Source organism: Anas platyrhynchos, chromosome 1 (genome assembly GCF_047663525.1).
Source record: "Anas platyrhynchos isolate ZD024472 breed Pekin duck chromosome 1, IASCAAS_PekinDuck_T2T, whole genome shotgun sequence".
NCBI lineage: Eukaryota > Metazoa > Chordata > Aves > Anseriformes > Anatidae > Anas > Anas platyrhynchos.
Window position 1 is genome coordinate 190,230,435 of NC_092587.1, and position 143,775 is coordinate 190,374,209.

General features: G+C 42.8%; 4 protein-coding genes and 1 long non-coding RNA gene across 9 annotated transcripts; 3 read left to right on the forward strand and 2 right to left on the reverse strand.

The window, feature by feature from the left end:
- Positions 1-758: 758 nt before the first annotated feature.
- CUL5 (cullin 5) lies at positions 759-33,648 on the reverse strand. The gene is made up of 19 exons (XM_027468475.3): positions 33,352-33,648; positions 26,778-26,887; positions 24,343-24,442; positions 22,850-23,026; positions 21,182-21,323; positions 19,904-20,049; positions 19,747-19,827; positions 18,466-18,559; positions 15,607-15,737; positions 14,759-14,866; positions 14,106-14,170; positions 10,976-11,108; positions 10,309-10,440; positions 9,554-9,677; positions 8,615-8,790; positions 8,336-8,497; positions 7,518-7,636; positions 6,086-6,209; positions 759-4,432 (listed from the first exon to the last, which is right to left on the reverse strand). The coding sequence occupies exons 1-19, from the start codon at positions 33,373-33,375 to the stop codon at positions 4,238-4,240; spliced, it is 2,343 nt and encodes a 780-aa protein (XP_027324276.1). The 5' UTR covers positions 33,376-33,648; the 3' UTR covers positions 759-4,237.
- An 8,211-nt stretch (positions 33,649-41,859) lies between these two features.
- On the reverse strand, positions 41,860-54,635 carry RAB39A (RAB39A, member RAS oncogene family). Its single transcript, XM_027468463.3, has 2 exons — positions 53,980-54,635; positions 41,860-45,093 (listed from the first exon to the last, which is right to left on the reverse strand). The coding sequence occupies exons 1-2, from the start codon at positions 54,330-54,332 to the stop codon at positions 44,667-44,669; spliced, it is 780 nt and encodes a 259-aa protein (XP_027324264.2). The 5' UTR covers positions 54,333-54,635; the 3' UTR covers positions 41,860-44,666.
- Positions 54,636-76,703: 22,068 nt separating this feature from the next.
- SLC35F2 (solute carrier family 35 member F2) lies at positions 76,704-96,409 on the forward strand. Of its 5 annotated transcripts, XM_038175743.2 has the most exons (10): positions 76,833-76,970; positions 77,956-78,018; positions 78,611-78,796; positions 82,053-82,228; positions 82,775-82,902; positions 87,886-88,045; positions 89,513-89,669; positions 90,477-90,529; positions 91,193-91,347; positions 95,082-96,409. In XM_038175743.2, the coding sequence occupies exons 3-10, from the start codon at positions 78,762-78,764 to the stop codon at positions 95,298-95,300; spliced, it is 1,083 nt and encodes a 360-aa protein (XP_038031671.2). In that variant the 5' UTR covers positions 76,833-76,970; positions 77,956-78,018; positions 78,611-78,761; the 3' UTR covers positions 95,301-96,409. The 5 variants fall into 5 exon arrangements, with proteins under 5 accessions (XP_038031662.2, XP_038031671.2, XP_038031672.2 ...); XM_038175744.2 differs by lacking the exon at positions 78,611-78,796; XM_038175734.2 differs by lacking the exons at positions 77,956-78,018; positions 78,611-78,796 and having other exon boundaries at positions 76,704-76,970.
- Positions 96,410-101,773: 5,364 nt separating this feature from the next.
- LOC106019078 (uncharacterized) lies at positions 101,774-106,466 on the forward strand. Its single transcript, XR_001193637.5, has 4 exons — positions 101,774-103,987; positions 104,070-104,209; positions 104,564-104,642; positions 106,163-106,466. It is a non-coding gene; the product is annotated as an uncharacterized lncRNA (long non-coding RNA).
- Positions 106,467-139,716: 33,250 nt separating this feature from the next.
- Positions 139,717-141,761, forward strand: SLN (sarcolipin). The gene is made up of 2 exons (XM_005025925.5): positions 139,717-139,856; positions 141,116-141,761. The coding sequence occupies exon 2, from the start codon at positions 141,222-141,224 to the stop codon at positions 141,315-141,317; it is 96 nt and encodes a 31-aa protein (XP_005025982.1). The 5' UTR covers positions 139,717-139,856; positions 141,116-141,221; the 3' UTR covers positions 141,318-141,761.
- The last annotated feature ends 2,014 nt before the right edge of the window (positions 141,762-143,775 follow it).

Here is a 143,775-nt window from a genome sequence, read left to right on the forward strand (position 1 = left end):
ACACAAACTGCCAGCTGGAAAATTACCCTGTGCACTCAGTCACTCAGAACTACTACTTACTCCACACATATAATTCTGGTATTTGCATACACTAGAAAGCACAAAACATTATGTTTAACTGGTGCACTTAAGGAAAAAAGGAGTTGAAATGTAAGACAAAGTATTCCCATTAGAAGACAAGGACAATTGGAGAAGAAAAGCCATTGCAGTAAAAGCACTCCCGTGGGCAATCAGCGGTTCCCCCACCTCTGTTTGCTTCAGGCAAAAACAGGCACCTGCCGGCCCCACCAATCTGGCAACGACAGCAGTAACTTTCCGAAATGCTCATTTTAAGTAACTGCAGAGACCCAAGAACCAAAATATTCGGCAATCCAATTACATCCCTACTTACATGGAGACATAACCAGTTTTAAAAATGCCTAAAGTCAGGCACCCCAAGCCCCTTTTGGCAGGGCAGGTGTTGATAAATGTAAATTGCAAGACTTACAGCTCACCTCGAAATAGAATTTGGAAAACTGAAATAACTATGTATATCCTCAAGTACTTGAAAATCACAACAAGAAAGGAACTAAGTCTTTAGCTTCCCCCTCCCCCCACTTTTTTTTTTTTTTGTTTTAAATTTTAAATTTACTCCGATCAAGACTTTGGGACTTGCAATCTGATACATTTCATACAACGTTATTTTTCAGGAGCAGTACCCGAACTAGACTTAAAAAATTTTGCAGGGGAAAGAGACCAAAATATCTTGCTAAAAGGAGTAGTCTTTTATATTACATTTTTTATTTTGCAAGAAAATAAATTATACAACTTAAAAAATAAAATTCAAAAATTAAGCAGTACATCAAAATAGTTCAGCTGGACTGCCATACAGAAACTACCACCATTCAAAATTGTACAGCATTATTATCTTGGTAGTGGCACACATTCAAAATTGTAAATACCATACGTAGATAGATATTACAACTCAGGAACTCAAGTTTGCTCAACACTCCAGACTACATATAGTGTATATGACAGGAAAGCTTTCATGTATTGTTTATTTCACAAATATGACCTCAAAGAATTACAAAGATAGCATCCCAGTCATTTAGATGAAAATAGAAAACAGTTTGAGTTTAAGATAGCAAATCTTTCTGTAAAACTATCAAATCTTTTTGCCAATTGTATTTTTAAAATTTGCACTTTACAGGACAATGGCATCCCAATGCAAATCAATGCAACATGTGAACATTCAGAACACTTATATCAAGTTTAAAAAGGTGAAAACAAGAAAGTCACATTTTCTCTTGGAAATGTAATTGCATTACAGTCAGAACAAATGAAAGATGAACAAAAATAGGAGCTAGGGACACCAACTGTGGAAAGAGGAAAATGGAAGACTTCAGAATTGAAACTGAGATACTCATCACGTTGTTGGGACAGAGAAAGTGTTAACAGTATTTTTTAATTAAACCCATTAAGAGTGATTTTTCCCCCCCTCTCCTACAACAGATTTTTTTTCCCGTAGCTATTCACCGTGGCAGTGTGTGTGGCAACATGTTTTTCAGATGCAGCACCTCTTTAAGCAAGGTCTTTGGACATGTATATTCATAGCTAAAAACTGCAGCCTTAAAAGTGCGTTGTTGCCATATTGCAAGTGAAGAATAGTTCATTTTCATTGAGATCTGAACTCTGCCCTCCCCAAAGAACAGTTTACCCCAGGTATCTCCCTGTGCCCCAGGTGATCCTAGTTTTAAGTGCATATTGGTGAACGTGACCTGATGAAGGATGCTAAATGAGATTCTGCATCTTTAACAAATTTGCTGGTGTGATTCTCAGATTTAATAAAAAAAACCCGACATCCATCTTCGGTATTTATTTGAAGAAAAATGACCATGTCATAGGCACATTACCAATTGTATTTCCACATTCCAGGAGTTGAGAAGTATATAGATAGCATTTAGGTTATACTATTCCATATTTATTAGTTGAGGGAAGCTCATTAGCTTTCAGCAACCTGTTGCTTTCTGCATACTCTCTGCCTTCCTGAACAGTTGTATCTGAGATGGAGCCTACCAAATCTTAATCAATGGCTTCTGATTTAGCATTATCCCCTTTGCAGCTCCTTCTGTGTGACAATTTCATACCTGTTCTTCAACGGTTAAGGGCTGGAGTTCCTTATGTTGAAAAGAACGTGCTCAGACTGTCATGCTTTAGGGCTCTGGGTTGCCAGTTTCCCTCCAACAATCCCAAGCGAGCGTTTATTACTTGTAATTTAAGTTACAAATACTGAAAGTCTTGCAGCACAAGGTTTTTATTAGAATTTCATTTTCTAATATTCCAAGAGTTTAAGTGGTTAACTACACAGAGCACCACTTGCTTCTGATTCTCAATAGCAACACCACAGGGGAACATAAGAGATGCAGTATTTTTAAACAGCATCTACTTGTGACTATCAGTAAAAACATGTAACATAAGCGGTGGCATTTCAATCAATTGTAATTTACCAGGTCTTGATTTCTCCCCATCTCTTCTTGTTCATGAAACCCTCACTACTGCAAACTTCTTAGGCAAACAGATGTCCAAGTACACACTGTTCTCAGGCAGTCCCATTAGCATTTCCACTACTAACAGCACGCAGCCTCTTTAAGGGGGCAAACAGCCATTCTTGTAGTGAGTTCACTTTCAAACCACTCTTATTTTATCCTTTACTGCAACCATGTTAAATAAATCTCTTCCTCTATCTTATTAGAAGGCTTTCCTTTTTGACTAAATTATATCCTCTACCCCCTTTCAACCATCAGAGAAGACAAGACCTTTAGATGTTGTACTTGAACTGGTAAAAAAAAAAATAAATTGCACACTTGCAATTTGTATAAGAATATTCATACATAACTGAGTAAAGCTCAACTTACCTTTTGTCCCAAGACAGGCACTCTGCTCCAGTGATTCTTATAAATTACAAGTCCAGTACATGCTGGGACATTTCAGAGTAGCAGAGAGGCAGGCATTGCCAAACAACTACTTAAGATGATTGAAAATAGAAGAGGTAACATTACAAAGTTGAAGATCCTGATGTGTATTTGGCACTCTCTCTGCATACACCAAACAAGGTATTTTTCCTTATTTTTTTTTGCCATTTTCACTAGAATTGTATTTCCCATCCTGCCAATTTCAAAATAAAAAGCAGAGGGTTTGTTTTTTATATAAAGGCCTTGACTTTCAAGGAACAAAACCAGTCAAATTCGATTACATATGTATGTAAGGTTAGAGTTACCAATGAGGAATTAATACAGGGATCTTTAAGTGTTATCCTTTTCTGGGGGATTTGTGCATCAATTACTATTTAATGCATTCAGATATATGTAGTCATACTTAAACATTTGGAATACAAATATTAAATGTACAAGGAAATACACTTAATATTTCTGTTCACTATAACAGAACCACCTGTGAAAACTGTTTGTAGAGTGAAGTATCATTCAAAAACGCTTTGCCTTCTCAAAAAGGATTGTACCAAATCACCTGTCCAAATAATGTAAAGTAACAAATAATGTGTATCCACTTCTTTACAGCAATTTAAAAACAATGATCTCTTGCTTAAGGAAAAATATCACCCATGAGTTGGAATTAGTTTTGTGTCACTAATGTGTCAAATATTAAAATCCAGTTACTAGATTGAAGCACTGCTCTAGCCAACAGATTTTAACTGTAACAAATACATATCAGTTTGTGAGGCATGTGTGTCTCTCAAATGTTATTACATAAAAAGGATCAAAGGTGGACAGTACATTACTCTGTTGATCCAAAACACAAAAGTGAAAGTGCTACTTCTAGTCCTAATCGCATTTAAAAAAAAAAAAAAAAACACAACAAAAACCAAAACAAAACTAATAGCAGTTCCTCAGTGCATGAATATTTGAATATTTTTTCCTTGTGCAAGTACTGGTCATCTAAAAACCCAAACCTGTATTCTTCCCAGTGGGTGTAAATCAAATCTACTTTTAAAAGTTCACAATGGGCTCTTCATGAATGCAAGTTTCCCACAAAACAGCATGCTGTTAAAAGTGTGCAACATGAAGGGAATGCCATCATGCTAGCTGAATGAGATTGGCAAAATATAGTCCTCTTTAAGGTAAGGCAGGGATTTTAATATGTAATGAAAGTCAAAACAAGTCCTTCTGCAGCACAAACTGTTGCAGCTGTCTGTCCAAGCACCCTTCCGTTTATGTTTTCAGCATCTCACAGAGTCCTTAAATTATGCCATATATATGAAGGTGTTGATATCCGACTCGTCTCTTCTGATATATTTGTGCTCTATAAGCCATTCAATTTGCTCTTTTATCATTTTCTTTTGTGGCAAGAACATGTTTTTCAATATTTCTACCAGTTCAGTCTGAAGCTGGGCATTAGTAATTTTCTTCCGCATTTTCATTATTTGGATGATAGCCTCCTGGTGGGGAACAAGAGGAAAAAAATTGAAATATCTGGTGGAAGTGACAAAGTGACCACAGTATTAATAATTGGCTCCTGGTTAAGGCAAGGCAGCAAAGAAATCTATATTCTTCCTAACAAATCAAATATAAAAGTTACTTTGCCATCATAAATACTGCACTTAAGACATGCCTCAGTTAAAACAAGACAGTGCCAACATCTGTTCTGGCTTATATATTTATTAAGTGAGGGCCAAATCTTAACATACTTGAAAAGAGAGACTCCAAACACAGTGTTTCACCTTAGTGAATTATAACCAGTTGTCCAAGTGGGCCATCATAGACTTTAAACACTAGAATAAAACAGTAGAAAGATCTCCTGGAAGTTTCTATTCCCCTAGTCTTATAAGAGAGAACAAAGTAAAATAAATCCAAGAATGTTTAGAAAAGAATGTAAGAACACTCTTTACTCGCAAGGTCAAACAACAGAGTTTATTACCTTCTAAGTTGTGGCCAAGAACTTGACAAAACTCAAACCAAAGAAGTACACAAAAGGCTCATTTAGGATATATTAAAAACATGTTTAAAGTTACAAATCCCTGAGGCATACAGCTTTGAATTTGCCAGTAATCAAGCACTAAGTGTAAGTCACATTACTTGTCACCTACTGCTGTATTCCTTAGCCTAAGTAGATCCCAAGCTGTCTTTACAAAGCAGTTGATAGTGTAACAGAATGTAGCACTCGAGATGCATGAGAAGTATGACAACTCCAATCAAAGGTGAATCTACTGTTACTTTTTATATCTAGAGTGTTAGTCACTAAAACCTAATGTTCATTCACCTGTCCTTCCTTCTCTGAGCAGAAGTCACATTTCCAGGGTGAATACCTTGTGAATACTTTGTGAAATGCACGTTTTGTGTCAAAGTGACATTCACAAGGAGTTCTTATTTGATAAGCACCACTAGGCATTAATCCTCTGGCTGAAAGAACATCCAGGATGTTAGGTCAGGTGACACAGTTTACAACTTGACTGGCTTGGAGTCTAATCTGCCTGATCAGGAGAAACCTGCAGTTTGGCGGTAAAAGGGGATTTTGAGACTCCATCACAAGTAACAATGGGATGCTCCCCCAAATGAATTGTTGAGAATTGTCAGCTAAAATGGTTTGACATGATACCTGACTGAGAAAGGACAATCCACCACAAAGCAGGCTGTACAGCCAAGATGCAATTACAAACTTTCCCTCTAGGTCTCTCAGAAACCTATACCACTGTCACGGGAGAGTGATCCCCATCTCTGAGATTTTTCTCTCTCTTCACACAGAGTAGCCAAAAAGATCTCAATATCGTCTTCATGTTGCTGGCTCAGTAAGTCAACTTTACCCACCACTACACAGTTACGCCTTTACTGCTTGCTTAATAGCTGCTCTGTCCCGATTAATATCATAATCTGTTACGTTAGAACAGGAGGCCAATAACTACAAGTACACAGGCACACACACACAAACAAAATCTGTTATTCACAAAGTAATAAAACCATACAGCAGAAGTAAGAGCTCGTAGGATCCAGAAGCATTCCTTTCATACATCAAAATTCAAATGTGGACAACATGCAGTAGCAGTAATACAACAAATGAAAGAAGATAATTTTATATTCCTCTGACATTTACTAACCTGGGTTCTTAATATTCTTAGCTGGACTATTCCTTCATTTTCCTCTTCTCGCATTCTCTCTGTAGTAAGTTGCAATCGACCGATCAAATTTATCTTGCCCCTTTTCTGAACTTTAGCGTTTTTTCTGAAAAAGTTGTATCGTATAAAAAATAAGGCAAAAATACATTTTCAGTTAAGGAATTCCTATTAAACTTATATTACAGCAGCAAGGAGTACCATCATATATCAGATATTTATAGGCTATTAGCATTGCAGGAGTGAGATAGCCAGCTGCCATATCAGAATTCAATGCCAACTCCATGAAAAAAAAGGAAAAAACTAACATGAAAATACTATCATTACCAAAAAAAAAATCAGCAGCTGAAACTGACAGAGTCCAAAATTGAAAAGTTACCAGCACTATTTTAAAGAATATATTTCCAGAGAAATATATTTCATTTTAATTATATAAAACTAGGGTTCTTCAAAGGAGATTTTACAACAGAGTTCAGAAAACGGGACCAGCTCATTTATATCACAAGAACCGTCTGTATGGCATTTAAAAAAAGAGAAAAACCAGACCATAACAAACATACGAAAAAAACTCCTGATATTCTTCAGCAGTCACCCCCAAAATTTCTGTGCAGCCTGACTCTTCTGTCATGTGCTTGCATCATTTCCCAAAGCTTGTGATCCTGGCGACATGAACAAACCATCGTGGCCCTGGGCAAAATGGCAAGAAACTAAGCCCCAAGAGCAGCAGATTTGTCACCTCTCTCTCTTTGCACAGATCCAGATGTCCAACTGCTACTGAGTACGAGGACCAGAATCTCAAGTTTCTAGCAAGGAGCTGGTTCTAATTGTAGTTATTGACAATAAAGAGAAGTAAAAATCAATATATAAGAGGCTGTATATATTCTCTCTATGCTACTGTGTGCTTTGAAGCATTTCAAAGCACCAGTAGAAGAGCACTGCAGTTCTCACTGAAATGAAGACGCTCCTCTCTGATGGAAGTCACACCAAAAAGCCCAGCTTTGGACAGCATAGCAGAATATTATGCAGCCCCCTTTCCTTTAAATTAAAATTCTGCTTTTGGAACTGCGTGTGTTTGGGGGTGTTCTGCTTACATGGTGTTCTTTCCATATGAAATCTCGTGGGTTCATTAGTAACAGAAAGGTAGAGCCTCACATTTTGCATCTCTTCCCTAGGTGTTTAAGAAGTTTAACTTCACAGAAATCAGAACCGTGCAACCGCTTGTCTGGAGTAGCTGCTGGAAGTCATCTGGTCCAACCACCTATTTTGAAGCACGACTACCACTAAAACTGAAGTGAGGACAGGATAGCAAAGCCTGTGCCTAGCTGAATCTTGAAAACTTCCAAGGATGAAGGTTAAGGCGAATTCCCTTAATCATAACATAGCACATTGTTATTTTCATTTTCAAACATCATCTTACATTAAACTGAACTCCTGGTTCACCGAGAAGAGGGTTCCTTCTGTAAAGTCTTTGGGTGAATTGACTTGAGGTTCATACAATAAAACCTGACGTTTCAGCTTTGGAAATGCTACAAGAGACTACAGAGAAAAAGGGGGGAAAAAAAGAATGAAAATAAAACACCAGACTTTCTAAATGGAAACAGTTACTATTTAAGAACATTGTTCACCACTGTGCAGACTGTAATGGAGGAACCACGTAGCCTTGTTTGGAGCCGCTAGGGGGGCAACAGGGAGATACCAGTTAAACCAGAAAGGGGCCATACTTCAGAAAGAGATTTGGTAAACTGAGTTAGCATAAGTAAAATAACACCAAGTAAAATGCACGAACTCATGGCTACAGAGTACCTTGTGGTATTAAGTCTCATTTACATGATTTCTCATTTTATTTGTGATCTAAATTGTTAAAAGTCTGATAAAGCAAACACTGAAGTTATTTTTAAGTAACATACAGTTATTGAGTGATAGTGAGTTCCTAGAATTAAACCAGTCCTGCTCCATAAACCACAATCGTAACTGTGTGCTTTACGCAGGATACGGTCAGAAAGGTTTTGCTGTTTCCAAAAGCTTAGATTATGTAACTCTGAGAATAGAGAACATGTTAATATAAAGGCTGTGTGTGCTCAACAGTAGTGCAAAGAGCCAGCATTACAACAGATTAATTAGCAAGGAAGGCGTCCACATTTCAAAGTGTTATCTGATAGCGCTTTAAAAATACTTATCCAGTACTCCAGAGTACAAAGATCAGGAAGAAATCTGTTTCAAGAGAAAGGGAAATACCCATAAAGTCCTCCTAAGTTCTGCATCAGGGAGTTCAGTTGCCAGTTTAAGATTTTCAAAGCTGATCTTCTCTCTGGGTCTTTGGTTCCATGCAAACAGCACAGCTAGCTGAAATGTTGTTACCTCCAAGTCATACTGGCCAACCTCATTCTTAAAAGTTATCTGTGAAGAGAATGGCAATTGTGTTTTAATCCTTTCTGAATAACAAGCTTTCCTGCTCTTATAAACACACAGAACATGCAGTCGTTGAGACTGAAGCAACAAAAACTGGACACTTACAATTCCATTGGACATGAGGTGGTGCCAGTGCAGTTTTCTACCACTGTGATTCTTTTTATAAAACTCTTCAACTTCTGGGATGAGATCTTCTAATTCCGTGGGCAGCGAGACAAATACTTTTTCAGAACTACGGGACCAGGCACCAGCATTTAAAATTTTAATATTCACAGAGTCAGCTGTAAGACAATACTGGGTTAGATGAATCTGCAGGTGTAACAGACGAACAGAATGCATTTTTGTCTACTCTTAATACAATTATGAAGGAGTAAATTTTCAGAAACTAGCAGGGTCCCTAACTATTTAAACATTAACGTTCTCTATTTATGGACCACTGGCTTTCTGCCAGCAACACTGACTGAAACCTCTGCTTTTCTGGCTTGCCTCTGCAAAGCTCCTTATGCACCGATACAGCTTTAAAGCTGATGTTTGTAAGCACTACTTAAGGCTTTTCAGCAGTGACAGGTCCAAACCTGGATGTTCCCCAGCCTCTTTCTCATCAGTGAAATTTAATCTCAGAAACATCATCTGAACTCTTCGCAGCGTGCATCCAGCTCTCCTGCCAGCAGGTAAAGGAAGAGCACAGCATGAAGCACTCATGAAGAATGATGAGGACACGAAAGAAGGAGGTAGTTAAGGCATTCAGCTGGTTGAAACTGATTCAAATTTTGCTTGGAATTCAGCTACGATTAGCTAGGGAGTCTGTATCTGCAAAACTGCTAATAGTGAGAAAACACAGAAACTACCAGAATAATATAGCTCAAGTGTCAACTGTAAGAGAAAGCAGAGCCTACACAGGGTACAGACATTCCAGTCTAGGGGGTAGCAGTGCCCCAAAGACTATGTTCAACCTGCAGTTGATGTAATTTTTAACTCAAAATTCAACAGAATTATTTTTCCACAGGAGAAATTAAAAACAGCAAATCATTTGAAAAACAATACCTGGTAAAGCAAGTTTATTATTTTTGTGCATTTCTTTGAAGGCCTGGTTCAAGTCTTCAGATACTTTGATATCTTGAAACATTCTAGCCAACTTGTTTACATAGTCTGCTGGCATACCTACTTCCTGTACAAACAAACAGAACACTAAACTATGACATAGACAGCTAAGAACAAAAAGCTTCACTTTAAAAATAACAAACTAAAAGAAATGAAAAGCAGTAAAGTACACTGATAGCATCACCTTATTACAACAAGCAGTGATGTAGTATAAAGGTCTTTTTTTTGTATGGACTGCAAGCAGTTACCCCTTACAGGCATATGATGAGTCTTTTAAAGAAATCCAGGTGCTTAAGAACATATGCATGCATCGAGGAATCAGTCAATTAAAGCATGCAAATAATATTCAAGTGTACATAAAGTTTCACAATTAGGCCACCAGTCTCAAATAATTTCCATACCTAAACAACAAGTACACTGCATTTTGCTCATTTGCATATGGAAATTATGAAGATAATCATATGCAAAATATTTTAAAATCTGTCGTTGTCACTATTAGGATCAACATTTCTCTTAGGAAAAAAACTTAAACTGCTTTAATCCCACAAAGTATCAAAATAAAATTCATGCATAAGACCAAAGCGGCCTGTGATTTAAAATACAACTCACCTAAGCAAGAAGGGTATCTCAGTTTAAGAGTGGGAATTAATACAAGCAACAGGAACAACCAAATAAAAGAAAGACATCAGGCTACTTACTCGGAGCCACTCCACCATATTCTCCTCAATTTCACTGTCAGCTGATATATCTAATATCAGGCGGCGTGTTAAGTGAGCTTTGTGATATCGCATGAAAACATCTTTATTCTGTACATATTTAAGTACCAAAAGCTGCCAAGAAAGATTGTAATACACTTATTTGTACTGTCAATTTGAAGACTTTAAAGGCCCACCTAATGCCTTTGTGGACTAAGAAGTAGAAAAAGGCTACCTGAGATTGCCTCGATAGGACCTATACTATACTGTATCATATCATAGCCATTGTCTACGAATCTTTTATAACATCACACATCTGATTTCTTCAGTTGTCTGCTATCAAAGAACTTCTCTTAAATCAGAGAAGACATTAACAACTGGCATGAAAACCTATCCTGTATTATTTTCTATATTAACATTCGTTACCATAACACTAGTTTGATATAGGCAATAATTTAGCGTATTCAATTTTGTGACCTGACAACACAGAGACACGAAACACTGCATGGTTAACAAGTTATAAACACACACACTTCATGATACAAGAACCTACTTTCCCAACTGTTACACTTCACATAGCTTTTTGAAGATCAAGACCTCCACCCACATAAGGAAATAAAACAACTAAATACATTCAAGACTAATCAAGCAGAAGAAAGCAAGAACGTACCACTTCTTTAAGCTTTGCTTCAATTTCTTCAGAGGTTAGTTTTTTGCTTAGTGGTGTTTTTCTTAGCAACATGTCACAGTAATTAGCAAGAAGCTCGGGGCATTTGGATTCCGGCTGTGTTTTCAATCCAACACTAAATAAAAGAACAACATGTCTTCAGACTGAAGAGAATCCTGCTATTCTGGAGTAGTTGCACTGTTAACAAGACAGACCACTCTTTCCTGATCCCCTTGGCAGGGGACTTGGTGGAGAATTCATACCCTTGTTATGCTAATGAAAAATTCAGGCCAACTCCCTTTTCTTCTTGGAAGAATAAATATTGTTTAACATTTTCAGACAGCTTCTACAGCTTGATCACACCAACTGCTTTTAATTTTAGAACTCTGTCTATGACTACATTCAAACTGTAGTTTTAAGCAACTAAGTATTGCACAGCAGTGAGTATTCCAGTAAAGAATCAACAAACGCCACAGTGAAATGTCTCACTCATCTTGCCCATGTGGTGTGATCTCTTGACAAGTCTCAAGAACAACCTCCTGCACTGCATTTCTCAGGAGGCAAAGCCTGACACGTCTAGCACCTAGTAACCTGGTCAAACTATGCCAGGAAGAAACAACAGGCTGATGACTGGGAGATTAAAAAAGCTGAAGAAGCAGATGCTACAGTAGCAGACTCTCTAGTAGTAGTAGATAGTAGTAGTAGACAGTTCTTCAAAAGGCCTGCAAGCACAAGGCTGTGCTCTGAACTCGCATCTAGGCTGTTGACTAAAATAGTGCCAGTGACCAATCCTACTCCCGAAGCCAGGTGGCACCATCTGGTTGCCAGTCTCAAACTGTTAGGGCCAGCACTCTGTACAAGGTTCTCTAGGAGAAACAATGGCAGTGAGCAAGATTACAGGTAAGATGCTGTGGGGATGCTCATGAATCCAGTGCTCTTCCTCATTCTCTCACCCTTGCTTATCACCTAGCGTAGATGGCTGTAAAAACTCTTCAGAGAACTCATCCTTTCCAGTTCATGCAGCAGCTTGCAGGCTGATGTCTGCTGCTTAAGACCACCTGCAGTAAAAGCAGATCTCTAATCTTTGTTTATTACAAGGCAGAGCCTTACTTAAACAATGGGTTCTGACATTTTTCTGAATCTTCAAGATTCTGACAACACAAAAAAGCCAACAACTAAATTCTTAAACTGAATTTAATGGCACAAATTAAGCAGAATGGAATTTAATTTAATTAAAACACACTGTGTATGTGGACTACTTGAAGGAGCTTGCAAAGAAGAATACTGGACAGAAGACCATTGCCATCATGGTGGTCTTTAAGAGATCGCTAGGCAGGTTTATTTTTAGCAGTGAAAAGCAGTTTTAATGTGGTATTGATTTGCATATTCCCATGGGAAATTTAAACATTAGCAGAGCCATAAGCTCCTTTGTCTTGCCTACATCTGTGCGAAGTATGCAAAGCAGGAATTCAGTCCTTTGTAAAGGTGTTCCTCCAGTAACAAAAACAGCAAGGCTAGTCCCTGTCCAGGCATACCATCAGTCCAAAAGCAAACAGTGTAAGAACCAGGTCACCTAGGCTTGGTCCTGGGCAAGATACTGCTCTGAGTGTCCCTGCTTGAGCAGGGGTTGGACCAACCGACCTGCAGAGGGCCTTTCTGACCTCAGCCATTCTGTGCTGCTGTGAACACAAACACTGAACAGGTATCTAGCACCTGTGAGCTGGGGGAGGGTGGCTGTTAAATAATTAATTCTCACAGATATAATTTAATTATGCCTTTTCCCCAGGAAAAACAAACTAGGAACTTGTAGGTAAGTTGAATTGATAGCAACTTATCCTGGGAAGAGTAATGCGATCAACTGGAATTAAGAAAAATACAGGCTTTACCCATAACTGTAAAGATGTAGAGAATCATTTCAACTGGTATAACTGTCTTGTGATAAAGCAGACTTACTTTATCTATGGCTCTTAGAGAACTTAGCTCAGCTTGCCATTGAACACATCACTTTGTGCACCACGTTAATATTTCATAAATAGAGAATGCACCCAGTTTCTAACAGAATCCTAGCAAAAAAAATACTTAAAAGCACCTCTGAATTTCAAACTGATGTTTCTATTTATTTATTTTCCATTAAGTGCTCTCTAAACTAGAAACTATAAGAAATTATGTCCTAACTAACATCAGAACAATCTGGATCCATGTCTCCTGTTGTCTGGCTTTTCCCAAGTTAAGCACTTCCTCTTTCAGTCTTCTGCTTTCTTTCACCTGCTGTGCTCCTACTTGTATGCAATGTACAGAAACTGGAAATATGCACCCTTCATTCACCTTTCAATGCACCCTAATTTCAACACGACTGGACAAATTAGTTTAGAAGTTAACAGAAAGGGAAGCTGGCAGCCCAGCTACATAAGCTTTGTTTCTGCAGTAAATCAGACTACAAAGTATACATACGGAAGCCCAAACACAATGTATAGATTCCTACACAGGTGGCACACCATGTGTTAAGTGTTAACATCAACTGACTGACTTCTGCCTCCTCTGGGCTGGGTTTGCAGAGTAGCTGTTGTAAGCATGCTTTTTCCTCTCAAGTGAGGGGTCACATAGGTCAGCTTAATCTTCTACTGGAAGTTGTTTCAACTAACGTGGTTAACCCTGCGCTCAAACCAAAAAGGAGCAGCCGTACAGGTCCTAGTCCCAGCTGGCACCAGAGAAGGCCAAATAGCTGGCTGCTGGATGGTCACATCTTAACCAGCCACAGTTCTCAAAGATTACAGCCTCAGTTTTCCCCAGGACTTTTACTGAAATTTGGGCAGTTATGTAGCTCAGTTTTTTGGAAGAAATAATCCATGAAAGCGTCATTAAATTCAACCACTGAAACAACTCATTATTCTGCTACAAAACAACAGATCCATAATTACAAGAAATAAGGCTCAGTTTAAATCAACTGCTATTCACTGATCTGCCTCCACGTGAGGAGCATCTTAACAGTTTGATAATCAATCTGAAATTCTGTAACACAAAGAATACAAAGCACTTTTAAATGCAGCCCTACTTCCTAAGGACATTTAAAAAGAGAAGCCCAGTCTTTAACAACTTAAAAACCTTGACTCACATTAAAATTTATATAACTTACCCCTTTTGCTTCAATGGCAATTCAAGTTTAAATATTGTAGCATCATTCACAACTGCTTTGTATGCCTAAGATAAATAATTAAGAGATGATTAGTGTGTTACTCAGTTTCTCTCTTTAGTGTATGAATCATAAAGATTTTATCTCCCTTTTTAAATTACTGCAAAAAACAAATTCATCTAATTCTTTTATTAGCTCAAAGTTTACAGATTCGATTTTCAATATGAGTTCAAATCCCATGACTCAGTTTTCCATTAATTGATGTTTTACGTTTTCCTCTTTTCTGTTAACGCACTACCTTAAGCAGCAGCTTAGGAAGGGATTGCATGGAATGGGTTGCATATCTTAAGTCATGGGACTACACCCAGATACAAATTTTAGGTAATTCCTAAACATATCGCTGAGTCAGACATTAACATTTAATTTGCTCAACACAAAGATCATCTTCTGATCTACAACATTACAAAGCTACACACAAATGCATTATTACGCTACAAATTAAAAACTACTCAATTGTCATGTTTCAGTGTTTTAGTGCACATACTTAGCAGAATAAGCAAGGAATTTACCAGAATAAGCAAGGGATTTGAGAGACATAATATGATTTTCAACAATTCTTAAAAAACTGAAAACAAGTGGTTAGTAGAAACACATACCTTATCTCTTGCAGTAAGAAATCTTGGATCATCTTGAAAAGCTTCTTTAACCAACTTACTAAATCGATTAAATAGTGTAAGCAATTGCTCTACGTACTTCTCAGAATCCTAAAGTTAAAGAGGCAAAAATCAAACAAAAAAAAAAAAAACAGGCTCCAGAGAAGTTAGTGTGAGCTTATATATAACATTCTGATCTGCAATAACACAGTATCTTCAAGCCTGAGTGATTATGACTGAACATCTTATTTTTATTCCTTGTACTGAAAGGAGTTTTAAAACATGTAAGCCTCACAGATTTTCAGAACAGAGAGACCTATATACGAAAAAAATATAGAGAGAATGCATAAAATTTGTAAATATTGTGTAACAACTTGCCAATGAAAACAGGTTTGTTGCTGCAAATTGCTAATTGCTGCAAATACTCAGGCCTCCTAGACCCAGAAAAATAAAAAAATAAAATGCTCAGAAAGAATGGTGAAAATGGAAGCTTTTTAAGCTTCCACACTGAACAACCACTCTTAGATCAGTGGTTGAAAGTAAAATCCAAATTTTATCAGAGAGTTAGGACTTAGAGAAAAGTGATTAGGCCTTTTTAATCCTAACATGTAATTATTCTCTGCAATTAACTTATAACATTTTCTTTACTACAAATTGGATTCATGTTTTAAAGCAACAACTGAAAACATAAGCAATACAGACATTATTCTAAGGGCATCGCAAATTTTCATAGAGTGAAAGATTTATGATTAAACAAAAAATCTTAAACAATTATTTCAGTTCACATTTGTGTATCTTAAAATTAGGGCATTTAACTTTTTTTTTCATTCATTTTAAAACAACACACTTACAGTAGTAATAGTTTCAGCAGCTGCTACCATATCTGCAAGTCCAGCACTAACAATATGTTCTTCCAAGTCTTTCAACATGGGCTCTATCCCATTTGGAACTTTATCCATCAGTGAAAACATTAAATGCAACTCTGAAAGATACAAATACTGATAAAGCCACCAGTCAAAGACCTGTTAAAAAAAAAATAAACAGACAACAAAACCAAAACACAAGTGTGCTGCTTGGGATTATCTCAAGTGAGACACTGAATACGTAAGGAACAGATAATCCAATTCATCCCTTAGAAGGAAAAATGCTTTGAAGACTGTATTAGTTCTGAACCCACAAGGATATTCTTCTGAAGGCAAAAAAGAAATATCTATTGTCACGTAATAACTTGCTTACACGTGTAAGATCACAAACATGAATAAAACCCCCTGACCTCAATGGCGATTTAGATCAAATCCAGGCTCTCAGTGTAACTTGCCTTAAAATCCCTGGCAAAAATGGATCTCTTTCAGTCAGTAGCCTACAAGAGTCTGCGTAAGAAATCATATGGTCTCAGCATTTCTCTTTCAAAATTAAAGCCAAACAAAGCTCTCTCTATGCGTCTTCCAATATCATTTTCAATGTTTTAAATACAAGCATGCCAAATTCTAAAATAACTGGAACTGATCAAGGCAAGTAGCACTTTTTCCTTTATTTTTCCCCAAAGAACGTAGTTCTTACAGTTACCATTTCAAGAAGTTAAAAAAAAAAACAAACACAGTGTATTTGTCTACTTCTTGTGAAGTTGTTTTTTAAAATTACTAGAAAAGAGGACTGAACTATCAATAATCCCTTCACAAAGCTGGCCACAAAGAATCAGTTGGGCTAAGACCAGCAGATCAATTTAGAGAGACCAAAGAGGTTTTGTGAAAAAAAAAAAAAAGTGGGTGGGATATTAAAGGGTATGATGCCTGTTCATGCAAGATAGTGATGGCATGAATAATCCCCCAAAAAATAAAAAATAAAATTCAGTGGTCTCTCCTAATAAGCAGTGGCAGAAGAATATTTCAGTCTTCGAAGACTGATTTCCAAGTTAAAAAAAAAGAAAAAGAAATGAACATTTCAATGAAATGTCTATCAGAATGCAACTGAAAGGTAAAGAAATCCATATCGTAGTTGTTGGGGACATTTAAACAAGCTCTATTTTCATTTTTCATTCACAGAAGACAAGTTTGCTTTTCATTTGTTATGAAGTATTTCAAGAATAAAATGTAGGCCTCCCTCCCCAGTACTGTAAGTAAACAAGAATTCATGAAGCTGATTCTGAAGAGCGTTTGCAAGTCATGGGATCTTTGGTAGTTTTTATGTGGAGAACATTATGCCTTCCTTCCTTTGCAGGGCACGTAAATATTAAATACTTAATGTAACTGGGTATTTTACAGCAGTGCACAGCTCATAGCATTAAAAATAACAGCCCTTTTATGTCAGATACTGTTCAATAAAAAAAAAAAATGAAGAAGCTGTTGGGGGCAATTAATGTCAGAGAGAGTCATGAGTAAGTGTAGTACAGCAGAGGATACTGTCAGATGTATATATTTCTACGTATAGCTCTGGTCTTTAAATCTTTAATCATCTGCACCTGCATCCTTCACTAAAGCTTTTTTAACAGTGTAACATAGGCCCAGGAAAGAAAAGATTTGAAAGAGATGCTTGAGTTCTTGTACACCAAATAAAAACAGAAGTATTTTGCAACCCAGCAATATCAAGAGGCAGAGGCAGACACAAAGAATCAGAGTACAGTATTAATACTTCACCAAATTTCTAAAGGAAAGATGCTCTGGGTGCTACAGACAAGGTCTTCTGCAGCTCTTCATTTAAATAAGCCTCCTGTATTCTCCCAGAGGCTGTAACCTATACTCGTATAAGTTTGGCGGCTTTCTAGATTTAGCTTTGGACTACTGCCAGAAATCATGCTGCTACACAAACAGATCACTATAACATACTTTTGAGGGCAAATATTTCTAGCTTTAGAAGTATTTCCTACACTATTTTAAGTTATAAAATCCAGTTTTCACATTTGCATAGAAGCAAAAACTGCATATAGATATTAATTAATAATCACTGTCTGCAGGATACTGAGCCTTCAAAAAAAGTAATCACCCTCTGATTTCAACTTGATTTATGACATTTTAGTTATTTATCTAGTTTGGTGTATCATATAGGACCACCACACAACTTTTAAACACTAACTTCTCGATTTCTGGCAGCAGAAGAGCCTTTTGGAAACTTTAGCAAGGCATACAGACCTAACTTTCAGAATTCACAGTCACATACTGGTTATCAAACCAAATGAACAATTTGTAGAGATTTGGTTCATGAACCTATTGGTCCTGCACCAGATGATGAGCAATAAACTGAAACATCTCTTAAAATATCTCTTATCTTTTTTGGGGGAGGGTGGCGGGGGCAGGAGCAGCCAGAGAGGGAACAACATGACAGTATGAACTACTCAAAAAATGGCACACATGCAAAATTTATCACAGTAAAATCAACATGAGGAAAATAAGCTGTCAGAAAAATAAGGAAAATAATAAGAAATGCTAAATAAATAAAAAGAATAATATAATATTACTTTCATTCAAATAATAAGAGAGCTATTCAGTCATTCAAGTCAGGGTACTGTACATACAGATGTCAGAAATGATGTTAAAAAAACACTAACCAATCACGATAATTTTGTGGGATAAAAGTTACATACATGAAGTAACATTTTACCTACAAAACACTGCCGCTATCTATTAAAAGCAGTGATTTGATAAATCTGCCAACAAATCTATTTTTATACAGTCGACGGTGAGTTCATCCTGCACTGTTCTTGAAGCTTCACTTACTTTCTGTTTCATTTCGTTTGATCATGCCTTGGCATTCAGCTAAAATAGTCTCTTTAAAAGATGTCACCAGGGCATTGACGCAGCACTCCATTAGCTGAAACGTATTAAACACAGAATTAGCTCATTTAGCCATCTGAACTCCAAAGTCTGAGCTTTCTCAAGTTTGTTGTGACACAAAATCTGTTCTCAACATGTATATTGTATAAAATAATTAATAAAAATAAGAATTGATTCACAGAAATAAGTGTAGTTTGAAGAAAAATTCATACATTAAACCGTATCTCCTTAAAACATGTAGGTTAGTAAACGTGGTAAACCCTCTTCCAAACCAGGAGCCAGCTCAACATTTCTATCACCTTTTTCCTCTCAAGGGAGCCATCACTTCTGGAACACCAACTACCCTACTTAGTTTCCAAGTATACATCCAAGAGCTAAGAATAGTTCTCATTCCAGCATACCATATTCGGGCCAGCTTGGTTGGCTTAAACGAGACACTACAGCCAGATCTAGCACAGAAACTGTTTGTACATGTCCAGACCATTTCTCTTTTGTCAGCCTCTTCATACAGGTTACAATTTACAGCTATGCAAATTGAGTGATTTACAACTTAACACAAGACATAAAATAAATTTTGATCAACTGCAGTAAGTTCAGATTTAAAGGGTACTTATTTAAAATAACCTATTTCCTGAACTGATTCCAACATAGACAATTATGAGCTATTCACTGCAGTTAAATCTTTCTCCTGAGTCTGAACTGTGTAAAATATTGCTCAGCTGGGGGGAAAGAGAGCAGGACAGGAACATACTAAATGGCTGTATTTCAGCCTAAGAGGAAATCTAGAACAGATTTAATGAAACTTTCATTTTTCTTTCTGATTGCAATGAACAGTAACACTTTCAGGTGCTCTAAATGAGCATGGAGAAACTGTTCACCTACTACATTGGTGCACTTATTTTCAACCTCATCCACTGTTAAGCATAGGGGGAAAAAAACTGACTCAAAATGAAAGAGTAAAAATCAACTTAAATGAAAATCTGCCCTTCCATCTGAACTTTAATCTAGGTTTACTACTAAGATACCTGTAGAAATTGTAAATTGCCAGATTAGAAAGCAACATAGGTTTTTGCAAGGAAAAAATATAACAGATGATTAAAAAAAGATCAACAGTTTCTTAATTTATTGCTACCAAGTACACTAACATACACACAAAAAAATCAACTCACATATAATAACTATATATAAATATAAAATACAGCAATTTTTCTATGCTATACTTACTGCTTCCACAGAGTTACATTCACGCCTTGTTTCTAAATATCGTAGTGCTCTTTTCTCTTCTTCCTTGAGTTTAGCATCTGCCTGTGCAAAAGTAGAACAGCAATCATTTTAAGCACTAACATTTCCAGAACAAATTTACAACAGAATTTTTACTTACATATTTCATATAATTCTGTACACCGTTTTGTTGTAAATAAGAAGGAGCCTGTGTTCTATAAAATCTCTCTGTTGAATCCAAATATGCCTTTTCAAAGTTATCCCGATAAATCTGAAGTTTATCTTCAGGATTAGAACAAAGGTTAACTGCAAAGAGAAAGTCCAAACTTAATTCTTGGAAATCTATGTGGCCGATAATAAGCAAATCTCTCTCATTAAAATAAGTTTTGTATTTCAAGATGCCACTGAACAATTTGAAATATCCTACAAATGCACATTGAATCTAAGGTAATCAGCTGCTCAATCTTTGTTGCAATTAGATTTAGATTACCTGTAGAGAACTAGAAAACAGTGTATACTTATCTCCATTTTTTCAGACATTCTAAGATTGTAACCAGAAAAATACACATACAGCTGCAAAGTTGAAAAGTTAAAAAAAATAAATAAAACAACAAAGCTCAACATAATGCCTAATGAAGCAAAAACTTCTCTACCACATTGAACAAACAGCTTTTATTAGACAATGTTCTTAAGAGTCTCCATGTCTTCGTTTTAGACATTTTTTTCTGTATTAGGATTTTTTCCTATTTTAAAAAAATTAGGAGTGGAGACAGCAGGGTTACTCCTAACCAGCACCTTGAGCAAAAAAAGTTTCCACCTTCCTCTCAACTGTTATGGAAATAAATAAATCAATAAAATAAAACAAGCCCTTAAATGGAATAAGCTTTAAAACATTTAGAATTTAGAATACCTATACATTTAGAATTCTAAATATTTAGAATATCTATAAAGTCATCTGAGAAAGTATTAGTCACATGTTTACTTCAACAGGCTGCAGTGAAAAATGCTTTGAAAAAAAAAAAATGCAGACAATGGTGAAATGTCATAGAAGTTTCTGATATACCAACCTACATTTTACAAACAAGACAAAAACTGGGAGTCTTAGATGCAGCCTGCAGATGCAGTATTTCTTTTTCAAACTGTCAGAAAAATCTCAAATGGTATGGAAAATAGCACAGACTTGAGGTTATTGCTGCAAACTTAAAAGATCAAAACGTTTGCTCCTTGAAAATACCAATTTTGCAGAAACCAATTCATAGCAAAATCACTTAGAAGTTATAGATACTTGGAACAGAATTTAGTTGGTACCACATAACAACATCTTCAGTACAAAATGAGATAATCATTCCAAAATTACCAACAGATCTGTCAACTTCTATGATGAAAATTCATTTCCTTGGGTAAGGAGGCAAGAGAGATCAGCTTGTGCGAGACATACCATATGATTCTCGAACTCCAATTACAAGTTGAGAGTCAAAAGCTTCTCCTAGTCTTTCAGCATGAACTAGCTTCATTGCACTGTCCTGAAGTCTATTTTTTATATTTGAAAATATGGATTCATTCCACGTATCTAGCATGAGCTGCATATCAGGAAGGAAAAAAAAATTCCATCAGAAAGGTATACACAGACCTAAGTTTATACAAAAAAAAAAATAATACAAGAGAGCAGAAACAGAAATCAAAAAGGTTATAATGTAGCTTGCAGGTTATATACCTATTTTAGAACTTGCTCTTGGGTTGTTATAGAAGTAATATGCTATTTATATGTTAAGCTTACTTTATGAAATGGGGCAAGTGGAGAAGCAAAGATCATTTGATTCAGATATTAACTTCTAGCATTCTGTATTGCTTCTGTATTCCTTCTACAGCTCTCATTAATTAGCCAAGTACCACTTCCAGCAATAGAATGCGTCAGGAGTTGTAGTACCAGGGGGTACTTCTGAGACAAACAGTTCGTCATTTGGCAGGCTCAGTCTTAAGCCAAAACTCAAATAACACAACAGTTACATAAAGAAAAATCAGTTTTTGGATTTCGTTTCCCTAACACAGAAGTTCAATACGCAGAGCAAAGCATATTCATCAGGTATCACCATGTACCTTCAAACATGGCAGTAACTACCATGCATGCACCCTAAGCACACCACTTATCAGTCTATGCTGGCAGTGGAAAGCAGCTGGAATTGTAAAATTTACCAGTTCAAATTCTGACTCATGATTGTGAACAAACTTACAAAAAACAAGTTTCAGAAAAGATGACACAGCAACACAGCAAAGTTAATGGTAAGACTGCATAGCCTTTCACTATTGCTTTGTACTTCAGATTTTAACACAAAAAGCATCTGATAAAAGCCAGACATCCTTCTGAGAGTTCATTTTACCTTTCTTTATTCTAAGTTTCTCCACAACTGTATGGCAATTTCAGCTGAATTTCCATTTCTAATGTTAAAGTCATGTGTAGTGGAAGGAAATTGTTCAAAACATTCCTATGTTCCCTAAAGCAAACCTTTATTTGCACATTTAATGTGCATATTTAATATGCACATTATGTTTGCACTGTACAATTACAGAATGGGTTTATGAGAGCTGCAATGTGTAACAAATGGAGAAGAAAACAGAGGGAACGTTAACCAACCTCAGATACACATCACAGATTTCTCATGGTCAAGCGGCTTTTAGATATTATAGACAGGGAATTATTTAATGCAGATATCTGATGAAAATAAACAGATCATTTTGGGTGATTATATGGAGAACTTCCCAAGCATAGGAAAAGTTTTCACAGTAGCTGAGTTTGTAATTGCCCCTCCACTAGGACTGAAGTTATAATTTTAAGTAAATAAAAAACAACAACCACTCAACAACAACAAAAAAAGAACTGCTTTAATCATCTGAACAGAACTGTTTATAGCCAAAGCAAAACTAGAAAGTGAAATTGCCATGGAGAGAAAAAAAAAAGGTGCAATTTGTTCTGACCCTCACGCTGAAGCAAAATGATACATCATATTATATGGTTAGTGCAATTTCATCTTTAGACACACAGTATCTTCTGTACTATTACCATAGGCAGAACAGTGCACAACAGAACTCCTTAATACCTCTCACTTACCTTTCGAACAATACTGTCTTCTACATTTGACTTCTTGTTGCTGCCCTGCTTGCCCATTAAAGTAATCTCTAATTGACAAAATGGCTTGGGCAAAATATCACACTGGGTGAAGAACTTGCGCCACTCCACTATATATGCTTTTAGTAAAGCTGTATCATCTTGATGGCTCAGCACTCTCTGGAGGAGGGGGAAGAAGAGGAGGTATTTTATAAACAAATTTCTGCATGAAAAACAGATTAACTTTATACTGGAAATATTTTCCCATATAAAATACAAATATATGGATATATCAGAATAAGAATGTCTATGTATTTAAGTGCCATTTACATTAGAGCAGTGGTCATCAACCTGTGGCATGTGGACCTTTCCTAAATGGAAAAGAAAGGTACCAGCAAAGAAGTTGTTAACATGTTTCCAACTGAATAATTTTTTTAAGCCATCTGCAAGTCAAGAAGCTTAAAATCTTTGGTCTTAGAGGCTTGCACTGGTACAACTATACCTACAAAAAGTACACGCCTGTAAGGATTGTTACATTATATATAGTGGGAAAGTTTAATTTAATGCATCTACTTACCTTTGATTAGGCCCAGGTAGGTAGTTAACATGTATATTTTAGCAATGCTTGGGAACTACAACCACTATCGTAATGCCTAAAAAGATGCCCCTAAACCAGCAGCCAACACAGACCACATTGAAGGCCCCAGTTCAGCACAGCATTTATGCATGTATGCACGATAGAACTTAAAAGTAAATAAAAATCAACATATATATGCCTGCTTATATACAGGCCTGAGATACAAGAACTGTATCTTCCTTTGAAGAAAGCCGTAGCATTGTAAATTTCTTCACTAGAGAAAGATTGTAATGGTTCATTTTCTCCTTTGCAAATCTTTGTCATGGAATTTTACTCATTTATTTTTTTGAATCTCACAAGAGATTACTTCCAAATCCCTTATTACATGGAACATCTATTACTATACATTTTTAAAAACAAAAGTTGCCTTTTGAATCTATTGATGACTATTTGCAGAGAGTCCATAAAACTGGACAGCGAATCTTGCTGAGCCAACAGAACAGATGTTTCTAATATGCCATACATATGACATTTAAAAACCATTAATGAATGTCAGCAAAGCACTGAAGTTAGACAAAAAGTACTTCCCAGACAGTAATTTCTTATAGAAAACTTTGCCTCAAGTAATTTTCAAGAGGAAGAATACCACATAAGTATCGTTGGGTTAACAAAAATAATGCTTAAAAGAAGAAAGTCATTGCTTGCCCCAGTTTCAAGAACTGTGAGAAAACAATGAGACAAAGCAAATGCTCAAGGCTAAGTCTTCTGTTTGTCAATAGAAGTTTACAGGGTAATTACAATCTCTAGAATATCAACATTTCAAACAAAAAGCAATGCATTTCAATCCAAAGAAAGTCAGAACCATTTGGTTACTTTTTCTAATAATACGAATACAAATTATGAAACGTTAACAACTTACTGCTTGTGCTTGTTTAATAAAATCAAGGATGTCTTCCTTCAGAGCCTGATGGATTTTTGCTGGACCTTTGTCATCCCACAAGCAAACGGCATGTACATCTCTAGAAAACAATTTATTCATCTTTTAGTAGCAACTACTCAAAGTTTAATATATGAGGCTGAAACAGCCATAATTTAAGTACTTGTAAGAAAACAATACATACTTTATTTATCATTGTCCAACAATATGTGAGTAGATCACAGTGACACATGCAAGAAAACATGTTTGGAGAAGAGACTGAAACTTTAAGGAAGTATGGGAAAGCAGTAACAGCAACCTGGCTAGGAAAATACTATGGTCAAGAAGGAGATTTAAAGAATATGCAGAAGCCAAATTTGTCTTCACCACCTTTTCCGTAATCCTTGCTGCATTACGGACAGTTATTTAAAGCTTCTGTTTAACAATGATGGAAATCACTTGCCAACAGAAGTACTGCAACTCAGCCTGTGTTACTCTAAAATACCCTAAGACACAGCCTTCACTCAAACTTTCACAATCCAAGCATCACAAAATCCTTCTGCAAAGGAAACCAGCCTTCCAGGTGAGAAACCTAAGGTCCAGGCATCAGTGAACTTAAAAAGTTTTAAATAGTTTAATAAGATCACTTAAACATTTCACAATCGTGGGAACATTTTGAAGTGCAGCTCTACTGCAGAAAAGCTACCAAAGAGCAACACAACGCTAAATTATATTAATGAGTTTTAATCAATATTCAAATAAATTCCTGAGTTTCTCAGGTGACAGGCCAGCAAGTGTAACTTAATTCCTATTTCCTTTCCACGTTAAAGGCTAAACAAAGCAAGTTACACTCTACCTATAACATCATATTTAGTGTAGACTATCAAGTTTTTTTTTTTGTTTTTGTTTGTTTTTTTGTTTTGTTTTTTTTTTTGGCTCATTACGTTCCCCTGTTTTTTCTTCCTCCTTTCAATAATAAGGCCAAGTCTTTGCAGGAAAGCAACTACAGAATCTACAGGTATGGCTTTGTTCCTTCTAATTCAGTTATTTCAATACAAAAGCAACTTTTTTAGTTTAACTGAAAAGACAAAACCTGCAAGATAGAAAGTTCCTTTTACACAGAACAAAGGTGCTGGCCAAGGATTTACAGAGGTCTAGCTAACTTAAGAGGCTTATGTAAGTTTCATGGGCAGAAAAAATGTTACTGTATTCAGAATGCCACCATTTTCCGGCAGAAGTTAAAAAGCACTGCTGGAAGATAATACACAAAGAGCAGGTAGAAGACACCTACAGCTTTCAAATTGTTATTACAAAGTTTAACAAAAAGCACTGTCCAAAAACAGAAACTTGGGAGAGTGGGATACTTTCCCTTGATATACTTAAATTAAAGGTAATTAAGTTCAGTTCAACAATTCAGCTACGAGCAAAATAATATTTAGAAAATTTCAACACCAATGCAGAATTATCGAACTAGTTATTAAAAAAAATGAAGGCAATGACTCAGGACTGAATTCGTAACTTAACTACACCACATTTCTGGCAACTACTGCAGCAGTGATATCATAAGATATTAAAATTCATTACATGATAAACTACCTTTCTGTTTGGTTGGCAGAAAAGTGTGACAGGTGCAATCAGATGGCTCTAAAGGGAATTACTGCACTGTGATTCAAAAAGAGCAACAAGACTGCATTTCAAACTAAACTTTTGTGAATGATTTTAACAATCAGAGAAAGAAACTGCAGATTTAAGCTGCAACTGTATTTAAGAGAAAATAACTCCATGTTGAGACAAAGATGATTTTAGGTAAACTTTTGATAAGTATGTTGTAACTCACTTCCATATTATGTTGACAAAGGTGACATAATGTATTTTAAGGAAAAAAAAAGCAGCACCTAACAGGAAGTAACTTCAGGCTTTTTGGAAGGAGGAAAACAGCAGTGTTTTTATCCTGAGAGAGGGATCTCTACCTCTTAGGTTTTTAGAAAGTACAATAATGCAAACAATGTCTGAAAAATGTTCTATGTATTACTCTTAAGGTAAGCAATTATTCAGCTTAAACCAGTTAATCTGCATTACCCTTTTACTTCAGTAGCATTCTTCAGTTACTTGAGAAGAAAACCATTTAAATCAGAACAATTTAACATTCAAACTGCCTTTAAATGAAATTACAGCCGAAGTAGTAATCAACATTGTGTCTCTAACAAAAGCTTTGTGGGCAGGTAGAAAACTCGTTTACTATGATCAGATGAAGTCAAAGCTCTGCTGTTCTTTCTCCACTTTATTTGCAAAGATCTCAGTCCCAGTAAAACACTACTTCTGTGCATTTACTGTGAAGTAGGCAGACTTGGTGAAACCCAACAAACTAGTAGGATAAGTAGTACCATAACAGTATTTCTATTGCACAGGAAAACACAAGATGCCAAAAAATTACTTACGAAAACAGATCAAACCATTGCTGCTTTGTGACAGACTCCTGACGAAGAAGTTTCAGAACGATAGGGCGCATGAAATCCCATTTGTCTTCAAATTGAAGCGAACCTTTATTCTAAAAGGAACAAAAAAAAATGTGTTGTAAGTAAAATAGCTTATTATTTAGAGTGATCTTTAAGGATTGCAGTTTCTGTGGATAACATAAAAACACCTTCTCAGAGGTGTCTCATATTACCCGGCATTTCAGCAACAGCACCATAGCCGAATCAAGTTTTAACAGAAAGTATTATTCTAAAGAGTGACAAAGCTATTACTTGTTTCTTAGAGAATCTGGTAGCCAACTTCTTCCTTCACTCACTGCATTAGTACAGTGCAACAGGTTCCAGCAAATGTTCTCCACCTGTTAATGGAGCTATACACGGACAACACGAATGATACTCCATCAGCTGAACTGCTCCAGCCAAGACACACACGGCAACAGACAGGAGGCAGGGCTGCAAACCTCTTCTGAATGAGTTACCACGACCAAGATGGCAGCTAGGAGCCAGGTGTAACCCCTGTGGATGCTGCCATGTACCTTTAGCTCCACGTGTGCTTGACATGAGCAGCGAGGAGAGGAAGGACGCAGAGTAACACAGGAGCAGTTGTATCACAGACTGCCTTCCTGCGGGCTAACTGGCCATCAGCAACTCCACAGCCAAGGTTACAGTTGGTGCAGTTAAGAAGGATTCACACTGTTCCCAAAAATCTAATCCAAGGAGATTTTTTTCAAGCTCGCTGTACAAATGAAGAGGAAAGTTAAAGAAACCAAGTGCTCCCATATTTTTCTGATTAGGCTGACTTCCATTATTAAACAAAACCAAACCAAACCACTTTAAGAGAGAAACAACTTTTACTCTTGTAATCCTATTTGCTTGCAGTTCCACATTTTAAAAAGAAAAATCTGCAATTAAAGAAACAGTTGAATGGAAGTTGTGGCGGAACGACTATTGGTTATCTCCAGCATTATGTTCCAATACACCGTTTACTTCTGAACAGCTCATTGTCGTGGCTAGTAATGCAAATTTGACACAATTCACTTCAACTACAGCAAATAACACAGTCTAACTACTTGAAATTCTGACAAGTGCACTGTTCTGCCACCAGCATCTCTTCAGATAAATAAGCAGAGCAGCATGCCATGTTCTCTAAAACACCTTCTTCTGATTAGTTTGTACATGGAAACTTACAAACACATTTGTTATTTAATATTCAGAATAAGCACAGTTTGGAACCTGTATCCCCTGCTGCTCTTACGTCTCAGCTTTAAGTTATAAAGATGCAACAGGCATCGCAGGGACAATTTTTATAGCAACAGCACCGGGAGACCTCACAGCATTATCAAATCGTTGTGGTAGGCACTGAGTATGGGCCTCATGGAAGCAGCCCCTGTCCAAGGAAGTTCAGAATGTTTTCATCATGTAAGAAAATATTTTGAATTGCTTGTCAAATTCAGAGAAAGGGACTTTTGCTTGTTATCTTCCCCTGTAAAATAATAATAATAATTTGAATGCCGCATCTTTGAAAATCCTCAAATACATTCTTCCCCCAAACAGGCCTGGCTTTACAATTACTTCCCAAACTTTGATGACTTTCTCACATCTCTTCTGTTCCTGTGAAAATGATTAGCCTCTACTTGCAGACGTTTCTGTTCCCAGTCCCTCTTTGCAGGATAATGAACTTGAAAGACTAGCTGCTGAGTTAGAAGTTCCAGCAAAAGCATTACAAGGTAAGTAAAACCAATGTCTTTAAAAGTTTTCCTTTGGAGTGAAACTTCAGAGTAGATCTCCTAAGTTTTCTGGTAAAGGCGAGATGCCTGTTCTGCAATTCAGCCCTTTGCTGAACACAGATGAAGATAAAAATAAATAAAAATGAATGCTCCATCTTTGTGAGTAAGCCTTGTTTCACTGTAAAACACAGAGGAAGTAAAATAGTATTTGCAAGTAGTAGTGTTTATGCAATTGACATCGTGATTTCCCGGTACATGCTAAGAAGCACACAAACTCCACTTCAGTTGTAAAAACCACACGCCCAGTTGCAACAAACATGCACCTAATTAAAAAGAATTTCCTAAATAAAGCTTGGCAGAAAACACAACAAAGGAAGTTTAGAACTTTGTTTCCTATACCTAAGACTTTTTTTTACACTTCCTCCTCTATTCCTAAATTAAGCAGATGAGGGAACGTGATTATTGGGATTAAAAATCCCACTCAGCTAAACTACTCTTTAATCTCAATTAACAATTCAGCATTTTGCAGATGGAGTCACACTTTTGTGACCGCTCATCTCATGCTCTTGTACTGAAGCTACAACAAGAAAGGGTGCACAACACAGCGTGCTGTGCATCGGTCACATTCAATAACCCTGCCCCTCTTAGCACATTAGAATAATTCAAAAACAGTTTTACAGTAGAAGATGTCAAACAGTGGTAATTCTTCGTTGTTACCGAAGTCACATAACCACCAGTGACCCAGACAAAACGAAGGACCTGTTCCCACTTCCTTGAGCACCTGTGCACCCCGCTGACTTCTGACTGGTATTTCCTGGAGATTTTTCTTTCTCAGCTCATTTCCTCAAAACGCAGCTATAAGGGAAGGTAAGCAGGAAGGTAAGTCACACCTCCGACTAGAGTTACTGCGCTTACCACGTCTCCTCTGACAACACGGATTAGGCTTGATGGCCATACCCCGGCTAAGTAACCACCCTAGGAGTTTAAAATTTAACACTTTGGAAAATAACTGCACTTATGAAATACTCTGTTTCAAAAGTCACTTTACTAGATGTGCTCAGAGATTTAAAGTTCCATTTTAACACTAAACTTCATTTGAAATGCGTACTGCTTGGCTATTATATTGAAATATATGCTAGAGCTTTCCTTTCTTCTACAAACAAACTATTATAAACTAAACACACTATTTTACGCTATCACACAGAAAACCTCCCAGCCTATGTTGGTGGATATTATGTAGAATTAGTACAAGAACGCAATCTGAATTGTTGCACTAACAGTTTTACTGATTTGGGTACTACCACATAACATGAAATTCTTCTCCATCGCTACAAGCAAGTTTCAGAGAAGCACAGCAGAAGCAGGCACATAATACGGTACAAAAGCCTCAGTAAATGTGGAATTCAACGGGAACTAGACTAGAAATCAGAGGAGCAAGGCTCTGCTCCCAGACCTCCCTGCTGTTGCCCCTCTGTACTTTGAAGTGTCCGCTCGGCCATTCAGCAGCACTCTTTACCGTGTATTCTCAACATTTTAGGTGCACAGAACTGCAGTCCTGATCTGTCAGATGCTTGGAACAACACTGAAAAAGCAACACCCTCTATTATAAAGCACATTTCAATAACATCTTTGCTTTTACTACCGAACTGTTTTCAGACAATGAAAGGCTAGTTCACAGACGTATGAAGTGGGAAATACGAGCTCCTAGACTGCAGTAAGCATGAAGATTCACAATCTGATTGATCTCTCCCCCCAGCAGCTCTAAGAATCAGTATAATGATAGTAGCGAAGTTGCTACACAAAGCAGAAAAGTAGCCACATGGAATGTTCTGCTGTGTAACTAACCAACGTGCAACATTCATGAGCTTCTTAAAGCTACTCTAATTAGAAATAAGCAGGAAGAAACTGATGAACCTAAAATACGAATCTGGATATATTTCCTTTAAGCTGAAGAATTAAAACAAATTCAGATGTTGCCAGCTGTAAGTGACAGAGGCATAAGATCCAAAAATACAGCAAATGGAAGGGTAAATCGTGGTTCTTGTTTCACTTAAATCCACAGAGCATCTGCTACTTCCCTTGCTGCTTCCTCCTAATACCAGGCTCAAACCGCAATTCATCCTGCATGCATGGAGTCTTGCACTTGCTGCCACCTCCAACAGCTCCAGTAAGCTCTACAAGAGTGTCAAGACCTGCTAGCATGGATACAGCTTCAGGTTTTCTTTGTGCTGCGATAAACTGTGCTGCTTTCTATTCCAGGAGCTGCAGAAAATCTCGTTTACCTTCATGTCTGGAGAGAACTGGCTTACAAGATCTTGCCACCAACAAAGTGAACAGGTTACAAATCCAACACATTCCCTGAAACAAAGTACCCCATGCTGAAAGTACCAGCCTCACACCCAGTTTAAGAGAAACGACTTCTATGGTACTCATGAGCCACCTGCAAAAAAAAAACAAACAAAAAAAACAAACCTCAACAGTGCTACAGGTTGGTACAAACTAGCTTACCAGGCAATGCCCAGCTCTTCCTGAGTGCTTTACTAGTCTGGTCACATTAGAATTCCCTGCGTGGCATCAGTTCGCATTGGTCACTCTTAATTCTGCATTTGAAGAAGGCTCTTTCAGAACATGCTTCTCACCAAAAAACTGTTTACATTGCACAGTTATGACAACTGGATTAGTTAAGTTTCAGTGATGCTCTTTAAAGTGATGAGCAGCAGTCCCATTTTGATTCTGCTAGTATCCATTAGTAGAGTAAGAAACGAGCATTTCACTTCATTTTCTCAGCTGTGGAGAAGGTCAAGAGACGATGGGGGAAAACCAAAGAAAATTCTTTGTTCCTGTTTATCCTAGCAAAAACAAGACCCACTTAAACCTGACTTGGATTTGATTGCATGGGCTTTTTGGGAAAAAAATACAGAAAAAAAAAATACTGATTTTAACACCTTTCCTTTCTTACTCAAGGATTTTTCCTGTACAGGGGACATTGCTTTTTTTGCCCTGAACATGAAAGCAGAAGTACATCTCCAAACCTCCATCAGTACAAGGCACTGCCAATCGACAGCGACCTGGGACTGACAGCTTGCTTCTCTGAGAGCACTCCGAGAATCAGAAGTGGGGAACAGAAGACCTTCTCTAGCTCCAATTTTCCTACTGGTTTAGTATGTCATTATAAACAAAGTCAAATCACTGAACAAAATTCCCTTTTGTAACACAGGACTCATAGATTATTGTCTTTAGGAAACTAAGATATATTGCTTAAAAAAACCCACAGTGTCAAAAAGGCCTGCTCTAAGTACATATATAGCATTTTTTCCTGAAACTCACTGTGCATACATACAACTTGTTGTCAATTTAAAATGCTCACGGTTTAAAAGCCAATTGCAAAGACATCACTAAGCCAACAACGAGGCTTCAGACCAGAAAGAGCCATCTCACAAAATCAACACCTTTGACTATTTTCACTTACTGTACACCTATTTTTCTTTCAAAACAGCTGAAGTGGAATGCTGACAAATCTCACAGGCCTGTTTCTTCTGTCTGCTATGGGCTACACAACCAGGTCTCCTCAAAGCACACAGCAGCCTTTCCAGAGATCCTTAGATGCACTGCAAAGTGAAGGACTGAAACAATAACTAGTAGACAAACCGAGTTTGTTCACTCTAAAATCATCCTCTTCCACAAAAAACAAAATCACATTATGCCTCAAGAGTTCTGGGTGAAACTTGAAGTTTTTCCTCCAGCAGTCTTGAATTTTTTAATTTCATGTTTTTATTTGAGCCTTATTTCCTTTAAAATCTAGCTACCCACTTAGGCAAAAAGAAAGGAATTAATGATAATTCATTTTAGGTGCACTTAAATTTCAATAAAATTATTATTTTATAGGTATTTTCAGGCAGTTAAACCTTTCTGTTTCGGACACCAAGCAGAAAGAAGGCTATCCATTATTTCTCATTTTCTCACTGAGCATCTCCGAGCAGTACAACCAGCACTCTGAGGGCAAACCTATACATCCAAAATAGGTCAGGTTGCTCAAACGCGGGCAGCACTTCTTCAGAATAGTATTTAAGTATCGCACAGAGTGCTGGACACATGAACTTCACATTTATGTGTATTTTACACTGCTAACTGATGGAAGGAGCCTCTTTGGGGCCTTCCACCCAAAGCAGCCTGGCATTCCTGAAGCGTATGCTGGCGGCTCCGGGAGCAGTTGTCCGAGGTAGGCCTGCTGCGTGCTGCCATGGCCTCTGGGGCCACACGCGTGCCACAAGGCTCAGGACGGGCAGTCCCGGGCTCCGACACCGGCCTGCGACGGCGAAAACTTGCGTTAAAACTTGGGGCAGCTCGGGGGGGCTGACGCCTGTCACCCAGCGCCAACGCCTGCCTCCAGGAGCCAAGCTGCTGAACGTAACCGGGAGGCCTCGCGGAGTTTTCCTTTGCGGAAAAAAACACGGTTAGGAAATAATACTAATAATAATAAATACAAAAAAAAGGAGAACGCGGTGGCAACCCAGCACCTGCTCCCCACGGAAGGCCTTTTCCCAACTCTTTTGTTCAGCTCGCCCTCCGCACGCCCGGGCTCCCCCAAACGAACAAAGGGGCCGACCCCAAGCCCCCGCCGCTGCCAGGAGCCCCCCAGCGGGGAAGGGCGAGCGGCGGCCACCGCCAGGAGCCCCCCGGCCCCGCGCCCTCCGCCCCAAGCCGCCCCGCGGAGCTCCGAGCCCGGGGCCTGCCCCGGCCCCCGGCTCCCCGCCCGCAGGCCCGGCCGCCGGGGCCGCCTCCCGCAGGGCCGTGCGGGGCCCCGCGCTCACCTTCAGGAGATTGGACGTCGCCATGATCCCTGCCCGCCCGGCGGCGGCCGCTGCTCCTCTCCCCGGGCTCCGCTCGGCTCCCCCCCTCCCCGGCCGCTGCCGCTTTACATGGCCGCGGGCCGCCCGCCCGCCCGCCCGGCCCCGCGGCGGCGGCGGCGGCGGCAGCAGCAGGAGGAGCAGGAGGAGGAGCGGCGGCTGCAGCTCCGGGCTGCCCTTGGCGGGGGAGCTGCCGGCAGCGCGCTGCGGGCGCTCGGCGGGGCTGGCGGCTGGCTGCTGGGCACGCAGCCGCCCCTCAGAGCCTCATGGCGGCGGCCGCCCAGGAGGCGCTCGGCAGCAGCCCCGGCTCCATGGAAGGGGCCGGCCCACATGATGCGGCGCCGCCGAGCCGGCCCCGCCGACAAGCGCGGACGCCCGGGCGGCCAGCGCCGCCTGCAGCGCCCCCTGCCGGCCCCCCGCCTCCCCACAGCGCCTCGGCGGCCACCGGAGGGCCTGGGTGCCGGGCAGGGTGGGGGCTGCTCCCCCAAAGGGGATCCGGGCCATGGGGGCGAGCCCCGGGTCCCCGTGAGGGGATGGGGAAGGCGGGCGGCATGGCGGCCCCGCGGCCGGGGGCTCCCCGCGGGTACAGGCACGGCCCCCGGTGTCGCTTCCCGACGTCCCGATCCCCCCCTAACTGGCCGCTTTGCTTCATAAACACTTTAGGCTCCACGGGTTTTCTGTTTAGTAAGAAGTGTGTGGGGTTTAGGCACCCTTAGGGTGGGATTTTTCAGTGTATAGCTATAGAAAACACAGTTTTACTTTCCTATTAAAACACATAGCCTTCACCTAAAACGTGTCTTGAAGAAAACATTTCGACTTTCAGCTTTTTATTTTACCTCAGAATTCCTGTCACCCATGCCCCTGTCACCTGTGCACTGTGTGCTGTCCCCCCAGGTGATTTTTCCATGGCTCCCAGGCAGGGAACCTGAGCACTGGAAACCCCACCATGGAAGAGCACGGCTTGTCTCGGTCATCTCCGCCTGGTTTGCTAAGGAAGGTGGAAAGAAGTGAGGGAGTGAGAGAGGGAACCATGGAAAGAGACAGACATGCCCTGAAATTGTCAGCTGAAAACTGCTCCTGAGAAATGGACAGAAGAGCATAGCACAGCACAGCATAGCATAGCATAGAATAAATAGTTGACTACGAAGGGCCCATCAGAGATCATCGAGTCCAGCTGCCTGACCTCTTCATCAGGGCTAGCTGAAAGTTAAAGCAGATCACTGAGGGCATTGTCCAAACGCTTCTTGAACACTGACAGACACGAGGCATCAACCACCTCACAAGGAAGTCTGTTCCAGTGTTTGACCACCTTCATAGTAAATAAATTTTTCTTTATGTCCAGTCTGAACCTCCACTGGCTTATTCCTTCATGTCCTGTCATCTGCTAGCAGAGACCAGCTGCATCTTCCCCCTCAGGAAGCTGCAGAGAGAATTGTGGTCGCCTCTCAGCCTCCTTTCCTGCAAACCAAACAAACCCAAGTGTCCTCAGCCTCTCCTCACAGGACATGCCTTCCAGCCCTTTTACCAACTTTGTTGCCTCCTTTGGACACTTTCAAGGACCTCGACATCCTTTTTGTATAGTGGGGCCCAGAGCTACATGCAGTGTTCAATGTGAGGCCATACCAACACTAAATATAGCATAGGATCACCTCTTTTGGCCTGCATTTAATGCACCCCAAAATGCAGTTTGCCCTCTTGGCTGCCAGGGTACACTGCTGGCTCATGTTGAACTTCATGCTGTTGAGGATTGCCCAATGCTCCAACATATGTAGATCCCTCTACAAGGCCTCTCATCCCTCCAGGGAGTAAACAGCACCTCCCAGTCTAGTATCTTTAGACTTGCTGAGGATGCATTCCACTCCTGCATCCAGATCACTGATAAAAGTGCTGAACAGGACTGGCCTTAGAACTGAGCTATGGGGAACACTGCTAGTGACACCAGCCAGGTGTAGCCCCATTCACTGCAAGCTGAGTGGTGCAGCTGGTACAAGAGAAGGAAGGGATGACATCTAAAGGGCCCAGTAAAAGCTTGAGAAGTGGGCCCATGTGAACCTCATGAGGTTCAACAAAGCTGAGTGCAAGGTGCTGCATCTGGGTTGGGGCAATCCCAGGCAGTACAGATGGGGTGGAGAACCTATTGAGAGCAGCCCTGCAGAGAAGGACTTGGGGGTTCTGGTGGATGAAAAGCTTGACAGGAATGAGCCAGCAGTGTGTGCCTGCAGCCCAGAAGGCCAACTGCATCCTGGACTGCATCAACAGAGGGGTGGGCAGCAGGTGGAGGGAGGGGATTGTGCCCCTCTGCTCTGCCCTGGTGATGCCCCACCTGGAGTGTCGCGTCCAGGTTTGGGGCCCTCAGCACAAGAAGGATGTGGGGCTGTTAGAGCAGGTCCAGAGGAGAACAGCCTTTCAGTACTTAAAGGGTGCTTGTAAAAAGATGGAGACCAAACTTTTACTCGGGCATACAATATTAGGTCAAGGGCAAATGGTTTTAAACTAAAAGATGGGAGATTTAGATTAGATGTTAGGAAGAAATTCTTCATTCAGGAGGTGGTGAGGCACTGGACCAGGTTGTCTAGAGAGGTTGTGAATGGAGGTGTTCAAGACCAGGCTGGATGAGGACCTGAGCAACCTGGTCTAGTAGGAGGTGTCCCTGCCCATGGCAGGGGGGTTGGAACTGGTTGGGCTTTAAGGTGCCTTCCAACCCAAGCCATTCTGTGATTCTATGATTCTATAATTCTATGATTCTACATGAACCCTTTGAGGTCTGGAGTCATGAAAGGCTCACCTGACATAAGTCATTGCCATCACATTTTTTCCCAGCTGCCAGGAAAACCACAAGTGACTTTCTGGTTGCCCATCTGGCAGGGCAGTGGCATTACTGACAAAAGTGTCAAGTACTCACAGTTGCCACTCAGGTCAATGGGAGCTGTATGCAAAGCAAAAAGGTGCCTCAGGTACCACCTGAGACATCAAGCCTGGAGAAAGAGGAGGGGAGAGGAGGGGAAGAGGTTGTTTCTCTAAGGAGATTTAGACTCAGCCTTAGGTGGGTGTCTAGATGAAAAATTGCAGTGGAGTGTGAGAGCTCAGGAACATGGCTTGGGCTTGGGTTTGGGCACCAACAGAGGCATGGAAACCTATTCTTACAGAAAAATGTAAGAATACATGTGATGCAACAGCATTTGAGTACCTTCCATGGTCTTATCTATTCTCAGTAACCTTAGAAATTTAGTACCCATTACTGTGACATTCATACAGCTGGCCTGGAAGGAGCAGTGATATGCTCCTGCCCTGGCATGCTCCCGTGCTGTACTTGTGAACAGTCCAGTCAAGGAATAAAGAAAATGAATAACTGAGAAGCCTCTGAGACAAGGAGTGAATAGTACTTTTACTGATATTAAAAATAAAGTTCATTTCATTTTGCATGGCTTACATAATGACTGTGATTTTGTAATTATTATTATTTTTACTTTTTTCTAAATATCTGTGCATTATTTTTCTGGGAAGTAAAGACATCTCTGAGCCTCAAGGCTTTGTGGTATTTTAGTACCACTTCAGGGCACTTCGAAAGTACAAAGAGTTTCATAATCTTGTTTTATTTGCTGTATTTCTATTGCAAATGGACTATTACTAAATTCTGATGGTAATGAAGATATTAATTATTGATTAGTATTTGGTGCTACATTGCTCTACAGTTTTATATCCTTTGCATGGACTGTAAAAGACAGAGTGAATGACACTTAATCCCAGAGCTGTCCGAAGTGATTTGCAAGTAGCAGCTCATGAAGATTTGGATGATCAGTGAAATGAATACCCTGCGTAATATCCTAGATGGCTGGAGTGAATTGAGTCCAGGGGCAAATCTGTTGGCTTTGAGTCGCATCAGAGCGAGAGGTATGCACTTCTATGCACCTAATTCCCTGAAACACATGGTATGAGTAAGACATACATGGTTACTTCTAATTTTTACTTAGTCCATGATGGAAAATAAGAAAAAAATAGTGAGTGATTAGTCAGTTTTAGACTCCTTTCCAGTCAAACCAGATAAATTTAGTAGAAATTTAGTAGAGATTCCCCTCGAAAGGAAACCTCATTCATCACTGCAGTACTTTCCCTTGCATGACCTGTGCTATGACGGTCTCTGAAGATACTTTAAAGGGGCAAGGAGACACAGAAACCTACACCTGCAGCTGAAAACAGAAGCACCATTGGTGACCATACTTTTAATGTGAAACTTCTGTGTTTGTTTCTATTTCTGCAAGAAAAAAACAACTTTTTTTCCCTCTTTTTTTTTTTTTTTTTTTTTTTTTTTTTTTGTCTGTTTACTATCTGGGCTTCAGCTCACCCTTTCAGCTAATGACAAGAGTATCCTGGAAAATTTGCCTACATGTAGGAGTGGAGATTATTGTTGCTTTCACATAAAATTGTTTAAGATTTTTGTATCTTAGCATTACCAGAAATGCCCATCCTGTTTGTTATGCCAACATTGTCGTTTAGATTAGATAACTCTTCTCCCTCCCTGATGTTTATTCCCCTCTGATACGTTTTTAGACAACAGTGCTATTCCCTCGCAGTTTACCTGGTGGAAAAGTTTGCTTTTTGCCCTGAGTTATGCTGAAGATGATGTGTAGCGGTGCAGCGCTACTGTTTGCAGGCAGAACCTGCAGGAGGGTTTTTGCCCAGGCTGAATTCCTCCTGGGACATGGAGAAGCACGTGGCGTGCGCTAGACAAAATGTGGCCATTGTTCCATGCCCAGTCACGGAGCTGCAGAGAACCGCTGCGGGGAATTGAATCTGATCTAATTTTTCCTCTCCTAGCCTTTTTTGGACAGCTAGAAATTTACTGTTCCATTCACTCAGTGTACTCAGGGAGCTGTACTTTGTGGAGCGTGGTGGAGTGCAAGAGGATTTAACATGAAAAGTTATAATTTTGTATGCTGCTTTTCTGACACTTGCTCACAAATGCAGCTTGTTTTTGCTGCTCAGTGAGCTTTGTCTCTGCTTTGTTTTAAAAGCTCTCTGAAAATCAGACACTTTTCCACAGAGAAGTGGGCAGAGAAAAAAGTCCCAGTGAAATGAACGGTGCTGCTGTTTCAATGCTCTGACTGACAAGAGTTGAGGCTTCTGAGCTTATGCCCTGGCATAGGTTGCTCTTTTATTGCATGTTACACTGGCTGTACATCAGGGAAATGACAAACATGATCTGCACAGACAAGACCTTTTTTTTTTTTTCTTTGAATAATACACAGTAATTATTTTTACATAGCAAATTAATGTAAAATATGACTAAATAGATAAACTATCTGCTTGTCGTAGAAAACTTAAGCAATCCTGAGAATTCTCTAAAGTGCTGCTGAGCAGTGCCAGCCCTGCCAGGTTTTATTACTAGGATTATGACTGAAATATTTTCCGTATTTCTTCCCTTTAGTCTTAGGACCTTCATACTTTAAAAATATTAGTGGTTGTTGCTTTCGCCCTGCTCCCTGTGATACCTGAGTGCCAACTGTATCTTCTGGCAGTGCTTCCCTGTAAAGCAGACATGCAGGGAGGGAGAGTGAGATGGGAAGAAGTCTGTAAGGTGGGTGCAGTGTCTGCACGGATTTATACCCAACCGTTCCTCTCCTGTGGCTGCCCCCAGCATTAACCAGCCCTTAGGGAGCAGCTGGAGTAGTGGATGCAGCAGTCTGTAGATCTTTGTCAGCTCCAGGTCTTTGGCACTTTCCTTCGTCCCACCCGCAGTCCCACAGCAATTATGGCAATTCCTGCAGTGCGTTAAGGGCTCTGACAACGTTCGGTCTCATTGCTCTCTCTGGGCAGGGCAGGGGTGGAGGAGGTCTTTTCTGTCCTGACCTGATGCATTCATTTCCCAAGCAACTGAGTTCTGTCCTGGCCAGTTTATTGCTACAGGAGGCTTGGTCTGTCCCTCCACAATTTTCATAGAAAAGGAAAAATTGGTTTTTACACAAGCAGATTTGAAGCCACAGCAATGAAGAATCCCAGTGATTTAGCTGAAATTTCAGTTCTCTTACCTAGGCATTGATTTTATTTACAGTGCATGCAACTTCTTGTTTCTGCTCCTAGGTTTCTTTAGAAGCTTTGGCTGCAAGGTGGGACTTCAGCAGCCTGTGGAAGTAAGCAGGATTATTCTTAGTTCGATCTGCCCTTGTGGGCTGACACTGCTGAAGGCTGGTGTCAGCTGTTGCACAGCTCTGCTCCCACTCCCAGCAGGTGACACGCTCAGTGTCCGTCCCCAAGTAGCCCAGGCCTCGCCTAAAACGGGATTTTTGCTGCAAAATGAGTACAGGGGACACCCTCAAAGATGCCAATCCATTCTAGCAGCTCTGGATTTGGATTTTGGATCCTTCAGGTGTGAGTTTAAATTAAAATTTACCTGCCCCTACATAAAAAGCTCTTACTCCCTGTTCCTGTCCAGCCTTCAGGGGCAAGGGGCAGTCAGGGTGGGTGATGCCACTCAGGTGCTGCAGTGGTGTTTGCTACTAAGCAGCTACTCCCAGGGGAAAAGCCCACCATGTGCATATTGTGCTATTCTGGTACATTATCACAGTTTGGTATTTGTCAGCGAGTCCTTTTCCTGGACACACTTGAGTCTCGTGTTCACTGTTCCAGGCATTGCTTGTGGGAGCAGCAGCTCCAAGAAGAAAGATAATGGCTCAGTGCAGTTCTGGGTTTCCAGAGCCGGCTCTTCCATGGCAGAATTGCTGCTCAGTGAAATATTTTTGGGCTCTCAGAACCAACTTTGTTTTCTTCACACGTAGGCTACACTCCCACTAATTAAGTGTTATGCAAGGCAAATCGTCTTCAGGAACCTGCACAACTTCATAGTCTTCACGTTACGCTGGACTGGCACGTCTTCAATCGCATTACGTTCGTCAGATGTGCACGTTCATTGGAACGTGATCAACAACCCGCCGTGCTCGAGAGTAAAAATCAGTTTTTCCGCAGCTGCATTCGCCTCACAGAGGAGGGAATTTTGCTGAGTACAATGGCACCGCCTGTAGGTAGTCGGATTTCAGCTGAAAGCCTCAAGCAACCTAATGCTACGCCCAGGCCTTGAATTACTGCTAGAAGCAGGCTGGGAAATATGTATACATGCATTCATGAGATTCATCTTTCTCTCTAAAGATCAGGCAGATGAATTTTTTGGTCAACTTTCTCCCATTCTAAATACATTCTATGATACTCTTATTATCCTTAAGAAACTAACTTAGGCATTGTAAGTGGTGCTGCATACAGCTGCATACTGTGACAACGCGTCGTTAGAGGAATCATTAGAGAACAGCAAATGTTAGCTATAGACAGTTGTGTTTTGATGCTTAACCATTTCTCAGAGAGCCCAGCACGTCTGCAGTAGGCTGTCATGTCCCTTCCAGGCCGGCACAGAGAACAAGCCCTGGGCCCTCCTTGCTCTCCGAGGCTGAACAAAGGCTGCTGAGGCTGCGGGGCCAGCTCTGGGCAAAAGGCAAGGGTGGAGGTTTGGAGAAGCTGCTGTTACGCGCTCGGGTCTCCAGCTAGGGGAAAATTGCTCCCCTGGATGTTAATTATGTAAAGAGAGCAAGGAGGTGTGTGCTGTGCGAGGGAGCTGGAACACCGTGCCTGACATACCTGTGAGGTTTGGGGATCCACCCATCCTTGCTCTAAGCAGCCCGGGTACCAGTCCCGGGTTGGCTGGAGCAGGGGGATCTCAGCACCGAGCAGCTCAAGTGCACGTGGGCACCCGGTTAAGCAGTATTATTTTCTGTGAGCACAGGGCAGCCACCAGGAATTCAACCATCTAGCACAGAGTTAGCTCAGTAGGCCTATTCCATAGCAAAGGCAGAAATGAATGCTATGAATGTGTGTTACCTCAGTTTTTTTCCTTGTTTCCCTGACATGACTCCTGAGGTGTGTAGCTATGCTCTGTTTCTTGCACAGGACAAATCCAGTTATAAGCAAGCCAAAATATCTGAAGAAATCATGTGTAAAACACTTAAATGAGCAGAGAAAGATTATTATTTTCTTTATCAAACTTAAAGCAATGCAAGTTAAAAAACTGTAGGAAGTCAAAAACAGTTTCTCATATCCATTCATTCGCTGGACCTGCGAACCCAAACACAAACAGGTTTTATTTTAACTGTATTTTCCTTTTCCTATCTGGGATTTACCAAACTTTATTTTGCAACTTTTTTTTTTTTTTTTTTTTTTTGTTTGTTTGTTCTTGTTTGTTCATTTTTAATCTTTTCTACTTACTAATTAAGTTGCCAAATTTATGGAAATTTCATTTTGGTATCAATAGTAAGCATCGCATTTGTCCTTTCTTGGAGAAAAAAAAAAGGAATATACATGCACTGAACTATAGTCTGCTCTACAGCATGTTCAACCTGTTACTTATACACTCAGTGCAAAGAATCTGAAAGCAAACTGACATATTTCAGCATGTAATCTATTTATCAGACATTTCCATTAACTGCAAGCATGTAGTGAGAAGGTACGGTATTGGTTTAATATATCGTCAGGATAGACAATGTTTGAATGTACACGTTAATCTACATTTTTAGGAGTTACAAATAAGACAACGATGTGCACAGTACTTGAAAATGCAGTGAATTTCTCTTGTCGTTGCATTGACAACACCAGTTCCTCACACAGCTGAATCTGGTTCAAAGCTCTACTCCCACTGTAATAAATGTGACAGACACTTACAGGTACAACGTTCGCAGCAGAGGTCGTTAAGGCTCTGTTCTGACGAGTGTTTATTTCTCTGTGCACACCTCCCCTCCCTCCCCTCTTCTCCCAGCCCCTTCCCTGCCGCACACACGCAGGTTTCTTCATACAGAAGGAAAAGCTCATTGGTTCCAGAGTATTCAGGAAGAAAAGTTTAAGAGAAAAGATTTAAACCTGAAGGTAATGTGTAATGAAAAGTAGATTTATAATAACAGCAATACCTGGTACTTATATAGCTGTTTTAATCTTTTAAATCGTTTTTGGTATGATAGGAGAATGCAGCATCCACATCCCATGGATGCTGCATCCGCTAAACGCTCTACAACAGATAGCATACACAGAGAGTCCAGACCAGAGATCCTTCAGTCAGACTGGGTCTCAAAGGACTTTGTGGATGCCAGGAAGAACGATCAGCTCCATTTCTGAGATACAGGTGAGGCACGGAAAACTTAAATGCCTTGCTCACAAACACACAGTGACCCAGTGGCAGACTTCAGGCCTGTTGGCTCCCCAGCCACTGGTTTATTTATTGGTCCATTTTGTCCTCTTAAACAACTAAGAGAAGATCTTTTGAGATACACAACATGGGCCTACTATGATAATCAGTGTCAAATGCACACAACCTGATTTCTGCACTAGCTTTTGGCATCTGTTGTCATGGACGTTTACTTAGAGTGCCTAAAATGCCCTTGAATCAAAATGGAATTGGTAGAAATGACTAAAATGTGTAGTTTAATAGAGAATCAGGCTCACAGCAATTACTTTGTGGCATGCTGAGACTAGAATTAGCTAACTATTTTAATTGCTAACGAATTAAGGCTGATTCCTGTTTATATTAAGGCCTCTGTATCATTCTACGACAGCATAACTGTGCCTCCGTGCAAATGAGACTCAGACTATTGAAAAAATAACCTTTCTGTTCCCTCAGAAGACAATGATTTTTAGTGGCCCTAAATGAAGAAATTGACTGGAACCAACTTGTCTTGATACCATGGAATATTTACAAAAGGCTTGTAAAAGGACCTAAAAGTAATCTGAAGGAAACCAATTGCACAACTGTTGAAGAAAAAGTTAAGATTAGATGGACCTGTTCCCTGACCATGAAAATGGAGAATTGTAACCTGAAAACACGTCTTTATACAAAAGTAATTGGCTTGATGTTCAGAGGTTATGAGTATGCTCAGGTAAACTGTAGATGCTTATCAACTCTGGAGATCAAGCCACCTTGTTACACTACTAGAGATAAAATAGACACAGACTCATTTGGTATTTAAATGCTAGACATACAGGGCACAGTTTGCGTAAAGCTAGTGTGTGTTATATTCAGAGTAGTAGTAGTAGGATGACCTCAAGCTCAGTAAAATGCTACATGATCACAGATTTCTCCTATTATTATTGTTATTAAAAGCTATTGTGTGTTGCTTTCTTAGAATAGGGCTTCTCCAACTTTGCTGCCTGTAGCCAAGAATTATTTTAGAAATTCTTTTTTTCTCCAAACACTGTACTTGTAACAGTTTTGGTTTTAAAACCTTTATTTTTTGGGCAACCAATTAACATTTGTTGGCTGAGATTTAAACCAATCCTTATTCTCTTCAAATGCAAGGTCTGGGTCCCCATGGGTTGCAACACTTTTAAATTCCTTTTTACATCTAGCTAGATTTTTTTAATTTTTTTTTTAAAGCTGATATGGAAATTGTGTAAATTAACGCAATTCTTTAGGCATCAGTGTGGCTATGGTAACTACCCAGCTGAGGATCTGGCCTCCAAAATGTAACACAGGCAGTTGGGAAATCTATTTTGTATACAAGTCAAAATAGCTGGATCATATGTGATGTTACATTTAGTTTCATTGGCAATTCAGAAAATATTTAATAGTAAATTTCATTGCTAAATTTCATTGCTTCTATTACCCATTTTCATATACAAATAAATCATCTTTTCTAAAACATTCTTTTTCTTTAGTAAGGCTTGTATTCATAATCATATCAAAAGTGTTTGCTATTGGAGCAATCTTTCAGCTTGCTTTATTTAGAATTATCTTTATTATGAAATTCTACAGTTTACTAAACTTCAATGTTGTTGAGCAATGCTGCACTTGAGTAAAGAATCACATTAAAAAAGTATAAGGTATGGTATTTTCTTGTCCAAAACTAAGGCAGGATGAACAAAAGTAATAAGCTCATCTCATCCTCACCTAGCGGGGCTTGATTTTAAACTGTATTCAAAGTACAGAGCCCAAGAGAGGATGTTGTCACGGTGATTATTGCGCTTTCACAGCGTCTTGCTATAGGATTAATTTTTCCTTTAGCAATCTATAATTTCTTTTCCTGAAGACCACACAAAGATACTGTGCTCTGTAAAAGAAAAAAAAAAAAAAAAAAAAAAAAAGAAAGCACTTAAAGCTTTATGAAGTTATGAATTAGACAAAAGGACACAAAACCAAGTTATTATCCTATGATTCAGCTATGCCATGATCTCATATTGTTTCAGAATTATTATTCTGTTATTTAGGTTGGAGTCATCTTCTGAACACCTGATGTGCTCTTTGGCATGCTACACATTCAGCAGATGCACTGTCTTCTGGGCTTTACGGCTTCCTCTGATGAATGCACAACGTTTGGAACAAAGCCACTCTTAACACCTTCCCATCCATCTTGTATTGTGATTTCTCCTTTTTTTACAAGTTCATAGATGTCTCGCGTAAGAATTGTAAAGGACTCTTCAACATTTGTGGCATCTTTTGCTGAGGTTTCTATGTATTTCATACCACAGGCAGATGACAGTTTTTCAGCTTCTTCCCTTGTAACCTCACGCTGTGATACTAAGTCACATTTATGTCCCACTAACAGGAAAACAATCTGAAAGGGCTGTACATGCATTTTTGCTTCTTCTAGCCAGTCTTTCACATGTTCAAAAGATCGCCGATTTGTGATGTCAAACACTAGCAAGCCACCGACAGAATTGCGATAGTAAGATCGTGTTATTGATCTGTGAAGAAAAACACAAAAAAGAAAATTAAAATATTTTTTCACTTTATTTGTAAACAAGATACGTTTCCATGTGATAATGTTCCTTTTTTACCCACTGTAAGTTTTATGAACTAACTGCTTTTTCAAAATTAACTGGAATTTATTAATTTACCTTTTCCACAAAAAAAAAGAAAAGATCGTTTTTCTTTTTTCCTACTTCAGAAGTCATATTCTAAATGTTCTTGAAGTCAACATTTCCAGTGCCAGTTTTGAACGCTGAATTTTTCTGCAAAGTACTCTTTATTAGCAAACTGTTGCACATGTTCACAGGACAATATTTATATATATATATTGACAGCATTTGTTAAAGTCTGAGTCCTTCAGTTTTATATGAATATTCACTTCACTTTGTTCTAATCAGTCATTTTAAAATGAAACAGGTAAACTGTATCCTTTTGTATTCCTTACAGACAAATGGTTTGATAGAAAATATTGTACAGATAATCCCGAGTTACTTGTGCTTGTAGAGGTCAATTCACCAAGGAAGGAAGCTCCCTCAACAACACTGTATAATAACTGAGCTGGGCAAACACACACTTGTTACAGCACTGACAAAGAACACTTCTACTTCCAGCATATCATTCATATGGAGGTTCACAAGCTCTTCATTAATTACGTTTATTATTTTTTGGCACTTCCAGGATTGGTGGACATGTTTTCTGCTTTTCAGCCCTCTATGTTCCAGGCCATTCGCTGGAAGTAATTTTGGAAGAAGGAGACCCTTCCTCCAGAAAGATTTTTAATATGCTCTAGAATAATAATAATATATTAAAAAAAAAAAAAGTTAATTAGAATGTAGAGAAAGATATGGGGACTAACAAATGATTTTAAGTCTGTAATCCTGTGCAATAGGGCAGGATGGAGAAGGCGAGAAGCAACATTTTAAAGGAAGGGATGGCCTACCTAGAAGTGGATGCAAGCACTATAGTAGTAGCGTAAACATATAGCAAGAGTGTACATGTAAGTATTCTCCAGCTGAAATGAGACATAAAATCTATATTAACTGTCATATATTAAGGAATTAACTGTATTTTATCTTAAGATTATGGGGAGAATGGAGCTTCAAAACACTTGAATCAGGATGAATGGCACACAGCTGCATCTTGCCATAAAAGGAGCTCCCTCTGATTTTCACTTAATCACATTTCAGATAGTGTTTTCTAACAATTTGAACACCGAGGCATAATTAGGAGCAGCAGTCATATTGCAGATAGGTAAGTGCAGTTAGATAAGGCTTAGATTTCTTGGCATAACTAAATTAATGTAAAATGCAAACTGAATTTGAATGGGTTTTATTTAGATAACGGTGGTGGGGGGGTGGTTGTTTGTCTTAATGTTTTAGAAAGATCTTTCCTATGTTTCTAGCAACAGAGAACTCCATGGAGTACATCTCCGAGCAGTTTAAATCTGCAGACAATAGGGTCTCACCCTCAATTTACTCACATAGCCTGGGTATGAAAAATGACCATAAATAAAGGCTGTTGTACTTTGTGAAGTACTAAATAAAGATATCACAACGACCTGCTTCAGGTTTTCTTTTTTTTTTTTTTTTCAGTAAAACAGTTGCAAAGACAGATGAGTACATCACAACAATTCAAGTTGTTGAATTGTTTTGATGTACTCATCATGTACTTCACAGAGCTGAAGTGTGTGACAAAAACGGGACTTGGTTTCAAAAAGTGATAGCTAATACAACCGATTTTTGAGAAAAAGAACCTGTCCTGAAAGCAGTTATGCCAAAGCAATATATTAGCAGCTGAAAAAAAAGGTTAGTACTGAAAAAGCATGGCATCATTTGCTTAGCATTTTTATGTAGAATAATGTTGTATCGTGTGTCTGTGAAGTGGAGCACTGAAGAGCAGTATTTATTGCCTTACTGCGTGCTTACACATGGAATTGTGTACCCTTGTTGGCTGTAACTCAGTTCCGCAGAGCTACGCCAACTGGCACTAGCTGGCGATCTAGGCCATTATATTTAATTTTCTGTATATGTTGCCTGTAACAAAGATGATTAAAAAGCATCTGTAACTCTGGGCTGCACATCGCAAAAACTGGGAAAAACATCTGGGCACACGAACATAGTGGGTTGTTCAACAGTATCTGAAACATCCCACAGATGCAAAATATTTGACTTAAATATGACAATTAGAGTAGAGTAAGTATAGACAAATGTATCAGTGGATGTCAGAGTTATTTTGAAAATGATCTGTGTAAAGTGGGTGTACTTCATGGTCTGGTAAGTCTCTGCTTCTTTTTTTCTCTCACCCTACAAAACTAAGTGCAAGAGCAAATTTTACCTCATTAATGTTATGGCTAAAGATTATAGGACTTTTAGGTGCCTTCAGCAAGGCTTAGGCAGGGCTAAAAGACCAGCATCTCTAGCTGTGCTTCACTCAGCTGCATGAAGTTGTGGGGAGCTGGGGGTCAGCCTCTTCTCACAGATAACCAGTGATAGGACCAGAGGGAATGGCCTCAAGTTGCACCAGGGGAGGTTCAGGTTGGAAATGAGGAGACATTTCTGCTCAGAAAGAGCAGTCAGGCACTGGGACGGGTTGCCCAGGGAGGTGGTGGAGTCACCGTCCCTGGGGGTGTTCAAGGAAAGGTTGGACGTGGTGCTTGGGGACATGGTTTAGTGGGTGATGGTGGTAGGGGATGGTTGGACCAGATGATCTTGGAGGGCTTTTACAGTCTTAATGACTGTGATTCTGTGATTCTGTATCTAACCCTGGTGCCCAGACGAGCTCTGCAGGGCCTGTGTGCTCTGCCTCTGCGCGGGCTGGGAGCGGCTCACAGGGCAGTGCCTGCCTTCCCTTGGCTCCTGTCACAGCTGGAAACCAACCCTAGTGTCCCAGGAGCAGCTCCCCAGGAACACACCAAACACCTTCACATAGATTCCAGCTCCTCAGGAAATGCAGGTGAGCTTTCTTAGTGACAATACCTACCTCTCACACAGCTTCCTACGCATCGCTTCACCAGGCACAGGGCCCTGTGCACAGGGCCCACGCTACAGAGGCCACCCTAAGCGTTCTGCTCAGAGCACTTCCACCTTTAGAGATGGTGCAGACCATGTCAATACACTGTGTAGGTCTTCACCGAAAAGCCTGATGATGAGTGTGCAAGGTGGCCAGCAAGAGATAAGGAGGGCTGAGAGTCATCTGGAAAGCTTGGGGGCCACTGGCCATAGGCCCGCAGGGGAAGAGGAGGTGCTGGGCTCATCTAAGAAAACGCAGAAGTTGAGTGAAGGGAGGAATACTCTCTTCTTTTGTTGGATCTGTGCATGAGAGACAAGTTCACAGGGATTTTTCAAGGTGCACTTCTTAAGTTCTGAACCCAGGAGCACTTAGATATTTCATCCCATAGCCAGGTAATGTAAAATGCACAAAGGACTTACAACACTGGTCAGACTCTGCAGTGCAGCTGTTCAGAGCAAAGCCTTTACTCACCAGTCTACAGAGTTGTACTCCTGCTTCTGGCTCAAAAAGCCTGTACTCCTCTCTGTGCAGTGCCACCATTAGGAGTGAGAAACACTGACCCAGAGCCCTGAATGGCCTTCTTGGTAAGATGCACTCCGAGATTAGGAAAGATGTGTCCAAGCACACTTTTCCTGCTTCCTGCAGGAATGTTTCGTGTTGTTATTATAAAGAAACAGCAAGAACTGGCTGGATGCCAAGCAGCCAGGCCCCTGGTAAAGCAAAAGGTTGCAGACTGTTGATGTGCTCAGAACCCTAAGAGCTGTGTTTTATAGGAGCTATAGGCACCTGTACTCCACAAACAGGGAGGGCATTCTTTGTTCTCTTCCTACCTTTGCTCCCAGGAGGTGACTCCACGCTGTGCACTTCATGTGGAAGAAACCCCTCAAAGCAGGGTTGGTTTTGGTCCTTTTCCCACCCCCATCACTTCCCCTTTGCTGTCCCTGGGACACGTCCCACTTGAGGCTGTGATCGGTTTGATGCTTCAGGCATTGTGCAAGGAACCTTCCTAATACAAGGCTCTGGATCTCACCCCAGCAACCAGGCAACTAAGTGATATCTAGCCCTAGATCTTCTAATAGCTTTTAAAGTGGTGTTTCTCAGCAGCCTTCAGTTGATACAACTGAAAGGAAAAAGCCTTCAACACACGACATTGCCCTTCTACAGCAGCACCATCTCAACAAAGCAAGCAATCCCGAGCTGGCGAGGACACTGCAGCCTAGAAAAGAGACAACGTGGTGAAAATACGACAGAGGTCTACAAAACCACGAGTGCCACAGGCAGAGCAGATAAAGATTCACAGTTAACCTCTTCAAGTACAAAAGCTCAAGGCTGCCAAGCATAGCTGGGAGCCAGACTCAAAAGAAACAAACTGAAAAATTGTCTCTTTGTGCAGCAGCTGGTAGACTTGTGGATCTCCTTGGGAAAGGTGTTATGAATGCAGGGAGGTTGTCTGTGATGCACAGCAGACCAAACAAGAGACTGATTGAGGTTTAGTAAATAGATAAACCACATCAGTCTCAGGAAATCCCTCAAATTGAAAGTACTGGCTAGCAGAGTACCCCGGAGAATTCAGAGATTCTATCAGAGACAAGACATCTGAGTACGGACCCTAGACAAAACCAGACCAGTCCTCCTTGGATTCTTTGACGAGCAGAGAATCCACTGACAGGATTACACACACTTCGGTAAGCACTGCAGGATCAGACTCCAAAAGCAAAATGTTTTTAACTCCTTTTTGAAGAGAAGAAGAAAACCTTAGGGTCAGGATGAGGAGCAGATGGCAGGTAAAGTTTAATGTTGTCCAGCTTATAAATAAAGGATGTTCAGATTCCAATTGCTCCAGTTATCCCCATGTAGATCCTAAATTCCCGAAATGTCTTCCCACGTAGACAGATAATTCTGGTTCAGCTAATTAATTGCCATAAAACTAGCATTATGGAAGGGAATGTGTTACTTGCAGCACCATGATTCATTTTCTGTGGGGAAGGAGGGAGAGGAGAGTATTTCCTTTGGCAGTGGGAGAGCCTTCAGCTAAGGACAGGGTGGGATCAGGATGAAAAAATAATGTCCAAAGACCAGCCTTTCTTCCAAAGGCTTCCCTCATTCTTCCCCCATTCTAAAATGAGGGAGATGGCAGGCAATGAAGTCTGCTTTCCTGAAAAGCCTTCAGACAACGTGTTGGAAGTGGGAAGCACATCTTATTTTGGATTTAGAATTTGGCAAATCTGCCTGTGGCTTTTAATGAAAGGGGACTGAACTCTCCGATCCATCCCTGCACCTACCTTTCACGTGTCTTATCATTCTGCCTATGACACTTCGTTTTTCTTCTGTTCCTTTGTGCCTGATACTTCTTTGCTGCCTCCTCTCTCTACTTCTCTTTCACAGGAGTCTCTGAACCCTTCTCAAAGCAATAGTTAATGGCAATGTCCTAATAATGCCTTTGCGTGTGCCTTGTTGGAGGTGCAAGCTGATAATGTTTCAGGAGGGAGTTTGGCTGCTTCATGTAGGCAGTAAAGAAAGGAAAAAGCACTAAGGAAGGAGCACTGAAGGAAGGGAAACAACCCTCCTACCTACAGAGGTGAGTGCAACCCCTTCTGCCTGGGGTCTCGGGGCTGTGCAGCTCCTTGCAGTGCAGACTGGAGCGTGCATGGCACACTGGCCATTGACGGTGGGTATGCTACAGCCTCTGGCCAGCCCACACTAAATATGTAACACATTATACCATCTTTGTCTGGAAGTTACAAAAATTGCTGTAAGCATTATTGAAAAGGTAATTCTTATTTTCTCCCCCACTCCATGCAAACAAAATCTAGGCTACAAAGCTCCTTAACTATGCTGCTGTTAAATACGGACTGTCCTAGCATCCTCTAGACTGTCCTTAATCCTGATTTACAGCAAAAATACTTGTATGAATAATATTTTTGCTCCTTTTGGAAAATGCTTGGCATTTGTAATAAAGGAAAGGTAAATACAGATAAAGGGCTGGAGAAAATCGCTTTTCCCCCAACCAGAACCTGTTAAAAAGCTAAGACTACAACGAGGACAAAAAGGGAACCACAACACCTTGATATTGAATGCTGTAAGGTTCCTCCAGATTGATCTACACTTGGAACTGCTGGAAGTGAGACTATTCCTCAAGAAGGCATATGTTATGATGTACAGTAATGATATGTTAGATTTTTTTTTACAAAGGATAACTTTAAAGTCTTTAGTTTTAATGGGAGTAGTTGTTAAATGCAGATTGTAAATTCTTTTTGAAATGATAACTTCCCACGTAGAGCACGTGTTCATTCCACTCACTTATTCTGATTATGGTAGCATAATGGCAGGGGAAAGTACAGGCTCAAAATCAAGTCATCTTCTTAGCTTGATCTAAATATTAGGCTAAAGATGTAAGACCCTAATTAATAAGCTCAAGGAAAGTCTTGGTAAGATGACGGCCACCGAATAATTGTTTTTGAAAATGAATTAGAAGATGTATTAATCACATCAGTCCGTGGCTTTAGGATGACTTTAAATCAGTCATAGTGTTTCTTTCTCATTATGATTTCACTGATGCTTACCAGATGAACCAAACCTTCACTGAAAGCTTTATCTAGTTTTGAGGAGTTATTTTATACTAGGACTAAAGACTACATTATAATGACAGCAATTTTGAAAATACATACTGCTTGCTCAGAAAGAAGAGTAAGGGTAGTGTTTTATTTTCAAGACGTGTTGGAAACAGAACGTACTTAGTTAATATCATAGTCAGCTATATTATCGGGGTTAACATAACTGAGGCATTCCCATAGTATTATGTACCTAACTTCTTGAAATCAGTTCTCTGTCTTAGTAGCATTGCTTCATAGCCTTGGAAGTTCCATGATTAAAATTCATTTTTGTTGGATTTAAATACAGGAAAATTAAGCCAAACGAATCACAGCGAAGTAGACCATGTGAAACAAACAGCCAGAGCAGCAGACTGCTGTAAATGACAACTAACCCCAAGTTAAAAAGAAAGGGGGAATCCCTTCTTTTCCTTAGTCTGCGTTATGGACCTGAGTCTATGCTAAGCAGGTCTGTAGGTTCTTTTTCTAGCGACCCACTCGAGGCACTGACAGCTACATTGTCTGTATGGCAGCCCGCACCATGGGAGATCCTGCTTACTGGTGCCCCACTGGTGTCCCCATAAATACAGTAAGTAACCACACTGGCTGAGCACATAACAAGTAAACTGTGCTTGCAGCTTGCCTGCGGAAGCGTTAAGAATTACTTTTCCTCTGAGCAGTAACGCAAACGAGGCGTGTTACGGATGATTTCTAAGAACGTGCAAGAAACCCAGTTCAAGTACAGAGGCATCAATGAACTAGGCACAGGTAAGCAATTTCTCTGAGAAAATAAGTGCTCTCGTTCAAGATGGTGTGATGGCAGGTGGGTCCCACCTGTCCCCGGGGAACGTCCCTAATGGCTGGGACAAAAAGAAGGGGGTTATTATACAGGCAGCTTTTGTCCTGCACACGGAAACTCCCCGAGGAGCTTTTAAACCTGGTTTTACCTCCTGTAAAGTACCAATGCAAGTGAATTAGAGCACAACTGGGAATGTTAACTGCAAACTGCTCAGCATTCCGCAAAATTGGATTATTTCTCGGAATAATTAGTTCTTCCCCAAGACTATCCTTGCTTGTGTAGTCTTCTCCAATAGCAGAGAGCAGAACATCCAAGTTTTTAACCTGTGGTGTATAATTTATTAAAATATTTATAATTTACTTGAGTACATGCAAAACAGACTATGCAATAAATGCTGCGATATTTGGTACAACAAGAAACTTCTAGCAGAAAAACAACCACAGATGTTTAAAACTACTTCCTCCAGCTTGTATCTGCTGGGCACTGGAAAAAACACAGATGTATACTCCTGGTAAATTTTAAAGCAGCTGAATGCATGACTCATCACTGAATATCCCCTGAGCATCCCCTTGTAAACGATGGCTATCATTGGAGTTAGGATGTATGCAAAACTCTGTATTTGCATTCCTTTCAGTCAAGTGCCTTGTCATTGGCCATCCTGGCTATTCGTCAGCAAATTCAAAATAAAGAGATTATACCTCCTTAGTCACTTGTTTACAAGGATTTCTCCTTCTTTGCTGGAAAGCACGAGGAGGATGAAAAATGTTAAGAGCTTGCCATTATCACTGGTAATTTCTTTTCTAACCCTTCAGAGGCCTGCCTGCAAAAATATATATAAGCCTGTGACTCATGCATGCCCAGGAAAGTTTTTTTTTTGTTGTTTCACTGTGGTGCTTGTTATGGAACGAGGCTTCACCTCCCCTGGTAAGATGCTGAAACCCCACCTCTTCAGCCGAGTGCCAGGCTCTGCACAACTGTTGCAGAGGAAGCCAGGGCGCAGAAAGGGCTCTGCTGTCACTGGTGTGGGGACCCATTGCAGCCCCACTGCTGGACCCAGTGATGGGTGAAGCAGCACAGAGCACAGCAGGCAGATGGGCTGCGTGATAGCGCCCTGCTCACACCTACCTGGGTCCAAACCATCGCTGTACGCAAACTGTTTGTGACAGAGAGGGGAGAGGGCTGAGCACTCGGCGCAGCATTGGAGCTGGCTGGGCTGTGCTCTCGCTGCCCTGGTTTATAACGGGGCAGGCGCCCAAGGCAGGTGTAACACCCAGCGGGTGCCAGGGCCTGCGGTGCTGCGGGGACGGAGGGCAGGGAGCTGGCGGGCAGCGCTGCGGGGGAGGCGATGACAAAGTCAGAAGCGGAGAGGGCTGCGGGGCCCTCCGGCCACCAAGCTGCGGGCTCGGCAGCCCCAGGCAGGGAGCAGGGAGGGCAGGAGCCCAGCTGGGGCTGGGCGGCGAAGGGCTGCCGGGGGGGGCCCTTACCTGAAGCGCTCCTGGCCGGCCGTGTCCCAGAGCTGCAGCTTGACCCTCTTGCCGGGCTCGATCTCCACCAGGCGGGAGAAGAAGTCCACCCCCACGGTGGGGTCGGAGTGCAGCGGCCCGGGGAAGCGCCCCTCGGTGAAGCGGTGCAGGAGGCAGGACTTGCCCACGGTGGAGTCCCCCAGCACGATCAGGCGGAACTGGTAGATCCAAATCGCCGCGTCCATGGCGGCCTCGCCCGGGCCCGGCTCCTCCTCGGGGCTCTCTCGGGGGCTCTCCCGCGGCCGGGGCCGGGGCCGGGGCCGGTGGCGGTAGCGGTGCCCGCACCGCGCTCCGATCGCCCCAACGCCCGGCATGGGCGCGGCGGCGGGCGGGGGGGGGCCGAGCGGGGCGGGAGGGGGGGCGGCAGCACGGGCGGGCGGAGGGACGGGAGCCCCGAGCCGGCCGCTTCCCCCCCGCCCCGCTCCCGGGGGGCTCCCTGCGGCCGCCCGGGGCGGGACGGGGCGGGCAGGGGCGGCCGCTGTCCCTTCAGCACCGGCTGCCCGCTGGGGCCGCCCTCCCCTCGGCTGCGCTGCGGCGGCGCGGCAGAGCCCTCCTGCTTGGGCCGCCTCCTCCTCGTCTTCCTCCTCAGCCCCCTCCTCCTCCTCCTCTGTCCTCCTCTCCTCCTCCTCCTCCTCCTCCTCTTGGAGGTGCTGGGGATGTGGAGAGGAGGCCCCCGGGGTGGGGCTGGGGGGAGCCTGAGGGAAAGGCGGGAGGGAGCCCGCAGGAAATGGCGGGCACGGAGCGGGGAGAGGGGGAGGTGGGCGAGGAGCTGGTGTGTGGTGACGGGGGAACATTTAAAATCATGGAACCACAGGGTCGTTACGGCTGGAAGAGACCTCCAAGATCATCTGGTCCAACCATCACCCTACCACCAACACCACCATGTCCCCAGACACCATGTCCAACCTTTCCCTGAACACCCCCAGGGACGGTGACTCCACCACCTCCCTGGGCAACCCGTCCCAGTGCCTGACTGCTCTTTCTGAGCAGAAATGTCTCCTCATTTCCAACCTGAACCTCCCCTGGTGCAACTTGAGGCATTCCCTCTGGTCCTATCACTGGTTATCTGTGAGAAGAGGCTGACCCCCAGATTCCCACAGCTTCCTTTCATGCAGAGAGCAATGAGGTCTCCCCTGAGCCTCCTCCAGACCAAACAACCCCAGTTCCCTCAGCTGCTCCTCATAGGAACTGTGTCCCTTCACCAGCTTTGGCACCCTTCTATTCCTTCTATTCTCCCTAAGATACAAACAGAGGAATAATAATCTCCGTGACTTTAATTTGATGTGTCTGAGGAGATTGTGCTGTCTTGGGAAGAGGCATAGTACAGGGGAGGTGAGGGGACAAGGGGAGGAGATGGGTGCGCAGTACTTATTTCCACGTGGTACAAACCGCTTTTTGGGTACTTTGCTGAAATACCCTTACCCCGGCAATGAAACGATTCTGTCAGAGTGGATGCCCTCCTGAGGAATTCCTTTGTCTCAGGGATCTTCAGCTCAGTATCATGCTGTGCTCAGTCTGCTGAGCAGTAGTTTCCTCAGATTTCTTGTAAGGCCTGAGGACCACAAAGGACAGCAGATGCCCACAGGTTGCTGGTGAGGGCTTTGGGGACAAATTCACAGAAATCCTAGGAGGCTGTTGACCTGGGGGCCATGAGGAGGAGGCTGGCAGAGCTGGCAGGTGGGCTGCTGCTGGCAGATCTGCAGCAAGTGGACACTTGTATGGATGCACACTTGGAAAGGGAGAGAGGTGAGGGGTGATGTGTTTCATGCAGCCTGTTGTAACTCTGGGGGACATCTGTGACCACTTTTCTCATTGCCTCAGTCTGGTTTTGATACTCCAATGTGTTAGGTGGTCGCAAGGGTGAGATGAGGTAAGTGTAGCTCCATGTAGGCTCTGGTAGACCTTGCAGCTCAGTGGTGTGGAAGAGCATGGCCTGAGTAAGGGCAGCTCTTAAGTCAGAAGAAGAGGGGTTTGCATGAATCACGTAGGAGATCACAGCTTCCAGCCCCAAAATGGGCTGGGGTGGGATGTGCAGGTGGCTGGCCTTGGGACACTCAGCTGGGCCACCCAGTAACTATAAAAGGCAAAGCTGCCACAGGGGCTCACCTTGCTGTGCATGCTGAGCCAAAGCTGTGGGATGCCGCCTGCTCCAAGAATCCCAGCTCTCCAAGGACCTTTTGGGATGGCCAGTCAGTCCCCAGGACTTTTGTGCCCATGTGCGTCTCTGAGTGTGTTTCTTACCAAACCCTGTGCATTTCTCCCCTCTACTTACACTAGCTGCTATTGTGAAAAATAAATTGAATGTAGCTTGTACTTGCGTAGTTGTTCCCTTTGAGTAACAATTAAAATAAAACAATGCTAACTTTGATAAATGAACATTCAGAAGGATGCAATCAATCCAATTCTTGTAGTTTTATATGGGACACGTTTATAGGTTATTTCTATCAATCTTTTCCAACTGTTTTAACAAAAGTGGCGCTTGGGTACAAAAAAAACATTTGCTTGCGAAATAGAGGCGTGAGGTATGTGGTATCAGCAACTCTGATACTTGTCAGAAGTGCTCTTTATGTAGTGCCTGGACCCTGTGTGGATCACTGCCCTGGCTGACACCCCCAGGCCTTCAGAGCCTCAGGTCTGTGCCTTTTGGCTTAGAGGCACAGCAGGTTGTTGTCCTCTGCAATCAGGATTGGAAGAACATCATGCTAATGAGTTGCCCAGCTTGTTATGGGACATGGGACAGAAGGAAATTTGCCTACAGTTGAGCTAAACATGTTCCTAAGTATTGTAGGCTTCAGAGTCTGGTCTGCCTAACTCAGCTTGGCATTGTAGAAAGGCAGACAGAAAGTCACATATATCCATGTACCTTCATCTGGGACCTTTTGAATGCCGTGTGTGAAATGCTACCTCAAAAACCTGTGTTTGTTGTGTTTGATGTGGAGTGGCCAAGGTGGGTGAACTTTATCTCCAAGTCATGGAAGATTTTGTTAGTCTGACAGACAGCAGAGCCCCTGACAGCGCACAGTCCATCACAGAGATCTCTGACCAGCGGTTGGAAGAAGAGATCAATCAAAAATTAGTTTGGTTTGAGGAGCTGGAACAGATGAAACAGAGAAGCAGCAGCAAGAACCTGACCTTCCTTCAGACAGTTTCCACTACCAGGACATTGGCAGCTGGAGTCTGCTCTTCCCAGGAAGTGTAAATCCAGCCTAAATTCTGGGGAATAATTACAAAAATACTACTTCCAAATCTACTGTATTATTAGATAGATGACTGCACTAAGCCATAACTCAATACCTTGCAATCTGAAAGTTCCTCAATTCTTTTATTTATTTATTTATTTATTTATTTATTTATTTATTATTTTGCGTGGATTATTCTTAACTTTTTTTAAAGTGGGTAGGTCAGCACAGATCAGGTGAAGAACATGCACACGTTGTTACACAGAGGCTTAGAGAGATATGGACCAAAGTAATGGATTCTCAATCCCAGTCGACCTGGGTCTGAAAAATTATGCTTTCCCAAGAACCGAAGAGAACTAAGGGACCAGACTGGAAGTAAGATGCCATGCCCATATTTATGGCCTAGGTTGTAAGTTTGGAGGCTGACACAGCTGCTCAGTTCATTGCAGAGAAAGTTCAACTATGCATATGCTGTTGGAAGATGCTGGGAGCATTCTTTTCTTTTTCTTTTTCTTTTTCTTTTTCTTTTTCTTTTTCTTTTTCTTTTTCTTTTTCTTTTTCTTTTTCTTTTTCTTTTTCTTTTTCTTTTTCTTTTTCTTTTTCTTTTTCTTTTTCTTTTTCTTTTTCTTTTTCTCTTTCTCTTTCTCTTTCTCTTTCTTTTGCTCTTTCTCTTTCTTTTTCTATAGAGTAGTACTGGAGGTGGGATACTCCCTACAAATGAATAATGACTCTCCTTCAGTGCCATGGAGCCAGCTGGGTTTCAGTGGGAAGGATATTTCTTAAACCATAACAGTCTGGTAATGTTTCTTCACTCACTTCTTTGATGCACACATAAATTTAGTATCTGAGTAGCACAATGGCGCTATGTTGATATGATCAGTCTGCCTTAAAATCTCTTATGTGGTATGAGAATAAATCTGCTGCCCTTCTTTATTTTTGCAGCTCATAGTATTCGATGGGTTTCACACTTTCTCCTGTGGTGTTTTCAGTGAGTCATTCCAACTCCTGCTGAAGCTAACATAAACCTCTGCGATGGCTTATGGAACTTTCTACTCTCAGTAAGAGGGAGATACGAACATCTTCAAGTAAATTAATTAAGAAAAAAGGATGAGGAGATGATGCCAAAGGAAGATCATAGTATTTAAATGCTATTCTAAGGCGTGTCTGACAACACAAGCCCAAGCCAATGGTACAGTTTTACTGAAGTGCAGAGTGAATATTCACCTGACAAGACTGTGGAAAAAAAAGACCACCACATTTGCTTTTGCACTATGTTTGTATGGAAAGTTTTGCAGTAGCTGCTGAGCGGGTCTGTGCATGCCTGCATCAGTGGAAACTAGGATTAAGTGCTCGAGGTGCTGAATGCTAATGAAGACAAAGTTGCACACAGCCACTCCTCTTGGTGTAAACTAATCAATTTCCTCAGAATCACTGAGTTTGCTTACTAGAGCCTCAATGGCAGATACATTCCTTCTTGTTGGTAACACTGAACCCAGTCTCTTTTTGTCTGACAAGGGCTTGTGCACCTTCTCGTGAAACTATGACTAAGTTTGTAGCAATCATACTGTTCAGCTTCTGTTGGAAATTACACTGCTTGTACGACTGTCTACAGTTGCAAACAAACCCAACAAATGATAGGGTCAGAACCACCTTAAGTATTATTCCCCTCTAACATTAAAGTTGTTAAAAGTATACTTTTGGAAGAAAAAATATGAAAAATATCTTCAAGCACAGAAGTGTTTGTATCAAAAAAGGAGTAACAATGACGCAATTACATACTGATAGCAAATTGCATTCTGGTAAGTTAGAGAAATACACTTTTAAGTGATAGTTGTCGAACTCACATCAAAATCACAAGGAAATGTGTAAGAAATATCCGTGTAGTTACATTCTGTATGCTGCAGTGCCATCTCCATGTCAAGAAGTGGGGCTCAGGCAGTGAGATCCAGGTTACCTGCCTGAGCTCCCCCAGGCAGCCTTTGCAGGACTGGATACCACATGTGAACTTCTGGTGTTACCCTACCCTACTTAGCCTTCTTAGCTGAAAAAATTTCCTTTCATCCCCTTCTGTTCTGTAGGAACAGAAGCAACTGGCAGGTAAATTAAAATGCTAAACAAAAATGAACATTTTTTGTTCAATCTTGATTAAATTTTGGTTTGTACATAATGAGAGTACTCCTGTGCTCTGTATTTCTGGCAGTCTGCTGCGTCTCTGCCCTGTGTTGGTTTGTATGCAACTCTCATAGCTGAGCTACCAGAATGCCAGCATGTGCCTGCTTGGTCTTTTGCTGGTGTTTGTTTGTTTTTGTTCTCCCTCCTCCAAATAGTCCTTCTGTATGAGAACCTTCAGCTCGTCTTTCTACAGTAAAGTTTAGGAATAACTAAAAACATTTTTCTAAGAATAGAGGCTTCTATTTTGTAATAGAGGCAAGGTTTGTAAGGGAAGAAAGTATCTTCCATTTAACCAACAGACCTATTGGAAGATACAAACACTAATTATATATTCTTCAGCTCTGATACAGCTCCAGCTTCAAACTTCAGAACAGACCGGGAGCAGTTTGTTTGGGGAATAACCTAAGTGATGCTACTGCATGCAGAAAAGCAGTTAAACTTTGTTGGGACAGCATGTCCACCATAAAATGCCACAGACCTGTGGAACAGTATTAGGGACAGATGGCAAATTCCTGTTGCTGATGTGTTAGAAGGAGCTGAGGTGGTTGAGAAAAAAAATAATGCATCATAAAACCTCCACTGAGTAAAGGGAAATGTGTCGGAAATTCCTGTATTTATTGCTTAACACAATCTTATTTCATTTGTGATGTATTGCTGGAGCTTCGTTTCTGGCACTGTGTCTGGAACACCTGGAGCTCTTCGCAGGCCAAGGAGAGAGGAAGATTCTGGGAAAACATGGTAGGAGTTATAAGCTTCTTTCAGTTTATGGTATTAATAACAGTCTCCAGTCATTTCAACACAAATAAATGGTTGGTGAGGGTATTTTTAGCCTCCTAAGTCTCTGTGTGGTAATGCGGTGGTTCATTCAAAGGTACGCTCTGTCCTCTCAGAAGCTGTCCTTGGTTGATGCATGTGAAGGTGTTCCCTGTGCTGCTGAGACAGATGTGTACGTGCTAGAACAAATGCATAAACACTGCAAAAATAAGAAAGAAAATGCTGCAGAACTGAATCATCAAAATCCACGGATCCTACACATACATAGCTCAGAGCTGCTCTGCTCATGAGGCATTTTAATTGCTCTGTGCAAATGACACAAGTGAAGCAACTCCACAGTGGAACGAACTCACAGAGGCACTCAGGAACACCCAGGTGGAACAAGGAAAACTTTTCCCAACTTCTCAAACCTGGAATTCCAGACGGACCAACACCATAGTTTCAGAGACAGGCTTACAAAGCCACAACTCTTCAGAACATTAAAAGCCAGAAATTCCATATTTACCTAATTGATGTTTTATAAACATAGTAATTTGTGTAGTTTGCCTCACAGCTCACCAATTGGTAAGCCACCCCTGTTCCAAACAAGTAAGCTTCCCATCCATAGGCCTGTCACCTGGTTCAGCAGACGCCCTCTTTGCCTCCCTCACGATGCTGTAATACTGTTAAACCCAGCGCAGCCACTCCCAGTTTCACCTTGACTGTGTCTAGATCAGCCTTCCAACAACAATTGCCTCCCAAATGTCTGTTTGCTCCGGTAGATGGTCTCCACTTCCACAAATCTGGCCTTGTTAGGCATCACAGTTACAGAAGTACAATTAGCTCAGGGAGGGGTCAGGAAAACCTAGGGACATGCAATCTGCCCCACTGAAATACTCAACGGAATTCACGCACATTGGCATTTCAGAGTTAATACCTAAGGCCTATAAGAATCTGCCTTTAGGCAAGATTAAGAACCAAATCCAAAACAGCAATTGATTCTACTATCTAAAACGAGCAATGCATTTTCCTGCCTTCCTTTCTGTTATTTGTAACCTCACTCAGCTTCTCCATTTGTCATTTGGAATAAATCCTGAGATTCTGCATATTCTTTGCTCTGGTGACATCCACCTCCTACATCTCTGTTCGGTCTGGGAAGTGCTAGGGCATGAAACAATGTAGAATTCAGCTCACAAAGGATGTTTTTTGTCTCAGCTTTGTGCCATATACCCTGTGGGTACACTGGTCAAAGTCAGTACTTTCTTCTGTAAGCCTTGCACCTCTGAAGGAACCCTGTAAGTCATTGCCCACTCTCATGCTCATCTGTGTTTCACAAATTTCCACCTTTGCCCCAGATGCATTCTTTGATAAATTCTGAAGAGAAACATGATTTTTAATTGCTTTCCCAATTGCTCTTCCCTGTCGTGTGCCTGCAACTCTTCTTATGCTTTGTGCTGTTTCGGGCCTCACAAAGGACACAGAAGACACTGATACATAAATGGAATTGCTGAATTAATTCAGGATGGGAAGACAACTCTCCCTGCACCACTTACGAAAATTACACAGAAGGCTTCCGTGCATGGTAGGTGTCACTGAGTTTCACCTGCCCGGGAGAACTGCCCAGACAAATGAGCCATAATTACATCTGCTGAGCCTGAGCTGGCTAGGTTATGCCAGCAGAAGCTGGTAGCGCAGGTAAGGTTTCTTCCCTTGCAATTTGGGTGGAAGGCTGAAGGGTTACAGAAACTGCAGTGGCAATTGTTAGTTTGCCTCAGGGACAGGGAACAGCAAAGACACATGAGTAGCAGAGTCATTGCCAGCTTAGGTATTGATGATCTAATACAGCAAGTGATAAACAGTTTTAGAATGAGCACAGGAGCACACACCCAACTCCCTCTGACCGCTGGAGGAATGGTGTAGGCTAGGGGCAATGTAAATCCTACAAACGTGTCAGCTGCCCTGCATCCTTCTAGGGCAAAGGTTTGTCTCAGGCTTAGCAACTGCAAGTAGGTTCCAGAGTCTTGCACCCCAAAAGCCAGCCCCTACGCTGCCAGCTGGAGTCCCATCTGGCTTACACTGGAGGTAGATCAAGTGCCTTCAGGGCAGGAAGTCCTCCCTCTGCCCAAGGGAATTCCACAGTTGTGACAAAGCCAGAGGTTCCTCCTACAGTTGGCTCCATTAGTCTGAAGTCTCAATTATTGCCATTGTTTTTTCATGAGACATATGAAAAAAAAAGTCTTTGCAATTCTTAAAGCTGTACCTTCTGCTGAAGACCCCAGATCTAAGGATGGAGACGTGATCCCAAAGGAACATAACATGATAGAAAGAAAAATAAATAAAGTAAATTGTAGGCATTGGATCTCCACTCTAGTTACTCATAATACCCTCAAATCTTACATACATGTGCTGTGTTTCCTTGTCATTTGGTCAACAGAGATTTTGCAGAAAGTTTCCAAAACTTGAACTTGTCTGAGTAAAAGGCGGCATTTCTTACCAGTTTTAGTTCTGTCTGGCACAGCAGCATTCAAAGAAAGGTCAAAGAGAGTGGTGTTCAAAAAGAAAGAAGTCTGAAGGTGCCACACAGGCAACCCCCCAAATCCCAGATACCTCATTAATGGTGTCTTTGACCATGACTTAGATTGCCTGCTTGTTGCTTTCTTTTCTTTTAAAAAACAAACAAGTGTACTATCAGTGTGTTACTGGACCCACTGGCCAGAGTGTCTGACCAAAGAGATTTACTAGCTCCTGGAGAGATGTGGAGTGCTGGTGTTGAAATTTTATTTTCTGAACCAGCTAAAATACAAACCATTGATCTGAACAGACACCAGGTGAGCAAAATGGCTCATAAACAAGGAGTGCTCAAAACTTTTGCAGGCCTGCAAGAAAGCATTTTAGAAGAAACAACGTGATTGTGTCAAAAGGGGGATGATCAATGTATGGAGGGTGTATTTCAGTAGTTATTCAAGAGTTTTCCAAATACAATTACAGTGTTAAACGCATCTTGGGAGTATTATTTATATGTATATGTATATGTATATTTATAAAATTCAAATAGGACCTAACTTTGGGTCTGAAAGGCAAGCTGGGCTCTGAGATAGCTGGGACTTTAAAAACTACTCTTAACAGGGAATGCACGCAGCAGAAACTACAAACAGATGAAGGAAAAGACTTTTCAAACCGCCTTCTAAACAAGTTGTTAAGCAGTGTTATGTTCCCCATCCTGTTACTCATAGCGAAGTGAGAGGCTCAGCCACAGAACATTTTAAAAATGCTGAAATCCAAGCTGTGGAAATATTTTATGGTACACAAGACTTTTTGCTGCCCCAATGTGTTACTGGAGATTTTGAAGAACTGAGATTTTGAAGAACTACAGCTTCCGTACAGCTGTCAGAGGCAGACCTGTGATGGGAACCTTCACACTCTGGTAGGGTTTGGAAAGCCACTGAAAGCTGAATATATTTTAAATAAAGTTTCCCATGGGCTGAAGAGTGAGGGGAGGCCCCAGATGAGTCTGATCAGGGCAATTCAGGCCTGTTAGAGTCCTCAGGACCATGACAACTTGTCTGGCAATACGCTGAACCTTCCTTCTGTCTCCCTCAGTCCAGGAAGATCTAGTCTGAGCTTCGTATAAAATAGCATTTCTAAAAATTTTCCTGGGAAAGGGGGCTCTCTGTGTGCAAGTGTGTGTAATAGACAGAAGAAGCCCTGAGTGACACCTGGGGCTTCAGCAGCTGGAAAGAGCAGCTGAGCTGCTGTGTGTGGGTATTAGTACGGGTTAGGCTGAGTTAGCGTAGCTGTTAGCACGAACCTGTGAACATTAACTAACTTTTTACTCAGTTAAAGCATAATCAGAGGGCTTTTGGTTTTGCTCAAGGACACAGCCAAGCTGTGCAAACGACCTACTAACCACCAAGAATTGCAAAAGCATCCAGAAAAGACTGGAGCAAGCAGACTGTGAACATAAGCAACGGTGAGAGCAAATCAGAAAAGAAATGGCTTAATTATCCACAATGTATTCTCTAGCAAATCCCTTACCCAAGGGCACTGCCAGGTACTGGGGTAATCGGCTGTGGCTGAAAAAAGACTACAGGGAGGGAAGACCCATGACCAGGATCATCTCTGCAACTTGTGGGGAGCCCAGGGAGGGGAACAGAACCCGGCACAACTTCATGACCCCGTGCCAGCATGACACCCAGCACAGCAGGAACCTCCAGACTGAGCCACCCAACCTCCCGCTGGGGTTGCACCATCCCTCCCACAGGATGGAGCTTGCGACAGAAACCCCAACTCCAACCCAGCCAGGGATGACTCTAAAGGGGCAGCTACTGATGGAGGAATCACCATGCGCCAACCCCAGCCTGCTGCTTTGCCCATGGTCTCACTGAAGGGACTGAGCGGAATGTGGATGAGGGGACAGGATAACAAAAAGAGGAGGGAGAGGGGTGCAGAGGGAAGTAAGGTTGTTCTCCTGAAGGGCTTATTTGCATACCATTGCAGAACCAGCTCTCTGAGATCCTTGCCAGGAAGGGAGGGTTTCACTTCCACTACCCCTTCTGAGTCATTTGTTACTGTCAGGGATATTACCGGCCCTCCAAACGAGACTGTTCTGGTTCAGATAAAACACAGACAAGCCTTTCATTGGTGAAGCTTCTTTTCAAGTCCTGCTCCTGGTCCCAGGGACGAATCTGAATCTTAATGACAACTGGGATGAAAATGAAAATGATTACCAACAGGTCAAACCCTCACACTAACTCCAGCCTGAGGTTTCTCAAAGGTCTCCCACACATCTTTGTTCTCAGCATTTCAGTTCTTATGGCCCAGAAAGTGTCTGGGTTCACAAGGAAAAGCTCTTTTCAAGAATCAGTCAAAGATTTTTAGGGATTCTCAGTGTTCAGTCTTGGAACGCTGCTACTTACATGCTGTGACTGGTTTGAATCAATATATTGACAGTGATGGGCATGTAGCTCTCTTTTTATCTGCCAAAGGATACTGTGTCGAAGGAAAGGAAGCTCCTTGGGTCTGTCTGCTCGACGTGCCACGGTAGACAATTCTGACAAGCAGCACTATCCACCAGGTGGCAGTGAGAGACAGAGGAAATCTGGCCAGTGGAGCAGCAGAGGTGAGGCTGAGAACACTTCTGCCTAAATACGGCGGCTAATTAGATCTTGAGTTGCCAGGAGTGAAAGAAACTGGTATATTGGGCATAACTGGCAGTGCTGGTAGCAGGGGAGCTACAGGGGCGACCTTTGTAGGAGAAGGTCACTGGCAGTGCTGGTAGCAGGGGAGCTACAGGGGCGACCTTTGTAGGAGAAGGTCACTGGCAGCCCTTCAGTCACAGCCAGTTCCAGCTGGCATGGACAACACCAACCCATCCTACACCAAAACTAGAACCAATTAAGAGAACCATACTGCCCTTTCTGAAAGCATAGTTAAGAAAAAAAACAGCTGCTGGAGGTAAGAAGTACAATGGGAGACATGAGGATGTGTAAGCAGTGATACAGAAGGAGGCTCAAGAGGTGATGACAGGAGATGCAGGAGGAGACTTTTGAGGACATCCCATGCAGTCATCCCTGCAGGGACTGCAGCTGATGAAGGAACCCCTGCAGGAGCAGGTATGACCCCAAAGGAAATTGCGGCCTGGGGATGAATTCAGGCCTAGAAGGGGGTGAGGAGCTGCTGGATTCCTGTGGGGAGACAGCACAAACCCATGCAGGCTGGGAGATCTCTCATTTCCCTCCTCAGCTGTACGAGGAGCCCTCTGCGAGTCTGTTCCTTCCAACTCAGGGTATTTTATAATTCACGTTCTGTGAAGCGCATGAACTGACTTTGTCATTCCAGCTCACTTGAGAAATTAAGGAAAAATCTTTGAGTATGTCCAGCACTCTCAGTTCTCAAAATATACCTACTCCATAACATGACAGTTTAGCATCTGTGTATCTGCCATGTTAACACGTGTGCCTTCCGAGTGTTTTATTGGCAGAACCCACATTTTAACATTGAAAATATGAAGATGAATGTTAAAAGTTTATCCCAGATAAGCGAACAATGAAATTACTTTTCCTTCCTCGACATATATGCTATGGCCTGGCATGCTGAATGAGTGGGGTGTATACTGAGGAAATGGCTCTTTACTCATTTAAAAAACAAACATTACCAATGAAAGAGTTAATATTTACTATTAGCTACACTTGAATATTTTATGCTGATAGCAGAATTACAGGTAGAGCTTTTTAATAGAAAAGCATGTGCTCTTTTCTTTTCTTTTCTTTTCTTTTCTTTTCTTTTCTTTTCTTTTCTTTTCTTTTCTTTTCTTTTCTTTTCTTTTCTTTTCTTTTCTTTTCTTTTTTCTTTTCTTTTCTTTTCTTTTCTTTTCTTTTTGTTCATTCTCGTAATAGTTGTTACATGGATATTTGGGCTTTTATCTTCTCAGTTATCACTGAAGTAGCCCTGCATATCATCTTTCTTGCTTGGAAAGGAAGTGGTTTCTCATGTGAGAGCTCTTGAGCCTAATTGCTTCCACAGAGATGGACACCACAACTGTGGCCACCGGTGCTCAAACCGCAGCGCCAGCTTTGTGATTTTTATACCGGTACCTAGTTTTGGATGTACCGCTAACAAACATTTCCACTGTTTATTAACAACAATCCATAAATTGTAAGCAGTGGTGTGGAGGGCATTAACAAATACTAATCTGGTTAAGCTCTGAAGCTTAAACCACGTTCAGGGCACCAAAGATGGCTCCGACGCCCCAGCCTTGGCGCCAAAGCCCAAGCTGGGCGAGCATCCCGCCGCCATCCCGCCTGGCGTGCGCGCGACTGCGCATGCGCCCGCCTACCCCCCCCTCGGCGCGCGAACTCGCGCTCTCCGCCGCTCCTCCAGCCGCCAGGCGGCGCCGGGGAGCCGCCATCTTGGCGCCCAAGACCCCGCTGCTGCCGTGAGGGGCGGTGATGAAAATCCTTCATGAAGTAAAAGTTTATAAAAGTAAACGTTTGAGCACGGTGGTAGAAAAAAAAAAAAAAATCAACGTCTTGCCTGCCAATATCAGTGCGTTACCTTCAGATACGTTCTGTTTAGCCAGTCGTGCCTTACAGGGCATGTTGGGTTTATGGGGGTGCCTTGGCAGTAATTAAGCTTGTTCAGAAGTTGTAATGATACAATGTGCTAGTGAGGTGCTATGCCGGAGATGTCACAGAATGTGTGTCATGGAGATGGGGCTTTTTTTTGTAGCCAACGTAATTTTAAGATAGGGTGGAAAAAAAAACACACACACAAAAACAAACAAAAAAACCACTTCACATAAACCAAATCAACCAACCAACCAAAAAACAAACAAACAAAACCAAAGCAAAACAACAACAACCAACCAAACAACCACTTTGCCTAAGTGAAGTGTTCCTCTTACTTTTGTCAAAGCCAATGGAAAAAACATCTGTGCTGCAGAGATTCTCAGTATTTTGTAGGACTGGACCCACAGAGAGATTTACAGACCAATCATTTTTAGAAAAGTGACTTTTTTCCAGAAATAAATTCCAATAGCTGTGGTAAGATGGGTTTCCCCCATTGTCTTTGCTGAAGTCTCCTTAAATGACAGCATCACATTCACTGCTCTAACAGTAACACAATAATGAATGTTTGTTAGTACAAGCAGCTGACAGTATGAGACTAATAAATAATTTGGAAGACAATTACCTGAGTTTAAGAGGGTTATTTTTATGAACAAGCCCCCTTTTTGGAAGTCCTAGGCATGCTCAGCTCTGCTGGCGGCATTACAGGTCATTCAGCAGCTCTCTTCATGCTAGACCTGGAGATAAAAGCCAGCTCGCTAGCAGTGATTAAGCCTTATCAAACATTCTGGTTTTCATACTTCATTCAATTAGAAGCATTTATATCAGGTTCATAGGAACATTTTTATTACATCTTTCCTTGAAGATATCCAATAATTACAGTTCATCAGGGTCAGGTGAGCAGCTGGCTACCTAGCCCTTTGTTTGATTCAGGTGAAGTTCTGACTTACCCGTTAAGAAATGGGAAATTGTCTGACAGTTCCAAGTGAGTCAAAGTACAAATAAATATATATTTGCCTATAAATTTTGAAAATCCTTTTTCCTTAGTGTGTATTCTCTAATACCTTGTACTGTTTACAGCTCCAGGAAGCACAATGGTCTTTTCAAAAGGCAAAAGTAATCAGAGCTATTTGAAAAAGTTTTGAGTCACTGATAATGAAATGCAGATAACAAGGGAGTATAATTTAGCACGCTGTGAGAACTGAATAACCATTGATTTGTACATACCGGTTATAGAAATAAAACGTGTCTTAGAAGTGATCACTGTAATACTGAGGTGTCACATTGTGACTGTTGTGGCTGACACTGTCTGCTTTTTTTAAGGCTGGGAAATGGTGGCAAAGGTTTTAGTGGTATAAGCGGTCTAACTTGCAGTTTCCAGAGGTCTAAAGGTCTAACTTGTAGTTTCCAAAACTAATGGCCAGGAATATAAGGAAAAGTTGTAAGAAAAAACAGTCAAACAAAATTCTGGTCAACGTTACAACTATCTTTGTGTAACACTATCAAAGTTCATAGAGCACTGCTACCTTATATTGCTTTAAGTGAGATAAAATCCTGATAAAATCCTGAACCATTTTACTATGAAACAGTTGAGATTTTAGACAGGAGCATATTTTATTTTGTATACTCTCCCCTCCTAACAAATCTCCAGGAATTAGTCTTTCTTCATTGATTTATTTTTTCAACATAACACTGATTTTACTAAGGTTGTATATATATGACGACTGTCACATAAAGAGAATTCTGTGATAAATTTTAGTTCTAGAAATAGGAAAAAAGAATGGCTAAACCAAGCTGGTTACATTTCTTAGTAAAAATGTTTAGGAAAACACTTCAGCACGTGAAGTAAGTACTCAATGTTTTTCTAATATGGCAGCTGAGCTTTGCCTGAGTGTCTGCGAGACTATTTTCTGAGACTCCTTTTGACAAAAACAAACAAAACCTGCTCATTTGGTGTTCACTTATGAGATGAACAACAACAATAACAAAATCCCCTTTGGATGTATGCTAACCTGTAGGTTCCAAATGTCTTCCAGTATCTTCCAACACAGCGAAAGTTCAGCTAAGGTAATGCGGTGTTAAAGGTGCAGCTTGCATCATTTACTCGTTAGCCGGATGTCTTGCCAGGATTAAAACAAAGACTGGAATGCCGTTCCACAGGTCTGGTTGACATATAACCTCTTTATATTTTATTCTACTGTTATGAAGCATTTTCCTCTTTCTCTTCCTAGAGAAGGTTTTTAGGAACTCTTCAGAATAAAAATACCAAAACCCAAGATCCAACATTAATAATAGAACAGATTGATATTTACAACAAAATCTTTAAGTACTTAATCCTGAAATAGAATGTTCTTGAGAAAAAAGTAATTATTGTTCTAAGAGGAAAATGATGTGACACAAGATCATGTTTTTTAACTAGAATTTCTTCAAGCAGGTAACATGAATAAAATGTCTTTTGTGTATGTAGGAAAATTAGGAAAAAAAATATTCTTTCTGTTTACTTCTGCATTATTTATATGAGCTTACAGTATCTATTTTCTACCATGTATTTTAATATGTCAAATAGAGTTTTATTTTACACCATTTGCACCGTCTACTAATACTCATGTCTTGTTGATACTGACAAAAACTTAAAATGAAGAAAAATTAATTTGATCTTAGTTCCATATTGAGGTTGATACACAATATCTGATTTTCCTTGTGTAACACCGAATATTCTTCTACAGAATACTCTTCCTCCAAGCATGGTTCTCAGTGTCAGAAGGCATGCATTGATTTTAAGAACGATGTCTTTCCTAAGAATAAGTAACTCTTCTTTCAATATAGATGTGAACAGAAAAAAAGAACTAAGAAACAGTTAATAAGAAGTAAGGCAACGTAAGACTTCAAAAAGAAACTGGCAGAAACCATGCTTCTGAGACACTAAATGGTGAAACTACTAAACCACGCTGCATGATCTTACTGCAGACTTTGCTTTTCCTGTTGGGAGGAAGTAAAGAAGACAAAGCCTGATTTTTGTTGGTGGCACACATCAAAAGGACAGCAATCACCATTTACAACAAGGGAATTTCTGAGTAGAGGAAATGTTTCTCTCTCTCTTCATATCTTTCTCTCTCACACATCATGAGGGTACTTAAAAACTGGGACAGGGGCCTACGGAGTTGTGGAATTTCCAGCATTGGAGATATTCAGGCTTAACTGGACATGGCCCTGAACAACCTGTTCTAGCTGACTCTGCTTTGAGCAGGGTGTTGGGCCAGATAACCTCCAGAGATTCCTTCCAACCTAAACTATTCTGCGATTCAAAAATATGTTTTGATAAAACCCAAGAAACACTTTGAAAGGGACATTCATCAGGCCGGAGCAGTTGGAGACCTCCATTCACGTGCTTACCTTATAACAATTAGGACATTCATTTTCTTTGTGGAGCTTTTGCAAAATAAATAAAATAAAATTCATAATGCATTTCAATTCTCATAGTTCTGATTGTATTAATACTTGAAAACAAGAATATAGCAAAAAGGGACAAGAAGGAAAGAACTAGGTTTTATTATCACAGCCTTAAACCTGGTTTTGGCAGTGCCTGGTTAGTCTCTTCTCAGCCTTGGTCTGCATGCATGTGTTAATATTTAAGGATAAACTACACAGAATGCAAAGTCTGGCATTCACTCAGATCAGCTGTATTTTCTGGCCTTTGCCATGATGAGTTTAGTGATAATTTCTTTCAGTGTGCCATCCCCGACAAACAAGTGGTCTGAAATAAATACTCCAGAAACAATGCACTCTTGGTTAAGACAGATCTCAGAATGGCAAGGTTTGCAAATAAATATACACCCATAGTATCTTATTCTGTAATATCAAGGCTGAGTATTGTCACAAAGTATTTTGATAATAAAATGGGATCAACGTAGTAAGCAATTAGTGATTTTCTTTTCAACATTAAAATTCCTAAACTGATTATATTAAAAATAGGGTGGGACCACAGAAAAATGTGCTTCACCAAGAAGAATCCAATCTTAACTAAACAGATCTACGCTAGAGCTGTTCTTGTTACTCCAGCCCCATACCCCCTATGCCTCTGCTTTTGCACTGGAAGTGTAAGTGCACTTGTTTGATCCCCACTGAATTCATGTAGTCAGGAATTTCTCCCTGGAAAACAACAAGAAAAATCTTTCTAAACTTCAGGAATATTCCTTAGGCTATAATTGCTAACTAAGTGCAACCCAGGACATGAGGCAATTTGCTAGATTCCAGTATTATGCTCATTGTCATCAGGGTGACCAACTTAAACAAAACTAAACAAAACTATTTTGTTTAGTCCTTAGAAAAGAAGGTTAAAGTCAAAGAGGTCTTGTTGCAGGCTGTGGCCGCATAACTGGAGGTGGTAAATGTTATTCCATGAAATCACTGGGAGAATGCCTCTGAAAAGGGACAGAAATCTGCTAAGGGCTTGAGGAACAGTTTCCTTCATTTCAGTGGTAGAATGGGGGAAAAGTCATGCTATCAACATGTCCTGAGCAGATGCAATTTGTGGTGGCACTTGGGCTTTGCTGTGCCTGCCTTCCCAAGACGTAGCTGCCCTGGTGAAGCTGTACCTCCAGCATCCCCTCAGCTCAGTTATGGTGGTGCCAGGGCTGGAGGACTGAAGGTTGGAGGCAGTCATGTTTGGGCTGGGAGTGAAACCCTGTGAGATCTAACTGGTTATGTCTGAAATCAGCACTCTCATGAGTTTACTTAGGCCTCAGGGGCAGTAAACCTGCACAAACAACGGATATTTTCCTGGGGTCACACCTCAGATGACCCCACAAAGCCAGGTGCCCTCAGGGGGCCCGCAGCTGTCCCCACCCTGACGCCTTCACTCCTGGTGCCTGGGCCCCGCCCCACTTCTGCCTCCAGCGCTGCTGAGTGGTCACCTCCTGGAGTGGCAGCTGAGCTGACCAATCAAAGCGGGAGAGCCACAGGCGCGATTCTGGCAGAGCCTGCTGATTGGCTACTCAGCACATGGGAAATGGTGGCACTTGGTGCCGTGGTGTAGGTGCCATGGCGCGTCCCTCCGCCTGCTTGCTGCACCTCCCTCAGTAGCAAATGCCCGACGTTCAGCCTGTGGCGTCCTGCACCTCACCGCCACCTGCTCCACATAAGTGCCTGCTGTCAGCAAACAGGCCCGTTAGGAACCATAAACGTCGGAATTTTAGCCCTGAGTCAGTCAGCCTAACGCTTACGTTGCACTAAGTAATTAATTGTGATTCTTTCTTCTACTACGCCTAATATAATAATATCTATTCTAGGGCCTGATTTTCTGGATAAAGGCAGCTGCATTGCAAATATGAAATATGTCTTCTCATGAGAGAGGGAATTATGAGAGTCTTAGACAGTTGGCAGACCAACGAACACCTAGATTATTGTCTTAAAAATAGATGTTGCTGAATGTCTTTGCTTACCACTGTGCAAATTAACCGAAACAAGAAGTCTTGGGGCCCCTCACAACGGAAGGTTCCTGACAAAAACGGGAAACCTGTCTCAAAAGCCAGCTGAGGCCAACCCTGTGGTTTGGACAAGTGCCACGGAGCAGCTGAGTCTGCACAAAGGCAGGGGGTCAACCAGTGGTGATGAAGAAGAGTTATCAGCCTTCATCCTCACGACCCCCGGTAACCACCACCAGGAGACACTGTGCAAGCGCAGATGGGAGAAGTTTATGGAAATAACTTCTTGGAACTAATTTTAATATGAAGTGGGGATAGGTTATGCATATGTATAGGTGTATTGGGAAACCATGCATATGTAACTCTTTACTGCATATAACCAAGGCAAGTTGCCACGCTGGGGTGCACACAACTTCGGTGGGACTACCCCCGTGCTGCTCAGCGCTGAATAAACATACCTACTCTACCATCTTACTGATTGTGGAGTCTGTTTTCCGCACGTCACTCATTTTCAGCCTAAAATTAATGATGTCTAACATATACATGCTTGTTCTTCTGCTAACATTGTCTTTTATTTTTGTAAAGGTTTATCTCCTTTTCTAAGGTTTGTTCTCAGTGCATTTTTTTTGACAGCAGCCTTGTCCATCTCAGCATCTCAGCTAGACTAATAAGCCATGCTCTCATGGCCTCCATTTTTGCATCTTTTTTGTGCATTCTTCTTGAACATGAGTAATCATCAGGCACACCATCTTTCAGAAGAATTCTCTCCAAGGACCAATGATAGTCCAGTGCATCTCTGTCTTGATTCCAGCTGATCACAGGCCCACAGAATCACCGGATTGTTGAGGTTGGCAGGGACCTCTGGAGGTCTGCTCCAACCCCTGCCCAAGCAGGGACACACAGAGCAGGCTGCCCAGGACCACATCCAGGCGGCTTTTGAAGATCTCCAAAGAGGAGACTCCACAGCCTCTCAGGGCAGCCTGTGCCAGCGAGGCGCAGTGCTCAGTACAGCAGTGCTGCACAGTACAGCACTGCAAAGTACCAAAGTGCTCCCTGATGTTCAGAGGGAACCTCCTGTGTGCCACTTTGTACCCATTGCTTCTTGTCCTGGCTCTGGGTGCTGACGCATCCTAAGATTACCATTTGCCCTTTGTGTTGCTACTAGGCCTTTCCAGCTCATGGCCATCCTGAGAACAGCAAGTACTTCTTTGTCTTAGGACCTCATTGTTTCCAAACGATGAGCATACGCTGCAAATCTTTGTTACTGGTTTCCAGATAAGCGGTATTGTGTTTTGCAAAGATACATCTAATCTCAGTCCTACTACCCAAGTTCCCAAGGTTGCACAGTTCTTTCAGTTTTCAAACATTATCAACCGTCTTCTAACTTGGAAAAATATGAAGAAAGCCACGAAAATAAGGCAGACAAAATTTACCTTATATATTTTTCTATTGTTTGAATTGTTTATTCTGAATTGTCTCAGTAGTTTGACCTTCGCTTCTTTTTATTTATTTTTTTCTAACAGAAGAGAGGTTTTGTTGGAGAAGCAGAGTGTAAGTTGATGAAAAATTGGAAATGTTAAATGTGCAGTTGTTGAGCTACAAAATAAAATTACATTTTACTTCATAAAAAAGGAGTTTCCATTAAATATTCTATATAAAATATTCTCTATAAAAAATCCATATACTCTTTTGTTTTTCTTCCTGTAAAACAATTCAGCAAGAAAAATCACCATTTTTCTAAGATTATATTATAATGAACAAAATAAATTTCTTTATAGACAGTAATCCTCATATGTAGTATGCATAAAGAAGTGGAGAAAAAAATGTGTAAGAAATCATAATCTGACCATGAAGGACCTCTAGTGGTATAAATGCTTTTGATAAAAAAACTCACAATTTTGCTTGTTCATAATTTTATTAGGAACCACAGCAGCAGTTTCAGATTTTAAGTTCATCTACAATATTTTGTATATTTTGTGTTTCTTGCCGTAGATAAAGTAAAACCAGAAAATAGCAATATATGGTAAAGTGTCAGGGTGTACAATGGCACTTTGCTTTAAGTTCCTTGGAATTTAAATCAGATCCTGTCAACTTAAAAATTATGTTATTTGTTTTTACCTGCTATTATTGAAAATAATACACAAATAGCACAGTGAGAGAGAACAGATTGACTCCAGCCGTGGAGCAGATTTTGTTAGGAAGAAGCCAGGAGAGACTCCTCCCCCCACCTACTTTTATCACCTGCTGAAACTTAAGTTTGTCTTAGCAGCATTAACAGCTTGATCCAACACACTGAAGTCAAACTTTAACAAAAAGGACAAGAAAACAGATAATGATATGCGAGGTACATCTGAGTCTCATTTGTAATGGCTGTGCTAATACTTTTATATCCTCTCATCTGTATTTTTATCTTTTGAAAAGTAGCTACGCCATTACTTTTGGAGTATCCCCTAACCATTCTAGAAGATAACCAGCTGTGAGAAATACTTAGATTCTCAGTTCTTTCAATGAGACTTTGAAATAGTTTGACATAAATCTTGAATATACCTCATTTTTTAAAGAACTCTGCAAATACATTGCTAATAGTTCTTTACCCATGATTTTCAAAGTCAAAAGAGATGTATCCTATTTTAGAGGACCATTGAAAATCAAAATGCATCCTGAGTGTGGTTAAACTTAACCACTCGCCCTGGTAAAGACAGAGTAAACCACATTGTAGTGAGCCCAGTTGCTTTGGTAGATCTCCAGGAGCGGAGCTGTCACAGCTGAAGGAGGATGCACAGCCTTTGTGTTCACACACAAGTTTCTGCTTGTGAGGCAGCGCAAGGGAGCGATAATGCCAGTCCTGGGCTGAATGGGACATGTCTCTGTCACTGGCCTCACCAGCACCATGCAGCTCTGGTCACACCTGAGGTGAACACAGAACTGTGGTAAAGAGCAGGAGCCTGAAGCAGGAGTGCCTCAGCACGAAGTCATCGCAGAATCACAGAATATCCCGAGTTGGAAGGGACCCACAAAGATCACTGAGTCCAGCTCCTGGCTCCTAGATATCCCAGTATCTCTGTGTTCATGGCCATGCTTACCCACAAACCATACAATTTTCCAAAGACAGTGAGTTTGTTACACCAGAGCAGCCCCCAGGTGTGGGGCAGCTGCAGCCTACCTGGATTGTTGAACTCCTAGTGTGGAGCTTAGGTGGAGACCAAAAGCACCAAACCCATGATTCCCCATCGCTGGTGAATCTGCAGCAGATTGCAAATATATGACAAATAAAATGAAAGGCAAAGATAATAGTACCTCAGTTGTAGGGATCAGATATGACAACATGTGTAGTGGATGATAATTCTTCTATTTTTTAATCTTACTTTGAGAGTACTTGAGAGTACTGTGTTCAGTTTTGGGCCCCTCGCTACAAGGACATCGAGGTGCTCGAAAGGGTCCAGAGAAGGGCGATGAAACTGGTGAGGGGCCTGGAGAACAAGTCCTACGAGGACCGGCTGAGGGAGCTGGGCTTGTTCAGCCTGGAGAAGAGGAGGCTCAGGGGCGACCTTATTGCTCTCTACAGATACCTTAAAGGAGGCTGTAGCGAGGTGGGAGTTGGTCTGTTCTCCCACGTGCCTGGTGACAGGATGAGGGGGAATGGGCTTAAGTTGTGCCAGGGGTGTTTTGGGTTGGATATTAGGAAGAATTTCTTTACTGAGAGGGTTGTGAGGCATTGGAATGGGCTGCCCAGGTAAGTGGTGGAGTCACCATCCCTGGAAGTCTTTAAAAGACGTTTAGATGTAGAGCTTAGGGATATGGTTTAGTGGAGGACTTGTTAGTGTTAGGTCAGAGGTTGGACTCGATGATCTTGAGGTCTCTTCCAACCTAGACAATTCTGTGATTCTGTGAGAGCTGTGGGTGAAGAGGACGAGGGCAGGGTTAAATCTTTCTGGATGCAGCTCATCAGTGCGAACTGGAGACTTGGAGGAGCTGCGGCAGAGATCACTTCAAACCTACGACTCTGGGGTAACTTGGTCCCAAGGAAGGCAGAGCTCGGGCACTCCTGCCACACACACACGAATCCCCACAACCCTCCCGCCTCACGACGAGCCATGCCCCGCCTGGGGGCGGGCGGCTCCTCGGCGGGCACAAAGCTGGGCCCGGCCTCTAGCGAAGGGAAAGCTGGGCCAGGGCCGGCAGGCAACGCTGCCGAGCTCCTTCCCTCACGGCGGGCAGGGGGCTGCGGGGCAGCGCCGCGCCATGGAGCCTGCGGGGGCCGGAGCCGAGGCCGGGGCTGAGGCGCCCCAAGGGGCCGCCGCTGCTGCTTCTCCTCCTCGGCGCCGGCTGCTGGCGCAGCTCAGGGCCAAGCTGTGCACATGGTGAGTCGGCAGCTGCCGGCCTCCACGTGGAGCCGGGCTGCTCGCCGAGCTGCTCGCCGAGCTGCTCAGCCCCATCGGGAACGGGGAGGAGGCTGCGGGGCTTCGGGGGGGATCGTGGGGGGGAGCGGAGCCCCGCTGAGGGGAGCGCTGGGCTGCAGCTCCCGGCGTGGAGAGGGGCCGGGCTGCTCCGGGGTCGTTGGGTTGGGTTTGGTAGGTCTGTTTTAGTGTGATGTTTTGCTCTTTAGCCGTGCTTTTCTCTTTTTAGCGGCGTTGTGGCAAAGGGGGGTGGGGGGAGAGAGGTAACAGAAAATACCTGAGAGTGTGGAGCCCACAGAGACCAAGGTCTCCCATCCCCTTATCCCTTGAATCAGCTTGGGACAGAGCCCCTGAGATGTGTATCACCTCCGCTGGCAGCACTGGTAAAGCACAGAAAATTTGGGGGGAGAAGCCCACCGGGCTGTGCAGGTGCCGCATGCCTCCGTGTGCAGGGCAAGGGCTGCCTTCAGCGAGCATAAACCGCTTGTGAGAACTACCCCATGCCCACACGTTTTGCCTTCATTTGGAGGGGATCTCTGTTTAAAAACCTTTTTAGGGCTGCAGGTGAGTCTCTGTGAAGTCCTCAGGTACCCTCAGCTGACAAGCAGGACGTTTGCTGTCCTGCCAGCATCACACTTAACACCTGAACCTCACAGGGCTGTGTGTGGTCAGGTACAGACCCATTCCCGAGGGTAAAACCCGCCTTTCTGTTCTTGGTTACAAGCTTTTCCTCTTCCAGTTCCTCCTGCATGCCAGGAATTCCTCAAAAGGCAGGATAGGACTGGAATTAGGAGCTCAGGAACCTCACCTGTACTAGTGGTTTTGCCAAAATGTTGCCAAAGGGCTGTACTGAGCCTGTTGCTGGTACTTGAAAGAAAATAAGTAGCTCTCGCTGACTTCTGCAAGGTCCTCTCTGAGTTACTGAATTTAATTTTATTTTTTTTTCCAGGTGGTTGGAGGCTCAGCCACCTGAGATTTCTTAGAAGCCTGAGTATACGGAGGTTTGATGCTTGTATGTAATAAATGAGCTGGACTTTTTTTTTTTTTTTTTTTTTTAATACATGGGGAAAAAACATAGGTAGTATACTTTCTGGTTCTTGAAGCAAAAGTTTTTTGTTTTTTGTTTTTTTTTTTTTCTTCCAGTTCCTTACCTTTTACAAATTAAATTGACCTCGATTTCAAAGTAGAGTATTAAAACACTGAAAAGTGTAACTCTGGAAAAAACCTTTTTCTCTCCTGAATTATCTACTCATCATATTGGAATATGGCTTCAGTCTGAACCTGTATTTTTGTATATCAATTCACATGGCAATGTGGGATTGTTCAAATGAAAGTCTGTCTCCTTTTTGTTTTTCTTGTTCAGGAAGGGGTCAGTAGTAGTAGTAGTAGTTAAAGTTGAAATGTGAGTAAGCTGTCTACGTGGAGTGTTGCCAAGTGTTACCTATTACTGTTTAACTTCTGGCATAAATAAATTTTAATTACTGAAAGGAAAGCAGTATTTGTTTTAACTGGGGAAAAAAATTAGATTGAAATCATAGGGTTTATTAAAATAGCCACTAAAACTGTTAACAGTGGGCCTAACAGATTTTCTTTGACTTCCTCAGATACAGACTCTCAGTATATTTTAGTATCCTGGGGTATTTTTCCTCTGCATTTCACATAGAGCCACAGAAAGCCACTCTACCTTTCTCATGGTGTTGAGAGCTGCACCCTGAATAGGCTTGGTCAGCACTGGCCTCTGTGGGAAATCATCATATGTTCTGCAAATTCAAGGACTCAGCTGCTTACAGGTATAGTCAGATAAGATACGCTGTTTAAATGGAGAGGAGAAATAATTACTGAGTAGCTAATTATCAAGCAGTAAAAAAAACAAAGTACCCTCATAAAAAAAATAATACAACAACAGAACAAAAATACTACCAAAAAAATAAGCTATAAAACTAAAAGGCCATTTCAGACCACTTACCTTGCGTCACCAGAGTCCCAAGTGTTTTAGTCCTTACCAATGCATTTAAAAACAAACAAACAAAAAAAAAGGCAGAGAGGACCAATTTCTGGCATGGCAAAGTTAATATATTTTAAGAAAAGGTGAATTATTAATAAGAATCACAGTAATCAATAGTCATGTCAATACGAGAATGAAGGGAAGCATGTCTCTGAAGCGTTTTTCCCATGAGAAATTGTCTTGCAAAAGGAAACCAATAGGATTTAGTTTACTCTGAAATTTTTTGCAGAGGAACACTTTGTGGAAAGGTTTGCTCATTTGTTGCTGGAATTTGGTGAGCACTGAATTCCTAAAGCTCAAGTAAAGCACCTGAGCACACGTTTAACATGAGCAACCTTACTGTGTCAAATCTCTGCCTCGCTGCCACGTCACACCACAGGTACCTGTAGGCATCCTGCTTGGAAGAAGTTCACTTTGATACCTGGATAAACAGAGTGAGGAAGACGTGCTGCTGCTTCCTGGCAGGTGTGCACCTCGTTGTGGCACAGAGCATCCATGCAAGAGGCCCACATTGTATGCGTGGCTGAGAAAGCTGCCAGAAATACAGTGTTTTGGGGTTCTCAGGATGTTTTTTGAGGATGGACTTCCACCGTTGGTGAGCAGTGTTTGTATTTGCATCATTTGATCTCAGCAGAAGCAAGCGCTGTAGAATTGCCTGGGCACACATTAACTAAATAGCAATGCTTGCTGGTGCAGTAACCACCAAGCAAACAATCCTGCGGCTTCTGGACCTGCTTCTCTTCCCACCCGCAAAAATACAAAGAGAGAATTCCTTAGGTCCTTGAAACTGGAGGAACTTAGTTATTATGAAAGCTGATGGTCAGCTCCACTGAGACAACCAGGTCATCCTTGATTTTGATAAATGAAGCTGATTTTGAAGCTGATTAATGCTTAGCAAATTTGAATGACAGCAAATTCTCTGTCCTTTCAGCCTCTCACCGGAGCCTGGTCAGTACCCAGCCAAAACACCGAGCGGGTAGAGTCCAGGCCTCTTCTATAAAGAGGGTGATAAAGAGGGTGCAGTAGTTCAGGTGAAGCAGAGCTGCCTCTTGCCTAGCCTGGGGGGATGTTTAAAAACCTGCTCCACAGAAACCCATATTAAACATACCAGCTGCCTGCGGGGTGGCGTTGCCTGTGTTACTGAAACCCCATTTTCCCTTACTCTCGTTCACCACCTTAGTTCTTCCTTGATATTTCAGTGGCTCTTCTGTCCTCCTACCACCTATGAGAGGAGCCAGAGTTCGCAGGGCTGGCAAAGGGAGAGCCGGGAGCTGTGATTGTGTCTGCTGGAGAGAAGAGGTAGTCTCAGCTCTGAAATTTTTAATTAAGAATTCTTCTTAATGGCACCTGATGGCCTGAGTTCTTTGGGTGTCCATAAAGAGACATTTCTGCATCAGTCTGAAGGATTAGCTGGAATATAAGAAGTCTTTGCTAATTTGTTCACCAGATGGTACTTGCTAGAGTGAAAAAAAATCCAGTATGACAAAAATGGGATAGCTTTTGGGATAGCTCCAAAGCTTTCTTTCTTTTTTTCCAGAAACCACAGCTTCTGCTTTATGTGCATTTTACAGCAGTATTTACAGTTAACACTGTGCCACAAAGTAGCCATGATAAATTTCCATCTGAAACATGGTTTCTCTTGCTTACTTCAGCCTTCCAAATGCTGGCAACGAGAACATTTGTTCTTTCATGGGCCAGAAAGAAGCATTCACACCAGGCTGGATAGGATCTTAAAGGCTGCCACGAGATACATGAATACTTGCAGCGTGGATGTGCACAGCTGCTAGGATGTTCAAGGCAAGCTGTAGCAAAACATGGGCCTTGTGTCTCTTGGAGGTGCAGCAGTGCTGGAATTCAGCGATTTGCTCTCTCATCAGAATGGATTTGGAGACAGAAGTGTTTTTAGCAGCATTTCTAAAGCTGGATGGGCCTTGGGGTCAGGCTGACTTGAAAACAAAATGCAGGCAGCTGAATTTGAGTCCATGCAAAGATGATGTGTCGGCTCCAAAAGAAGGGATCGATTGCATCGTCTGAGTTGGCTTCAGCACCCCAGAACACACCCTTCCTATGGATGATATTGGCAGCCGGATTGCACATCATGGCTGGGTTACCTGGTAATTACTGTGTCGGAGTCCCCCGCGCTGGAAAAACAACCAGTGTCTGTCCTGTGGTGTGTCTGGCACGCGGGAGTGGCTTGGAAATTATAAGTGGAGAGGTGCAAATTCCTAGTGGGGATGCTCTTTCCTTGCTCAATTACTCTGTAGCAACAACCAAATCAGTTGTGCAGGCAGTTAAGTTGTCATCAGTAGTCTTCAGAGTAAACAAATTAAATGTGAACTTGTGCAGACCCACGCAGGCAGCGCAGCATCGAGCTGACCTTTCTGGACAGCGTCTGTGGGAAGGCAGGCAGGGACCAGGGTGGCACGACCACGTAGCTCCCATGGCAGGAAAGCCAGCCTCACCACAGGATACACAGCCATCTCTGCGTGCTCTTACTCATCTGAGAAAAACCAGAATAGTTCAAGGCCACTTTATATTAAGTGAAGAATTGCTGCTAGAAGAGCATGAGGTGGTTTGTTGGTGTTGTTTTCCCAGCTGTGGGTTGGACTTAGAAGTCATCATACAAGCTGATGTGGTCTGTGGCCAAAATATGCTCTTAACTCCGTCCTCAGCTATACCAGAATGTAACAGAACAGAGCAAAAAGGATGGAGGGTGTAACTCAGGCTGCGCTTATCGAAATCTCTCGTGATGAGAACAGATCCTCTCATTGGGCTGAGCTGCGTGAAGATCTTTGCAAATGTTTTGCAGCCTCAGTTACTGCTGGTTCGGGCTGAGCCTCACCTATTGTTACTGGCTGTCACGGGGTTGGATGAGATCTGTGCAGACAGAGCACAGAGCTGGAATGGAGGAACACTGGTAGGCAGTCAAAAAAGAATTGCCAACTAAAAAACGTCTTTTTCCCTTTACAAGAACCAAACATTCTCAAAACCAGCTTGAGCGTTTGGTTCTAAGCTTGCTGTGTTGTCCTTTATATTTACAGGCACATTCTGAAAACCATCCTCCTGGGCCAGATGCTCTCCTTGTTTATCTGTGGGACTGCTGTTACAAGCCAGTACCTAGCGGAACAATACCAAGTGAATACTCCGATGTTGCAAAGTTTTATCAACTATTTTCTGCTTCTTCTAGTTTATACAACAATACTGGCATTTAGGACTGGTATGTGAAATACGGGATGGTAGATTATGCTGTTTTTTTCTTCTTTCTCTTCAACTTTTTCCTTTCAGATTTTGAAACCATAGAACTTACTGAATATTTGTCCTCTTTTTTTAAAGATCCTGCTGAAATTCCTGCCTTATAATAATATACGGGAATGAATTTCATAGGTTAAATATGCAATTAATTAGATTTTGCTTCATATCTATTTAAAATTCTTATATTTGGGTTTAAGTTCTGTGTTATATTAGGAGGAAGTAGGAATTGTTGTAATATTTTTTTTTTAACCAGAGGCTACTTAATATTGTTCCTATATTATTAATTTACTCTTTAAGCATTCCTAATTTTTTTTTCTTTTCACATGGAAGGATTTCTGCGCTTTTCACTCTTTGTACTGTTTTTTCCCAGGCTACCTTTTGCTGTTGTTATACCTTTCTTAAGCAGGGACAATCCAAACTGATCACCTCAGTATTACTTAGGCTTCTAAAAAGCAAGTTTCTTTCCTTTCCATGCAAGGAAGTATGTTGATTGCTGCCTTCTTCTATACAGACGGTGACAGTCTTCTTCAAATTTTGAAGCAGAGGTGGTGGAAGTACCTATTTTTGGGACTGGCTGATGTTGAAGCCAATTACACGATTGTAAAAGCCTACCAGTACACGACCCTCACGAGCGTGCAGGTAAGGACCAGTTTCTGGACTGTTGCGTTGATTAAAGTTTTGTTTCTGAAATGGGATTCATGGGACAGATAGGGAAGCTATTTAAACCTGAAAAAGCTTTTCAATATCTATTTTCTCTGCAGTACAAAGAAGAGCATCCTGCCTCATGAATAACATTTCCAGGAAGCAGGGAAAATTGGCTGGTATTAACCAGTGCCAGCTCTTGAGTTGAACTCTAATTATTTTGATAGAAGCACTTCTAAGAGTTTGCTGACAGCCACTCAGGTGGTTTTTTGTTTTGTTTTGCTTTTGTTTTCATGAGACAGAATAAAGATTTAGGACTGGATAACACTGACTCAGCTCGGGCTCTTGCTGATGGGAGCGAAGTAGATCTCCTGCCTAGTCCTAGAAGCAGTGGGAGGCTTTGTGAGATGCAATCCCACACATGAGGACACGCTGGAAGTTAGCTGGTGTTTCTGACCATGCAGCGAGGCTTTCAGATGTGGCACTTCAGACCCCTCTCTGTAAGAGATGGGAGGGAGGGAGGTGTGCTGGGCACCCAAAGTGCCAGTTAACAGCGATGCCCCCTACAGTGCCAGTGCTGCATCGCTGCACCAGGACTCATCTCCTGTCCTGAATCAGCAGAAGAACCAAGGGTGCATTTTTTTTTTTTTTTAACCCTTCATGGACATCAGCTGCTTCTGCTGGGACAAGGTGGGGACAGCGCGGCAGCAAGAGCAGAGGGCGATGGAGCTGTGCGAGCCTTTGCCTGCTGTTACTGGTGGTGGATCTGTGGCTTGGATCATGGCCCCGTTTACCTGAATAAAGGCATACTGGGTGATGCAGAATTAGCTGTTAGGTGAAAAAGAGTATTTAGGTGTCAGTGTTTTTACAGAGTCAAAGTAACAAGGGTTAATATTTAAGAGAGTTACCCGTAAAGCAATAAACTCCTGCGGTCTGGGCTCCTTTTAGGGAGGTGCAGTAACTTTTCGTTGCACTGTTAAAAGAATGGTAATATTCCTTATGGGTTCTTCTTGTCACATTTCCACTTTGAAATTAAGTGTTATGGCTCATTGAGCCTTTAATTTACTTACAAATAATGCTTCAGAAATTGGTCTAAAGAATGACATGTTTCGGTCTCAAGACCAAGCTAAGCTGATAATTGAGACACTGTTTGATCATGTACTTTACTGCTGGAAAAGACAGGACTTTGATCCAAATTCTCAGCAGTAATAAAGCTGTTCCCATGACTTCTTTCATGGAAATTAAGAAAGAATAGGTACAGGGGGTCATTGAGTTCAGTTGCCAAATTCAAGCATTTGCTGAACCTTTTTCGCTTGTGATAACCTTCAGACTGATGCTTCAAGTGCCAGTTCAGCAACTGTGAATTTGCTGCAACTGCCTGTTGCAGCCAGGTTTCTTGCACATTTTCTGGAGTTACCAGGTTCTCAGCACTGTCAGAAAGGAGATTCAGGATAAGAAAAGCCCATGATTTGCTCCAGCACAAGGCTTTTGCTCTCTGTCAGCAGCAAGCAGTTCAGCAGTTATGTGAGAATTGTCGTTCAGAGCTTCTGGCCTTAGTAGTGGCTGTAAATGGATGCCCAGGGAGTGAAAGAGCAAAGCAGGGGTATATGAGACCTTCCTGAGTACAGTGAAATTGTTGTGAAAATGCTGGCGGGCTGGAGCTTAGCTCAGCCCAGTGGTTTTCTTCAAAGAGAAGTTTCCGCTCAGCAAGGAACTTCCATGTATTTTCACACAAACACAGGAAAAAAAAAGTTTTTCTTTAGTTATCAAAGGCTAGTGTTGCAAGGAGGGGTTTGGGAGGTTTTTACAGAGATAACATCAGGATGGCAGCTTTCTGCTCTGTAAAAACAGAGAATGACTTTGGTCTCTGCTTTGGGTGAGACTTCCTCAGCGTTGGTGTGCTCCAGGCTGGAGGCAGGACCCGACTGTGATGTTGTTTGACCACACATTTCACAGCAAAAAGTAAGCAGTGCAGCTGTGGCTTCGTGTTGTCAGCACATTAGGAGGCACAATTAGCATTCTCTCCATTGATAATTCAGATGGGGACGTTTTATAGGCAGAGCAGCTTGTGCAAGAGTCTGAACCTCAACAGGAGGAACTGCGGGGTGAACCCCTGGGGCTCAGCTGCAGGCTGCCCTTTGGAAGGCATGTGGGGAAGCGAGCAGCAGGAGCTGGTGAGCTTCAGTGCTCTCAAAGCTGTCTGGGGCTGGCAGTTACAGCAAACCAGCAACCTCCAGCAATCTGTGATAATTGATTAACCACGTATTAAAACGTCTTTTAATAATTTACTCGCCCTACCTTTAAAACCTTCCTATAAACAGTGTGGCCAAAGCCTGTCTTGAGGCAAAACACTCGTAAATCAAATCAACAGGTTATCTTTTTTTTTTCTTTCCCCTGTGTAAAGATGCATGCTAGGATAGAGGAAGATGAGAGTTTGGCAATAGTAATCAGAGCCATGGTACTGGTGGAAGTGTCACGAATCTGGAATAAATAAACTTCATTCTTTTAAATGGTTCCATTGACAGAATTCATTGCCATGTTGCATCTGCTTTGCACTTCTTTGATCTTGATCCTGTACAGAAGAGAGCATTTTCCACCAAAGAGCTTAGTAACGTAGTAGATGAAGGGAAGTCACGATCCAGTAGTTGGAAATCAGATTTTTTTGGCTGTAATTGAGGGTAATTGTCCCCTGCAACAGATTACCAGTGTGTGTTCTTCATCATTTGGTGCCTGCATGTCCTGGCTGCTAGTCCACTAACCAGGATGCGGTAGCTCTACGGCATGTTATTGGTCTGGATGCAGCAGTTCCCCATCTGGTGTTACTGAAAGAGGACATTATCTACTACTTCCTTACATCCTAATTAAGTATTATTTTTTTTTTTTTTACTGAAGGGTTTTTTCTTCCGCTCTTTCTGTTTGGGTTGAAAAACTGCTTGGAGGTTAGAAAGCTGCAAAATAACAACTCGATAAATGGGGGATGAAAGCTTACTTGTTAATAGATGTCTACTATGAGAGGGTTACACATTTTGCTCCTTTATTTTTGTAATATTTCTTCATTTCCATTATTACAACTTCACACCAGAGATCTTTGGTTAGAACTTAGTGCTTTCAAATACAGTTCTGTATTCAGGACAGAAGTGCTTCAGACCAGAGGTGAAAAAACAGAGTTAGGAAAGCTAAATCATACATGGTGCTGAAACAGACGCTTCTTGATACTTGTCAAAACAGCCAGATTCGGAGGAAGTCTTACAAGTTTTTGTCATTTTGGTGTTTTTGTTTGTTTTTTTTTTTTGAACCCAGACAAAAGGTGAGGTAGAGAATGATGAATAGATAGAAACTCACAGCATGATACTTTTTCAATAGAACAAAGTTGTATTGCAATACAAAAATACATAATACATGTATTATGACTTGTGTGCTTCTAATGTCTGATAATACAGCCTGGGAAGTACCTGTGCTTTTACACAGACTTCTGAAGCTGAACAAGCTGGAGACAATCCAAGAAACAAAGACAAATAAATGGAAGGATTAGAGAGAACCATTAGGATTTAATCTGTATCAACCCCCTTAATGCTGTGCTGGTAAGGCTTTAATGTTTGTAGTTACAAATGTAAAAACAGACTTAAGAAAGTTTGCTTGTAACCCTTGTGGGTGATGGCTGAACTAACAGAAGCAGAAGACCGTGGTGGTGGGTAGAAGCTGGCAGAAGTTGGACAGGAACATTACAGAAGGACAGGGGACTCTTGCCTTGGTTTGGAATGCCACAGTCATAGTGACCTGAACCTAACACTTGGTATTGACTTCAGGAGGCCAGGATTTAAAGGTTGACATTTAAGAGTAATTTGTGAGCAGTCTTTGGAAGGCCGACTTATCTGGTCTGCTATAGCCTGGTCCCTTCTATACGGTACTCAGAAAATCCACCTCTCTTTTCCCTAGACAAATTTGGAAACAGAATCTATTATGTCGAATTAAATATTGAACCAATTATGATTAGCTCAGTGTTCTTGGTATTATTTGGTTATTACAGAACATTAAGTCTGTTGTATGCTGCTACCTATTTTTTTACATTAAGTGGTTAGCTAATTTTTGATTTTTATTTTCTTACCCATAATGTGGGTGAGGCTAACAGCAAGGCAAAGATACAGAAGGTTTGGGGAACACACAGGGAGGGGGTAATGAAGAAAGGAAAGAGAAGCCAGTGTTTGTCATGGAGTGCAGGCATCCTTGAACTTTGGCTGTTAAATCTGCTCAGAGCAACGTCTGCAAACACATCTGAAGTGCTTCTGAACTCCAGCTGCCTTGTGTGTCTTTGCTGCTGTGGCATGGATAAATTCCAGTTACCTGCTTCTGGGTGAGGTGGGCTGAAAAAACACTGGTGGATTGTACATGACTTTGAGAAGCTGGAAGATTGTGAAGGTGGCTTAGGAAACCTCTTCCTCCCATCCTATTTTCCTTCCAGCAATTTAGCACATGGCTTCCAGCACACGTACCAGTGCTTTTTTGGTATGATCCACTTGAAGAAAAAAAGAATTAACAAAACTGCAGAGTCAGATTTTTGCCTTCCTCACTTTGCTGTAAAATCAGATCAGCTGTGTCTGTTAGCAGGTCCAGATTTGGGTGGGTGAGCCACTTCCTCGCATTGGTGTCACGGGGAGCAGTGTGGTTTCACTGCAATGTCCTAGCATTCATTTGGGAAGCTGCTAGGATTGATGAGATCCATCACAGGAAGAGTTTCTAGGTCAGTGAGAGAGGGGACAGTGCCTCCTCTCCACCCCAAGACCCTTTGCTCTCAATGTGCTTTTCATGGTAAGACATGGGTCTGACCCCTCCTGCATTTAAACAAACACATGGGGGTTGTTTTGTGGTTTTCAGTGACATCTCGTGATGATGGAAGATAAGATCCTGAATGTTCACTTTCAGGACAGTGAAATGCAGATGTGGGATGGGCTTCTAGTGAAACTCATTTCTCTGTGCTCACAGCTGCTGGATTGTTTTGGGATCCCCGTGCTGATGGCTTTGTCCTGGTTCATCCTCCGCGCAAGATACCGACTGATCCATTTTATCGCAGTTGCCGTCTGCTTGCTGGGTGTGGGAACAATGGTGGGTGCTGACATTTTGGCAGGGAGGCAAGACAGTGAAGGTAAGGAATTACTTATCACGTGGGGGAAAAGAGGGGTCACAGTTTCCGTGATTGTCCAACTTGCAAAGGAGAAAGAGAGGCAAATGCAGGGGGAAAAGATGTAGTTTGATTTTAAGAAAAGGAGAAGAGACACTGCTATTTGTATTTCTTCTTCAACAAGATAGAGGCTGAGGAGATGTTGGTTTTATAGAGAGCTGTGAAATTTTGTTTGCTTGTGGTTTTGGATTATTTCTTCCACCTTAAAAGGGAAACCCTCACGATAAGCTTAAATTTTGCTGCTGTTTATGAAACCTGATGACAGGCCTTATTCTTAAAAGCTTGTTCATTTTACATATGATGGGGTCTGATAAAAGATGCTTCAGACTTTGCTGGTGGGGCGTTTTCTCTGAGCACAAATAGGAAATCAGAAGCTACTTAGCAATAGGCTCGCTTCTCTGGTTGTCTTTGGCAGACCCAGCAGAAATAGTCCCTGTGTCCCCAAGGTCCCCAACCTGGAAAGTGCTGCCCTATGGCATGAGAGCAAGAGGAGCAGGGAGGAAGGATACCCAGAACCCCAGTGATCTTACTTTGAATAAGAATTGAGAATTTCTAGAGCCAGAGGGTATGAGGCAAGGCAAATTTCAGAGGGGCAGGAAAGTAGCATTGCCTTCATCAGGCAGCATAAAACTAAGCCTTTTGGCCTTATTTTGGGGTCACTGCTGTTGGTAAGGTAGAAGGACAAACAGGTTTAGCTATAATGCTGTGTGCTACAAACCTCTTGGCCGTAAGGGAGAAAAATCCTCTCTCCCTTAGACTTTAGGCCCGTTGTGCACAACTTGCATGTCCTTACTATTGCTTACCCTCAGATTCCAGACATATCTCTGCAGTGATTGCCAGCTGGCTCAGGGTAGGAAATTTGAAATCAATTCAAGGCTTTAAACAACAGCAATTGCCTTGCTGTTCAGCTGATGCACAATGGCATTTGCTCGATGACCGGTTGGGTAACAGGGAGTCGCACTTGCCCCGTGTGCACATAGCTCAGCGTGACACCTGATACCACCTGTCTGTAGCGCCCACTTACCATCTGTCAGAAGCCTGAAGCGCAGTCCAGGTCCCGCTGAAATCAATAGATGGATTTTTGCCTTATGGCAAAAGGCGGGATGATGTTCAGCAAGGCAGAGAGCATCTCTAACCTGGGCTTTGCAGCTCCAACAGCACCTAATGTCAGCAGAAGCAGACCTGGACCTACACAGCAGCTTGGTCAGGATGTGATTTAAATGCCAAGTTCAGCTCCTTCCAGACTGTACAGGGGGACGTGAGCAGTTAGCAGAGTCAGCCAGCAACTTGCCTGCACACAGATGTTTCCCTCCCCCCTACCCTGAAAAGTGCAAGGAAAATAGAGATGCTAGAGATAAATTTGCTTGTCTAGTTTTTAAAACAAAAGTGTTTGCAGCATTACCCTTATTGTGGATTAATATTTCTGTACAGGAAGTGACGTGGTGATTGGAGATGTCTTAGTTCTTCTGGGTGCTTCTTTGTATGCCATATCTAATGTGAGTGAGGAATACATTGTGAAAAATCTGAGCAGAGTGGAGTTTCTAGGAATGGTGGGCTTGTTTGGGACTATTATCAGCGGTCTACAGCTGTAAGGATCTAATATTTATTTTAAAACTAATTAAGAATATTCTGCAGATGATTGCTTGTCTTCAATGAAATGTTGTTGTTAATTCTTTGTTACCTCTGCATTTGGGCTATGTTGGAGTCCTTCTATTTGAATTTTATTTTTGTTGCTGATCAGCATCCGTTTTATATCCTTTTGGTTTGCACTGCTCTTATTACAGCAATTGTAAAGCTCAGATCCTACAATTGAGTACAAGTGATACTTGGCTTTATTTTCGATCTGTTGACCTTGATGAGGACATGCAGCTCGCTGAGGACTGCTTGCGGGAATGTGTTTCCTAATGGCTTTTCTCAGTGGATAGTTTTAGGAGATAATCATTAGCAGGAGGTCGTCCGTATTAAACTTCAGTTTCAAATGAAGCCATGTATACTTTTACAAATAACCTCGTTAGAGGAACAGACCACATACACTTAAGCCTATCTAATGAATTTTGTGTTCCTCATTTCTCATCATTATAGTTAATAATTTCCTCAAATTATATTTCAAATAAGAATGAATCTGAAGGATGAAAAGGCCTGGGAAGAAGGCATGAGAATTCAATAAAAGTGCTCTTGACTTTCAGGCACTTTAATTTTCAAGTCTTTCCTTATGCTTGTTAGAGGTTGGAGTTACTGCTATTCAATAACATTTCAAACAAAAATGAAGGGCTTACAAATCAAAATGTTTCTTGTATATTGTGCTAATTAAATTCACTCCTTGAATACAATATAATGTGTGTTTTTTTTTTTTTTTTTCCTTTTTTACTATATTATATCTTTTCTCTAACTCTAGAGCCATCGTGGAACATAGGGATATAATGAGAATTCAATGGAACTGGAAAATTGGTATGTGTTTGGCAAAATGATGTGCATTTTTACAGAACACTAGAAAAATGATGATGATTTAGACTTGAAATGCTGGGGTTTTCATTTCCTTTCTCTAGTTATTAAGTAACATTCATATTGTTGCACATTTATTTTCTGCAAACTTTGCAGTTCAACAAAGACATACAGAGTGCAGGGTCGAACATTAGAACTTTGAGCTCAGATTTTGCATTTTACATACAGCATGAAATCATTTTTCAAAATAAATTGCAAAAATCAACCCCCTTTAATCACAAACGTGCTTGGTGTTGGAACATTGCAAGAATATTTTTCTCTGGTTCTTCCTAGATGAAATACTGGGAAAATGGGATCTGTGGCACATTTAGGTCTCAGAACTGTACATACAGAACTGTACATTATTAAGAAATATGGATCGAAATTTCTTTAGTCAGCTGTCATGTTAGCTGGGAAGGAATAACCTTGTATAGTCATTTCTGTAGTACAGGGTAGTTTTGAAAGATAAATATTTTTGCTGCGTTTTTCTTAAATTTACATTTCCATATCTTTTAGGACACCTTATCCTGAAAGATGAACATACGTAGTTTTGACACATCTGAGGAATATCAGTGTTCTTTAAAATCGTTATTCCATCCCTGAGGAGTCAATTGTCATCTTATTTTTCAGCGTTGCTGTTCGCAGTGTTTGCCCTGTGTATGTTTGGGCTGTACAGCTTCATGCCAGTAGTGATTAAAGTAACGAGTGCAACCTCGGTCAACTTGGGCATTCTGACTGCGGACCTCTACAGCCTGTTCTTTGGACTTTTCCTGTTTTACTACAAAGTAAGTCACGTCTTTCTCTCCCTATAGTTTACCTCAAGTTTTTACTCCAGAATTAGAGAGAGCACTTTAAGAGCCCCTGAACAATAGTTTGCACTTGTGTATTTCTACAGCTTGTATGAGTTGTCACTGACAGATGTCAGTCAGGACTCATGTTGCACCATTAGGCAGTTAATGATTTTTTAAAAACAATTTTACACTTCATGGAATACATTAGTTGAGAGACAGTAAATAATTTCCTGAGGTAAATGGCGGAGTTCTTGCTGTACTCCCTGTGTGGAGCTGTACTTTAGATTTGGTTCATCTCTCTGAGCGTCCAAAGGGAGGATTTGAATCTGTCTGAAAGAGTAGCAGTTTAGTGTGATTTAGAGAAATCACAGTTTTCTGTTAGAAATTTCATCTGTTCAGTACTACAAACATCTCAGAAGACTTGAGCTCTCTCAGTACTGCTGCTTAGTAGTGACTAAATGAACTAAAGTGTAGATAAATCTGTTATTCCTTATGCTTTCCAAAAACCAATTACTTCTACTGCTCCCTAAAATACTTTTTGAAGTGCCTTTTTGAGCTAAATGACAGTGCTAAAAATGTTTCAACCCACCTTATACTTTCCGGAATCACTTGTGGAAACATAGCTTGTCACAGCAACTGGAGAAATCAAGTCAGTTGCTCAGTGATTGGAGGGGCTCAGTGAGAAGCCTGTGAGCTTTTCCTAAGACACTTAATTTGTGTTATTCCACGTGGTTACTTTCTCTTCAGCATTATGGAGAGCCAGAAGCTTTTATTGTCAGACTTGTTTCTGATGACGAAGGCCAATTTGTTTTATTGCAGAGAGGTCTGGTAATGATAGGACCCAATGACAGCTAGATTTTCGTGTTCAGGAGACTCCTCGCTCAGCTTTTCTCCTTGTTTGGGGTTCCAAAATTTGCTCCAAATTGCTAAGAACTACAAACCATCCATCAAAAATAAATGTAGGAAATGAACTGTACTTACATGTTAAAAATACCCTTTCTAAGTCACTTTCAAACATTTCAGCACCAGATAGCTTAACTGAAGAAGTGATTATCACAGTCATGGAGTGGCTGAGGTTGGAAGGGACCGCTGGAGACCATCTAGCTCAAACCCCTGCTCAACCAGGGTCACCTAAAGCATGTAGCCAGGACGGCATCCAGGAGGGTTTTCAATATCTTCAGAGAAGGAGACTCCACAGCCTCTCTGGGCAGCCTGTCCCAGTGCTCTGTCACCCTCAGGGCTCTCTCAGACTTTCCTCATATGAGAGATGCTTCAGTCCCCTAAGCATCTTTGTAGACTTGTACTGGACTCTTCAACATGTCCATGTCCCTCTTGTACTGGGGAGCCTAGAACAGGACACAATGCTCAGGTGTTGCGTACCCAGGGCTGAGCAGAGGGGTAGGATCACCTCCCTTGGCCTGTTGGCAACACTCTTCCGAATGCAACCACGATCCCATTGGCCTACTTGGCCACAAGGGGCCATGGTTAACCTGCTGTCCACCAGGACTCCCAGGTCTTTCTCCACAGAGCTGCTCTCCAGCAGGTCAGCCCCCAGCCTGTACTGGTGCCTGTACTGGGGTTATTCTTCCCTAGGTGAAGGGCCCTTCTCTTTGTTGAATTTCAAGAGGTTCTTCTTCACCCAACCCTCCAGCCTGTCCAGGTCTCTGAATGCCAGCACGTTCCTCTGGGCTATCAGCCACTCTTCCCAGTTTTGTGCCATCACTCTGACCCTTCATCCATGCCCCTCATGAGGAAGCTGAACAAGACTGGACCCAGTACTGACCCCTGGGGGACATCTCTAACTAGACTGCACCTTATACATTATAAATCTATGTTCATAATAGAAAAGAGGAAGAAGTAAGCAAGAGGTTTGGAAGGGACACAATAAACTGTAGGATTTTTAGCTTATTTGAGGAAGAGGTTTTCCTGGGAGCAGATCAAATAAAAATGCAATGAATCAAACTCTATTCAATACAGAAAGATTTTGCCCATTACCAGATGATATTTTGCAGTGAACCACTCAAGCCTTGACTGGGCTGCGGGCCTGAATGAGGCATGGAGAGTTCTGAGCTCCTGGTGTCTGAGCCTGCTGTGAAACAGAAGCTGCAGAAGAGTATAGTGGCTACAGCAGAGACTGAGCCTAGGAATTTGAGTTTTTGACTTGAGCACAGTGTTTTGGTGACACTGTCAACTTTTCATCCCAACTAAATCCATTTCATGTGGAATGTGAATTTTGCATCTCTCTTTTTAAGAGATAAGCTCTTTTTTTTTTTTCCTTTTACTCCACAGCTAATCTTTTCTGTGCCTGTTCCTAATGAGCTCATTATATACAGATATCTGCAGTCCCTCAAGAAATATTAAAGAAGGTCTCCAAGTGTTTCTGTTGTGTAAACTCCTTTGGGAAGAGTATACTGCAAATACAGACACTAGATGGAGTTGCACTCCTCCAGTAACACCTCAAGTACTCTTCAGGCTTGGTATTGAATAAAGGGATATAAGCTGCACAGAGTAAAATCAGAATCCTCTCAGAGATGAGTTAATTCTGAGCAGCCTCGAGGTTCAGCATCAGATACGAGAAGGCCTGGCTGCTTCAGGCTGCTTTTCCTTTTGCACAGTGCCTTCCAAAGGTTTCCAGGCCAAGTGACTACCAGCTAGGAATTGCAGTGCCTTAACTGTGGATGCCTCAGGTGGTTTTGGATCAGAGTCCAGTGCCATTCCAGCTCCATTCACTTCATCCAGCTCTGCTGCTTGACAAACCAGAACATATTTTTCAAAGAAATCCAAAGAAGCTAAGGAGATTTGGGTATATTTTGGAATTTCTCGGGCTGTGTTGAAAATTCAGACTGTCACCCCACAGTCTGGGTAGAGATACTGCTTCCACTGGCATGACAGTAAGATGTAAGATGCACTGCGTCCATCATCCTACTCCTTAATCTGTGGTTTGGCAAAGACAATAGAGAAGATTTTACCAAACTTGCTGAGAAAGTGTTCTTGGCTGTGCATAACTTGAGCACTTTGCTCTATTGAATTTGATGTTATGAAGTAAGCGTTTATTTTTCTTTCAAGGTGGATGGATCTTGGCAATTGTTAGACTTTCAACAGTCAAGTTGATAGTGATCCAAATGCCTGATGTTCCTCAGCAGTGCATATCCTCACCTCACACCACTGACTGCTCATTTCCAGTATGGAGCAGAGATGCCCACCTTGTAAAGGGTGCCGCAATCTCCATCACTTCAAGAACTTGCTGGGTGTAGGGAACAAGCCAATTTTGGACCAGTGATAACAGTTATTTGGCCCTGCAGTTGGTTAAGAGCTGTGCAGAGGACCAACTGCTCTGGTGACTTGCAGAAGGAGGGAGAGATCCATCTCTTGCCGGGATGTGAAATGTTTGTGTTGAAAAAATATTCTCTGAGGGGAACAGTGTTGCAGCATTCACATGTGTGAACAACTATCCCTAGGTGTCACCACATTTGTTCTAAATATTAGGATTCCTATATGTATTATTTGCCCAACAGTTGTAAGGAGGAGTTGCAGAGAGAAACAGTGGCTTGAATCTATCAGTGAATAGAGCTGCTCATCTTTGTCTTCCAGACCTGAACGCAGAGAGTGGTGGTAATCCTTATTAAAATACTTTTAACAGGGAGGGTGGCTTTTGCCATCCTAAACCAAGGCTGCATTTGCACGGTTCTGCATCAGACAAGACTTAATGCACTTTTTTCCTCTGCTAGTTTTCAGGTCTTTATATCCTGTCCTTCGTCATCATCATGGTGGGCTTCGTCTTATACTGCTCCACTCCGACTCGGACTGCAGAGCCCACTGCCGTGCCGCAGCTGCGCAGCACCGGCTTGGACAACGCTGGGCTGAAGCTTGAGGAAAACGACAGCCAAACGCCGGCTGTAACCGTGCAGTTCACAAGAGAGGAATCTGTGGTGGTCAGCACTGATTAAAAAAATGGCAGCGTTTCAAAACAGAGCTTTTATTTTACTGCCAAAGTTTCCTTCAAATATTAATCTGGAGAACTGTTCTACTGCCAAGGCGTATGTCATGCTGCGCTGGTTTTAATGCACTGGATAGACTTTTTAAGGCCAGATCTTCAATCAGTGAAACTGTATTGATTTACCCTTGCAGAAAACCTGGCCCTTTTGAAGAAGACAGAGTAATATTTATGTGGAGTCTCTGGGAGGCGAGAGACTGTTATTTTTAAATGCTTAATTAACTTAACAGCAAATGCTTGGGGGAAAAAGCCAAAGAATGTTCTCAGGTTGCTAACTAGAGCAAATACACTTTATATTGCATTAGGGACCTAAATCTGCAAGATGTTACCGGAGGGCTTCATGTTTCCCACTCCTCACGTGGGTACCCTCACATAGCATCTTGCAAAAGCCACTCAGCTTTTCATGGGTTCTAGCGCTGCGAGCCGTGTTATGTGCACACACCTTCCACGTGGGCTTTATTTATCTGCTGAAGGCTTTTGCTTCTGACATTCCAGCTTAAATGTTTGTCTCATCATATTCCTGCATTCTTTGTCGCAGCTGGGGTTGCTACAGAGAAGAAGTATTTTATTTTTTAATTTTACTTATAAAGGCAGTTTGAGTATGTGTTTTTATAGTCCCTTCTTTCTCTCTCAGTAGCCTGCTCTTTGGTGCATTCCCACTAGGTGGAGGAGACAGACAGTCCTCTATCCCGTAAGAACTGATTTCATTTTTTTTTTCTGGATGAAACAGCAAGTGTTTGAACTGAAGTTCACTTCTCAGTGAAGTTCTTGAAATGGGACACATTTCTGCAGAAAGATTTGAATAAAATTTGCATTTTTAAATTTTTTTGAGGTCTTAGGCAATCCTCATTGCAACGATAATGACATAATCTCCAAAAGGTTAAATGCCTTCAGTAGATTCATTTGCAGTTTTACTCCCCGTCTTCATATTTACAATAAAATGATTAAAATTCATGAAGCTGCAGTTTTCACATCGGTAAAACCATATGGGGATCTTTTTTGTACGAGTCTTCACAGTTCAGGCATATAAAGTAACAATGAATAAAGTTTTCAGCAGCTGAAGAGTTGGCTCTTGGTTTGTTTATTTTTATAAGCTCAGATTTTTTTATTGCTCAAAATTAGTATTAGTTGATTTTACTGACCAAATGATTCTTTTAATGACTGAACTTCATACCATAACACGTAAACGTGACATTTCTTGGAGGTACTGGTGATCAAATGACAAAGACTTGTTTGTGTATTTCTGGTATAGTTTATTCAAGCAAAATGATTCAGCAAAAATTTTACCCAATTTCTTTAGCAATAGCAAGCAAACTTTCAGCGTGTACTAAAGCAACAGACATCATCTTTTCACTGCGTAGTTCACGCACAGAAGGGTAAAGAGGTACTGATGTTTTATGAAAAGCATTTGGGCCCCTTATGCTTTACAGTTTGGGTTAGATTGGGTAGACATCTGTACATCAAAAGCTGAACAGGGAGCTGGAGACCATTTGGGGCAGGGAAGTCTGATGGCAGCAGATAGCTAGCAGAGGCCATCTGGATGAAGCTGTAGTTCTCCATACCTAATTTCAGATGCCTACAATCTGGAGCTAAATCCCACCCACTGTTGCCTGTTGTTAATTAACTATGTGTAGTTATAAAACAAATGACAAGTAAATCTATAGATCTGTAGGTGAGTGCTCCAGAACTCTGCAGTTTTTGACGCAGAGTGGGATTTAGCTCCCATACGTAGCAAGCTGTGTAGTTTGTGTAATAGAGTTGCTGGGGTACTGTCTAATCTGCATCTCTGTGGGGCATGATTCAGTTCCATAAATGTGTCAACAGAGACACCCTGTGGAGTCTGTGGCATTTGTTGGGGCTGGCAAAATAGGACCTAGGCTCTAGAGGAGACCTCCAGCCTGGAGCAGCAGGTGGAGGCCAGGTGAGATGCCCAAAGATCTCTAAAACAGCATTGAAGCCTGTGGTTGGGCCACTGCATGCTTCCCTGATGACTGTGTTGGGTCATAGGTGATTATTTTAGATATTTAACATTTGCACAGCTAAAGCTGGGTTCCATGAATACCAGGTAAAGCCCGTGGCCTGACCTGCAGCAGTTTCTTTCTGTGGTCGCTGGGTGGCATTTCAGCATCTCCGTGGGCTTTGCTAAAGCAGCTGCGTGTATCTGGGCTTTGGTGTGCCTGCACATCCCGTTTGCAGTGTGGCATGAAAATATAGTCTTATTGTAGGCACCGCAAGAAAAACAGCAGAGCCCTTTGCAGAGGCTCTGAATCGTGGAGCAGACAGGAGAAAGCCCGAGGCAGCAGCTGCAGTTATAAGGGGGGTGTGATTGAAAGTGCTCCCAGTCAGAGGCTGGCAACAGCGTGCTAACCTTGGCAGGTAAGTCAGTTAGCTCTTAAGTTGGCGGCATCCCCTCTAATATTTCCCATTAGAGGGAACGTAGGTGGAGGTTTTCCCCTTTGTGCAATAAATAAATAATTAAAAATAAAATAAAATAACCAAAGGGAACTCTGGGCCACCAGCTCACGTCACAGCAGCTCCACTAAAGGAGGAGGCTCAGGCAGTGTCCCAGAGTGGCCAAGTGGCAGAGTCAAGCAGGAGGGAACGTGGCAGCTTCCCCAGGGGAAATGCTCTTTATTGATGAGGAAGGCACTGAGCCCTGTTCTCCTGAAAGCTGGGTGCAACCTTTGCTTCCTGCTGCTCAGCTGGTGGCTGCCATGCTCCCAAATTATGGTCAAGATGAATACAGACCTGGAAATAACACCACACTCAGCAATGTAACATACTACACTCCCACAAGGATGCTCTTTGTCCTGTCGTAGTGGTGGGATGGGATAACCATCTAACTCATACAGTTTGGTGTTCGCAGTACAAATACAACGTCATCAAAATGTAAATCCATCAGTGGGATCAGGCTGCATCTGAAGAGTGTGAACTCTCCGTTGCAGCAGAATCCAGGGGGAAAGACCCATTACTGAAGTTTGGATGGCATGACATTTGTACTGCAACCACCCAAAAGTTTTAATTAAGTGGTTATCTCATACAGTCACTGCTGTAGGATCATGCTTATGGGGGTGCAGTCTGTCATATTTCTAAATGTGGTATTATTTTTTATTTGGATTAACTTTAGTGTGGCTACTCAGCCCCCTACCATGTATAATGCTCCCTTTGAGGGGGATGTATTTTATTCTCTATAATTACTGGTACAATCAGTGATAACATAATGCCAATTTTGTCTGAAAGTACACAGAAGCATGTACTGGCTCAGCCTTCAAACACAGAGCCGTGGTGCGGTGTGGTGTGGTGATAAGCAGTAATTAATCCTCTCGACATACAGACCACTGGAAAAAGAATTGGGTAAAACACGTGTGGGATTACAAGCACAGCCTATCAACTATGGATTTGTTCTAGGGTTTTTGAAATAGGACTGTAATAGCAGATTGTAATCTGTTTCAAACAAAAAAACAGGCCCCAAACAAAGATGGGGCCTAGCGGGACTTCTGCTGAGCTGCCTGGAGCAGGCAGCAGGGCTGCAGCGTGCCAGCCCACCCGTCCCTGTGGCAATTCCTCATCGCTTACACTGGGACAGGTTCATCTCTTGGCTGGTTTATAGTCAGAACTGAAAACTTCCCAAATGTTTCACAGATAGAGGGTGTGACCTAACTTCATACAGCTCGGTGCCAAGAAGTTTTTGTGCCACGCCAGTGGTAGCTAACAGGGTGTGCATCAATGTCACCAAGAGTGTCTGGAAGGCCTTTCAAGCTTTCCATAAGGAAGAAGCTGATATTTTCTGTCAGTCCTTTTGTCACTGACCCCATGCCCTTGCTATAAGGCTCTCATTTGTCCCTGTGTGACCCTGTTGGGGTCGGGGCCTCCTCAGGCAGCCCAGGACAGTGGCCAGCCACAATTCAGTGGTTGTTCACGCCAGGTGTCCTACCCTTCCTTGCTGACCACAGCCAAGAAAATAAGTTTTCCCAAGAGAAAGGAAGTGACTGCACCTGCTGCATTGCCTGTGTGTGTCCATGACAGAACAGGTACCTGAAGCCTGGCCTTGCAATCCCCAAAGCACAGGGTGCTGGTTCCCTGGAGCCTGCTCTCCGTGGGATGGCTGTCCCATGGGTGGGACAAATGTTCAGGTAATGAATCACAGATGCCAGATCATCGGGCACCTCTGAGAGAAGGTGTGTAGAAGTTTCCTTCACAAATATCTTTTTAATATTGGAGTAAGGTGGAGAAACAGTCCAGCTGTCACTTGCGTTAAACCCAAGTATCCAAGTAAAAACGTGTGACATCCAGCCTCCCTCCAAGGTTTGGTTACAAGGACGTCAAGAAGTATCTGGCATCAGAATGTCATGATGTGTTGGAAAAGGAAAAATTAGTGTGGCAGTAATTGAGTGGTGACATTATCTGCACTACAGTCTGAGGGAGAAGACGAGCTTTTTGACATCAGCTATTTTAAGGTTTTTGACCTTTGCTATGTTGCACACGCTTGGTTCTATATGATGTGATGTCTGGGACAAGCATACTGGTCCTTGTCAGCAGCGTTCACTCACACATTACGTATTGTGGGCTATTTCATCGAGTTATAAATATCTGTCTTGTAAATATCTATTTCAATCAATTTAGGAAGTTTGACAGAGAGACGCAGCACAGGCTACATGATCAGTCATGAACAATTTTGAGCAAGCAGACACAAGATTCCTAAAAATGCAAAGTGAAGTCTCCTGGGACTGTCTTGGTCTTTCACCAAAATACAGCTGATTTAAGTTCTTGGCAACTTACTTGTTAGAGCTGATGCGAAGCTGGTGAGCTGTGATGTTATAGAATTTAATTTTTAACTTGGGGCTACACCTAAACCTATAGTATCAAATGAGCAGCATTTGAGGTGTTGGAGCCTCACCATCCTGAGCTCTCTCTTTAGAGATCCCCTGGGGGGATCTATTCAGCTCTCCCTTAGAGGTGCAAATATTTCCTTATCAGGATTTATTATTTTGGGTGCTTAGTTTTGGGTGGGATCAGCCCAGGTCTGGAGATCCCAACCAAGCTCAATGCCCCATTCTTACATGCATTAGTGTCTGTAGTAAGGGACTACCCAAGCTGGAAGATTAACGATTTATGGGAGGGATGAAAGAGAGATTTGCTTAGAAGCTATGGAAGCCCATGGGAGGTTCAGCAAGATTTGTGTGCAGTGGTGTCCAAAATGTGCATCTTGCATGCCTCTCCAGATGCAATTTATTTTTTCTCTTATAAAAGACTGTTCAAGACTGCAAGCTATACATTTTACGGAAAAGAGCCAGAAGGGAAAATCTACTTTCTTGTAAAACACAGGTCAAGGCACTGCAGCCGATTGTTCAGAACCAAATTTGTAATTTTTAGTTAAGCTGTAGCATCTCTTTATGACATTAAATTCCCAAAGTAATGTTGAATTCACCCTTTCTGGAAGTAGGAGAATTGATTTTTATTTTTATTTTATTTTATTTTATTTTTCATGAGCTGCCTTTTGGTCATTTAAAGAGTGAATAGAGAAAGTTACAACTCAGAGCTCTCTGAGAGTTAGCAGCCTCCAGGAGCAGGTTCCCATGCCCTTCAAGCCTGGTGTATTTTTGTTAAGCCACCAGCTGGGAACAGTTGTGATATTTTCATCTTAAATGTAGGACCTGGGGTCAGCATCACCAAACTCAAGCTTATGACATCACCGTATTCAAAATAAACTTTATTTCTCCAGCTGATCTCCAGCTGATCTCCTCGGCTGTTGATACCAGCAGCAGAGCTCGTGCAGCACTGCAGGAAAATCACTGCGGCTACAGCAAAGAGAATACCTACCACATACCCACTGCATTGGGTGGCCAGTACTTACACCACTAGTGACTGCAATGTTTTGCATCTGAACTGAGAGAAAATCAAGAGGGAAAACCTTTTCAGCTGGAAGGAAGCTGGCCCATGTCCCCACCAGTGGGAGATGTGGGAGGAAAAATGCATTCTGCACATTCCTGCCTGCTCTCCCATCACATGCTGCACCTTCCCCATGCAGCTGAAATGAACCTTGGCTTGGATGTGAGAGCATCTCTTTATATACCAGCAAAGAGTTGTGAGATCATCTCTAGATCCTTTTTTAAAATAGGCTTAAATATTTATTTGCATCAGGTAGTGCCGGCTGATTGGGAGTTGTGTGCATGTGTGTGTGTGTTGCTTCACTGTCTCAGACCAAGTTTTTAAAGCAGAAAATGTATTTAGCTTCTCTGTTTCCAAAGGCATAAAAAGTCTGGGAATAAGTAGGTAAAAATGATGTAATAAAGGTGTATTTTGTTCTAATAAATCACTGTGTCAGAACACCCAGAGTATTCCAAGACAGCAGATAATGAATACTGGAATTACAGTACAAATGACATCCCAAGAAGGCATTAGAGAAGACGAACAAAAAAAAATAATAAAGGCATATTATTTTTGTACAAAAAAAAGTTGCCATGTTTATTTAAGAATGTTAAATTGATTTTATAGAAATACTAAGGGTGATTTTGTATCAAAGGCTGGAAATAGTGCAATATCCCCAGAAATGCAGGTCACAGAAAATTTATGTAAATAGCAGCTAGCAAAAGCCATTGCAACTCTCCAGGTATATTTTTGATGCTACAGCAGTCCAGGTCGATGTTGCTGCTCTTCAGCACCATCTACTGACACCACACCTAGTTATTTTGATTCTGCACAGTGCACTCTGAGAGTGCGCCTTCCAGAAGTCAACGGTGTAACTCAACAGTGCGTGGCTGAGAGGATGGTAGCAAACAGGTTAAACGTGGCAGACAGAGGACTGCACACGAGCATGGATGCCAGTCAGTCCTCCACAAAAGACGGGTTTTGCTTTAATGGATTATTCCTGTTTTTTAAGAAACCAGATATCTCATCCACACATAGATCTTTGTAATGAAGTGAGGAATGTTTTACATTTTAGTCTCAAACTATTGAGCCACTAAAACACCCCATCCTTGAAAAATTAACTAACATGACAAAAAATTATAAATGAGTACAGAGCCCTGTACTCGGCTCTGGTGAGGCCGCACCTCGAGTACTGTGTTCAGTTTTGGGCCCCTCGCTACAAGAAGGACATCGAGGTGCTTGAGCGGGTCCAAAGAAGGGCGACGAAGCTGGTGAGGGGCCTGGAGAGCAAGTCCTATGAGGAGCGGCTGAAGGAGCTGGGCTTGTTCAGCCTAGAGAAGAGGAGGCTCAGGGGTGACCTTATTGCTCTGTATAAGTACATTAAAGGAGGCTGTAGAGAGGTGGGGGTTGGCCTGTTCTCCCATGTGCCTGGTGACAGGACGAGGGGGAATGGGCTAAAGTTACGCCAGGGGAGTTTTAGGTTAGATGTTAGGAAGAATTTCTTTACTGAAAGGGTTGTTAGGCACTGGAACGGGCTGCCCAGGGAGGTGGTGGAGTTACCATCCCTGGAAGTCTTCAAAAGACGTTTAGATGTAGAGCTTAGGGATATGGTTTAGTGGGGACTGTTAGTGTTAGGTTAGAGGTTGGACTCGATGATCTTGAGGTCTCTTCCAACCTAGAAATTCTGTGATTCTGTGATTCTGTGATTTTTAATTATTACTCCAAGCTTGCTTGGAGTAGAAAGCGTCAACCGACCTTAAACAAGCCATTGCTTCTGATGATAATATGTATGTGTGCATAATGTTTGTGCCCTGGAAAAATCAGTGAATATTGAAAAGCTGGACCAGTACATGATATCACTGGTATTTTTGCTTTGCTGAATTATCTGCAGCAGAGCTCCTTCCAATCAGTCACAAGGAGACTTCCACGCTCTTTGAAGCTAAAAAATCTGTGTAATTCGTCTCCCTCTGCCATAGTGCAAGTGCCTGTTGGACTTCCCTGAAGAAATTACTTTCATTTAATAAAGTTTATACACTGCATGTGCTCATAAATAAATAAATAAATAAATAAAAATCCTGCTTGGTAATCCTATCTCTTGTAGCATCCATAAATTAATTTGTTTCTTGAGAGCAAGAATGATTTATAACTCACAACAAAACAGAGCATGAGCATGAGCAAATTAAGAGGAGCATTCAGGCAGTTGGAATGCAATTACAGCATAAATGTACATGCCGTGTTAATGCGATATTAAGGTTATGAATTTAGTCAAACAGGAATGAGCATTCACAAAGATATGGTGCCTTCCTCCCTATAGTATTTGTCTAGTTGTGCAGACATGAGAAACGTCTGTATTACTGAAAAACAATCAGAGGGCTACCTATGACTTTCATATGTGCAGACTCAAGATGCCATTTTATCTCTGAGCTGCACCAGCTTGTGAACGGTGACATACACTTTGCTCCACTGAAGAGATATGGCTTTTATTCTGGTTGCTTTCCTTAGTCTAAGTCATTGGGCAGGAAGGATCTGCCTGCTTGGCTTGCACAGAAGCACTAGGATGCTGCTGTGCCCACCGCCAGGCCTGGCAGGAGCCACAGGCCCAACCCAGCTGAGACGTGCAATGGCTGGGATGACTGGCTTCGGGTCTCAGGTTCCAGCTGAGGGTCATCTGCCAAAGGGAGGTGTCCCTCGGGCTCTGCAGAGGGCAGCCACTGCAGCAGTTGGGGTGTCATGCAGCACCACCTGGTCTGTGCTCATGAGGACAGGGTGAAGGTACGAGGCTGAAAATCATCTTCACATGCCAGTTGAACATGGGCCCAGCCTCACTTTTTGAAACCCCCTTTGAAATACACAGGTGATGAATTCTACTGAAAGGGATTTGCAGCAGCAGGAAAGGCAGAGATGAGGCCCATGCAATAGGATTTGGAGCCACATCAGCCTTCTGGCCTGCTGGGGACCCATTGCCCATTCCCCTGCGCTGTTCAGGGGGAGGAGGTAGGTGAGGGTGGATGTGGAGAAGGTGTTTTTAGCTTGTTTTTAGTTCTTGCTAGTCTAGTCTGCTAGTCATAGACAATAAATTATAATTAATAGTTAATATAATTATTTCTAATAAATATAATTAATAAATGTTATTAATCTTAAATTAAATGTTATTAAAACAGGTGAGCCTGTTTTGCCCGTGACAGTAATTATTAAGCAGTCTCCCTGTCCTAATCTCAACCCTTGAGCTCTTTCAATTGTATTTTCTCTCCCTTTTCCTTTGAGGAGGGTGAGTGAGAGAGTGGTTGTGGTGGAGCTCAGCTGCCCAGCAGGGTAAAACCACCACACTTGGTCTGTTCAATTTTCTAGCACAAGTGGAAGAGCTGCAGCTTCTACCAGAGGATTTGCTTCTGCACAGAGAAAGGCATTGATGGTTTCATAGAAGTTGGTACGTAGCAGGCTCTGGGAAACACCAAAAGATCACCACATTAAGTCTTTGCCTTGTATTTCCTTTTTTTTTTTTTTTTTTTTTTTCTTTTCCCTGATATGCTTGGTATGAATATAATTCTTGCCACATGCTGTAAAAAAACAACTTCTTCTTGGGGAGGTTGGTCTACCAGGAAGGAAAAAGAAAAGGAATTCTCCAACTAGGTGTCTCTTCACACTCAGACTTGCAGTAAGTATTTTTCTGGGGAACTAAAAAATGTCACATACTGTGGCTGGTGCTCAGGTTCTGGTTTCCTGGAAGGGAGCTCTGCTGAAGTGGAGCAAACTGCATCCAGTGGGGAGTGACACCGGATCCTGCCCGTGTGGTGTCCATATGATGTTTGCTTCCAAGTCCATTGCACAGTACTTGGTCCTGGTCTTCCCTGGTCTCTATGGAAATCCTCAGTGGTTTTAGGATGTTAGTTATTATTTTGAGATTTCCTTTTGTTCACAGAGTCTGAAAAGGTGTGAAGGCTGAGTTGTAGTCCACCAGAAGAATGGTTTTATGTCCTCAAACTCAGGATGCATCTTTCAGGCCCTGACACATGGTTTGGGGGGCTGTCTGATGGGCAAGGTCTTCTAGGAGACTGCTGGACTCTGCCAAGGGCGATGGGAGCCCAGGCTGGTGCAGCCTTGCCCTTGCTGCCCATGTGGAGTGGTGCTTGAAGAAGCCCCTGCCTACAGGTGGTGTGACACAGCTCCTGTCCCTGTGGGTCAAATCCCTGCCTTAAAACTGAGCCTTGTGCATCTGCCTTCCATGAAGAGCTTCTGGTCTCTGCTCATCCTCCCCAAATTTGTCCGGGGAAGACCAGTCAGCACAGGACAGGATCTGATGGCCTTTGGTTTTATTTTCTGTGTTTTATCAGGTGAAAGCTGTGGTAGAGGTGAGCTGCACCACCAGATAGCTCAGGTGAAGTAGAACAGGGAGGACCCAGCAGTTCTTCCATTGTCCAGGGTCTGGATGTGCAGAACAATCCTGTTGTGACACCATTTCAGGAGACTGAGTCCCACCCCACCCCCAAAACAGATGCCTTCTTAATGTCCTTTTCTCCCCTCTGCTGTGTTGTTTCTGCAGTGAATCTTTTGGGTGCCAGGAATCCGTATGTACTTCATCCAGGAACAAGCAGTGACGAGTGTTAGTGCAAACTTCATTAATGCCAGTGTGGCGACAGCCTCTTAAATGTCAAGCCCATGCGCATACCTGGGTCCTGCTTTCTTTCACTGAAGTCTATTTTTAGTAGAGGACAGGCGCTGAGTTTGGAGAGCACACTCCTCACCCCTTAATTCTGCTCTGCAAATTCTGCAAATTCTGTGGTGTCACCCAGTGGATTGAGAGAGCCACTTCAAAGACTCTAGTGACCTACTTTGACTATTGCTAATAAAACATTTTTGCAGTAAAATGTTGCGTCAAACACCCATCTGCATTTTCTTTAGGTGTTTGCAAAAGTCCTTGTAATTTCGTCTGTTGTCTCTCCTCTACAGTTCCTTCACAGGTTTTCTGATGGTGTTTGAACGATGGCTGGGAAAAAAGAAGGTACTGCATCGAGGGAAGGGAATGATTTATCCAAACATGAAAGACATTTCAAAAGACAAATATCCCATCCCAGACAGTTAACCTTAAGACTCCATTACAAGGATTATGGTCTACTAAGAGCTGGCAACTTTTTGTAAAGAAAAAGACCTTTCATCTCTGTACTAAAAGAAGAGAATTTGAAGAACTGCTACCTTTTCTTTCTGCAAAAATAGTACAATAGTCTTTTGGTAGTATTGTAAGATGGCTGGTAGAATTTAGAGGCTTTTTTTTTTTTTTTTTTTTTTTTTTTTTAGCAAACTGAATTAAAATTGCTTTAAAGAAGACCTGAATTTTGCTTTTTAATTTGGTGATACTACTACAAAGTTTTCCACAGGGAAATTTCCCTAGTCCTTTGACTGCCAAATTAGCAGAAGTGGCAGATCTGAGAAATTTCATTAAAATAATCCAATATTCAATTTTGATTATAAATTGGGGATGTTGCACATTGAGTTACTTATTACTGGATCAGCCTGTAGCCTCAAGGAAGAACTCAGAGGTTTGTGTCCCATATCCTGCAGACAAAGCTGATGGACTGATGTCCCTGAAACCAAGTCCTTCACATGCTTCCCTTAAAAAAGGGAAGAGACAGCAGAAGATGGATGCCAATCTAATTTCTCCCAGCAAGTGACTGAACTATGGATGCTTTTTCCAGATGAGTTTTGTCACATGCCCGGTCATATTGATTAATGATCGCTAAAATGAACTTGTGCGTGCTGGTATCCCCTTTCCATGATAGCCAGGTTAGCCCTGCCTGACTGTGGACATCCTGGCTGAGGAAGCAGGGACATCTATGGTGGCTCCCAACACTGTGGTCAGGCAGGTGGGATGTGGCCCCTTGGATGAGCACAACCTCTGTTCCCATAACCTTCCCCCTCTCTGGCTGAAGGCCACATGGACAGGCTCTTCGTTATGAAGATAACACATTCCTGTGCATGCTCTGGTGCTTGCAGTGAGGACAGAGCCCCACAGCAGCAAAGCCCTGCAGCTGCATTTGCACAATCTCATGCAGTTCCAGCTCTGCCTGGCCTGTGGCAGCTGTTGGTCCAGCCCGGTGTGGGGATGCAGTGGGGCTGTGTCCCTCTGGGACTTCTTCTCTTCCAATTAAGCTTCTGCATGCTGTGACCTCTGTTTCAGTAGTAAGCTGATCCTCTGGCAGGGCATTCAGTTGGAAATTAATTAGTGGAAGCAAAATGTTCTAAATGCATACAGTGTTAAAATTTTATTTTAATAACCTAGTTAATAATTTCACTTCTTCAAGCAAAGAGGGAAAGTAGTGTAAATTCCAGTGCTTTGATCATGTGGTGACGTTTTGATGCTAACTTGCTAAGATAAGGATCTGAACTAATAGTGTGATACAAAAGCAAGCCGAAGGTAATATTGTAGTTTTGAAAGTGCCCCATTTAGAATATGGACCAGTCACCCAAAAAAGACCAGTGCCCCAACACAATGTGAGGTAGGTGCTATACCACCAGGAGGAGGGGAGAAGATGTACGCATCTTTATACGGGTGTGGAGCTCTCAGGACTTTGATTTTTCTGTTTAGGCTGTGCCAGGAGTAGAGTCTTCTGGAAATTTCACTGCAGCAGACAGGACCGTGATCCAGTGCAGGAAAATGCCCCCTCGTACACCACTGCTCAGCCGAGGCAAAACATACCCAGAAAACCACATTTCTGTTCTAAGGTATAGCAACATTTCAGTTCTATGTGCTTATTCTTTCATTCTTCTCCCCTGAAAATGTATCCAGACTACCTCCTTCCAGAGCTTCACCATCTGCTGGTGACACCAAATATTCTTTTTGCATTTTGAAATGGCCTAATTGACTGGAGGCCGCGTTGCAGTGACAGGGCTGCAGGCAAGTGCTGCTCTGGGTGTCTGAAGAAGCCGCAGGAGTCAACAGAAGCACTTCCTTCTCATTTGAAACCCAGCGAGCATATTCCTGGGAGGGAATAATGAGCTTGACCATTTACACTAGCACTTATGTGAACCCATTTAACACAAGCCGTGGAGTGCAGGAGCTCTGGCATACCAATGCCCTGCATTTGTGTTCAGTGCTGGAATCTGTGCTCAGCAGATAATGACACAAACAATAGACGCCTGTGTTCAGTACAACAGATTACCCATGCTCATCTGCAGGTTTACTGCAGTAACAGGAGGCAATTTAATTCTGCATTTTGAAAGTGGTTATTTTACTATCGGCATAAAGGCAAGGATGTGGAGGGGTGCTTTTCCACATCTGGAACTCTGCTTATAAGCTGTCAATTGTCAACTTTCCAACTGTAAGGAAGAGATTTTATTATTATTATTATTATTCTATACTTCATTTTTCTCAGTTTCCTTTAACATAAACCCTTTATTTATTTATATATTTATTTTAAAATGAAATCCCTAGTGTTCAGTGCAGGGCAGATAGATGCTGTTACCAAGCTGCATCAAGGAACAGCACAGAAATATTGTGAAGGATCAGCTTGGAGCTATCAGGAGCAGAGGATGCGAGGCTGACAACAAAAGTTGCTCTTGGCCACGCAGGACCATTCTTAGAAGAGTGAGCTTTGGGAGGTATTTGACTCATAAAGCTGGCACCAGAGCTGTGGCATTTGTGCCCTCTGTTTTGTGGAGGGTCGAGACTGGAATGCTCCAGATTCTTCTCGGTGCCCCGTCATCAGCTGGTTGGAAACCTTGAGTCTTTCCAAACAGAAGAATAATTGGAAAAGCTTTGTCACATTTCTACGAGCTTAAGAATGCAGTTCTAATTATCTGCAGCCTCATGATTGGCTCCAGAAACGGGGATAGTACTCATTTGTTAGATGCCATCAGCCTTGATGCCCATATGCTCTTTCTTCAGTAAAGAAAATGAAGTATTACAGACTGCTCTCTCATTGCTCAGCACTGAGCTGCCTTGAATTAACACTTTCAGTATTAGTTAGTGTGGAAATAATGCCAATTATTGCCTCAGACCATCTCTATCAATAATTGCATACTTCTGACTGTGGCCTTAGAACAAAAATTCTGGGATTTGTAAGTGGTTGACATTAGCTGGTCAAACACAGAACAGATTTGTTTGCAGTGACTTTGCTGTGCTCTGTTTTGATCTTTAGATCTTCCTCCTCAGGAGCGCTGCCTCGCAGACAGCACACTTCAGTTGAAAGTCCCTGTCTGGAGGAAGACTTTCAACTGCAAAGGTGTTAGACTATTTTCAAAGCTTTTTTTCATCAGAGATAAGATCTATACTTGCCTTCAGACAACATCTTTGAAACACCATAAGCAAAACAGAAGCTATCAACAAACGGCATTAATAATTTAAAAAGAGAGTTAATTATTTATGGTGAAGCTTCAGCATATTCTTTATATAAAACTTCAACGTAAAGGAGTTGCCTTGAGATACACTTCTCCCTGATCAGTACTGTACCACTGGGAACAGTTTAGAGGGCTTTTATTTATCAGAGAACAGCAGCAACATTTAGTTAACTTAGAAGGAGTGCATTAAAGCACTTTGCATGGCGGGGTTACGGTGTTGTCTGGTTGCTGGTTGGGTATGCAGCAGTTAGCACGGGCTTATTGGGTTACTGCCAGCCATACTGGCATGATGGAGGTACACGAAGTACAGGATACTCAGAAAGCATGGAAATAAGCTATTTTATTACAGCTTCTCACATAACACAACGGAACTGCTGTGGTCTGAGGAGCTGTGATGATAGCCAGGACCCCAGGAGCTGAGCCAGGAGACTGTGTCACGGGACTGCTAGGTGCTTGGGGAAAGTCATTTGATCTTCCAAACTCATATTTCCCAGGTATTAGAGGGGGATAAGAAGATACCAGATTCGTCTGCAAATACTTGTGAAGTTAGAGACAAGAAGTAGCCTGGGAATGCTCTGATCCTCAACAATCTTAGAGGACTGTGAGTTAGAGATCTACTGGGAACGCTGTTAATTTTTAAGAGTTAATTTTTCAAGTCAGACAACAATGGCATTTCCTTCCTGATATCCATTAAAGGACCCTTGAATGTGCAACATTTATATTATGTTGTAGCACCAAAAAAATCGAGTGTTATAACTTGCCTGACCAGAAAAGGCTGTGACATGTCTTTATTCTGCATGCACAGCTTTCTTGGGGAAGCTGGAGCTGGCAATAGAGTCAGCATCACAAAACTGAGCTTGAGCTTCCCTTCCCTGAGGTTGGCATGAAGGCAATGAAGGAATAGAGGCTTAAGGGTAGTACAGATTTGCAGGAGATGAAAGAGGTTTTCTCAAAACCACTCCTTTTACCGCCAGCATCTCTGGTCTGGATGCTTACCCAGCCTCTCCATGTTAATTTTCCACCTCCTGAAAGAGGATCTTAGATTTTCTGCATTCGTAGCATTGAATTCAAACATATAATTCCATAGAATATCAATGAACTTTCCCAGACTATAATATTTACTGAGGCAGAAGATGCTAAATGCTCACAGATACATCAGCAGATCATTGCTAAACCTGGAAGATCATCTTTCCAAGGTACAAGACGGTGCCCCCTCTCACTGCCCTGGTGTCCTTCACCTGCTGCAGAGGTGTGCAGATGTGTAATCCCTTAATGGCACTCGGTCACCATATGAAGTCTTTGGTGGTCTAAGTCCTGTTCTCAGGGAAAGCACCATAAGCACCAGGATAATTAGGATAAAAGGGCAGATTCACAGGCAGATTTACTGCTTATTTATTGGTATAACCAGTGCACAGGAAAAAAAAAAAAAAAAAAGATTATTAATAGAGAACAGTGTAGTCTTACACAGTAGCTAAACCAGAGGGAGTGAATTTCACAGCTTCTGCTGGGAGTTCATCTTCTCTTTGACTACAGCTAGCCCGTACCTGCTGGGCATCACTTTCATCTTTGACTCAAAGGACACTTCTGAAGAAATTTCATTCCTTGGCATTTTTTTTTAACTTGAAACTATCTCATAATCTAAGGCATTTCAAAGGGGAAGAAGAGATTCTTGACTTACTTGCAAGGAAGTTATCACACTACCTTCTGAATAATGACTGTTCCCCCGTACATGAAACAAATGAGCACTGAAGAGAAGAGAAATCCAACACTTACTCAGGTTCCAGTTTTAAAGAGAATAGCAGCCAAGTCAATGTACTTGGGAATCAAAACTCCATTTGGAGACAAGTTTATTTAGCACTAAGCTACTAATTCTTGTGATTTTTTTTTTTTAGGCACCTCAGGGTGCTTTTAGACCTGTGGGTCCTGGCAACCTGAGATGAGGTGAGGGTCTGGCCTTTTACAAAAAATATATTTTTTCTTGCCTTTGTGCTTGCAGAAGAAATGTGATCCAAGGGAACAATAATGCCTTAAATCAAAAGACTTCTATATTTGCTGCTATTCAAATAATTTATTTATTTTTTTTCAGGATATGACTCATTATATTTAACTATTTGAAACTGGCAGTACTAATCCAAGTAAGCCTGGCTTCTCTTCTTAAAAATTCCATAGGCTCTCCACAAAGTAATCACGGTACTGATGGCATGCAGGGAGCTGAGTCTTCCCTATTAGTGCGTGAATTCACAGTAATGGCACACCCTTGACCTTTGCTGTTTTAAAAGTGAAACAAGATGGAAAACAAAGCCAAGCTCCAAATCCAGTTGTATGCTGATTTAACTGGCTTGGAGCCCTCCTGGTGATCTGGGGGCATAAATTCCTGCAAGAGCAGGGGGCTGGACCTGATGATCTGAAGGTTTACTTCATGTTTCAAACTGAGATCCAGCTCTTCTAGAAACAAGTCTACTTTATAAGTAGGAAATTGTATGTTTCTCATGTTATTTTCTGTATGAGAGAGTACAAGGAAAGACAATTATTTGTCATTTTGCAGATACTTTATTTTGGAACTACCAGAAATGTGTGCTATTAGGATTATTACTGTATAAAAAGGCACTATAGTACCATATTGAAGCATGGTAAGATCCAATCTTGTTGAGTAGGCTTTTGTTTCTCACACGGAAAGCCCATATGAAGACTGGGTTTGCAATGGAAATCTTTGTTATAGGTAACCTGAGCGCGTGAGCTCTTGGATGCTTTTACCGTACATGGCAAATTGACTAACCAGAACAGCACTCTGCGTCAACACTCTGTTCCTAAATAAAAATCACGTTTCCTAGACAGGCAAATACAGGGATGGGCAACTGCCTTTTTATTCAGTTTATACCTTGTGCATGTACACAGCAATTTTTCTGCATGTGTGAATTTGCTACAGAGGTCCTCAAAATCTAGGGGACAAGTTTTTAGTCCTGCTACTATGTACGCAGTAGTTGTCCATGCATATCCAACACAATTCCTGGGGCACTTGTGTCATCTTGTTGTGAGAGAGAGCCTGATTAAATTAAAAAAGGGAGCAAGAGCATTAGCACAACCACACTTCAGCATTTCTACAAGAGACTGTTGCCTCTCTCAATCTCATCAAGCTTGAGCAGAGGAGGGGAGGTGTATGTGGCTCAGCTGAGATGCCGCAGACCATGGTGCAGATTTTCAGGTTGTAAATTGGTTTTAATCTACATTAACAATTGTGTGCATCCCTGGCTTTCCTCTAAACTGCAGAAGCAAGAGCAATTAATCTGATTAGGAACATGACTGTTGAGCAAACAGTATGGGCTCTAATAAAGCAAGCAGGCTTTTCCATTAGAGCAATTTGCATAATGTAATTCTGTGAAGCATTTTCTTCATTTTTCAAGCTTGTTTTCATTCACCAAGTTCCATATTAATTGTAAATAAAAGTCAGAATAAGACTTTTCATTTTGAGGGCTTTCTCTTGGTCTTTTTGATGTAAGAAGCTCACATCAGACTACAATTTGGTAGCTCACATTTTGATGAAGTCATGACAGCTGCCTTCCATTCTGAAGAACAAGGGAAGACTGAATGTCTCCTTGGTTAGGGACAGCAGAAAACTAATGCACGTGGGCAAAGGGATGTGTTTGGACCCTGGTGTCCAAGGTGTTTCCTAATGCTCTGAGTGAAAATCTCAGGAGGGAGAAAAGGTGTGGTAGCTGCTGCTTTTTTGTGAGAGGAGGGAAACAACCAAGGGCCAGATGTGAAGACAACCAGAGGGGTGCTTTCTGTGAAACCAGGCGAAAAAACAAGGCATGAAACTTTGGGTGAAGGTCATGGCCATAGACTGTGTGTGTTGCTAAGCTGACTCTTTATACACTCAGGGAAAAAACACTTTACATACTTGGAAAATATGATATCCCTCAATTTTTCTTCCTTGTAGAAGCAGTGTAGTCTGTGCTCCCACTAGACTTTGCTATTTGCGCTGGTACAGCCTCACCTTGAGCACTGTGTGCAGTTTTGGGCACCACAGTATAAGAAGGACATAAAACTATCAGAAAGCATCCAAAAGAAGGCTAAGAGGGATGTGAAGGGTCCAGAGAGCACGATGTTTGAGGAGCAGTTGAGGTCCCTTGGTTTGCTCAGCCCCGAGCAGAGCAGGCTGAGGGGAGGCCTCATGGCGGCCTGCAGCTCCCTCACGAGGGGAGCGGAGGGGCAGGCGCTGAGCTCTGCTCTCTGGGGACAGCGACAGGACCTGAGGGAACGGCATGGAGCTGGGACAGGGGAGGGTCAGGCTGGGGGTTAGGGAAAGGGTCTGCACCCAGAGGGTGGTGGGGCACTGAGACAGGCTCCCCAGGGCAGTGGTCACAACACCGAGCCTGCCAGAGTTCAAGAAGTGCTTGGACAACACTCTCAGGCATCTGGTCAGATTTTTGGGTGGTCCTGCATGGAGTCAGGACCTTGATGATCTTTGTGGGTCCCTTCCAACTCAGGATAGTCCATGTTTCTATGATTCTATGAACAGTTTGCAATTTTGCTTAAGCTCTTGTGTCAAAAGAAACAGCTAACTAGCCAGTTCAGACCAGGCTCTGATGGGATAATTTCCCTCTTTCATCATGACAGCCATGGATTCCATGGGCATCACTCCAGAAGACTGGTGAGTGCTCAGGTGCTGCGGTGGGATAAAAAAAAAAAGGTATGTAAGATATTATTATCGGTACACATCAGATGAGTCACAAATTTTCCAGGTATCTGAATGCACAAGTTTTCTCTGATGGATAATTTGAATAAAGCACAATATATTGGATTGTGCCAGTAGATTTTTTTTCCCAGTCTCCCAACCAGTAGTGCCATTAGTTTTCTTGTGTTTCCTCATCTATTTTTTTTATTTATCTGATCCAAATAAGATCTATATGTTTTACATCTTTTTATATTCTTGTGCATAGGTTCAAGTTCTTCAGGTTAGGGATATTCTTGTTACTTAACTGCTCAGTGCTTTCTCAAGCAGCTCTGATACTCTGAGACTACCATTGTAGTAACAAAACATAGTGATGAAAATAATGTCTTTGAAAGGGTACATAATGAAATTTCTTTTTGGGTGTTGTGAACAACTTTTACTTAACAAATAGTTAAGGGAGTTTATAAATTAGAGATAGTAATTAAGAATTTTAATTTATCTGCATGCACTTCTTGAGGACATAAAGAGATTCCTGTTCATAAAATCTACAGTGCTCAGTCAGGAAGATGACAATCACGTGCGATTCAAGTGATCTATGATACACAAAAGCAGCAAATCATGAGGCCATAGCAGTTAATAACAGCAATCAGGTGACAACAAATGACGGATCAAAACGTGTTTCTGCAAAACATGTCCATTGTGAATGATGAGCATTAATAAATATCACTAGCTTAATGCAAATAAATGTCAGATTAATAGGCATCACATTCAGCTGATGAGGTCTTCATATTTCAAATAAAATCTTCCTTTCTTGCTGTTGTCTCAGATAGACATCAGGATGAGTTTTTGTCCATGGCCTATCAGGGTGTGTACTTGGCCATGTAGAGTCCCCACAGCAGCAGTGGAAGCAAGAAGAAAAAAGCAGGGGTGCTCCATTCTCCATCTCCTGCCTTTAGAACAGTGTCAGATAATTTGTATCCTTGGTCTGGGAAGGTTTGGAGAATTAGAGATTTACTCTAACTTCCCTGTATGCAGTGGTGCAGTGTTGCATAGTGGGGTAGTGGTCTGGGTGGCCTGGAGGGAGGGAAAGGGCCTGGTGTGCAGCTGCAGGGGTGGGATACTGTGAGCCTGGCCTTGCCCTTGATGGGGCTCGTGGCCTTGCCACAAACTGCTGCAGCTTAGCACTGGCACATGGGCTGTCTGCACCTTGCCAGCCCTGGTGATAAATTCCCTGGTGGAGTTACCTGCTGCACAACCAGCCTGGCTCTGCCTGCAGATCCAGGCCCATGCAGCTGGAGTGCACCCCTGGGAAATGCCCCAGGGGAGATGCATGGACTTCACCCTGTGAGAGGGGAGGAACTGAGGCTCCTCCTCTGATTGCTCTCAAATATGAATTCAAATCAGGGACACCTACAGCAGGCTGCCCAGGACCATGTCCAGGCAGCTTTTGGAGATTTCCATGGAGGGAGGGAGGTCCCATAACCTCTGTAGGCAAGCTGTGGCAGTGAACGGATTTATCTCTGGAAAAACACATTAGGTTGAAGTTGAAAAGTCCCAAACCCGGTTGAAAAGCCCCAAACCCAGAAACCCACAGAGAACTGGTGGGAGCAGAGCCACCAGTGCCGGCACCCACAGCAGCGCTGGGCTGGCTGTGGGCCCTGTCGCACTCTGCACTGGCTGTGTTGGCAGGACAGGGGGGTGGGCAGTGGGGCAGATCCAGGGCTGGTCAGTGAAGTGCCGCTTATTTTGCCAGTGTTGTGTGGGTATCAGGGGTTTGGAGCAGGAGGGTGAGAAAGACAGGATGTAAGTGTGGCCAGGCATGGACCAACATTCACAAAGACACCTCTGCATTGGGTGAAAGAACCCAAAAAAGGGAACAGTCTGCAGAGATGTCCAAGCTGCTGCTGAGACCCTAGAAACCAAAAATAAAGAAGAAACAGACATAGATCTGTCCTGCTTTGCTATTTCTCTTTCTCACTTTGCTTTACCAGTTCCTTTGGATGTGTTCTGCAAGGTCATTTTTAGGCCACAATCTCTTCTAAATGAATATTATTATTTTTTTATAGCAATAAGTGAAACCTAAAAAAGGCAAAAGGCATCTTGTAGATCTCCTTAAGTGGAAAACACCCTTTAAAATATGTCTGATAGTGATCTCACGAGCAGCTGTCAGTCCTGGCAGGCAATGGAAGCCCAGGACGAGCTATTCTTAGACCAAGAAAGCGTAAGTAGGTCAAGTTACAATTGGTTCTTGTAAACACCATCCCTGCTAAAACCAGAAATCGATACAAGGTCAAAAATTTGTAATATGCTGAATCAGAGAGATAAACGGGGTGGATTTAGTCTCCAAATACCTGTTCTTTTGGTTCATCTCCACGTTTTGGTTTATCTCCATGTTGTGCCTTTGTGCTGCCCATGGTCTGAGACCTCTCTGCAGTGGGGCAGTGCCACGAACACTCCCAAGGCCAGGCAGAAATAAGACAGCAGTACAGCTCAGGGATGCCTTTTTATTTACACATCCCATGGTAAAGCGAAATAGTTAATGAGACAAAAAAGGAAGTTGCAACTTGATAAGTCCTTCACACTTGCTAATCAAACACAGGGTGTGCATCAGCAGGGTAGCTCCAGCCACAGTACCGCGGTCTTGTTTTGTGGACCCGAGATGGATGTGTAGGTTGTGTAGGTCCAGCCATGTGCCTGACTCCTGGAATTGGAGCTCTTTGGCTCACTCCTGTCCCCGGCCAGCGCTGGCTGCCCACAGGCCCTGGAAGCAGGTCAGAGTGACCACCTCCAGGACACGCAGGCTGAGCATGAATTTCAGGTCCCGTTCTTACCTGTCTGCATCAGAATTGATGCCCCAGGGCAACCAACAATGGCCAGGGGTCCACCAGGAGATGGAGGTGCCTGAAATAGGGCTTCCTCCCAGAGCCCTACATATTGCCTGGTCTCCTCTGAGACCCATTTTGAGTTTTGGAGCTACTCATATCTGGTCAAAACCACACCAAGCAGCAGTGGTCTGTTTTTGAGGTGCTACTGGCTGGAAGCAAATTTCCTGGCAAGGAAGGACGGTGCTGGGCAGCTGGGGTGGACCTGCAGGATTCTGCCTTGCCGTGACTCCTGCCTCCTTCTAAGGGTGGCTGTGCCCCTGCCAGCATCTCCAGTGCTGCAGGACACCTTGGCATGGTCCCAGCTTCCCCAGAGCCACCCCACTCTACTTTCACCTCTTTCCCTTCCTACAGTGGAAATATTTGAATGTGGAGGGAGTTCATTTGTAGGCTAAAAGGTAGGTTTGAGCTAAAAAGTGGGTAGTAAGCATGATGTAGATTTCATTCCTGCCTTATTTTGTTCTATTGCCCAATTTTATTCTTAACTCTAGTTGCTTTGTGGTCTGGCATTATAAATTTGTTTCTAGTCTTATTCCACACAAGTATTACATTACAGCTAAGGGACCTCCTCTGCATCCAGCTGAGTGCTGCCTAATTATAGCTCAAGCTGGCCTTTTAAACAGGCATAACATCTTTTTCAAATAACATTCTTCTCCAACAATTTTCCCTTGTAAATGTAGATGTGCTACAGTTGTTTACAGTCACCTTGGTGGAGGAACTGAGACCAAAATGTCTTTAACAACATTGAGCTCATTCTGACCATGAGACAAAATTCTGTGCTTAGTTGCAGTAGAGCAGAAGGAGGTTTCCAAATAAACTGGTAGGCAGGGCAACATGAGGAGACTGATCTACAAGCTCCCCATGTAAAAGACTGAGGCTTAGCTGAGTCTGAAATGGAGGAGGGTTGTCTTAATTCTGAGACTGTTCCTTGAAACTGTGGCTGAGTCAGTGGGCCGCTCTAATTCCTTGCCCTTATTAAAACAGATTAAACAAATCTAACATGGTTGGGATCCCATTGTCAGGCAAGGGCCAGGTTAAATCTTTAAGAAGTTGCATTCTTAATTAGGATAGAGTTGCCAGGTCATGTGGGTTATAATGATCACCATGGTATGTTTGAATTCCTCCCTGCAGCTTCAGCACCTGGAATCATCTTAACAAACAAGAGCACTCCACTTTAACTGAAACGCAAACGTGAAGCTACTGTAGTCAGAAGAGCTTGCAAATAGGACTCCCAAGGTATAAAAACATCAAGCAAATGACCTCCTGCCCCAGCAATTTGTGTTTCACCTTTCAAGCTAATGTTTCGCTTTTCAAGTCCTAAATCAAAGGGCAGCAGGAATATTACTGCGAAGTTCACAGGTAGCCATTGGCTATGCTGCAGCTTTTAATGTACAGATGAAACTGTACTTAAACAGAGCTGACAGGAGATACAGCTGCAGCTTAGGTAGGTCTTGCCATTTTGTTTGAGTGTATCTTCATATCAACTTGGCTGGTAGAGATCTCTGTGATGGGAATGTTTAGAAGAGTTGCAAATCAAGCCAGCTTTAAAACTAAATAGCCTGCTAAATTAATTCACCAGCAACACGCTTGCTAATGGGCAATTCTTACACAATATTAAGCATCACTAGTACGGGAAATCTTAGTCCTTTGCAGCCATAGTCTAAGTTAGCTGTGACGACACAATACTGTGGAGCTAAGAGTTTGCACTACTGGCTGTGTTACCTGGTCACTTGCAGTCACTGAAGTGCAGGTCATCAGGCCTGAGAGCCCATTAGTAAAAGAATCTGAGGTCCAAATGGTTCTTTCTTCTCTGCTTTCCCTAGTTTATGCCTAAAGTTTTTATGATGCTGCCTTCCTCCAGGTGTGCCTATGCCATAACAAGGTTACAAAATACTTGTGTGCTTTTATTAACTACTCCCTTTTAGTGTTGAGGATGAAGGCAAGATAATATTAATTATATCCTGATTGGTTCACTTCCATAGTCGTTGCAGGCCCCTGTCTTGGCTGTGCTATACTGATACTGAACTTTGAAGCATGCAATTCTTTAACTGAAGTATTGAAAAAGATGACATTGAGGTAGCTATCACAGCAATTAACAGAAACAGAATTCAAAGAACCAATTAAAAAAAAAAAAAAAAGCTGGGGCTGAATTAATTAGAAAAAAAAAAAAAAAAACAACAAACAGATTTTTGGTAGTGTGTTTGATGTCCTGCCCTCTGGCAAGGCTAGCCTGGGTACAGGACTGACTCCTTCTGAGGCTTAATGAGGACTCCTGGAAGCCTTTTCTCTGTGTGCCTCTCTGGAGACCTTGGAAAGAGGCTTGGGGTGACCTCATACATCCTCCTGGGGGTTTCCAGTGGGTACCAACACTACAACAGGTAAAGCTCTGGTCCAAATACCTACAGCTCTCTTTCCTGACCTACCACCAGAACAGGACTCCCAAAACAAAGAATGACTTTGAAGCCTTGTGGAAAAATGGTTGGTAATCCCGAAGTTAAACCCTGCAAACTACATGTGGTGATGACTGTAGGGATCTGGAGAGATCCCTACTTCTGAGAATTTCCACCTGTCCTACCCAGTTCCCCTGGGGGTCCATACTTTGGCCTCTGTGCCTGCATCTCACCCTCTGGGAGCAGGGTCCTCACAAAATGCATTGCTGGCACCAGTGGCTGCTGTGCAGCCACCCACCTGGAGTGTATCAAGAAATGACCACAGCACTTGCCCGGGAAATGAAGGACCTGGATTTAATTCCCTCAGCCTAAGAAGACCAGGTTTACCTCTCCCTGCACTGGCTGTGGGGGACATGCTTCACCCAGCACTGTGAAACAAGGCTCATGGGATGACAGGGATTTAGAGGATGTCAGGACAATAATACATGAATGAAGTGTCCTTCACCTGGCTTGGCTAGATATCTGTACTCACCTTGGCTCTGGGGACCATGCTACATGGTACCACGGTGCGTGGTACCACAGCCTAAATGCAGAGCAAGATCCACTCAGATCTACAGAGGGATCCTTTTTCAGACTGTAAGCTGGTCAAAGATTAGGGTAGGCTTTGATGCTTATCTTTGCCCAGAAATGCAGAGCGGAGACACGTGTCACCCCACCAGAAGTGCTGGGATGTGCTGACTGCAGCAGGGATATCACCACATATTATTTTCCATTTGACCTGATACCTTTTCCAGATAGATTCCCTGACCATCCCTTTTGGGAAGTAGGAAGCTGTAAACACATCTGCAGTGGTTATTCATAGAACAGTCAGTTACTGAGATCTGCAGCGTTTCCTCTTGGTATCAGGGCTGGAAGCTGAAGACAGGGTGGCAGCAATGAATTTCAGCCAGTTCAGAGCAGCAGCTCCTCAACAGGGGAAGCATTAATACCCCAACCTGATCCTAATGCAAGTACAGCATCCTTCACAGCCCCTCAGCAGGACCTGCTTCTTCAGCATTGCAGAGCATGGAGCCAACATCACAGGATTTGTCTCTAAGGAGATGATGATAGAGAGGGTGATGTTAGCAGCAAAGGACAGATGAAAGTATTTGAGACACAAATCCCATTGGTTTCAGCTTTTCCACCAAGTAGGCACAAAACCCAGTGAATGTGCTGGGAAATACACCCCACACAGACAGCTGCATTACTCCATCCCTTGTCCACTTTCCCTGCTGTCTGGTTTCTAATATTAAGCATCTTGGTGCATCTTAGGAGTCTGCAGCCCCTTTTTGAAATGAAATATACTGACTCTACATCAGACCATCTGTGTTTCCCTTCAACAAACGATGCAGCTTTTGGATTAACAGAGATGTGCAGTCAGGGCAGAATTATCTACTCCTCTTCCTTACCAGTTGTCACAGTGCACATACACGCAGCTTCTAGCTAATAAAATTGAAAGAGCTTTTAAAATATTGAAACTGGCTACACTTTAGCTGCATTTGCATTTCCCTGTCACTTTTTGGATCACAGAGAGCTCCTCTAATGGTCAGTGGCAGTACCTCAAACGGCTAAAATAAGACTGGACCATCTTTCAGTAAGGGGATCACTCTTAGAATTTAACACACCCTATCACAGTTTCCCTGGGGCCTGATTCAGCAAAACCCCTCAAGTGCATTCCTCTTTCTGTGTGAGAAGAGCTCTTCTGAAATCAGCAGCTGACTCACGTAGAGTTAAGTGTGCACTTGAGCACTTGATGGGATGCTGTCGCGTGGCTCCTCGCCTCTGGGTAGCTCGGCGCGCAGCCAGGCTGTGGGTGCGTGGATCGGCCACCTGTCAGACTTGTGCATTTAGTATTAGTATTATTTTTTTGCCACTAGGCAGAAAATACGTTGGCATCTAAAAGCCACTGACACTGTTGAGCTTTCCTTCTTTTTCCCAGGTTCTCCAACTCTGCAGTTCTCAGATGAAAGCGTCTTTCTGTGGATTTAAACCCTCAGTGTCCGCCTGGCTGCAAGCACCCAGCAAGCTGTACCACAGATCCACCTTCCCTCCGCTGAATAATGAAGGCATCTTTTAACTGGCTTCAGACACTTTTGCTGTTATGTGGAGAGACATTTTTTTTCAGGCCCAGACCACTTACAGAGTCATTTTTGGTGTTGTTTTGATTGATTTCATCTGCGGTGTCCATTTTGGGGTTGCCTCTGTAGCCAGGCCACGTCTTTCTTCACCTGAACATGACAGTAGATGATTTAACCAGTCCTCCAAGTGAAGACTCACCTCATCCTTCTCGACATGTTCTCTTGCTTTCCATGCCTGGAAGAGTAAGGGCAGCTGAAACATTATACTGCAGAAAGAATTCACCCAAATGAGTCTTTCTGGGATCAGAGAATGCCCAGCCCCTTCTCAAAGAGATTTTGAAGCACAGGCTGAGAGCTGTCCTGAGGAAGGGAAGGAAGTGAGAGCTGAGGATGGCCGTGGTAGCAGTGCCGGAGCTCAAAACCCCATGGCAGTGGTGACACGATGTGACCCCGTCCGCTCGGCTCACAGCAGGCTCTGGCTGTGCATCGTACCTCTGTTGTCTGAGACTTGTGGAGCACAACAATGATCTGGGAACCCTGCCAAACCTCAAGCCCGTATCTGTACAGGGCTGGTGTGAATATATATAACCACAGGCAGTAAGGAAAACTTTAAATGCTGCTTCAGCAAGGACTAGTGGTTGAAAAGCCAGTCTCTCTCTGGAATTTTGCATCTGTAAAGACCAGCTTTCATTCCTCAATAAATTACTGCAGTCTGTCCCTTACCTGTCTGAAAACACCAAGAGCTTCAGATTATCTACCCACAGCCTGTGACAAATTCTGGAGCTCAAGTAAAATGCCCTAATCCATAAATGTAAAATATCCACAGTACCAATATAATAGGGAAATCAAAGTTGCCACCTAGTGCAAAGGCAGAGAATTTATGGATGGATTTCTTTTTGGCTTTTCTGGCCTCTGCAAATTTCTCAAAAGCTTTCCCAACCTTATGAATTGCAGCAAGACTCTTCCTTTCTTGAAAATGCAGAGCAGGCAGGGAACCTCCTGCCCCAGTGATGGGCTTGAGCAGGCACCAGAGGGGAGAGGAGCACTCAGGAAACCCTCTCCCTGTTCTCAAGGGGCTGCAGGTGAGACCCTCCCAACAACCTGTGGTTGGGAGCAAGGCAGACACCTTCCCACGTCTGCCCACCACCTCCCTGTCCATGGTGGTCAGAACTAGCTGAGACCTGGAGCTCCAAAAAGACTTTGGACATTTCAGAAAGATCGATCTCCTTAGGCTGGAGATGAGCTTTATCTGTACACCCCTAAGTCTTAATCATGCAGGCAAAGAAAATATCACACTCGTTTTCTGTATAGGTCTTTCTCCTTTTTTTCCCCCTCTCTCCTCTGGAATTATCTATGAATAAAGAACAGCCAGTGCAACCGTTTTATTGTCTGAACCCTTTATACCAAAACAGCTTTCCAGTATGCAGTTTATCAAATAGATAATTTATAGCTTGGTCTGTAGTGATACTCAGAAGCTTTGAAATTCAGACAAAGGAACTTGTTGTATATAAAGTAAATAAATAACATGCTTTTGAATGGAAAAACTAATTCTTCTTTATTGGGGTAATTGTTACAACCTTTCTTCTTTCTTTCAATGTAATAAAAAGTCCACATTCTATTTCAAAGATTTTTGTCCAAATGAAATAAGTAGATCTGAATTTATGTCTTTTTTTTGTTGTTGTTGTTTGTTTGTTTTTTGGCTTGCAGGTCCATCCAAATTTTACAACAGTATAAGTGGTCCAAGAGATAAGCAGAATAAGTGTTGCTTGAACCAAAAACCATGGAAAAGCATCTCTGGCTTTCCTGGGGTTTAAAGCAGGCCCTTGAGGGAGGTTATTTTGCCAGCTGTTTCTCCCTGAGCACACTTGCAGCTACAACTCGCAGTAAACATTAACTGCTTCTTTGCTGAAATTTTCACATTTGCCCACGATTATACAATGGGAAAACTAAGAAATGGTACAGTACTTACAGAACAGCTGAATTTATGTACATGTTCATCATCTTGAACAGTTCTCATGAAAGATAGTGAGAAATAAACTGTGAATAATTCCTCTCCATCCTACCAAGAAAGGAGATGGGAGAAAAGGCATCTTAAAATCTCTCCCAAGGTGCTGGAGATTTTCTCCAGGGCTTTCTTAGCTCTAGCTTTTAGCCAAAAATAACACGTGCACACACGAAACAAAACAAAACCAAACCCCAAAGCATCGTTAAAAATATAGTCTTTACTAACAGTTTAGAGAAAATGTTCTTGATGGGAATTGTTTCATCTGAACCCCAGTGCAGACAATTTAATACCCCTGACATTCTCTGGCAGCTGGGGTTGTACAGGATGAGGCAAACTGGGATGTACCATGCCAAGCAAAATCCATGCAAGCACAACTCTGGACCTGCCTCCTGGTACTGCCTCCCTCCCACCAGGCTCATTTTAGGTTCTGATGTATAAACTAGGCTGAATGCTGGGTGGGAGTTGGCTTTTTAGCTCGCAGAGGAGGGGGTCCTCCCTCTGCCTGCATTAGCTTTCTGTAGCCAGGATGGTTCTGAGGTGCAGTGTCTGCGTCCCAGTACAAATTTCCATCTGTATAACACTGCACCCTTTTATAAGTGCTTGAAAATAGAAGTGGAGCTATGAATGATTTGCCTCCTCAGTTAAGCATTTATTAGCCTCACTGCACTGCAGGCAGGAAAAATGCCATAAGATGCCATAGCCTGGCTGCCTGAACTTGCCTAAGTAGATTTAGCTTTCTACACCTCCAGGAAACCATCAGGTAGACTCCTCAGGCACTGGGCAGTTCCCCTTCCCCTTTAGCAGCCTTCACCCACTGTGCCTCATGCTCTGTGCCCATCTGACCAGCCCTCACTGACCTCAGTCCCTCAGAGGTCTGGAGCACCAAGTGCTGCAACAGCCTTCATGGAGATGTATGGAGAAAGCAGGAAAAATGACACAGCAAGCCTCGCTGGCAAGAGGGCAGCTGCTTTATACCTGGAGCTACTCATGCTTGCTAACGGCTCATGGGGAACAGATAGGCCATACAGCAGTGTTTGAGAGACCTGGCTTAGTGGTGTCACCAGCACATGCACGGAAGCCATGTTTATCTCCTGCAGATTTGGGTGAAGCAGGTCGTTCACTGCCGTGTGCACCAAGCCGGTGAGCACTATTTTAAAAATGGTCATCAAAGTGTTGAGAGGCTGACACCTTGAAGGGTCCCATTGGCACGTTGTTTCCAACAGGCACAACAACAACGTTTGGGTAACTGAACTCCTTCGAGCACTGGCACGGAGTTGTTTAGTCTGGAGAAGAGGAGGCTCAGGGGAGACCTCATTGCTCTCTACAACTCCCTGAGAGGAAGCTGTAGGGAGCTGGAGGTCAGCCTCTTCTCTCAGGTAACCAGTGATAGGACCAGAGGGAATGGCCTCAAGTTGCACCAGGGGAGGTTCAGGTTGGCAATGAGGAGACATTTCTGCTCAGAAAGAGCAGTCAGGCACTGGGACGGGTTGCCCAGGGAGGTGGTGGAGTCACCGTCCCTGGGGGTGTTCAAGGAGAGGTTGGACGTGGTGCTTGGGGACATGGTTTGGTGGTGACATTGGTGGTAGGGAGATGGTTGGACCAGGTGATCTTGGAGGACTTTTCCAACCTTAATGAGTCTATAATTCAGTAGCACAAGTCTGTTCTCAGCCCAGTGGTGCTGACATTGCAGGCCATAAGGATGCTGAGGCTGTGCCATGGCTCTGTCTTCTGCTGCTCTGGCTGCCCTGGGGCTGGGCCATCAGTCTCCTCTCTGCCTGTCCCAGGAAGATTAAACACCAACATGGGAGGCTGGATAAATCTTCAGTCCAACTTGGGAAGAGGGAATGTTCTTGCAGCCTGCATGGATGCATGAAAGCCAGGATCACAGACAAACCTCTGCCTGTTCTGAGTGAGTGGAGGCCTGGCTGGGTTCAGCACCTGCTCCCCAGGTCTGCACCTGTGCCTGTTGCCCATTCTGTGTCTGACCAGTGCTTGGCACAAAGGGTTTCTTGACTACTTGCCTTAGCACTGCAAACCAGCAGAAGAGAGCAGCGTACTTTCCCTCAGAGTCACTCTCTGCAGCAGGATGACCTTACGGTTCTTCTAGTGCCCCATTAATCCCAGGAGATGACATCCTATTAAATGTCCTTATCACGTTCCAGAAGTTTATTTTGCAAATATTTCATGGGCTGTAAGTGGAGCAGCTGTTCCCTTGCGGCACCATTAATAGCACAGACCCTCTCCGCCGCGAGCCCTGTTCCTGCCCTGCCGCAGGGCTGCCTCCGGCCCGCTCGTCCCCTGCGTGATCGATGAGCAGAGGTGCTGCTGCTGCCCCAAGCACAATTTTACACTTTGCTTTGTATCTCAGTCCCAAAGCAGCCAAATAAAGGTCCAGGCAGGTCTGCCGTGAGAGGAGACCTAAGCAGGGAATGTGATTATCTGTAAGGAGGTGGCAATGCGACCTGTGCTGAGCAGTCGTTTCCATCTCAGCTCTGGGGACTGTGTGAGAGCTCAGCAAGTAGCTCGCAGGGCAGAAGGGAAAGGAGGACATATCCTCACTGCACAGCTCTTCTGCCATGGCTGAGCAAAGCCAAGAGGGCAGGCAGGTCCTGCAAGGCGGAGGCTGACCAGCCTGGTGTGACGTTAGTCCTGTGTGCTGCACCTACTGAATAAAATAGTCCAAGGGCAGTTTTGGGGCCTGTGGGCAGGAGGCAAGGCCCGTGGATCTTGGCCAAGTGTTTATTCTAGGTGTGCTTGGATCACAGAGCAGATGGGGCCTTTGGGACTAGTGGGGAGCACAGAGGCAGGGGCATTCTTTTGGCAGGGGGGAAATCCCAGGGTCTGGGGGGAGCAAAGACCCCCCTCCCTGTGTGCCTGAGGGCTTTGTCTAGAAAGGATGAGCAGCAGAGACACAGGCCTGACAAATTTATGGGTAGGTGAATCCTGTCCCATTGCTTTTTTTTTTTTTTTTAAACCGGTGCTTAGCTAAAGTTTCATCAAGCCCATAAACTGGGATTTGCACCTAACCATAGTGAAAGATAAATGTCAGGTGTGGCAAGCTGTGCTTTGTCCCAAAAATGATGTTAAACATGAGCTGATGTTACCAACCTATGCTATGTGATGAGGACCTCCTGCCAAAGAAATTAGTGTAAAGGCTGGGCTGTCACATCTGTCCAAAAGGCTTAGCTCATGACACAAGGAGCTTGCCTCCTGAAGGAGATACTTCTGCTTTTATGCTAAGCCTGCTGGGACTGAGATCAAGTAATACAGCACCTCTTTTCCCTCACTTTCTGTGTAATCAGTAACCTGGGATGGGAATCCGGAATATCTGGATAAAATAAAATAAACAGGGTATAAAAAAAACACCGAGCAGTGAATCTAGAAGAAGTTCAGAGCTGACGAACACCGAGTCCTGAAAAGGGTTCTTTTGATGTCAGAAGGCTAAATTTCCTTCCCTCACAGAGACAGGACCCAGTGGACAGCAGGTACTCCAGGGAGGCTCTCAGAGTGGGCACCAGTGATGCTGCAGATGGATGGCTGCGATTTTCATCCCCATTGTGCACTCAGAAGGCTGGTCAGAAAGCTCCTCACCCCCCCGCAGCATCTGTGGTGTGTGTGACTGGGCAACAAAGGCAGTGCTGAGATGCAACCCCAATTCAAGGCAAGATTTGTAGGTGGGACCAGAAATATTTCTTGCTCAGATTACAGTTATTTTACAGGCATAGGCCAGCTAAAGTGCCAAAGGCATTTATGAAATTCATGGCTTGAACAAACAAGATAACCTGGATTTGGACAGATATGGAGTAAAGAACAGAGGAGTGATGTGAGGAAGGAAAGCTGCCCAAATAACCCTGATTTTAGAAACAGTCTCTGAAGACTGAAACTCTGTTTGTCTTTTTGATCTCTCTGCTACCATGCTTTTAAATAGGTAAGAGTCTGAGTTTCTGCTGAAGAGATGATTTTGATGATGCTTGGTAAAATACGGTAATTTATACAATCATGGTGTTATTTGCAGTATTCTGGTGATGCCCCAAATCGCATGCATTTCCCTGACCACTCCAAACCAGCTCTGCTTTCCCTGCCTAGTGCAGTACAGTGAGAAGGCATAATGGTAAATCCCACTGTAGGTACCGCTGCTGACCAAGCGCAAACTGGCTGTTGGTTCAGTCCTGTCCAAAAATACTTGTGGCTGGATGCAGAAAGCTCTGTTGCCTGCCACTTTTCCTTGCAGCCATGTTTCATGCACCCTCTTCGTTAGGGTGCTGACAGGGCAAGACATTCTTCTTCTTCCAAGTCAGATGCTTTGGGGATGCACAGGCACACGTAGCTGTGCCTTTGTGGGAGGGGGGACGACGGGACGGGACAAGCTTGTTTGCTTAGAGTATCCCTTGCATCCTGCCCCCCCTTGTACACACACACACATGTACACATGCACACTTCTGCATTGCAACTTGGCTGACATTTCCCAAGCACCTCCCCTTCTCCCAGGGTGGTCATACCCAAGCCATGAGCTGGCAAACCTCAGAAAACAATTGGCACCAAACCAATCATTTCTTATTACAAGGAGAACTGTGCAGAGAAAACAACACGAGCTAGCACGGGGCGTGTGCCCTTGCTGCCCATGTAATCATCAAACAAGCATCAACCCCTGCCAGCGTGTCGGGGTAGAAAAACTGAACTTTATCTCAAGATAATGAAGCGACATCCTGCTAATGTTTCCTGGGATAATGAGTTTCTTGTCTGACCCAGCACAGATTGCCACTTGTCCCCAAGAGTGCAGTGGGCCCCGCAGGAGCTCTGCGGAGGATCAGGGCATGGTTCACCGCCTGTTCCTGCTGGCGGCAGAGAAGCTTTCATTAGCTAGGGCTGGCACAGGTCAATGTCATGTCATCCAGCGTCAGCAGACTGTTAGGGGCAGGTGGTTACAGGGCGAAGAACTGATTTTGTTCATATGACCAGGCCAAGGCAAGGAGTGTACCGACCTGTGTGCCTGAGCCTCTCTGTCAGAGAAGTTACGAAGGAGTAGGAATCTGGTCTTGCTGCCAGTTCAGCCTGACCTCCAATCTGGAAAGTGTCTCCTGTGATCCACACAGACCTGGAAGATGACAGATGACACCTCTTGTAGTGAAGAAGAGCTGAAATGGGCTTCAGAGAGGGGCGGATGCCAGAGGTGCATTCAGCCAGCGTTGTCAACACAGCGCTTTCAAGCAGAGCATGTTGGAACCACCTGTGCTTTCACCCCTCCCAGACAATACAGGTCAATCACTTTCCTGCTGGTCCAGGTCACCATTTAGGTGTCACCATTTAGGTGTCTGTTGCTAGGTGTCAAAGCTCAGACTGCTTTACAGTGAAATAATGGGAGAACATAATGGCCAGCCCTGAAGGCCCAGTGCGGCCATCTGTTCATCTTCAGCAGCTCTCTCAGTTCTTCTGTGGGTTCATCATGGGCCTCCACCCCTCCCAGTCTGAAATTACCACACCGCTGGTGATGTGTCCACACAGGCAGCCTGACCTGCCACCCGCCACACTTCTCCTTACACACCTGAGGAGATATTTGCACACACTGCACCAGCTGAAGGACACAACAGCCCTCGGTCCCCTTTTCACTCAGTTTGGCCAGCATGCAAGGAAAAATAGATGTATGGCCAATTTTTCCTTCTAGTGTCTGCTCCAACAGTGGGAAGTGGGCTGCCAGTATAGGTAACTGCCTACGCCAGTAGGCAGTTCCTGATGGGACCAGGCCACTTGTAGCACCCTGCCAAGGGCAGATCCTGCTGCTACTCGGCATGGTCTGCTGAGAGCACCTTGCACATGGAGAGGAAAACAAGGGAGGTGCTCTGGGAACATCTCAGAGTCCCTGGGTTTCCAGACTCACCCTTCCTGGAAGCTGGCAGCCCCTCCAGAAGGCCAGCTACAAGCCAGGGTGGAGGGTGGCGGCCTGGCACCACCTGCCATAAACACCGGTTGTGTGCTGTCTGTTCACAGCTGCAGGGCTGTCTGTGGTTGGATTCACAGCTGCAGGGCTGTCTGTGGTTGAATCCAGGGAAAGGTACGCTGACAGCTGGTTTGGTTGCTCGCAGATTTGATTTTACTGGTTGCCTAATCAAGCGTTGGGAGCGTAAAGCACTCCAGAGAAGGGAATGAATGGTAATGTGTTAACAGAGGGTATGGTGCTGCCGAGGAAAGGTATGTTGGCTGAGCAGGGAGCGGATGGCCTTGTTTTTCCCTTATTTGTATCACACTGAAGTCTGTAGGCACAAATGTAGGTGTCTGTGCACTGCTCACTCGCTGCTCTCTGTCTGCAGTTGTATACCCTCAGGTAATGAAGCCGCCATCTGCTCATGCTGAGATGTGTTAATTGATTTTGTAGAAAGCAAAAAGTGGATTTAACTGTTCACCAGTGACGCACGAGGTATGGTCGCTAAGACAGGAAGAGGGCAAGGGATATTCATCAGAAACAAAAGAGGAAGGTTAACCTTAGTATTGTAGCTATTGAGTGTTAAAAAGACTTTGCTCCCTGTATGTTCCTGGCCAGCAGTCCTGTTAAAAATCACTGTCCATTCTTAACAATTGTATTGCAAAAAGCCCAAACACATCTAGTAAAACAGATGGGGAGGACAACATCTAAATGGCTTGTATCAGTTTATATCAGATGTGGGTTTTGACCAAGCAATAGGAAAGAAGCACTGGGGGAGCCCAGACTGAGGGTGCTTACTTGGGCTGCTCCAGGATCTGGATGTTCAAAGCTTTGTGTCTGGGCTGGAGCCTGACAGTCCCTAAAGCTTGGCTGTATTAGTGATAGCATGGAGCAAGAGTCTGGGTCCTGGAGTGAGAGGGGGTTGCTGGATTAGGGTATCTGTGTCTGGCTTCTCTTTTATTCCATAATTGTACTGAAACAAAACAAAGCAAAATAAAACAAAATAACAACAACAAACACACACACACACACAGAAAACACACAATTTCTTTTGAATAGTTATGTACAAAATTCCGGTCTGCATAGTCTTGTGCCAAGTTTCATTTCAGATTTGCTTCCATTCGCTCAGGGTAAATGACTGATGTGATTAGAAAGTCATCAGAGACCTCTTGACTCTCTTTGGCTGTGTAGTAGTACTTCAAAGATGGAAGGGTGAGTCAGTGCTGAGAGGGGATCTGCTCCTGCCTTCCCTGTGGTGTCACTGCAGACATATTAGCTTTTCTTGTCCTAAAAAAAAAAGGCATGAAATAGGGCCGCCATGCACTTAGGGCTCATTCGTGGCCTGGCTAAAACCTGTAGCAAGATTCCACTTGAATTCAAGAGAGAAGAATGAGATCCTTCATGGGCTCGTTAACACCAAACACCCCTAGGTAGGAAGGAAAGCTGATTAGGCCATGACTGCTTAAATTAAGGTCACGTTTGCTATCTTATTTCATACTTTTCTCAGGAATCAACCACTTATTTGGGTTGCTATGGTTACTTGATGCTGTTATGCAAACCAAATTCATCCTATAGCTGGAATGGTGGATGTGTGCAATTTGAAAACTAAATACCACAAACACTGCATTAATCACTCCAGCACTCCTCTGACTGCCTTGAAATCATGAAAACAATACTGTTTGTACTGAGGGTTGTCTCTCACTTGGTTTTAGTTCACAGAATAAAATATTTTAAGATGAGGATCATGACTTCTCTCACTGGAGCGAGGCTAGTTTACATTGGCCTTGTGTTTGGCTTAATAAATAAAATAGAAATGTAAATATCAGCATCTTTCTGCAGAGGGTCTTTATGAATGTGGTGAGCCAGAAAAAACATATTTTAGCCACCACTTTATCTACTCATTACTTCCATTTACATTCTTAGAGCGTACTACACCTTGCAAAAGATTTGTTGTATTGCCCCTGTCTCAGGCATTTCCTGACTAACTCAAGAGTCTTGTCTACAGCACCCAGAAACTCAAACTACTGTAAAAAACAGTTTCTAATCAATAACTGCTGAACTACAGTCACATTGTGGCTCATGTTATGAAACGTTTACAGAGATAAATTTCATTTTTTTGCTTAAATTCAACAATATTCTTGATTCTAATACAGATATCCAGCCTAGTCTCTATGGTTTGAGGGCTGGCCCTGGAGCTCATCCCTACGTATCCTCTTTGCAGCCCCTCATGTTTTCTTGCAGTACTTCCTGGCTGGAAATATGCTGCTTCCACCTCTGAGATTTACAAATGCAGAAGCAGGGCAGGCGCTTTCTATCTGGTATTTTATTCCCCCCGGTGGAATGCAGGTTAGGGTTTCAGCTTGCTGGCTCTGTTTGCACACTGCTCTGAGTGCCCCTAGGGAAGATCATGGTTTCCTTCCCATGTACTTAGGTTTGGGCTCTATCTTCTCATCGTGGATGTTGTATTATATAAACTGCCCACTGCTGGCTAGATGATCTTCCTGATGATCTTCTAGGTGAGGGAATGACATCCCACCGTGGTGCTGTTTCTTTTTTCTTTTTCTCATCTAACTAAACCACATAGTTCAGTCCAAGAGTTCCCTGTTGGTGTTTGTGAAGCGGTGAGAACGGGAGGAAATGAAAGCTCATGCTAACAGGCAGAGTATCACCCAGAACTTGTTCCTTATTTGGCTCCCCAAAGTTATTTAAGGGCACAGTTTTGCTAGGGTTTAGCTGGAATTTCAGAGGTTTTGCTTTGTTGGACTCAGGTGGGGCTGCCTGAGGTTTCCCAGGAGTACACGGAGGGAAGACCCCCAGACTCCACTCCTTTCAGATAGTGTATTCAATGCTGTGCTACTCTCCAGCAGCCCCTGTCCTTCAGGACAGCCCCCAGCACCCCACCTAGGCATACACGCCTTTATAGCCACCAAGAAATGGTTCCCACTTCTCTGTGGCTGCTGCAGCTTAGCTATGTGGATTTGGGCAAGATATCATCCATCTGAGGAGAAATAATTCTGCCTTCCTGAAATGCAGCACCTTCTCTATAGCATCTGTTTTGTTCTGTGGCAAATACGAAGCATCTTCTCCCACAGAGAAGGAAGAAGCACCGCTTTGGGTTAAGGACATCCATGCAGGCTTGCACGCTGGGGCAGAGCTAGGCCATGAGCCTTCAGCAGCAGGTTCATCCACCCACAGCCCCACAGAGCTGCACAAACACTGCAGGCCGAAGGCACCAGGGTGTGTTGGAACAAGGGCTGATGGCTACCTAGTAACTAAAGGCAAACCTTCCTCACAGGGACTGTTTACAGGCTGCCTTATAAATGACTCCGGAGATTTAAGAACTCACACGACAGCTGTATCAGCTAGAGCTGAGAGCTTTTCACATAGCAGTAGTGCTGATATGGTTGTTCACAGAGATAAAAAATATATTTCTATGCAGTGCCAGGACATAGTTTATTAAAGACTCACTTCTTTTCATGTAAGAGAACTAAATCAGGCTGTGGGCACACAGACACCTCACTCTGGGGTAGGGTGAAGGGAGAACCTGCTGGACATCGGCAGCACCTCATGTCCTACTCAGAAATAAGCTCACAGTAACCTGCCCTGCTGTCACTGAGATAAGCACCCTGCCTGTGCTTATACAGCACAGCCTCCCTTGCTGCCTTGTGTCCATTCTTGTGCCAGGGTGGCTGGACCTGTTGCTGGAGACTTTCACTACTTTAATAGCAACAGAGGCATCAGTCAGTCTTGATATAAGAGCACTGTAAAGTTTCACTCAAAGTATTCCCTTAATGTGATACCATAAGCAAACATGAGTTATAGGGAAGTACTTCTTTACTTTATCAGTGTATCAAGCACAGCAAACTCTCATATTCGTCCCAAGGAAGCATCCTGGTATAAAGTTCTCAAGCAAGGCCCGCTGACAAGAGTAGACAGATGTCCATTAACCTCAAAGAGCTTTTTGTGAAGATCTTTTGGTTACCAGAAAAATCTTTTGGCTACCAGCTCCAAAAGATGTTTGTGAAACCCTACGATGTGTTAGGTTAGCAGGTCAGGAAAGGCTGACATTAAGGGTGTCTTCACACTGCTTGCCACTAGCAATACTATAGACCTCCCAGACTGTACGCTATACGCTGTGCAGCTGGGAAGACCTGCTGATTTTCTTAGCCTGAGACTGCAGTAACCACTCCGGTCTTCTCTCTGCCAGGCATGTGAAGTTTGTTCGAGCCTCAAAGTCTGTGTACGGAAAGCTGCTCTTCTCTGCCTGTGCCTCTGACCCTGCTGCACCGAAGATTTTCCTTCACCACCTGTGAGCAGAAATCAGTTCAGAAAACAAAGCTGATCGTATTTTTACACATTCTCCTTCCAGTACAGATTCTGATATCAATGCCTCTCCTGCATTTGTCTGCTACATTGCAGGTTGTTTTTCCTCAGAACAAATGCCAACTAGATTATTTTTCTGCTCCCCTAGTGCTCTGTATTTGTGGGTGGAAGTCTGCCAGTTCAAACATACAACCTGGAGATTGCATCCATTGCAGTAAGAAACTTTTACTGAACTGGCAGTTATCAGAACCATTCTGCCCCTGAAGATGTTGCTGGTGTGGGGCCTGCAGCCACAGGGATTGATCCTGCATCTGCCTGCTGGGGCTTCAGCTCCAGCCAGCAGCGTGTTTGAAGCTCTAACACTGTGGAGGAGAGTGGCCACGGTAACCTACTTCGCTGTGACCTTGACCCTGGTTGCTGAAATTAGCTTTGCAGAAAGTTAAGCTCAAAAGCCTCCCCATAGCTTCAGCCAATGCTGGCTGGGCAAGGGAGTGCAGTGAGAGCATGTCCCAGAGCACAGTCCTGAATCCCCTGAAAGCTTTCAGTTACCTTCCAGGAGAAATTCATTATCTTCAAGGTCTGATGCTTAGCATCACAGGAGAAGTTGCCTTTCAACATTTTTCTTTAAAGCCTAGTGAAAAACAAAGGCTGTGTCCTAGAACATGGCTCTATTCTGAGCAAGTGTGAGTGTATTCAAGCTGAGAGGTAAAATACAACCATTTTGGCTAAGCTTTCTACAGCATTTCTACATTATTTCACCTCTGATATTCAGTCTCCTAAATGTTATTCACTGTCCTGATTGTCCTAGAGGTGACTAGGTCATTGCTATTGCAGGTGAACTGGAGTTTTCATCACTCTTGGCCTGACATTTAAAGCAGCTTGAAGACAGCAAGCTATAACAGACTAAAACTGAAGCCTCCCACTCTTTCATCCTTCTTGCCTTACCTTTCTTTTGTGTTGCCTTAGAAGCAATTTTAAGTTGTCCTCTTTCCCCATTGTGTTCAGGGCTGCCTGTGACCTTCTGTGGGTCCAAACCACCGACCTGGTCTCACTGTGTTACCGTGTGGGTTTGTAACTTGGCTTGTAGTACTGCAGCTTCTATCCAGTTGGAAATGTTGGATTGAAATAACAAAGGAATGTTTTCTGTCTCATGGCTTATTGTGAAAAGAAGTCTAGAAATAATAAAGCTCAAAATGAAAACAATAAACTTAATGAAATATAATAACAAGTCTAAAAATAAATAAAATCTGACAGAGAACGAGAGACTGTGATCTGGCAGCGATTATAAATGTGTACATGAAGTGACCCACACTTTGGCTATTTCAATCTTCTCTAAAACATTTTGCCTTGTTATCCTGGACTTCTCAGTTCATATTCCTCCCACGTAACTGTGGAGATATAACAGCTAAATACCTTGCACGCCACTGTAAATATCTATATTGTGTGAAATGAATTGCCAATTGGAGTACTGTTTCTCCCCGCTGACTGCAGTGTGATATTTCAACTTAGAAGCGGTTAATCCCACTCACCAGACACCAAAAAATTGTGATGATTCCCTGTTGTGTTCCCATTGAGGTTCGGCCTTGCTAACAAGCCTGCATGAAGCAAAGCTCAACGTGAATGAATGACTGTGAGAGAGAGTGTTGTGATCATTAAAATGTGAAAGCTTTATGGACATTTTCAGTGATTTCCAGAAGGACAAGATTGGTGAGCTGCAAACATCAACAATATGGAGCACTTACGCTCACCATGCCCAAAACATAAATTCTGAAGGTCTCACAGGGCTGCCATCTCATCCTGGAGACACTGTCCGGATGGACTTATATTTTTCATCAGTGAAGTTCCCTAGGAGCTGAATGACCTGCAGTGGCAGTTAGCTCTCTGCATCCTGCTCACAGGGCTGTGCGGCCTAGAGGGAGAAAATAAATGCATCCAGATTTCTACCTCCCATATGTGCCTGTGACTGAGATGGATGCAAAGGTAGTTGGTAATCCTTTTGTGACTGGGTACTCCAAACATCTAATGATTTCCCCTTTCTTTCTGCTGATCTGATGTTCCTGCCCACTTTAGGATCTGTTTTATGCTTCAGCAATCTGAAAAAAGCACACTGTTGATAATGTACATGTCATACAGACACAGTAATGTCTGTCAGACTCTCCTCATCTGCTGGATAGGCAACTCTATATATGAATAATATGTGGGATCTCAGGATAGGGACATGGTGTGCCATTGGTTTTGGAGGATGTAAAGTCTTACTCCTTGCATTGAGGAAGGAGTTCAACAATGTCAATGCATTCAATTTTTAGACCTCTGCCTTTTAGCTAGGTTCATGCTTCCTGTTCTCCCAAAGCTCCCTTCAGAGGTAGTCAGTGCTATCTGTGGGATTCAGGGATGCTCACCCTATGGCAGACTTCTACAGAACGCAGACAGCCTGCACCTACATAGTGTGTGTTTTTCCTTCACTGACTCTGTTAAGGGAGCCTCTGGTGACCACTTCTGCAGGAGTCTCTGCTGTGGGTCCTGCACCTGCCCAGTACTGTGGCAGGACGCTGTGGTGGGTGTTGTGAATTCAGCCAGGACCCTAAAAGTGAGATGTGGCAATATCCAGACTCCTTCGTATGTCTTCTGCCCAGTAGCTTTTTGCATTGGTGGTGCCCAGTTAGAGGTAGTGTAAATCAGCAGATTTAAGATATGTATGTGGGCTATCTGCTGACCAGACTTAAGTGATGTGTGTTCTCAGGTCCCATGGTGAGACATGATAGTTATGTATGAAATCACATGCTGTGATTACAAGTACAGTATTCTGCTGCAAACTCAGTTTCATACATACTCAGATATCAGTGTTTTGAGTGGGTCTTCTACGAACATACTCATGATTACAAGAAAGAGTAGGTGCCAATTTAAAAATGAACTGATTATTAGTAGATTTAATATATACACATGTTGCATGTAGTGAAAAAGGTAATGATGAGAGCCAAAATGAGCACAATCTGCTCTGATTATATAAGAATGGTTTTGAAAGATTATGTGCTACTTGATTAGTGGGCTAGGAAGAACTTGAGATAGTCACAGCAACTTTAAATATAGACCAGAGCCTTAAGTTTGAGTATGTGAGGCATGAAGAGGGAGCTTTGGCACAGGGCATGTGAAAGTTGAGAACCAGATCTGTCAGAAAAAGAAGGAAAATAAAAGTGACAACAAGAAAAATATTTAGCATGGTATCTAAACCTCTAGGGTAGCATTTAAAGTAAAGCCATTTAATTCGTTCTCCTTTTTTTTTTTTTTTTTTTTTTTTTTTCTGCTTTCTGCTTTCCTAATCAGTATTACATAACTTTACTAAATAAAACATCCTTTTAAAGATATGACCATTAAAGCTTTTGGGCTCTTTGTTTGTAAATAGCAAGGTTATGGATTTGGGGATGGTTCAGAAGAGTCAGCCTCTGGCAACTGCAGAGTCTAATCCACAGCGTATTGGAGTTAGATGTTCCAGGCACTGGCTGGGTTTACAGGCAACATCCAGGCAGGCCCCACAGCTCAGGTGTGTTTATTGGTAACCCCTATTCAGTGTCATGCTTTTTGCTCACAAGTCTTTGCGAAATAAATGTGTATGCATCTATATCTGTATGTATATAGGAGCATTCTCTCTGATGGCTTCAAAAGTATGTGTAACATACTAGTCTGGCTCTTCTAAAGCTGCTAGGGACTAGCTTTGTCCATCAGAAAGTATTTCCTAGCTAGTAGGGTCTCAGTTTTAGCAAATGAGCTGCCTCCAAGTTGCTGATAGGTTGAAGAAAGTTAATTTCTCAGCTATATGGAATATTTGAGCTTGCCATTTCATTTTTGCAATGTTAGAAATATTGAGGATGTTGTGTAGAGAAATTTGACTATGAACAAGTTCTCTGGTCTAGGTCTATTCACCCAATGAACTATCACAGCAGCAGAAACAGGCCCTGATATTGAAGGGACACCCTTCACACAGTATGAGCAGTGAGGGAGCTATAAACCCAACCCTGTCTGTAGAGCCAGTCTGGAAGTCCTAATAAGCCAAATCCTAAACATTTGAAGATATTCAGTCAAAGACATTATCTGAAGATATTCAGGCAAAGACCGTTTTATATTTGTTTTGCTACATTTCATATCTAGCTATTGTGGATGAAGTCTGAGATGGAGAGAGTGCTGGGAGAACATGTGGACACCAGATGTTCCTGCTTACTTTGGGCTGAGAGGAGCATTTTGAACCTGGATTTCCCAAATCCCCCCCCACAGGACACCAGCAAAAGAGGAAATCAAATTTGCTCAAGCCTTCCCTAAGAAATCAGGATGTGGTGGCTCAGCCCAGCCCAGCACACATCACTATAGGGCCTTGCAAACCTACATAGAAATCTAAGACCTGAACAAAGAATGGGTTAAGCTCCTTCCTCTGCATATTTTAGCATAGGACTCCCACTCAGCATGTTGGCTTTTGCAGCCCTGCTGCTTGGATGTCTAAGAGGGCAGTAGAAAGGCAGCCAAGCCAACAAGAGGGAAGGTTTCCATGGTACTTGTCCACCTCCTGCCTCCAGTGATCATGTGGAGATGCTATTTAGGGAGCTCACCCAGCAAACACCAAGCCACCCTCCCCTACACTCCCCCCGGCCACCCACAACTATTTGTTTTGGTTTATTTTTCCTGGGATTGGTTTCCAGCCAGCCAGGCTCCCTCACTGGGGCATCACGGTGACGTGCAAGGTGCAAGGGGATGGGTGAACCCAGGCAATGGAACCCTCCCAGCCAGCCTTGATACTCCCATGCGTAAATACACAAAAGGCATCAGAATCAGGAGATAATCTCCATACTGTACACCGGGGGGGTTGGCAGCGAGGATGAGGGCCAACTTTGAGGCTAGCTTTACACACTTTGACTTGACTGGGATCCTCCTGCCCAGCCAGCAGCAGAAGCTGACCCCTCTCTGGAGGTACTCGTGTTATTTATCTGAGGCAAAGGCTCTGAGCACTCGGCCCAGGGAGACCTGTGGCAGCACAAGGCTGCACTCTGCTCCTGACTCAGTCTAGCCCACCCTGGTGAGATACACTGTCATCTGTATTGGTTTAAAGGGAACAAATTGCCATTTCCTTTTGTTTGCATCTACTACAAGCTCTAGCGGTGCCGTGGGCAAAGATAAGGTTATGTGGGGATTCCAGCTATCTGGGCTGCAAAGCAGTGTGCCTTCTGGGAAGAAATGCTGCAGGGCACCAGAAATACTTCTCTGTCTGCTCCAGAGTCTGGAGCATTAATACCAGCATGGAAAATGGATGAGGGAGGAACATGCAGGTGAGTGCGGATTCTAAAGCGAAGGACATTGTTATTCAAACTTCCTTGTACCAAACTTTTCTATTCAGCAAATGCTCATGGATTTCCTTACACTGCATTTAAATGCAAAGCATGTTTTGCTCTTCTTCAGCTTATTTTAAAAGTGTATGCACATGAGAAGCTGTTGGACGATAAGGATAGTATGCAGTTGTAAGCAGGAGAGCAGCAGCCATACTGTACGTAAGAAGTTAACTGTGTGGGCAATTGGAAATGATCTTCAGAGAAGCTGAAATCAACACACAGGTTTCTGCAAGTGGATCCTTCTTTCCTTCTCCTTTCCCCACGTTGGGTGTGAAGACACCAGCGGGCCCCAAGAATCACCCTGTAAAATCCCATTGCCTCCGAAGGGTTGCCCATAGCCCTGCTCTCTCCAGGAGAACTAATGTGAGTAAATCAGCCCGTGGACCCCAGAGCAGAAAAAGCCTTAACCAAGTCCTGCAGCCCAGCTTAGCCCTTTTAAAATATTTTGGGGGTGATGTCAGCACCTTGGTTGCCAATGCACTTGTTGCTCTCCTCCCTCAGACTACTTTAGTTCCCAGAGAGGGACGGGGCATCCAGACCGAGTGGGAGATAGGCAGAAGCTGAGAGGAAAATTATATCTGCAGTGACCCAAAGCCCCAGAGGCAGCACCGCTGGGCTCCATTTACCTTCTTAAGGTAAAAAAACAACATCAACAACCTTGGCTTACTTATTAGGTCAGATTTTTCTCTTTCCCAAGGACACGGGAGGCTGGCAAAACAGCCTGGGAATGGAGGAATTTTGTTAACTGCATGCACTAGGCTTTTAATATTTAATCTGCAAACTGAAGCAGTTTCTATTTAAACCTTCTGTCTTCACTCTGGTATGGTCCCAAGGCTTCTCTTGTTTGCTCTGTAGATGTTACAGCCCAGTCTAGCTTCTCTTCTAAGATTTTGGTTGTGTGGCTGAAATTCTTGGTTTGTCTAGAGATTATGTCTCATTTGTTTAAAGGTTTTTGTTTTATTTACCTGGCGTACAGATGGGATTAGTGTATGTCATTCCTGATAAAGTATTCTAATTTCTCTGCATGAACTTTAAGAACATACAAAAATCAAAACTTGCTGTGATGAAGTAATTGAAAAGAATAACCAACAAAAGAGTTTTTGAATATGACTTTGACTGGGATTTCTGGAAGTAGGATTTCTGGAAGTAAGAGACAGGATTTCTGGAAGTAAAATACCTATAACAGCTTGAAAGTGCAGGAAATTCAGAAGATGCTTGCAAAAATCCTATTTTATCCATAGGATTTACTTATAAAATTTAGGAAGTTCTTCAGAAATGAGAACATTTAACCTTAGGTTCTCCTTGTACTTTTAGTGATACTGTAAATAATTCATTGCTTTTTCTTCTGACTTTTACAGAAGAGGCTAAAATTCATTTTTCCCAAGCTGTAGTATTTCTGTGCAAAATTTTATTTACAGAAAAGATTACTTGAAAGATGTTGGAAAAGCGACTGGGGTAAAAATCCTAGAGATTTATTAGCCTTCCTTTATAGAAGAACAGTTTCAATTATTTTCTTAAAAAAATAAAATATGCAAACAAATATAGTAATTTAGTGAATGTTAAACAGTACTATATTTATAGTGTATATCAGTTCAAATAATAAATGGGGTTTTGGCATTATTCATTACAAAATGCACAAAGCAGAGTGACTTTCCAGGGACTGCTCACCCCTGTGAGATGTGTTTTGGGGTAGCACTGAGAGACTTTCTTGTCGAATGCTGGAAATCAAAGAAGGTGATAAGCTTCTCGAGATAGCTCGTACTTTGTAGCATTCACAGTGCTTACTAACTTCTAGGCGCAGGAACATTTATTCATACCAATATATACAGCTCTGCTGAGCTTCCTGCCTTCATACATCTGTTCTTCACATATATATATTTTTTTTCCTTAAAAGAGCCCGTGACCTGAAGGCTGAGCTCAAGGACGCTCCCAGATAAGTCCCCGAAGGCTTCCCTTTGCTCTGCCTGCCGACCTCTGCCCGCCCCTGAACATCCCCGAAAATGGAGAGATCCACACAAGAACTTTTCCTCAACTTCATGATTGTCCTCATTACTGTGTTGCTCATGTGGCTCCTGGTGAAGTCTTATCAGGAGTAAAAGACAATCAGAAACTCTCAGGGCTGGTCTAAGCCTGTGTCTGCAGACACCAGTGACACCCACTGCACACCTCTGTGATCAGCTTTTGGTCAATTCAGGATGCCGTGAATATTTTTTTACTCTCTCATCTCTGTTGCCTGTGCTAATGTTTGTAATGGGTCTATGATGGTGTAATTATTTTATTCTGCAGTGATCCAACTGTAAAATGCAAGATCCTTAGGAAATGTCCTATGTGGCTCTCCCCCAGTGGCCATGTGAATGCTGTACCCCTCTGCCCACGGTGCTGGCTTCTTTGGCGTCAGGGTAGGGTATAAACCTGCAGCATGCAATGGATCCGTCCGCGTTAGCCGGTATAAAAGGCACAGGCTTGCTTAGCAGACAGGAATGTGAAACTTCTGTTTTTGCTTGCTCTTGTTTCACTTAAATAAAGAACATGTAAACCCATTATTTTGTAGCTTTCCTGGTCTGACAGCTAGCTGTTCACTGGAAAACCTGATAGGTGCAGCATGGTACATCACGAGGTCTGGCAGTTCGCTTGTTCCTCCCACCCAGATTTTTATCTGCACTTTATCAAAAATGTCTGTAGAGTAACAGTGCCAGTGCTGCAGGTTAACTGATGTTTAGCCACATGAATGAGCTGATTCCAGCTGTTCCAGCAACTTTTATGCCCAGAGTGACTTATGCAACCTATGCTGTGGATGTCGACTTCAAAGAGACTCTCTGTCTCGTGGGGACATTGTCAGATAATTGCATTTTCTGAAGCTGGGTTTTGGATGGGGATTCCCAGGGTCCTATTTTTGGCCAAGCTATACTTGGAGCCGTGCCTGTGGAGAGGAGCTGACGCCGCGGTGCTGCTGCAAGGGGGTGGCGGTCCCTGGGGGCCACCATGCCATGCCAGGCATGGGGGCACAGCCTGCCTGCTGCCTGCCTGCCGTGCTGTTGTCGCCTGCTAAAAAATCTGCAGCCAGCTTGAAGAGCCCAATGTCCTGCAGTCCCTGTGAAATCAGTGGTTAAAATCGGTGGCTAAAATCAGTTGTAAACAGCTAAAGTCATTGACTGAAATCAGTGGTTAAGCTCCCCTTATGCATTCCCCCTTGTTGTTTTAATGGCTTCAGAGACTGAGCTTCTTCTACAAGCAGATGCTTCTTCACCATCTGACCAGCTGGTCAGAAGAGGTGATTCTTCACTGTATTTAATGTTTGTGTGGCCTCACCTTGAACACTGTGTGCAGTTCTGGGCCCCACAACAAAAAAAATCTATTTATTCTATTCTATTCTATTCTATTCTGTTCTGTTCTGTTCTGTTCTGTTCTGTTCTGTTCTGTTCTGTTCTGTTCTATTCTATTCTATTCTTCTACTCTACTCTACTCTACTCTACTCTACTCTACTCTACTCTACTCTACTCTACTCTACTCTACTCTACTCTACTCTACTCTACTCTACTCTACTCTACCCTACTCTATTCTGTTCTGTTCTGTTCTACCCTACTCTATTCTTTCTACTCATTGCTGGTGCAATGAGAAAAATCAACCCTTGTTTCCTCCTGGCTGTAGCTATGGCTTAGCAAACCTCCTCCCAACATTTCTGGGGATGACAAATTTTCTATGAGAAAATTGAGACATTGAAATGAATTCACAGCCTGTCTCTGTGACCCACCTTGCACCAGATCCTGCTGTAATTTCTCTAATTTACACGGTCTGCTTGTGTGCATAGGCTTGGTTGTGGCACGCAGCAGTGGCTGGCGAAGGACATGGAAAAATCTATTTTTAAATATGGTGAATACTTGATAATTCAATATCAAAGACTCTCATCTTTCACAGGCTGTGACTCCTTACTTCAGCTGAATGCTACATCTTCAGCCAGCATTATCAGACCTCCCTTGAGGTTTAAAAATGGATCTTCAGGTTCTCCCATGCGTCACAGCTTTCAATAGGGGCCTCACCACTGCGCTCCTGTCCCACCTGGAGGGCTGAGGCTTTTTAGCCAGTACATGGCCATTTGCCAAGGAGAGTGATGTTGTGAGCACATTTGGGCTCTTCACAGGCTAGCAATGAAGAAATTGAAGTGTTTGGGTCCCTGGCTGAAACAACGTTGGCTGGGACAGTCACAACTCAGGGTGAACCTGGCCATTTTCAGGTAGGAAGAAAGTCCTTGAGAGTTTGGGGCAGTCACAACTTTTAGTCATCAGTCTCTACCTTTAACAAGAGTAAAGTTAAACACTCCAAACCACATGTTGGAAGTGCAAATACTAGTCCAACTATTTCTGTTTTCAGGCATTTCTAGTTTTTAAGCAAATTTTCAGTGAGAAAAGGTCATTTCCCTCCATTAAGTTCTGTCATTGGCCTAAAACTGAAGAAAATGTAAATTCGATCATCAGTAACAGAGCTGGATGCCCTGATGTTACGGCACTGTGCTGGTCCCTAGGCACATGAGACCAGGGCAAATTCCCCAGTTTGAGG

Coding starts and splice junctions, on each gene's coding strand:
- CUL5 (XM_027468475.3), bottom strand. CDS start 33,375: ATGGCGACGTCCAATCTCCTGAAG. Junction 15,738..18,465: donor CAAACGAAATGAAACAGAAA/GTAAGTGAAGCT, acceptor TGTATCTTTCAG/AGTTGCATTTAATGTTTTCA. Junction 8,791..9,553: donor TAATAAACTTGCTTTACCAG/GTATTGTTTTTC, acceptor ATTGTCTTACAG/CTGACTCTGTGAATATTAAA.
- RAB39A (XM_027468463.3), bottom strand. CDS start 54,332: ATGCCGGGCGTTGGGGCGATCGGAGCGCGGTGCGGGCACCGCTACCGC. Junction 45,094..53,979: donor GCCGGCCAGGAGCGCTTCAG/GTAAGGGCCCCC, acceptor TTTTCTTCACAG/ATCAATAACACGATCTTACT.
- SLN (XM_005025925.5), top strand. CDS start 141,222: ATGGAGAGATCCACACAAGAACTTTTCCTCAACTTCATGATTGTCCTC.
- SLC35F2 (XM_038175734.2), top strand. CDS start 76,852: ATGGAGCCTGCGGGGGCCGGAGCCGAGGCCGGGGCTGAGGCGCCCCAA. Junction 76,971..82,052: donor AGGGCCAAGCTGTGCACATG/GTGAGTCGGCAG, acceptor TTATATTTACAG/GCACATTCTGAAAACCATCC. Junction 91,348..95,081: donor TTTTCCTGTTTTACTACAAA/GTAAGTCACGTC, acceptor TTCCTCTGCTAG/TTTTCAGGTCTTTATATCCT.